This window comes from Astatotilapia calliptera, chromosome 8, assembly GCF_964374335.1.
Source record: "Astatotilapia calliptera chromosome 8, fAstCal68.1, whole genome shotgun sequence".
NCBI classification, from domain to species: Eukaryota; Metazoa; Chordata; class Actinopteri; order Cichliformes; family Cichlidae; genus Astatotilapia; species Astatotilapia calliptera.
Window position 1 is genome coordinate 22,692,619 of NC_137429.1, and position 102,814 is coordinate 22,795,432.

General features: G+C 42.4%; 6 protein-coding genes and 2 long non-coding RNA genes across 16 annotated transcripts; 3 read left to right on the plus strand and 5 right to left on the minus strand.

Annotated features, from left to right (window-relative positions):
- Positions 1–6,375: 6,375 nt before the first annotated feature.
- Positions 6,376–8,004, minus strand: LOC145430329 (uncharacterized). Its single transcript, XR_013910814.1, has 2 exons — positions 7,805–8,004; positions 6,376–6,614 (listed from the first exon to the last, which is right to left on the minus strand). It is a non-coding gene; the product is annotated as an uncharacterized LOC145430329 (long non-coding RNA).
- A 9,025-nt stretch (positions 8,005–17,029) lies between these two features.
- LOC113027620 (putative endonuclease 4) lies at positions 17,030–21,622 on the minus strand. 2 transcript variants are annotated; one of them, XM_080305238.1, is made up of 7 exons: positions 21,267–21,622; positions 20,979–21,188; positions 20,681–20,863; positions 17,911–18,042; positions 17,662–17,766; positions 17,430–17,579; positions 17,030–17,318 (listed from the first exon to the last, which is right to left on the minus strand). In XM_080305238.1, exons 1-6 carry the CDS (start codon positions 21,412–21,414, stop codon positions 17,446–17,448), a joined length of 912 nt encoding a protein of 303 aa, XP_080161364.1. In that variant the 5' UTR covers positions 21,415–21,622; the 3' UTR covers positions 17,030–17,318; positions 17,430–17,445. The 2 variants fall into 2 exon arrangements, with proteins under 2 accessions (XP_080161364.1, XP_026033026.1); XM_026177241.2 differs by having other exon boundaries at positions 17,450–17,579; positions 21,267–21,523.
- tnrc6ba (trinucleotide repeat containing adaptor 6Ba) lies at positions 21,080–44,269 on the plus strand. Of its 4 annotated transcripts, XM_080305234.1 has the most exons (23): positions 21,536–21,675; positions 21,750–21,865; positions 23,487–23,576; positions 24,184–24,205; positions 24,543–24,980; positions 25,611–28,514; positions 31,763–31,927; positions 32,143–32,339; positions 32,807–32,881; positions 33,030–33,236; positions 33,438–33,557; positions 33,758–33,883; positions 34,975–35,145; positions 35,613–35,735; positions 35,892–36,081; positions 36,279–36,446; positions 36,554–36,700; positions 38,320–38,463; positions 39,140–39,232; positions 39,674–39,877; positions 40,173–40,240; positions 41,090–41,229; positions 41,765–44,269. In XM_080305234.1, the coding sequence occupies exons 3-23, from the start codon at positions 23,520–23,522 to the stop codon at positions 42,330–42,332; spliced, it is 6,327 nt and encodes a 2,108-aa protein (XP_080161360.1). In that variant the 5' UTR covers positions 21,536–21,675; positions 21,750–21,865; positions 23,487–23,519; the 3' UTR covers positions 42,333–44,269. The 4 variants fall into 4 exon arrangements, with proteins under 4 accessions (XP_080161362.1, XP_080161360.1, XP_026033021.2 ...); XM_080305236.1 differs by lacking the exons at positions 21,536–21,675; positions 21,750–21,865 and adding an exon at positions 21,080–21,212; XM_080305235.1 differs by lacking the exons at positions 21,536–21,675; positions 21,750–21,865 and adding an exon at positions 22,301–22,474.
- Positions 44,270–46,106: 1,837 nt separating this feature from the next.
- Positions 46,107–53,702, plus strand: LOC113027619 (casein kinase I-like). Of its 3 annotated transcripts, none has more exons than XM_026177237.2 (11): positions 46,107–46,405; positions 47,698–47,795; positions 47,888–47,998; positions 48,398–48,546; positions 48,803–49,031; positions 49,228–49,398; positions 49,512–49,660; positions 49,741–49,939; positions 50,029–50,174; positions 51,248–51,313; positions 52,399–53,702. In XM_026177237.2, exons 2-10 carry the CDS (start codon positions 47,720–47,722, stop codon positions 51,278–51,280), a joined length of 1,263 nt encoding a protein of 420 aa, XP_026033022.1. In that variant the 5' UTR covers positions 46,107–46,405; positions 47,698–47,719; the 3' UTR covers positions 51,281–51,313; positions 52,399–53,702. The 3 variants fall into 3 exon arrangements, with proteins under 3 accessions (XP_026033022.1, XP_026033024.1, XP_026033025.1); XM_026177239.2 differs by having other exon boundaries at positions 52,402–52,704; XM_026177240.2 differs by lacking the exon at positions 46,107–46,405 and adding an exon at positions 46,545–46,649.
- Positions 53,703–56,512: 2,810 nt separating this feature from the next.
- tmem184ba (transmembrane protein 184ba) lies at positions 56,513–66,164 on the plus strand. 3 transcript variants are annotated; one of them, XM_026177243.2, is made up of 10 exons: positions 56,513–56,874; positions 56,965–57,007; positions 58,630–58,863; positions 60,065–60,230; positions 62,934–63,024; positions 63,610–63,777; positions 64,026–64,195; positions 64,285–64,479; positions 64,762–64,788; positions 65,368–66,164. In XM_026177243.2, exons 3-10 carry the CDS (start codon positions 58,630–58,632, stop codon positions 65,595–65,597), a joined length of 1,281 nt encoding a protein of 426 aa, XP_026033028.1. In that variant the 5' UTR covers positions 56,513–56,874; positions 56,965–57,007; the 3' UTR covers positions 65,598–66,164. The 3 variants fall into 3 exon arrangements, with proteins under 3 accessions (XP_026033028.1, XP_026033030.1, XP_026033029.1); XM_026177245.2 differs by lacking the exon at positions 64,762–64,788 and having other exon boundaries at positions 65,368–65,788; XM_026177244.2 differs by lacking the exon at positions 56,965–57,007 and having other exon boundaries at positions 56,734–56,874.
- Positions 66,165–71,113: 4,949 nt separating this feature from the next.
- Positions 71,114–75,545, minus strand: maff (MAF bZIP transcription factor F). The gene is made up of 3 exons (XM_026177246.2): positions 75,245–75,545; positions 72,649–72,742; positions 71,114–72,472 (listed from the first exon to the last, which is right to left on the minus strand). Exons 1-3 carry the CDS (start codon positions 75,331–75,333, stop codon positions 72,029–72,031), a joined length of 627 nt encoding a protein of 208 aa, XP_026033031.1. The 5' UTR covers positions 75,334–75,545; the 3' UTR covers positions 71,114–72,028.
- Positions 75,546–78,291: 2,746 nt separating this feature from the next.
- On the minus strand, positions 78,292–80,130 carry LOC113027871 (uncharacterized). Its single transcript, XM_026177692.2, has 2 exons — positions 79,357–80,130; positions 78,292–79,223 (listed from the first exon to the last, which is right to left on the minus strand). The coding sequence occupies exons 1-2, from the start codon at positions 79,627–79,629 to the stop codon at positions 78,555–78,557; spliced, it is 942 nt and encodes a 313-aa protein (XP_026033477.2). The 5' UTR covers positions 79,630–80,130; the 3' UTR covers positions 78,292–78,554.
- A 15,383-nt stretch (positions 80,131–95,513) lies between these two features.
- LOC145430451 (uncharacterized) lies at positions 95,514–97,857 on the minus strand. The gene is made up of 2 exons (XR_013911025.1): positions 97,670–97,857; positions 95,514–96,309 (listed from the first exon to the last, which is right to left on the minus strand). It is a non-coding gene; the product is annotated as an uncharacterized LOC145430451 (long non-coding RNA).
- Positions 97,858–102,814: the final 4,957 nt, after the last annotated feature.

The window sequence follows — 102,814 nt, forward strand, 5'->3', positions numbered from 1 at the left end:
TGTAACTAGTTGTTCACTAGTATGATTTATGTTCTTATATGTTTACATAGGGGAGGCTTTAGCTCAGGAGGTAGTGCAGATCACCTACCTAATCAGAAGTCTGTGGTTTGAGCCTGGGCCACTCCATTCTGTATGCCAACGCAAGATACTAAACTCCAAGTTGCTCTCCGATGGATTCAGAGTGTAAATGTGTATGAATGTTACATTTACATCAAGTAGTTGATTGCAGGAAAACAGGTGCTTGTGTGAATGGCTGAACGAGGCATGTTCTATTAAACACTTGAGGTAGACTAGATAAGGGCTACACAAGAACCAGTCAACCATTTACATATATTTTGATCCTAAAACTTGTTCTTTTTATTAAGTAAAAAGTTCATATTCTAAACGAAGCTTTTTCCATTCATAATACACCTGTGCAAACTGGTTTTTAGCACCCCGACACTGCTGATCTATTAGGGTTTTCCCTCACAACAATGAATGGGCTACACCAGATGGACTACAGCCCAGGAGCAGAAGCTACAGTTCACACAGGCTCACAACATCCATCCTGCCTTGTATGAACAGTTCATGCTGCAGGTGGTGATGGAGATATTTTCTTGGCATATTTTGGGTCCCTCATAACAAACTGAGCACAGTTTAAACACCACAGCCATGTCCTTTGTGTATCGTAATGTAATTAATCAGTATCTTGCTGCTATCACCCTGCACTGGCCTGATGAAATCATGTTAGAAAGCATTAATAGATTTGGACTTTTAACTGCAGTTATCTCGGTTGATACACTATCAGCATTAAGTCAGCACTTCAGTTTGCAAAGCTTGTTGAGATGTTACAAGTAAAAATTGTATTTTGTTCATCTGCAGACTCATGTGGAGGCTGTTTTCTAGATTTGTTTTTCCAATAAATTTTTGTTTGGGCTTGCTGGTTGTCTAGATTTAAAGACTGCTCTCTTCATTGTTGCTGGAGGTCGAGATACCAAATATTATTCCTGTAGATTTGCCCGAGTATTATTATTATTATTTTGTAAAGACCACTTTCCCAAGCATCTCATCTCTCTTCTGCATCAATTTTTAATCTTTTTTTCTTACACAGTCTCAGATCCTCCTGTTCATCCCTATGTTTTTGCCACCCTCCCTCTCTTCTAGGCTTCCCTTACATCTCTCTTCTGTCTCCTTCCTTCACCCCATCCCAAGATAAACAACCCCTGTTCTGAGGCATCTCAGCTATTTGCTCAAAAAAGCTCACAAGTTTTTGGATGCCGTTCAGGACCATGTCCCCGAAAGGAGGCAAGATTACAAATTTAGTGCTTTTTCACAATCTCTCCCTCTGGTTTTCATTTTTCTTGGTCTAAGCTGCACTGCCCCCCCCCCCCCCCCCCCCCCTTCCAACTCTCTCACGGCTTGTATGCCTCTCAAAACTCGCGATCCCTGGATTTAAGAGTTTTGATGCCTTACCGCTTTTATTTTTAACCTCCCACTCCTCCTGTCCCGCTCAGTCTGGCAGTACAGTCTTTAAACCTTCTGGTTTATCAAATGGTGATTTATGTGATGTCTCCTCTGATTAACACATGGGGCGAGAAACTGACATGAGAACACGACTTATCACGGCTCTGGGCAGCTTGTGTCGATTCCTTTGAGAGTCACACGCAAACACACACTTCAGTGACTCTGTGGCCAAACATTCCCAATTTGGCACTTGCTTATCGCTGCCTTGTTTGGAAAAGCTTTTTTGGGGTAATGACCTGAAGTGTACATTTCCCCAATGAATGCATGCAAACGTGTGAGTTTAGGTCTTTTGGGGATTTAGGGGATTCCAGAATGTGACAAACACACACTTTATTCTGTGAAAATACATACAAGTACACATTATGTAACCTGCTGCACTCACATGCTGAGATCCTCTTTTTGTACATGACACACACACAAATATGTACAGCATGAAGGGCCCTGTATTTAAACTATGGCCACCAGTCCTTGATGTAGATACAGATCACTGTTTTGCTTTTTCCTCAGCATGACGACGGGGTAATTATAACCATCCAAAGAGGAAACAGAAGAGAGCAAGATCGGGGAAAGTTGGGTATCGCCGCACAAGCAGTCCAGAAGACAGAGGGAGGGACGGCAGCCTTTCCCCTCATGAACCAGAGTGAACCTCTCATTGTTTTTATAGCTAAATATTTCCCCTGCGAGCACCAGTGGCAGCAGTGAGGGTGAAAAAATATATTTATGTCTGTGTCTTACTCGAAAATGCACAACCAAACCACCCTCCTGCCTCATAAGTAGGTGTGTGACGGCAAACATCAGCACATGACGCGCTTGTTAACTGCCTACTACGATTTACTTGGTGTCAGAGAGTGTCAGAGTCGCTTGTCTGGCTTCAATTAATTTACCTGTGGCTTGTTTCTTCAGTGAGTCCTTCCATGTGCTGACTGGAAAAGAAAATATTCGACTGCGATCTTTGTCAGTTGGAGTGTGCAAATGATGGCATTTGATGCATCTGGTGAAAGAATCAGCAATCACAGAAAAATAGTTTGTCGTGGGTTTGGATTAAATAACCATTCTGAAAAATATCACTACAGTATATATTATACTGTATATATTGCAGGCTTCCTTTTATGATACACTGTTAATGCACTAATAACACTTTAATGCACCTCTTCCCAAACTTGACTTATCAGAGTAAGTAAGATTTTCTTCTTTAGTTACACAGGTATCAAAATGTGTTTCAGATGAATGTAAAGTGTTCAAATGCTCGTTCTTATAATTATCTACTGAGCCAATCACATGTAGCAGTTCAAGCATGTAGACATGGTCAAACTGACCTGCTAAAGATCAAACTGAGCATTAGAATAGGGAAGAAAGATGATTTAAGAAATTTTAAATGTGGGATGTTGCTGGTGCCAGATGGACTGGTCTGAGTATTTCAGACACTGTTGATCTACACAGCTATCTTTAGGGTTTACAGAAAATGTTCAGAAAAAGAGAAAAAATGAATGCCTCAATGATGCCAGAGGTCAGAGGAGAATCTCTAGACTGGCTTGAGCTGATAGGAAGGTGACGGTAGCTCAAATAACCACTAATCACAGCCAAGCTACACAGAAGAGGATTTCTGAACGTACAACATGTTCAACACATTGAAGCAGATGGACTACAGCAGCAGAAGACCACACTGGATGCTGCTCCTGCCAGCTCAGAACAGGAAACTAAGGCTGTAAATTCATACGTGCTCAGTAAAAAACTCGGACAACAGAAGATTGAACACTGCCTTTTGCAATGAATCTCTGTGTTTGTTGCAACATCTGATGGCAGTGTCAGAATTTGGCAAAAACAACATGACAGCATGGATCCATCATGCCGTATATCAACAGTTCAGGCTGGCAGTGATGTGATAATGTGGAGGATATTTTCCTGGCACACTTTAAATCTTTTCCACAAAGAGGCAGTTCTGAAGGCAAAAAGGATGCCCAACCCAGTACTATAAGATGAGTGAAGCTTTACAGCATTGTTGCATTAGTTAACCAACTCTATGATTCATGCAATTAAGTGCAATTCTTTCTCGCTTAATGCTAGCTCTGCTGTATTTATTGGAATCTCACATCATGGTATCCAGTGCTTTACATAATGTTGCACCGCATCTGCATAGAACTTGTAATGTGATATAATGTAACGATAGGAAACGAAAGCAAAAGAGATCTTGGCTGACCAGGGATTTTTTTTCTGGAGTCCAAAAAAAGAGTGGATATTATGGAAAATTAGGGGAAATTAAGGTTGAGTGTCATCTTCATCCTGAAAGCCTAAGCTGTCCATCTTGCTTGTCTACGAGTTCGCTTAGCAGTCAAAAGTGTAAACCCCCCAAACTACGCTTCCAGCTCATACAGCAATACGAATTTAATGTTAGTCATGCATTTGAATTAACAGGTGTTAGGATGCTGACTTGTTGCTCTCAAAACCTTAGCCCCAGTCAGCTTGTGATGTACTGTTAGTTTGATTAGCAAGCTAACATGAACTGATAAACTCAGCTTAGTTGCTTCAAGCACACAGGTGTGAAATGACCTGTCAATCTTTTTCTTGGTCTATCCGAACTAAATATAGATTTCGGTGATAAATCTGCCATGATTGTAAAATGCATGTTTTGTACAAGAACTGCATCTAAGTGGAGTGGGGCTACGCAGACTGTAGATTCAAAACACCCTATGGCATAATGACATTTAAAAAGCATACAGTAAAGTAAGAAAAGGGCATCAATGTGTGGAAATGATGTCAAGTTGCAAAAAAAAAAAAAAAAGCATTCAGAAGAGGGAATACGGGGGGCTTAAGGAGGAAGGTGTGAGTGGAGTGAATTGAAGCAGGATGAATAATTCACAGACTAAAAAGTTGGGAAGACTTTCCAGGAAGCAACTTTCACACAGTGCAAAAGCCTGCCAGAAACGCTGAAACCATTTCCAGCAGCAAAAGCCCAAGAAACCTGACCAATTTCCAAAGTCATTTTCAAGCCAGCCATGAACTGTAACATATTTGCATTTGAGACCAGAGACATTTTCAGGTAATGAACAACAGCCCTCTGAAATTATAAGTAATGGTTTGGAAAGTAAAAAAGGTCTCCCTCCCAAAATGTGCCGCAACATTACAGAAATATGTACTGCTTTTATTATGAGTGTGCTTACAGGAATGGCTTTGTTTTGGGTCATCTTATTACTTTGCCGCTGCTTGACCCATAAAGGTAGACCTCAAAAAAGCATCTGGACACTGCTAACGTAGAAGGAAAGTAAAGCTTAACCCTGATTTTTGAGTGGCCTGTTGCCAGAAGACACTGCTCGCTATGATTCGAACTCTCACTTTCAATCAAAGCCGAACTTAATTCGCTTTAAATTCTCAGTCTAAGCAATAACTCTTTTTATTGCACTGGTGCACTTTGCAGTCGGCATTGAGCACTAGTTAGTAAATCCTTTCTCTACTCCACAGCAGCCAGACTGGTTTAAATTAGGGCTCTCCAACTTTTAGCGTCCAGTCCGCTAATTTGACTCTTAGAATAACAGCAGCTACTGTGTTTTTCAGGAGTCTGGAACCAAACGTCTGTCTGGGGAGTCTGCAGTGGACACAGGTGCTCTCTCTCTCTCCCTTTCTCTCTTTCTCTCTCTCTCCATGACTCTGTCTGAATGATGTGTTCAGGGACCTTCTTGCTATTTTAGTGGAAACAATCCCAAATGTCTTGTTTTCATCAAGACTGTTTCCTGATTGGATCTCTATACTCGCTGGCGTGTCTGTGGATTTGGCAGCACGGGTGTGTTTTTCCCTGTGCGCTCATGTGGTTGTGAGTCTATGTTTTGTATACATGTGTGTGTGGGGCCAGTCTGGCACTTAACACCTTTTCAGATTATGCAAGAAAACATCAGCTCACAAAAGACTTATAAATACCTATCAGCTGTTATGCTTTTCTGTCATATATGTGCTGTTACAATGGTTGATGCTCACAGTGTTTTATATAATGAGGTCAGGATGTTTAAAAGTAACCCTGTGAGCCGGGGGGCATTCAGACTGCTCTAAATGGCTTTTTTCAGACTGTGAGTGAACTGAGCTGCTGCCCTGTGGAACAGAATAAGATCAATAAAGTTCAGGTTAAAGTTACTATATTTGTACCCAGAGGTAGATTTGTTCTGCGCTAAGTGGGTCGTCCATCCTGACGCTCGCATTTTCTAAACAAACACAGACAACAGATAAACACAATGCATCATAATGAAGAGATAAATAACAATCGGACTCTTTTGACTAATGACAGCTGGAACAAAGCTATTTTTAAGCCTTGTTGTTGTGCACTTTGGGACTAGTGTCAAGTAAAATCAAAGCAGCCAGCCAGTGTGACTGTCTGGCGTACAGGGATGATGGGTTCAGCTGTGGCTCAACAATCAGTCTATTAGACCATTTAACAAATAGACTGAGTTAGTGAGTATCTGTTCTTTACAGACACATATCCATGATAGACAGTTTGCTGCAAAGGTCAGATTTGAATCAATAAATGTTCCATATTTATAAGGCCGAATACCATCGACTGTCTGTCCCTTAATGGTCATGATCTACTCTGTCTGTGTAGATTTCATTTTCTGTGTTAAGAATTTTTAGTATTTTTTTAAGCCAAATACAGGACATCAGAACAGAAGACAGCTCCTTTCAACAGCCCAACAAGTCATCAGCAATCTTCCTTGGCAGCAGTCAGACAAGCTTCATCACTATTAATTTTTTTTAACTTAAATTAGAATTCAGCCATAATAAAACAAAAGCAAATAGAAGAAATTACAGTATTATATACATATATCCTCATGTACATTATATACACATTAATGCATAGATACCCACAAATATACGAGCAGATGAGATCCAAGCTCCTGCTTTGAGTATTTACGGAAAATGTATTTTATTTTGTAGCATTACATCAAAACATTCTTCTGACAATAATAGAGAAAAAACTCCAACAATCAGATAAACCCTTATGAGCAAGCACTTGGCAAAAGTGGGAAGGAAAAACTCCCATTTAACAGGAAGAAACCTCCAGCGTGATCAGGCTCAGGGAGACGCAGCCGTGTGCCATATCTGGTTGGATTTGGACGGAAGACAGGGCGAAACTGTGAAAGAGAGCCTGAGTTTAATAATAAGTAATGACTAAATGCAGAGTGGTGCATAAACACAGAGTGAAAAGATGTGAATGACACCCAAACAGTGATTCAGGCCTAGACTGCTCCAGCCAAGCCCATTGCACTGTAACTAAGGGAGGGTTCAAGATTACCTGATCCAGCCCTAGCTTTATCAAAAATAAGAGTTTTTAGACTAATCTTGAAAGTAGAGAGAGTCGGTCTCCTGAATCCAAACAGGGAGCTACAGAAGAGATCCTCCGATTCTACTTTTAAATATCCTAGGTACCACAATTAAGCCTCCAGTCTGAGAGTGAAGTGCCCTGTTGGTGTGATATGATATTATGAGGTCTAGATATTCTCCCCATTTTCTATACTTTATCTCTAACCTTATAATATGTCTCTCTAACCGTAGATATATACCATAGAAAGTTTCTTTAGCAATCCCACTATTTCTCGGCTAATGTCGTGTGAAAATCTTTTTCTTCTTTTGTCCTCATTTGAATACATTTTCTTGTAATCAGTGATTATATATTTTGCCTTGGTTGTGTTTAAATGAAGGTAAGACCGACCGCACCGTTTAACAAAATCAGCTACGGCTGACCTCACTATCCTGGAGCTGACTAACATTAACATCAGCATTGTTGTTTAATCTATACAACCACCTAAACACAGTGGCCAAGAAATAGTAAGGCACATTTAAATTTGTAATTTTAACACTGCGGCTTTTGTGTGTATGAAATCAGATATAAAATTTAAATTGCTGAGCATGAAGTGAGCTGGCAGGCCGATATGTTGAATGCAGCCAGAGCCAAGGTAGTTAAGCTAGCAGACTGTGAGCTTCTTATTTAAGCTATTCGCTTTTTATCAGAGTGGTATTATTATCATTTTACTTGCACTTTTTGGGAAACTCAGCCTCACAGATGAATCCTAGTCCCAGACTTCAAGGAAAAGACAGTGAAGATGACCAAAGAATTTACCCATAATCCATGACTGTGAAACTGAGCCGCAACATAATGATTTTCTCAGACGTCTAATAAAAAACTGACATTTACTTTTTGAAAAAGAGAGCAGTCATGTCTTCACAATGCACCCAAACCCCCAAAAATGTGCAAAGTCTACTTTCCCACCAAAGAAAACCAGCTCGCTCTAAGTGTAATCACACTGTTTGATATACTACAAACCATAGAGGCCTCTGTTGGAAATCCCCACAATTCCTGGTTTCGTTTTTCATACCCCAACTCTTCTTTCTCTACTCCACCCTCCACCCTTCACCACCTCCTGCTCCATTCCTCATCAGTCAACATTCACACGTATCCAAGCGCGCACATATGCACACTGTAAATGTGGCTCTCTTGCATTCGTCAAAGTGGGATGCGACGCTGATTAGCTTCCTGGCAGGAACGCTACCACCCCCTGAGTCGAGGACGGGTTTCTCCTGGAGGACCCTAGAGTGGGTGGAGATCTGTAGCCGCTGCTGTTTGTTTGCACTGTGTCCTTATTTCCGTGAATTCTGCGCTGACAGGAAGCGTGGAGGGGAGACGGGACAATGGGCTATTGTGAGACCACGCTTTATGTCAGTACAGTCTAAAACAGGAAACCACACTAAGATGTACGCATGCATACACAAACTCAAAGTTGCCCTCACAAAGACTGTCATGTTCCATGTCCAGTTTTTAAGCGGGGACAGAATATTTTCTGAAGATGTAACAATCTTTGAGTCTTTAAGTAATTTCAAATTTCACCTGCATTCTGAACCAAACTAAACCTCAACCAAACAGCTACCTCTTAAGAGATGACAGAAAATGTCTTTCTATTCAGGAATTTCAAGATAACAACGAATATGAACCATACATACTGGTATACTTCTCCTTTGATATGGGAGGGTCTCTTATATTCTTTTTAGACGTGGCTATGTAACTAAAAGCTATTTTTTATGTCTCTATGGTCAAGCCTAATCTTCATTCATAGCTTGGTTGCTGACCTTTGAACACTGCATGTTGGAGCGTCACATCTTTGTAGTAATTCTGTTTAGCCAGCTGGAGAAACAATTAACTGAACGGTGCCACGAAGGCAGGGTTCAAAATGTTATCTTCCTGTTTCTGAACCAGAAAAAACAGAAGTTACATCAATCTTTAAAAAAAGAAGACAACCAAAAATACAAAATAACAACAGATAGAACCGTAACTTATTGTAGACTTTATTGTTGCGGAGCCTCAGCTCATTTACTGTTTGAAACAGGCTGATCTTTAAGGCCACCCTCCTCTTCTGGTTGGCTGTCTCATGCAAACAAAAGATTTGAACAGCAGGTGGGTGAGACTCCCGTGATCACAGAAAGAGTGTGTCTGACATGACTACATTATGGACGAAGGTCTAAACATGATGGACTCATACATTACTCCACATGAAAGAGGAGTCTTTACTGTTCATTTTCTTTTGGCCGATCCTTTTAGAGGTTGTCACCGTGGAGCCTATAGTGGATCATCTATCTTCAGCTCACCCTACATCCCCTCCTTCACTACATCCATGAATCTTCTCTGTGGTTTTCCACTTTTCCTCCTGCCTGGCTGCTCCTCTCCTTCACGCACATGTGTTCAATCTTGCTTTTGCTGAGTTTCATCCCTCTTCCCTCCACCATACCGCCAACCCTTCAGACTCTTCCACCTGCTCCTTACTCTCACTACTAATCACAATGTCATCTGAAAACATTATAGTCCTGACCTTGTCTGACAGCTTGTCCATCACCACTGTAAACAAGAAGTGACTCAGAGCCGATCCCTGATATAGTCCCACCCTCCATCTCTGCCTCCTTGTCCTCGTACGTGTCCTACACAACCCTCAAATACTTCTCTGCCAGCCTCCACAGTTCCTCTTTTGGCAACCTATTATCTGTTTTTTCTAGATCCACAAAGACAGTGAAACTTCTCCTTACATTTTCAATACTTCTCCATCAATACTCTCAATCTCACATCTGTCATGCCTTTTCTCAGCATGGAGCCACGCTGCTGCTCACTGATCATCATTTCTTAACCTACAACTTGTTCCAGTAATTGTATTGTTCTATGTTATGGCCAGTTAGCTTTACCATACCTCCACAGGTATATTAAGTTGACCAACAACCTTTCCACTCTTCATTCACTTCATAACTGCCCTCACTTCCTCCTCACTAGTCCTCTGCACTTCCTGGTTCACTAACTTTCCTCTACATGTCCTCTTCTTGCTTTCATTGTCTCCATTCATGAGCTACCCAGAGTACTCCTTCCACTTTTTCAACAGACTCCCTTTAGTTGTTACTATGTTTCCATCCTCCAACCTGCTGCACATCCTTCCCAGCTCATTCTTTGGGTCTAGGCAATGATTCAAGTCTTTATCCCCTTCTAATGTCCTCACAGAAAACTCACTACAAAACTTTTTCTTTGCCTTTGCCACCTCTGTGTTTACCATACACCGAGCCTCCCAGTACTCTTGTCTCCTCTTCAAACCAGGGAAATAGTGCTGATAATACATTGTTTTAAACTTTCCACACATCTTCCTTTATTCTGCTCAGTCACAGACATACACACAGATGGGTTTTTCCGACTGCCATGTCCAAATGTCAGGCTGTGACCACAGCAATGTCACCTTTCAGGTTATCGGGGAGAGCCGAGCCCTGAAGCTGGATGATGTGTGGCTTCACATAGACTCTCAAAAGAGTCAAAGGAAGGGGAAGATACAGGAGAAGGGCGGCTATTTACAGACCACAAATACGTGCCAGAGTAACGCAGTTTTCTGTGCATGTGTGCGTGTGTGTGTGTACATGCAGTTGAGTGTGGATTCTTTTGTCAAAGCCTGTGAATCTAAAGGTGTGACAACACAGACGCTTATATAAACTGTACTAAATGTTTACTCAGTTAATCCACTGGTCAGTGATGTACAAGGCCCCGATAGGAGATCAGAACAAAGGCTCATATGTCTTTGTGCTGTGAGAAATGTCAGTGTGTGACCTCTGTGGTCTTTGCATATGGATGATTGACCTAGAAGACTGAACCTGTGTGCGCTGCCTTCACTCACACACAAACACATCAGGCGTGCCTCTGATCTAAAGCATGAACAAAATCCCAGTCATGCTAACCAAAAACATGCTCCAGGAGTGTTTGGACAGATTGCTAAGTGGTTATCTAAGCTGGACTGCACCGGGTGCCGGCGTCTGTCTGCAACTCACTGTAATTATTTCTCAGTATGTTTGCCCTGGTGGCATTTAAATGACAACGTGGAAATGCAAGTGGTCAGGTTGCAAGTGTGAAAATAGCTGTTGATTGAGGTTTCTATTTCAATGTGATGAGGAAGAAAGGGGTTTTACTGCTTTCATGTGAGTAAGAGCGAGAGCTGTATTTTGTCACATTGGGGGTGATGGTTATTGCTTGGATTTAAATGTGAAAAATAACAGTATGTGATGTTTTCAAGCTAACAAGTGGAAAAGCCTGTTGCTTCAAAATTTGTACAAATAGCTGCGTTGACATGATGATGACAGTTGTCGGTCTAATTTGATACCACAGCTGATTAGTGCTAAAGTCAGGAATTCTCCCAGAGACTGTTTTTAAAGGGTTTATGTAACCACCACAGCATGACCCATTGATTTATACGCTATCTTTCTGAAGTCTGCTGTTCTGGCATTTTGACTTGTTGTTTTTCTTTGGACAAGCAGGAAGCGTAGACCTCTAAGTTAACAGCTAATGCTAACTAGCCTGATTACCAAGGTACATCCACAGACTGTAGACCTTATATGAAAAATATTTATATTTCACTTACTGCAAAAAATAAAATCTAGAGGGCCTAGAGACTGAACAGCGACCCAGTGGCACTAGGGGAAAATGTGCATTCTCGGACCATTTGCTGGAGGTTGACAGTAGCTGCAAGGTAAAACTGGTCAGCTGACCAATTAAGCTAGCAGCCCTTACTTGTTCCTTTCAACAACCTTAAATATTAGGAAGGAGACAGAAACAAGATCTCACAAGCAAAGCAGTTTTGGTGTAAGGCAGTAAACATGTATTTTTGTACTGTAGAGTCATCATGGGAGTGTGTGAGGATTCAGAGCCTGCTTCAAGTGGAACTGCCGATTTTCTCTTATGACTTCATTTTTAAGCTCTGGTGGCTGCCACTTGAATTCTTCACATATGCCTTTAAATGTAATTTGTTGCCACTAGGGATAATGCATGATGCTATAACACTGAGCACAGCAGCTGTTGCATTAAAAGGTCAAGCTAGTACTTGCAAGCATTGAGTAAAAGGGCATTTGTGAGCCAGGAGGACTTTCTGTAGGTGAAGGTGACTGTTACCAGTGTTGCACTGCTGTACTGAACAAATGGTAAATGGCCTGTATTTGTATAGCGCTTTACTAGTCCCCTAAGGACCCCAAAGCGCTTTACACATCCAGTCATCCACCCATTCACACACTGGTGATGGCAAGCTACATTGTAGCCACAGCCACCCTGGGGCGCACTGACAGAGACGAGGCTGCCGGACACTGGCGCCACCGGGCCCTCTGACCACCACCAGTAGGCAACGGGTCAAGTGTCTTGCCCAAGGACACAACGACCGAGACTGTCCAAGCTAGGGCTCAAACCGGCAACCTTCCGATTACAAGGCGAACTCCCAACTCTTGAGCCACGATCGCCCCAAGTTAAAAAGAGGTCCGTAAAGAGGTCAAAGAGCCGCTCTCCACCGTTTTAAAGCTGGAGCCAAGCGCAGTTGTGGGATGACTCTGTGAAGAATGGTAGACAGTTGCCGCTGATATTTTAGTTAGGACTACATTTCTTAATCAGCTCACAGAAACAACAGCGGATAAGAAGAAGTACGACTGTTACAGTGACTTTCAGTCTTTTCCCAGCTCAGCTCTGGTTTGGGGCCCTTTTCTTTTTCGCATCGTTTTCTTACCCTGCTTGTGTGATTGCCTGTCTCCTCATGGCCCACTGCCCAGCCACCACTGGGTAGCATTCCTCACCCTGAGCCAACTGGAAGAAAGGGGTCGAAGGGGGGGAGAGGAGAAGGACAAATCCAAGGAATGAGGGGAAGAACCACAGTAGGTCTTCTACTACGTTATATATCTGTGACCTCGCTGGAGAGGCGAGGAGCAATTTTTTCTGCTCTTTCCAGAGTTTTCACAGCGCCCACAGGTCATAAACCTTCCTCTTCAGCTCTTCTGTTTATAGTCACATCCACTCAGTTTCAGACAGCTGCTCACTCATTACAACACTCTCACTCATGCCACAAGAAACCCACACAGTTTGACCATGCAGGGATCTACTAAAATACACATAGCATGCAAGGACCCATAGGGTTACTTTCTTTTTTTTCACAGTAGGGAATGAAATGCCATATCTTGAAGGTAACTTATGATGCCTGTGCTGCTGCTGAGGTGCAAAAATAAAGGATTTGCTGAGAAAGCAGACTGGACTCCACCCTGCCCTTCAGCTCTTATTTCTTCTGTGTGTGTGTTTGTGTGAGTTCTAAAACTTGTAGGAACTTGTGTGCACGGCAGTACAGAGGATTTTGTGTGTGTGTGTAGTGTGTGTATGTGTGTGGCAAGTTCTTTGGGAACTACTGGCAGATGGAGTAAGACTGTGGGCATAGAGAGATGGATAGAGAGCTTGGCACAGCCTGCAACCCAAGCCACACTGCAACAGAAGAGCCACGCATACAGTCCTCTCGCTTTCATTTCTCTCTCCCAGTGTTTTCACTGTACTGGTATTCCTCAGCGTGGATCGCCTTCTGTCTCGGCACACTGCAGTCAATGCATTCCTTCCTGTGATCCCACTGAAACCCCTTTTTAAAGTAATAAAAATCACACACTGAAGAAAACACAAAACAATCCAAGCCCTTGCAGCTAAAGTGTGTGAAATAAAATACTGTGACTGCAATACTCAAAAGAATCTAATAGGACTTAATATCTCGATTCCTATGATAAGTCAGGACTCTTTGTTGTAGACAGTGAGAATAGAGTACCATCACCACAGAATCTGAAGTCTGGAGGTTTGTGGCGTCCCCAGACAGACCATAGACCCTGTGTCATTTGCATCCCATAGTTATTTTCTTTATTTTAAATCCAGATGCAATTGATGCTTTGATGCAGTTGCTCATGGAAAGTAGTACCTCTTTAAAGGAAGACATTGTGCCAGTTTGCTGGTCTGTAGGATTCAGATGTGTTTCTCTCTGAGACGAACATGGCAGCATAGCTTAGGTTTCCACAATGTTCTTTATATAGATGAGACCAAAATGGATATATTTGGCCTTAATGCATGAAAACTCAACACAGCTGCAACTGTCTACCATAAACACTTCATGCCAACTGTCAAGCACGGTGGTGAAGAGGTGATAATTTGGACTTTGCAGCTACAGGACCTGAGCACCTTGCATTCACTGAACCAACCATGATCTCCTCCTAGAGTCAAATGTGAAGGTAATGTCCCAAAGAGTCAAGTTGTTGCCATGGCCGAGTGAAAGCCCAGAGCATAACCTGACTGAAATGCTGTGGAGTTACCTTATGAGAGGTGTGTTTAACCGAATCTCCACCAAACACAATGAACTTCTCAAGAAGAACAGGCTAAAATTCTTCCACAACAATGTGAAACTGATAAATGTGACACAGAAAACTATCACAAGCTTCAACTTTCAACTTATTGATGCTAAAGGTTGTTCTACTGCAAGCTATGAAATCAATGTGTAAATTGCATAGTACCTTGGTATATTATGTAATCATTATTATGACATTTGTCATATTCTTGAACCTTTTTAAATCAGTAGCATAAATTTTACTGGATTGGTTTTATGACATGAAAGTTGCCCCCAAACCCATGCACCTGGGCGAAAGGAGCTATCCACTGAGGGAGCTTGGTTTTACAGAGCATATCCAATGCCTGCTGGGTAAATTTAAGGAGAATAAAACAACGGAGCAAATGCAAAAAAGGCACAAGATTTCCATTTGTGGGTTAGCAGGTACAGAACAAAAATCAAAGAAAGGAAACCTTCCTCAGATTATCTGCAGGTATACGAACCTGAAGAAGTCTTTTTTTTTTTAAATCCACCACAAAATATAACATAGAAAATTCATGCAAAGTATTCTGCGTACATGCTGCTGCTCCACTGATTTTCCCTCCGAGTCACTGATGTCTAACACAAAAACAATGTCTTCATTGTAACTGTTTGACACTTCTTTCCAACTTTACTTTGGCAAGCTGATGAAAACTTAGTCCAGGGAGAGCTCTTCAATTGGCTTTTCAGAAGCACTTACATATGATTTGGGAAAGATACTGAGAGAAACAAAAATATCTGGTAGTCTTTAAAAAGTTGTATAATTAGATCAGTGGCTTTAGGCTGCAGTGGAAAATATTTGCAGCACAGTGTAATGACAGACAAAGAGGAGAAGGAACGGCTGGACCAGCACTCATAAAACACAGGCGCACAGTAAGCCAGAACTGAACGCAACCACACAGCTTAAGATAATTAGATAATGGAAAGGCACTTAATGGTCCTATCAGTGTTTTCCTTCTCACACCTCCTCCATAAAATGATTAATTTAGAATTCAGGAATGTATGTTCACTGTTTAGTCTTCAGCCTCTCCGGATTGTAACCCCTGACCCAACCAGATCACTAGAACGCCTCTGAAAACCATCAAGCATCTGCTTATCTAAACTATCCCTCGCCAAGGGACGCTCTCCTCATCATTCAATCTCCTTCCATCCTTAACCAGAACTCCACTAACAGGAGACTTCTTTTTCACCCGTGCAGACTCTAACAGGCCGGACAGGCATTTCCTCTGGGTGGGACCTGAGAGCAGAGACATTCTTGAGCCAGGCACCTCCACTTCCTGTCTCTGTTAACGCTGCTCTGAAAGACAAACTGTCTGGACCTGTGCTTATTTTACACTTTATTTGAGGCGGTTAAATAGAGCACAAAAGCAGATTGGCTTTAAATTGCAATATCACTGATGTTGAACGTAAACAAGAGTGAGACGTGCAAGCTCACAGTCGTAGAGAACGTGGAGAGAGCACAACATTGCTGTGAACACAACTAAATGATGCGAGACAGAAAACTGCAAACCATAAGATAACGATGCAATGCTGGAACATGAAAGCTAAATGAAGAATTTGAACCAATACATTTTTATGATTTCATTCATGAGGTTTAAAGTCAGCTATCACATTCCCCATCCTTCTCATTACTACTGTATCCCATTCCACTTTACCTCCCGCAGGCAAACTTCCATATCATATCTTTTATCTGAAATTCAAATTTCAGCTGTGGGAAAAAGTTAAGATAGACAATGAGACACTCAACTTCATGATCAAACTTGCATCTGGTATTGTTTGCACTATTTTAAGTGTAATGAGTCACAGCACAGCCATGGAGCCAAGAGATATCATTAGATCCTATCCCCCAGTCTGTTTACTCTCTCATGCTCCCCCCCACCCAGCTTAGATAGAAAGCTGTTGTACATTTCTAAGCCTTCACTGCTTGCAAATGTTTTCCTTTGCATGTGTGTGTGTGCATGCACACCACAGGGTGTTAAATAGAGTAGGTGTGAAAAAATTAACTAATGACCTCCTATGGCTCAACAGCTGCTCCAGAGTGTTGCTATTTGAGAGCTGGAGGCATTCAGAGAAGGAAGACGGGGGTTCTTTGTGGTTGCGAGTGTGGTGTGTTTGTGACAGCTGTCAAGTAAATGTAATTATTTATCCCTTCTTTACAAATGGCGATGGAATATAATTTGTAATGTGATATGAGCAGTTTTTAAAACTCCAGTCATTGGCCCCATCTCAAAAATGGCCGATTGTCATGTGTTAGGGTCTGTAATAGTTGCATACAGAATTTGACTGGTAAATCTGGAGCAGGTCCCATTGATGAGGCACTGAGTTAAAGCAAACAGAATTGAACGTTGTAGGAAAATAAAACCGCTTTCAAATTTTGTCATGCAGGCCTGCATCTAAAAGAAAATTGAGTAATATATGACAGATTAAAAAGTATAGAACTTACAGCAATTTAGTCATAGTAACAAAATGTAATTAGTATTTAACAAAATTGTTGCTTGAAACTTCAGTGAGGTATACGTATCATTCTATCTGTATGCCTGTGTTTGTGTTGCCATTGGAAATATGTCATCCAAAAAGGTTTATTTACCTTTTGATCAATAATTTGTTTCCTCCGTTTAATTCAGTTTGTTTCACTTATCAGCAATTTTTTAAATTCTTTTTGCGTAAAGTTAAAAACAAACCTCTTGTGTACTATAAAAACAATATAAATGTGCAAACCATTTCCTCACACTTATTCTACCCGCACCCTTTGAAACCAAAGTCTCGTTAGGTTTGGGTTACATTTGTGTGTTTCTGCTGCCCCCTAAAGGCTCACTCGGAACAAGACTCCTCCCCACACCATATAAAAACTTCCAACATCACCTTTATTTAACTCGCATTCAAAGACGAAGTTTGTAATTTGGAGAAACTGTTCATGTGGTGAACGACTAATAATATGACCGTGTTTAGAGATAACACAACAGGTCACTCCTCCACTTTGGTACTAGACAAAAAACAACTCTTCTCTTCACAGCTAACAGTGCGTTTGCAGAGTTCAGTTTATCAGTGCCGACTCATCAGTAGTGCTTTTCTCACTTTTTCTCACACAGGGAATGGAGAAGATCAATCTGCTCAGCGTATTCAAATCCAGGCCTGTGGGGAAGAACATAGCAGCCATGTTAAAGAGGAACCTGAAAAAAGGATGAGCAGCTCCTGTTTTGGAAATGAATAAAATACATTACCATATACAACAAACAAACCCACAGTTTCTACAACCATCTCACCGTCCGGGTGTCTCCAGGATCAGAGGGACGTTGTCCAGCCTGGGCTCATTGACAATTTCTTGAAATGCAGAGATTCCAATGTGACCTTTACCGATATCTTCATGCCGATCCAGGTTACAGCCAAGTTTACCTTCAGGTTACACAGAAAGAATAAGGAAAGACAACTAGAGACTTGCATGTGTGATTTTTCTGTCTCTATGCCCTGGCTATACCTTTGGAGTCATTAAGATGAATGGCCTTGAGGTAGTGGAGCCCCACTTCTTGGTCAAACTCATCCAGCATGGCCTTCACGCCTCCCTCTGCAGCAAGGTCGTATCCTCCCAAGACGAGACATAAAACAACAATTGAGCACAGAAAGAAACTCTCAGGTCTTATGCCAGGTTGAATATTTTAAGGTATCACAGCCCTGTTGGACAGAAAACAAATTTGAGGTTAACAGGCTGCTATCAGGTTTCACTCACCTGCTGCAAATGCATGGCAGGTATCCAGACATACTCCTACTCTGGTCTGGTCTCGCACTCTGTCTATGATGCTCTTTAGCTCACAAAACTTGCCGCCCACCGTACTGCCTTGGCCACTCATGTTCTCTAACACTGACCACACAGAAAGCCCGGAGAGCGAGAGACAAAGAAAGAATAAAAAAGGTTTTTAATATGACACACTCATACATTTGTAATATTTCTCTGTCGTTATCTCTTCAAACAGAGTCTGAACGCAGCTTTTGCTGTTGTATTCTGCTGTACGGTTTACCCCAGGTGTCAACAAGTAAAAGGCCCAGGTACACTCTTGGTTGCGTCCATCACGCCACACAATGTGCTACCTATGCTCACATCTAAACCTATCAAACGCAGAACAGCTAACATGACATCATACCTTTGTACTGTGGGAGAAAGTTGGAGAGCGAGAGCACCCAGTCAATCAGCAGGGTCGAACCCCAGACTTTCTTGATGGGAGGTGACAGCTCCAACCACTGAAAGTTGCACTGGCATTTATGTCAAACTTTCGTTAACATTAAAATGTCAGGCAAAGTTCAAATGGCTTTGTATTTAACAGACGTGCCATGCAAACATCATTCCTGTTGATAGGCATCAAAATCCAGTCATCAGGCACTTCATTAGATATGCATCTAATTAGTCACATGGCAGCAACTCAATGCAGGGAGAATTAAAACAATTTAAGTGACCTGGAATGTCGCATGGTTGGGCTGGTCTAAATATTATAGAAACTGATGATTTTCTAGGATTTTCCCACTTCTATCGTTTACAGAGAACCATCCAAAAAAGAAAAAATATCAATTGGGTGTCAATTCCTTGTTGATGCCAGAAGTCAGAGGAAAATGGTAAGACTGCTCTGAGATGATAGACATGCAAAGGTAATTTAAATAACCACTTGTTACAACCATGATATGCAGAAGAGCACAAACACAAAACACATCAAATCTTGAAGTAGATGGGCTACAACAGCAGAAGACCAGAATGGGTCCCACTCCTCTGAGCTAAGAGTAGAAAACTGAGGATACGGTTAAAATCAGCTCACCAAAACTACACAACAGGAGAGTGGAGAAACATTACTTGGTCTGATGAGTTTGGATGGTAGGGTCTGAATTTTCTTTATTGTTGGTACTGTACTCAAATGGTATTAAGGCAGTTCTAAAGGCAAAAGTGGGTCCAGCCCCACAGTAGCATGGATTATCTAATAAAGGTTTTACTGAGTGTATAGAATAACTATATATAAAGAGACTTAGTCCACTAACAGAAAGCTTAACAACATGAAGTTATATTTTGTGTAGGGATTCTTTGGATTCTTGTGTTAGAAAAACTCCGACCTGACTCTACTACCTCTATGCTACAAGCGCCGCCACAAACAGTCCTCTGGGTGATCACGTTTTTGTAGGCTTTGCTGGTGTGGAATGTGCTGCCTCCACTCTAAAGGTTTGCAGATTCAGTAGATTCCTTTTAAAAAGTCTGCAAAAGGCATATCTGTTTAGTCAAGCCTTTCGGTAATATGTATTCACCAGAGACCAGATGTATAACTGGAGTGTACACAAAAACGTACATACGCCTTTCCCTGCCCACCCACACAGGCTTGATGGAGCACTTTTGTGTATTAAGGCATAAATCACTGAGTTTTTGACAACTGGTTCTTTGCTACATTGTTTATCTCCCTTTTGTACTTTGGCTTAAAAACTCATCTTTTAGAAACGGGGAGGATAGGACATTTAGTAAGATTGACATGCACTGCTAATTGGTTTACAGTATGCCAGAGCAGCTACTGACCTTTACGGCAATGATTTATAGTCCTCTGCTGGACAGCACAGGATTTAGAACCAAATACAATAAAGAAGTGCTTTATGACATATGGTTTATAAAAGATGGATACAATCACTATGGCGTCATTAATTAGTAAAGTCTTGTTATGAAACCTCTGGCTGAGCTTTGTTGCTATGCTATTGGGTTCTTTCTGTTTTGAAAACCAGGTGAGCAAGTTCATACGGTAGTTACTTGCCACAGGCCCACACTAAGGTCTACCCAATTTTGTGCTCCTTCATATGCATTTTCTATAATATGAACTTCATGCTGTATTTAAATAAGACTTCAAACCAGCTATAAACCCACTGGTATAGTGCCTGCTGAGGTCAGAGATCAGAGTCAGAGAGTCATACCCGCGTACTCGGATATCAGATCTCTGGAGTGCCGCCGTTCTAGAAAAAGTTGGGAAAAACAGGATTTGTTTTGGTTCTTTGTCAGGTGGAGCCAGTCAGGTTTCACTGACAATAATGGCTAATACTTTTCTTTAGCCTGATCAGTGCTCTGTACAGTGGCAGTACAGATTAAACGTTTATAGTTTTATTGCTTTTTATGTTCAGTGCCGCCATCTTGGATTGCTAACTCAGGGCATGTTGGTCTGCTTCAATTTTCCAAGTGGGAAATCAGAGCTGAAGGGGCGTTCCACAAAAAAGTTTCGACTGGGAACTTGGAATTTTCAGTTGTTGTCTTATTCATGAAACCATAATTTCTGCAACCAGAGTTGCTGCCCCCTATTGGTTATTAGAAAGAATGCACTGGCTTCACTTTTCAGACTGGGAACCTATGTCCATCTTTTAGATGGAGTCTATGAGTTTTATTATTACCTCTGGCAGTGTCTCTGCATATGGGTTTCATCAAAAAGGCAATGCCTGCAAGGTAGATACACACTGCTGGTTGTTTCAGGTGCTCTGGCGGCCCTCTGTACCTGTAACCACTGATGGTGTTTGCTGGTGAGCATAATTGATGGCGCTTGCAATCTTGTCCACACACTGCTCAGTGGTGATGGTACCCAGGGAGGAGCCGGGGTGGAAGTTATAGAGGCTGAGACCCAGGAGGTTGCAGCGGCTGAGCTCGTCCACCAGCATGGCCTGGCTCTTTTCAAACACATCTAGTTGAAAACATGGCATGCAGGTTAGACCAAAACGGAGAATAATTCTGCAAAGTATAATAAGAGATAACTAGGCATGAAAGGAATGGTAGACAATAATCAGTGTCTGACGGACCCTCTTTAGGAGATCCACAGTTCATCAGGTAGGAACCATGAGGCAAGATATGAGCTGGGTCAAACCCCTGTTGGGAACACAGCTCCTGAAACTTTGCTGCAGCTGTATGGTCCAATGCAGGCCTCTTCCACGATCGCTGGGAGCCCAGGAACAGGGCGAAACTGCTGCCACCCATCTCTGTACAGGACTCCACGGCTTTCCATATCCCACCTGTGGACGTGACGTCACACAAGTGTAAGTAAGTGTGTTTATCTTAAAGGGTTCCAAGAAGACGACATTAGGCCCTACCTTGAATGCCAACATGAGCTCCAATGTACTTCTTAGTCGCGCGGATGTTCTTCGTGTGTCCTCTCTCCTCGGTGTCCTCGCCCTCCTTTACTCCTGCAGAGGCATCCTCGTTTTTCCTTTTCCTCGTTCCCCTTTTTCTCTGACTCATGCTATGAAGAGAAAGTTGTAAGCAGCCCTTACGAAATAAGCAATAAGTTGACTGTCAGAAGTTTATGGAGGTCAAATAGCCTGTTTTATGCATCCCTCCAGGCAGAAGCCAGCCAGTCAGAGGGCTTCCACGCAGCTGCTACAGGCTGGTCATTGGAGACGCTTCATGCTGAGCAGCAAAATGGCCGCCCGTCACCCGACTGACTCCACAGCGCTTTGAATTTAAATTCTTCTGCACATTAGGGTTTACACTATTATAACGGTAGTGCTCACGAACCAGTACGTTATTACGCGTGTATTTTCATTTTCTGACACTTTACTTGATTCTCCGCTCAGGCGTCGCTGTTCTTGTAGCCTCGACGAATGCCTCAAAAAGCTAGAAAAAAATCGCACTGAAGCACTTTAGCTAAGCTAGCTAGCACGCTAGCGTATCTTCATATGTGATTCCCGAGGTAAGTGGGTGAATTTTTTACATTTCTCGGCGTTGCACTGGGACGTTGTTTGAATGCATGCGAGTGGGCTGCATCTTAATGGAATGCCATGCCACGGCGCTTGCAAACCAAGCTAGCGCCATTAACCTGGCTACTTGTAATTGCTGCTGTCACTGGATAATGCTACCTTAGCTTATCTGGCTAATGTTCGGTAGCATTAGCGCCGTTTTAGCTGTATTTTTGGCACTGCGTTAGCTGAGCTGGGTATTTGGCCCTCTTATGTGTTTGCTGTTCAAGAACGTTGTGTACACTTAATAGAGCAGTTACTGAACTTGCGTTGGTTTGAACTCGTTAATGTCTGCTGTGCACCGTGTCCACGTATTTTAGTCTGAACCCCTCCTTAACGTTAGCCTCGACGAAATATTTTATTAGCAGCAGCTGCTGAACTTGCCGCTTGTGTAAACCTGAAGGGGCGAGGATGAATGTGTCTGACTATTTCAGCTAAAGCGGATTTATTCACCCGTGTCTTCGGTTTTTGAATATGCCTTTCCATTTAAGCTCAAAACTCAAACCTTTTTGTGCTGTGGGGCTAGCTGCCGAATGCTGGTGAGCTTGGAATAACGTTGACAGGTATGTCACGCATAAGCTGCTGGATAAGGTTTACTATACTGCAGATCTGACAGATTGAAATAACATCGTGATGATGTCTGGCTTTCTGATACTTCTGGCCTGAGATCATAAATGCTTCAAGGACGATGACAAGTCGCTGTCCCCAAATGTAGGAATCCTGCTTTATGGAAGTGTTAACGACACGAAGCAAAAACGAAACCAACATAAGACCGAGGCAGCCGGAGCATACCAGATTGCTTGGGTTTTTCTTTAAACGAGCCCCTTTAAAGGAGAAAACTAACGACTTGTGTTTTAACGTGCTAACATGAACCCAGACATGCTAATGTTGCGGTTATTGCCATATTGTAATGCATACATGATTTACATTTTGCGCATTTACGGGCGCTTCCCTGGTTCCGCTCTAATAGAAATGAATGACATTTCTATCACCCTGTTAAATAAACAGTATAAACCATTCGTTTCTTTTAAAAATCGTAGTATAGCTCAGCTGTTCCATTTTCAAACTGAAAAATCTAACAATACCATGTTTAGCTTGTCCCTGACATCCATCCTGCTCTAGGGATCATAGAGGAGCTATGGGGAATCCTAATGACAATGCACTCTTTGCTGTAGCTGAAATCTGCTTTTTTTATTATTCTTATTTTATTTATTTAAAGCCAGTAAAGAGTATGATTCTGGGTTTGTAACTGCCAGCACACTGTCTCAAAAACAAATCTAGATTTCAAACTTTCAGTTTATCTGTTATGGGTTCCTGGATATGTAGGTCCAGTCAATCAAGCTTAACTGATTGGACCTACAGGACCTAAAGGTCCATTTATCCAATTGTCCAGTGGAAGTGTAGTGACAGAGATTGTGTCTGATATGGAGTTAGAATTAAATGTTTTCTTTTTTTTTCCCTTGAATAAATTTGGTTTACAGGAAAAATCTAGAAAATATGAAAACAAACTGTTGCTTGTTCTAATATAGTTGATACAAAATTACAATTTTGAATAGCCTGCTATTTTTTCTACAGAAGAAAGGAGCATCAGGACAGGAGCAGTAGTTCATGGAAGACAAGAAAAGGAAAAAAGACGAAAAAAGGAAAAGGGAAGCCTCTCAGAAGGTGAGTGTGTTTGTATTACCAGATTTCATGTCCTCTAGGACAGATATTCTCAAATTCAAATGAACGTTTGTATCTTGACACAGTATGCAGGCAGTAAAATATGTGCACATTCACCCATATCATTTAAAATGGCAGTTCTGCATGGATATATGTATGGTTCTATTAAAGTGACTTCAGTGTGCTCTCTTATCTCAGGTGGACACATTTGAACTGTCACATTAAGTCAGTGGGTTCAACAACAGCATTTAGTTTGGATTTTGAATTTTTGATCTTACATTATGCCATTTCAGATTTTTGGTATACACGTATATACAATTTAACTATGTTTGACAAGATACCTGATTCATGATCTTGGCTAATTTGGGCTTCCTGAAGCTATGGAGTTGCAGTCAACACTGCAGCTGTTGAACTTGTTGCAATGAAATCTCTTGTCCTTAAATGTCCTTAGATGTTACATTAATTTTGTGAGGACTAAATGTTGACAGATTATGTGAATAGTGAAAGACTAATAATATAAAAAAAAACAGTTTCCTTTCTTTGTCTGGCTCAAAAAGAAACAAAAAACAAACTAAATTTTAACACGACTTTCTGCTTCTCTTCATTTTAGGTTGCAGAGCAAAAAAACAAAGGTAAGCAGCACAGTGATGTATTTTTATGGAGTTTGATATAAATATTAGTTTGCTCCTAAATATTTTTATGTCTAAAAAGATTGTGATGGCATCACAGTCACAGTAACATTATTTCTCTAGCTTAATAATGTGTTGGACAACACTTGATGCATTTTTTTAATTTTTAAACGAGAGCACATTCATCTGCATCAGCGATTTCTTTGTTTTATAGTCCAGTTTGTTATCCATTTCTGGCAAATGCTTGATTAGAGGTTACATTTGAAGTAAATAAAACTTGCATTCTTAAAATGCACCTGCTTAAACAAATATCTCTCTCACCTCCTTGCTCTTCTTGTAGTGCCAGACTTGACTAAGCCGGCTTCTGCCCAGTCTTCTGCTACCCAGAGCAGCTCTGCCTCCCCCAGCCCTGGACCCACCCCCTCTGCCTCCCCATCTCCAGCCACCTCAGGCCCTGGCAGTGCTGCCACCCCATCACAGGGCGGCAACAATGCCAAGCGCCTGGCAGTGGCCAACGGACAGCCCACCTCCACCACCAGTTCTTCCTCCACCGCTGGCGGCTCCAGTGTTGCTGGAAACAGCAGTGCAAGTAGCGGAGGCGGAGCTCAGGCGCCTCAGCAGCCACCGCGCTACATGCCAAGAGAAGTGCCGCCACGATTCCGCTGCCAGCAGGACCATAAAGTGCTACTGAAGAGGGGTCAGCCGCCACTGTCCTCCATGCTGCTGGGAGGGGGGGTGGGAGGAGATGGCCCCAATGCAAACATGGCTGCTGTTTCAGGTAAGTGTTAACAATGCTGTTGGTCACAAGTATTAAAGCGGGTTTGTCAACTAATCACAGGGTGGTGTTTTTGGTGTAGAGTCTCCTGTCTGCTTGCTAAAGAGTCATTTGAAAAAGGAGTTCCTCACGATGGCAGGCAAGCATTGAAGGCCTGCAACCTGTGATGTGTTTGTGAAATAGAGGCTATTGTCACACATTAATTCTGGGAAATGTCAGGAAAATCAAGTTAATGCATAATCTAGATGGTTTTCTCACATAGCAGAAAACAGGAGATGGGTGATTAAACCAGTATTGTTTGCATTATTAGTCAAGGGTGCTACCTTGGCCATGTGTGAACAGAGCAGAGAAGATGTCTGCTTCCTCACTGTGAATTCTCAGAATTGTTTCCTGTCTGATGTGACTGACTCAAACATTTGGAGCAAATGTAAACATTTGAAGCTCCACCTGGTGTGTCTCTGCATGTTTGGAAACCGCTGTTGTAAAGCACTGTCTGATCCGCAAGCGTTACATAGCTCTGTCAAAGCACAGGTCATTTACTGCATTATTTAATGTTTTTTGTTCTTTTTTTGTTTTGTTTTTTTAACTGATGAAGAGTCTAAAGTTGCTCTTTTGTGGGATTTACTTTTACAGATTCCGGCACAGCAGCCTCCTCATTGGCTCTCACCTCATCATCAGTTGCTGCTTCTACTACTACTTCTAATTATGCAAATTCCATGTGGGTGGCAAGCTCAGGCAGCCAGGCCTCCTCTCAGGGCAGGGAGAAGGTGATTGTTGATGGCAATGACCTAGAGGAGTGGCCTAGTATTGCTGGCAGTGATGGAGGGAGCAGCGGCAACAACGGAATGCCTGTGAATAGCATTAGTGCCTCTGGCAACCAATCCTCACCCACTTCCTCGTTCTCTTTGCCCAATGAATGTATGCAGTCGTCCAGCAGTTCAGCGTGGGTGACGGCTGCCTCCCAGGGTCATCTTGGAGGAGGTATTGCAGTAACTGCAGCTGGGCCTCTGCTACAACAGTCCTCCTCACTTTCCAAAGCCCCCGCTGTGCCAGGGAGCCATGATGCCAGTGGCTCCGTTGATGGCAGCAGTGGGATTCCAGGTGCCAACTTCAATCCAAATGCCAACCCTTCAGCCTGGCCTGCACTGGTGCAGCAGGATGGCCCCGCTGCTGTAGGTGAAGGAGGTCAGTCTTCCTTTCACCATCAGGGCCCTGGCGGGTCTGCCAACAACTCTGCTTCCCTAGGGGCAGCCGGTGTCCTGGGGGGTCACCCATCTTTATCTGTGAATCAATCAAACACCCATCAGCACCAACTTCACCAAATGCCATCCAGAGACAGAGAAATGGGTGGAGGGAATTGGGATAGTAAATCAGCGGGACCAAAAATTGCGGGGGGAGAAGGGATAGGGGGAGGAATGGACCATGGTGCGGGAGGAAGTGGGATGAGTGAAGAGCACAGCCTTGTCTCCTCATGGAGAGGCCAGCCTTCTTACCCTGCAGCTAACTCCAAAAAGGGTGCCTCAAGGACTGATGGTTGGGAGAGTGGAGGAACTTGCACGGGGGTATTTGGAGCTGCAGAAGGGGATAATGGGACTTCAGGTTGGGGTTATCCAAGTTCCACAAGTGGGGTTAATGTTTGGGGTAGTGCTGGAAATGGGGGCAACATGACTCAAACCTCTGGGGTATCTCAGGGAGGGTGGGGGTTATCGGGAGATGGTGGTGAAAGAGGGATTTCTGGTAGTGAGTGGGGTGGAAACTCTGGTGGGGTTGGTGGACCGAATCCAGGAGGTGAGGGAATGAGTGGAGCCTGCAGCAGTAACAGCAGCAGTAGTGGAGGCAGCACAGCAGGGAACCCGCCCACTGCTTCCTCCTCTTCCTCAACAGCCACCACTACTACCAGAGCCTGGGACAATCAGAAAGGAGAGAGTGAAACGGGAGAATGGGGTGAGGGTGTAGGAGGACAAGGAGGATCGTCGTCCAGTGGTGGAAATTCTAGAAGTGGGGGCGCGCCTAATAGCAGCCGACCACGTCGGCAGGCAGTTGATGCAGAAGCTGCCTTACAGAGCCTGCTAAATCGCTCTGATCTGGATCCTCGGGTCCTGTCTAACACAGGCTGGGGCCAGACACAGATCCGCCAAAACACAGAATGGAACATTGATAAACATGCAGGACAGAGTAAAGGTGGATCCTTATCAGCTACATCAAAACATCCACCTTCTCTCGGTGGTCCTTCTCAATATTCTAGTGGACCTAGGACCTTAAGCACTGATTCTGTGACTCCAGGGGTCAGCCCTTCCCTGGTTCCATCCACTGGGTCCTCTGGTGAGGGCTGGGAGAGCAGCAGCAACAGTAGCAGTAGTGGGGCTTCTTTGTCTGGGAGAGCCCCACCACCTATCGGCCCCAACATGAGAAATATTGGCGTATCACAATCTGGGCCAGTGACTCCAACTGGACCTGTTATAGGGTCAGGGGTAGTGCCAGGCCCTAGCCAACAGGGGAAAGCTACAGGCTGGGGTGGAGGAGGGATGGGGGCTGGGGATTGCCAGGAAGCCACAGGTTGGGGTAGTGATGAATACAGAGGCAATAGTAGAGGAGAAAAAGGAGGATGGGGTGATCTTGGGAAACAAAGTGACTCTGTGACTGGATGCTGGGGAAGAAGTCAGGATGAAAAAGGGACAGGAGGGTGGAAAGACATGGGTGGGAATGGAGGGGGTGGGTGGGGATCAGAACAGAAGGCTGGGGTAGGTAAGAATTGGGGAGAGCAAGACTCCAAATTAAACAGTGGTGGAGGAGGGTGGGGAGATGAGAGGAAGAATGGAGGAGGGCACTCAGGTGGGGATTTAGGTGTGGGTGGGTGGGGAGACTGGGGTGAAAGTGCTCCCCGGAGGACCTGGGGGGCAGGGGGTACAGGTGGTGGAGGAAGTGGAGGAGGGGGTATTGGTGTTGTTGGAGGCATGGGGTCCAAACCCCAACAAAGTTGGAGTGGAGGAAACAAAATGCACCAGATGCCAAACAGCCAGTCGGGCTCCATCACAGGCCCACAGGCACAACTGCAACAGCAACAATCACAGCATCCACAGCTGCACCAAGCAATGGACCAAGGGGCTATGCAAGGGGGTGGGGGGAGGAAACTCATCTCTCAAGCCCAGAATCAGAACCAAAGCTCAGGCTGGACTTCAGGGCCCATCCCTGGTGTCCCTGGAGGAGATGGAAGTGGATCTGAACCAAGCGGCTGGGAGGAACCCTCGCCGCAGTCCATAAGCCGGAAGAATGAAGTAGATGATGGAACATCAGCATGGGGAGACCCAGATCATTACAAACCGGTCAACCTGTGGGATAAGAACAGTGGTCATGCAGTCCAGGGCCAGGCCCAGGGCCCGGCCCAGGCCCAGCAGCAGCAACAGCAGCAGCAACAGCAGCAGCAACAGCAGCAGCAACAGCAGGGACCTCCAGTGCAGCAGCAGCCCAGCAGGCAGACTGCAGCACTTGGAGGTAACAGAGACTTCAACACTGGACCTGGGAAGTCTTCCGCTATGGGTAAGTTATTAGGAATTTAATTTAACTAACCAGGGTGTAATCATAAGTTCCATAACTCAACCCATACAAATCCCACAACAATACCTGATACATTTTTTTTTTTATCAATTTCTTGTTCCAGTTCGTCTCCCTGTTCACCTCTGTTAATTTCTTTTATCTGACTGTTTGCATTTCCGCCATCATGTCAAAGTGTACTCAAAGAGCAGTGATAAACTTATGGAGGAAACTGATCTGTCCTAGATATTGAGAATCATTGCTGGTAATCATAGCTGGCCTCAGATTCCAAACAGGACTTTTTAGTGGTATAGTTATAGTTTTCAAACCTGAATGCAACCTGCCGCATGCTTATCATTTCTGTCACTGTTTATTATTTGTGCATTTTGAATTAGTCTCCCTCAGGGTCAGACTCAAGTCTGCGTAAAGACATTACTCACTGAACGTGCTGCGCAAAAAAACAATGCGAAATTCAGAATTCTACGGATCAGAACCAGCCAAATAACCTGTATACACACCAAGCGCGTTGCATTTTTGTAGAATTCTTTTTTTAAAGACTGAAATAAAAAATGAGGTTGACATGAAGTGATGAAGAGCTGGTCCTGATGTTTATAAACAAGAAAATGAAGAAACAAATTCTTGGTTCATCCAGTTCTCACAGGAAGGCAGGAGTAGGGAGAATTTCATGGTTTGATCCAGGAGTTGAAGATGTATCACGGCTTTCTTACGTATGAAAGGATGTCATAGGCGAGTTTGAACACTTCTTGGCAGAGTTGGGAACACGATTTCAGAGAGCCGAGTGTGTTTAGCTGTGTGTCTGAGGTAAAATGGTATCATTTTATTATTTCCATATAGGGCTGCTCAATTAATCACGATTACGATCTGGGCTTTCAACGATCATTAAAAATGACTGAGCCGATTATTAGCCCCTCCCTCATTTATCCGCGACACCTTAAAGGCCGGTCCGTGAAAATATTGTCGGGCATAAACCGGTCGGTGGCGCAAAAAAGGTTGGAGACCGCTGATTAAGAGGACCCGAGGGAAGCTCGGAAAGCTAAGCAGAAGTTATTTGGAGAGTGACTGCCGTTGGTTGAAAAGAGAGGTAAAAAAAAAAAAACTTCAGTGGTGTTGCACACTATTTTATATTATTTTTTTAAAGTCATTGTTAACCCTTTAAAGCCGGTCAGAGCAGCACGCTCCGTTTTGCGTAACTATTTTTAAATCCCTGTAGAACCTGAACCGTGTAAGCTAGCGCAATAATTTGTTTTGCATATGAAACCGGAGGAGTTGTACTTACATCTTATGCCATCAGCTTGTCACGGTTTCGTTCCACATATAGCTTTGCAAAAACTGCATAAAAAGCACTTGCAGGAACAAAAACATAATATTCCAGAAACACGCTTTGCCGTTCCTATCAGCTGTTCGTAACACTTCCCACAGTGAAATGATGCACATGCTGTTTTCTTTGCAAATTTGCATCATAGGATTGTTTTTTGTTTTTCCTGCAGTATATAAAAATTGCTGTATCTCCAAAATAAAACTATGAAGACACTCAAAATAAATTTCCTGTTGTTGTAAACAATTTTTTGCAACTTTATTGTTTTTAAAGTTTTGAGGGATAAGCCTCTTAAATTTCTCCAAGTAGAAATATATGTAAACAAAACAAAAGCGATTTTCAATTTTTTTTGTAGTTTATTGCACTTTTTTGCAATTTATGTAATTACTATGGACTTAATGCATACATATTATTAAAATATGGGCTATAACAGTTGTATTGATGTATAGCAACTTGAAATGCTCCCACAAATGGCACTACAGCATGTAAAAAAAAAATATATATATATATAAGCTCTGGTGGACTTGGTTCTATAGTAGGTCTTAAAGGGTTAAATAAATATCGTCAAATAATCGTGATCTCAATTTCAGTGAAAATAATCGTGATTATCATTTTTGCCATAATCGAGCAGCCCTATTTCCATATCAGTGAAAATACACAATTGTTGTGATTGGCTGCATTAAGAATGGGCGAGCCTGAAAAATATTTTTAATGCAGAAAAATATTCATATAGATTTTACGCACCCGGTGTGAAAAAGCCTTTAATCTGAGGAAATGCATTTGGCACAAACCACTTTAACTTTAGTTTGTGTCTTTGTACACTGGCACACGTGCATACCAGTCATCATTGTTGATCACCACCCACTCGACTCACCAGATTTTTGTTCCCTTTGACTTTTATCTTTCCCCAAATTTAAATTGAATGGTGACCATTTTGTATACACTGGAGGATTTTAAACTCTCAAGTGGTTCACAAGCAGGGTTTCTGTGCAGGAAGTGTTGCCTTGTTGCAGCGAAGTCTTGAAGTGGAGGTCAGACCACTTTAGATCAGTTAAAGCCGATACAGTTAATCTGAATGCATTGTTTTCACTTTAGATGAGTGATGAAACATTTCTTCCTTTGAAAGCATTGTGTCTAGGTGAACTAGATCAGGTATTGTTGGTTGTTTTTTTTGTTTTGTTTTTTGTTTTTGTTTTGTTTTTGTTGTCTTTTTTATAGCCAGAGTTGCTGAACTCGTTCACACCTTATACATTGTTACACATTGTAATGTGAAAATGAGAAAGGTCTGATTTGTGCTATGATTTATTTTTATCTTTTTTGGAATAAAAGTGATCCCATTGGTTAGTAAGATTTTCTTGTGGTTAAACACAAGGATATTATGTTAAATGTACTGAAATCAAAACAAAACAGTTTTCTGTATAATTGCTTTGTATAAATTGATATTTGTTCATTGCTTAAACAGCAATTTGAAGAAGCTGAAGTTTGCCACCAAAAATCACTGTTTGAATGAAGTGAACAAATCAGAAATCCACTGTTGAATGTGCAGTTTTAATGGGACAGCTAGAGCAACTGTTATATAGGTCATCACTGAAGTTTAGTGTTATAAGATAGCAGCTCAGCCATGGGAAAGTAGTCAACCAAGCAGCAGCTTGACGTTTTTGCAGTCGTGACTGTGGAACCACAGTAGCAGTGAAGCGTCATTGCTGACTGATAGCGGAAGCCAGTATGGTTGCAGACAAAACACTTTGATTTTTGGATCAGTGAGCCAGACCACATGAAGCCATGAACTGTTCAAAGAAGTGTCCTTTGTGTAGACTCTTATTTTTTTACTTCCCCTGTAAAAACAAACAAATAAACATTGATTAAAAGAAGCCTCTTTCTTGTTTCTCACCTTAACCATGCCCATGTGTATCTGCAGGTCCATCAGGCTGGGGGAGCACTTCCCCAACTAGTCCTACAGTAGACAATGGCACAGCAGCTTGGGGGAAGCCTAGTGATGCTCCGACTGGTTGGGGAGACCCTGATGATGCTGGAGGAAAGACAACATGCTGGGGAAACCCTTCTTCAAATCCCATCAAATCTGGTCAGAAAATCAGTTTTAAACGAAACCACGTCTTTGAAACGAATCGCAAGTGTTAGTCATACAGTCTGATTTTGAGGTTTGCATTGGTTGTACCGGGTTTTGTTATGATGCATGATGCAGTAGACACACAACTAAAGTGTTTGTATTTATATAAATGTCATTTTCTAATGGCTTTAATCATAATCTGATAATGGCTTGTAACTTTTATTCTGCAGGTTCAAAGACTATGCAAGATGGCTGGGGGAACAAAGAGAGCCCTGTGGCAGCATCACGTAACCCAAGCTGGGAGGATGAGGAGGAAGGTGGCGGCATGTGGAATAGTACTGGCTCCCAGGGAAGTGGGTCATCTTGGGGACAGGGAAGCAATGGTGGCTGGGGTCAGAGCCACAGTGGGAAGAAGCCCAGCAGTAAGGTGGGTTACTGTTGGGGAAAATTGATCTCTGTAAAGGAAAAATCAATTATTAAGTGGAAGGACAGATGTCCTTAACAGGTTCTGTTTTATTAAAAAAAAAAAATTTATTTGAAGTAATTTCATGATTTTTTTTTTTTTTTTTAATATATTTATTTAGCCATCATTTAGTCTTGTCAACATTCCTTAGGAGAGATAAAATAAATGGTAAATGGCCTGTATTTGTATAGCCCTTTACTTAGTCCTTATGGACCACAAAGCACTTTACACTACATTCAGTCATCCACCCATTCGCACACTGGTGATGGCAAGCTACATTGTAGCCACAGCTTCCCTGGGGCGCACTGACAGAGGCGAGTAAACATACTTACGTGAATTAGTCCCACAATTGGAATGCTTTTATTGTGAATTCTTATAACAAAAAAATCTTTAAAGTCATTTCCTTTGCTCTCCTTGTATTTGTCTCTTAGGGCCAATTGAAAGCTGGTGGAGGAGAGTCATGGATGGGCCCCATTAACAGACAGTTCTCTAACATGGGGTTGATGGTAAGATAGAAACGTTCTTACTTCTTGTTGTGGTAGGAATTCATACTAAAAATTAACATAAATTACATTTGACATGTTATAGTGTTCTGTGCAGTGAGTGTTAAAAGCAGTGCTCATGATGGTGAAATTGGGTTTCTTTGTTGGACAGAATGATGATCCCAGTGGCCCAAACATTGACCCAACTTCAGGTTCTATCCAGGAGAAGAAAATAGAGATGGATAAAAGAGGCATGGGAATGACTGATTACAATGGAGACATGAGGAAGGGAGGAAGAGGAGGAGGTGTGGGGGTGTCTTATCGTCCTCCTGGTTCCAAAGAGGCAGCACCTGGGGATGCTGGGGCTTATTATGACAAGGTGATGCCTCATTACCATGTCTTTGTATCTCGTGTCTTTCATGTCTAGATAACATGTTGTCTTTTATCATAATTTTTTCCTCTTGTGATTCTACCTTTTCTTCCTGCCTGTTCCATTTGCCTCATTTCTCCTTTCCTCAAACTTCCCCTACACCATAATATACCACCAAAACTGGTCTTCCACTGGCTGTCACTGTGACAGACATTGCCTTTGATCAATCAGGATGGGTGCCTTGGGGAGGAGGGTCCTTGCTCTCTGTACTCTCCACCCTCTGTCTACAAGCCCCATTCCCTCTTCAACCACTCTATCCCCTTTAGACAAGTAAGATAATCACTCCTTTTGTTTCTGCCCTAATGTCTTTAAAGTCCTTGTATAAATCTTCTGTTTTCATTAGATGTTCATAAATATGAAAAGTTTTACATCCACCTTCTGTCACATTCGGCTTAATTTTTTAAGATTTTCACATACTCCATCCTCCACTGTAGGTCATCTGACATTTAATTTTCTGTGTTTGATCGCAGGCTGGTCACAATATCTTTGGCAGTAGTGGAGGAATGGCTCAGTCCAGACATCAGCCAAGTATCCCGCAGATAAACCAGTCACCAGGGATACGAGCGCAAGTGCCTCATCAGTTCCTGTCACCTCAGGTATTAAAAATTTTTTTTATTTAATAGATTTAAATTTAAATGACAGAAAAGTTCCTGTTTTTCCACTATCTACGATAAAAGTTTATTATTATTGTTTTAAATATTGGATAGTCTTGGCAATGAGCTACCAGAACTTATTCTGTAAGTTTTCACATTTATTATTTAGAAAAACTGAGACCTGTTTTTGAAATTGTACTTCATCTTCTTATATTAAGACATTTCAGGCACTAAATGTTTACTTAAATGTCTTTACTCTATTAGAAAGGGGAGAGTAACTGATCTAGCCCACTTGAAGATCAAAGTGGGCTATGTGGTGTAAATTTAGTTTGACATCTGCGTCATACATTAAACCATTCTCATTTTGTGCCATGTTGTTTTTATTGTTTATATCGGATGTAGCTGATACAAATGCAGAATGATTTCAACTTGGAAACTGTAAAGGCTGTACTTTTCTTTGTAAGCCAGATTTGCCTTGTAGCTGGTGTTATGTAACAAAATACTCATATTCTAGAGCCCTGCATTTTCTGGCATTGCTCAGTTTAGTACGGTTAGAATACATACATACATGGATACATACATTACTTATGTAATTACTTAATGAGTCTTAAGTAAAAAGTAATATGCTAATGTAGCATACATCATTCCTCATGTTCATAGATCTGCTGATCTGTCTGTAGACTTGGTTGGTGTCCAGTCATCTCTCATTTTTTACAATAAGCAACTCTTGCTTAACATTCTCATTTAAGTGAAAGCGATCAAAAGCCTTGTAACACCCTGCACTTAGCGAGACTATAAGAGTTAGTAAATGGTTAATATTTTAATATGGCCATACATTACAATTTCTTTTAAAAGTTAGAAATATTATGTATGTAGTCAGTTTTAGTTTTTACCAAAAAAAAAAAAAAAATCAGTGTTTCAGACTGGAAAAGATTTCATGAAGCTTTCAGTCAGTGCATCTCTGTCACCAACTGATGAGACCATGTAAAGGGATTGAATGTTGATCAGGAAGAAGCTAATGTACTTGCTTATAGTTACAGGAAAGCAAAATGTTTCTTTGGTAACAGGTGTGCCCGTCTGCTGTCTGTCTCTAGGTGCCAGGCTCTGTGCTGAAGCAGATGCCCCCTCCCAGTGGAAACATGGGGGGAGTTGGTGGTGTGGGAGGGGTGGCAGGAGTTGGGGGAGGTGTGTTCCCTCCGCAGCTGTCCCCCCAGCATATTGCAATGCTCAGCAGCATCTACCCACCCCACATCCAGTTTCAGCTGGTGAGAAGCAGCATTATATGTCTCTGAAGGCTACTGCAGGGCTCCAGCACACATCTGCTAAGGGCATAGGCAAGGCTGTACGCAGCCACTGGAGAATCTGATCTGTACTTTTCGTACACCACCGTTACCAAGGCGTCATTCCCTCTGATTGTTACTTTCTCATATGTGTGACTAATTTTCATGCATAATTTGTGTGACACAGTCAGCATATATATGAAATTATGTAGCCAAATAGCTAGAAGGAAATTAATTTTTTTTGTTATAACACTGAAACCGTAAAATCCATTCAAATACTTTTGCAGTGTGAAGGATGCAAAACAAAATGTGACCTAAAACTGGTCTTGAAGCAAACTTTTTCTCTTTTTTTTCTGGCTTGTACAGTGAACTTCCAAAAATATTGCTCTTAATTCTTTTTTCTTTATGTTGCGATCTCACGTCCTTTTGCATCTTTTTTAATGTCCATTCAGGCTTGTCAGCTCCTCCTCCAACAGCAGCAGCAGCCGCAACAACAACAGCAGCAGCAGCAGCAGCTACTGCAAAACCAGAGGAAGTTCACACCAAACACACGTCAGCAGACTGACCCTCAGCAGGTATACACACACACACACACACACACACACACACACACACACACACACACACACACACACACACACACACACTTCTCTCTTCTTGTTTTGTTTTGTTTTTGTTTTTTACTTCCACCTCTTCAATGATTGTTCTTGTTTTTTGTTATATCATCTCAGCTGGCCAGGATTATGGCGGTGCTCCAGCAGCAGAGGCAGGTCGGGGGGTTAAGCAGCAGCTCCAAACTATCCCCCTCCCACCATGGTGGAGGAGGGGGTCCTAAACTGCCTGTGGCTGATCCCATGTCCCACCCAGGCCTGGCACCATCTGTGGCTGACCTGCACCAAAAAAATCTAGGACCATACTCTGGTAAACAATTACTTTTTAAATAAAAAAATGTCCTAAAACTGTTGTTTCAACAATGAAACTGAAACATTTTTTAATTTTGAAATTAACTGAATGTAGTGTAGGTTGGTTTTTTTTTGTTTTTTGTTTTATGGCAGCTGTGGATTCACTTTACTACATATGTGTTAAAACAAAATAACCTTTGTAATATTTCTCTTCAGGGTTTGGATCTGGGGTGAACCTTACAGGTCTGGACCTGGGTGGCTCTGTGGTGGGGGGGCCTGGAGCCATGAAGGACCTAGGGGGTCAGCAGTCCCGTTTCAAGTGGATGATGGAGGGAAACTGTTCTCCAGACACTTCCTCATCTGAGAATGCGTTTCATAAAAATGGTGAGATTATAACTTTTTTTGAAAGTAATTTCATAGTGCAGGCAGAAAGGGTTAAGATTAGCTGTGAAGTCGCATCTTACTGTGATCGCTCTCTTCCTACCTACCAGGTCCTGTCACCCCCATAAAGATGCCAGGGGGCTCACCATATGCGCAGTATGACATGATGGTTGGAGAAGGGCTGAGTGACAGTTGGCATCGCACCCCTGGCAACAAGATGTGTGCCAAGCCTGCCTCCACACCAAGCTGGCCCCCTGGTTAGTGACTACCTTAAATCAAGATGATGATTATCAAATTTGTGCACTATATGTAACGAGGACGTGAAACACAACATGTATTACCTCTAATTTTAATCATAGACACCTGCTTTAAAAAAAAAGCTGTCATACATTATCAGTCTATGAAACTAGATTTAAAAATTCAGTGTTTTAAGTTAGTTGTTAGAGCAAATCTTGACATCAGTGACATCACTGTGTTGGTTGGTTGCTGTTAATAGCCCACCATTGGTTTATGTCAGCTAAACAGTGACAGAACCATTAACCCAGTGGAAAACAAGGAAACCAAAACTAAAAAGTACTTTAAGGGGGTCACTTCAGTACAGCAATGAGTTTTTCTCTTTTCTCTTAAGTGGTTCTTTGTTGATGCCAGCTGAGCTGAAATGGGAGAATCTACCCATTAGCCATCATGCTAGAGTTTATAGAGCACTTTATAAATGAGGACTGTGTGCAGAAAAGGGTGGCTCAGACTAACAAGCTGAAGTCTAAGGCTGGCCCCTCTGTTTAATTTTGCCTTGTTAGGTGTACAGATTGTCCCACCTGACCAGCTAACACAAGAATTAGCTGTGCGCTGTAAGGAGATGGCCGGGTAGTGCTATAAACAGTAATTAATTAGTATTAATAAAAGCCAAAAAAATTAAGTTTGATCATTGTACTCAGCATGATTCTAATAGACTACACTCAGTAAATGATTGTGAAAAGAATAACCACAATGCTTAATTTTGTTACATTTTATTTTCATCACTGTCACTGCCAGCTGTCCACATGAAAAGTAGATGACATTCACAACACCAAACAACATTTCAGGAGGACAGTAAAGCTTCTGTTTCAACAAAATCGAAGTCTTAAAATAGTCTTATATGTGAATTTAGCCGTTTAACTAATAGCGGTTACCCAATGGTCACTTTAGAGTCTGTGCTCCTGACTTAATTGCCAATTACTGCAAGTTTGCAAAGTAGCTTACTAACTAGCAGGTATACTAGTTTTGAACACTTGAAACAACATCTGTGGATGTGATTTTCAGCTTAAAATGAGCAACTTTTAAAAAAATTTCAGTTTAGTTCGACATCTTCAACTAAAGCCAAGCTATTGTTAGCATAAGTGTACCTGCTGTTGGCTGTCTCCACACAGACTTCACAAAGCGAGCATGTTGCTTCTCCCAAAATATCCCTCTCACAGCAGAGTATCTGGTAAGGGTGGGTAGAGCTAGGGTGGCATCCCTGTGCAGTTACCATACCTGTATAAGGTGGTGTTTCTCAACCTCTCTACACCTCCGTATAGCACCAATTGTTATTTGAGCAATTTTTTGTCATAAATGTCTTTCATGCTTACTGGCTTGAAAACATAAACCATAAGGTGTCAAAGGTAACTTGTCAAATCATCTGTCAGCGCCATCTTCTGCCAACTACCTGTTAATTTGTCTTTCTTCCCCTCTGTAATAAGCTAACCACTTGTAATTTACTATGAACAGAAAAAAAGAACAACTCTTAATTTCGTGTAAAACCAACTAAATTGTGCTGTTTCATGTCCTCTTTAAGCCTGTAGGGTTAAAGTTTAGGCTTTTCAGGCTTTAACGGACCACATGTTTGTTTTTTCTTTAGAGTTCCAGCCTGGTGTGCCATGGAAAGGAATTGACCGTGTTGACCCTGAGTCTGACCCCTACATGACCCCAGGGAGCATGATGGGAAACACAGTGCCACCCACTCTCAATGATACAGAGCACCAATTGTTACAAGACAATACAGGTTAGCATTTGCGTGTCGACACCCGATACTCTTATGGATACCACTCCTCATATTTTGCTACCAAGTAAAGATATAAACAGGGAGTTGTGGCTCCTTTTTGCACAATGGCGCAGTCCAAAATTATATTTTTCATCTCATCTGCATTACTGAGCAGGTATGAGAACGTTCAATTTAGTTTTTTCACATAGATCAGTGTTTTTACTGCCAGTGCAAGTGGGTTTGTTTTCACAGTAAACTTGGTCGCAGCCTGCTGACACAGATTTTTCCCTCTTGTGTTTTCCCTTATCTGACTAATTGGAAACAAGTGCTTAAAACTGAAACTAATGGCTTTCCTAAAGGTTTAAAAGGAAGGTTTTGTTTTCCTCCACTGTGATTGATTTCATAGTCGGAGAGAGTCACTGGGTTTTTTCCAGGATGTTGTTGTAACTTTGGTATAAAAAGTGTCATGAGTGTCACTTTTGTGGTGATTCAGCGCTTTATGACATGAAATAGAAAATTAATCTTCATTGGATTCATATGTTGTTTTCCAAATTTTGCTGATGTTCACTTGGCATGTATAAAAAGCAGTTTGGCATTGGAAAGGTGCAACTTTAGCTCTACATATGTTACCCATGGAGGCTGTTTTTGCATCGTTTATGATCATTCATTTTATGGTTCTCACTATCTTTGTATGCAGATTCCACCCCTCCTCTCAACACCTTGCTGCCTTCACCTGGTGCCTGGCCCTACAGTGCCTCAGACAGTCCTCTCAACAACGCACACAACTCAGGTAACCATACACATGAATATATACCATCTTCCTTCTAGGCTTTTGGTTAATTTATCTACGTTTGTATTTTTACTTCATAATTTCTGGTAATAGTGAATTGTCGGGTTTTTAATAAACTCTACAAGAAGAGAAAGTAAATGAAGCAGTGAAAGAATTTCCAATATACATTTGAATTGGATTTGATTGCTTTGAAGGTCACAATTTTAACAGATTCAGGTTTAAATGTTATTCTGCAGATACTTGGATAATTTGCAGTGAAATCTGGACGGCACTTAAATATGTTAGAAAATTCTAGTCCTGGAAAACCATGGACATCAGGGAGTAGCTTTGTAATGAACCAGTTAAAAGAATATGGAATATATGTGTTGCTCCTTACATTAATCCACTGTCTGCAGATATTTTAAAGTCTCCGTCTTGCCTGTGTCCTTTTGTCTCCTACAGCAAAGTACACAGAATACAAGACCAGCTGGCCCCCAGAGCCCATTGGACCTAAGTCTTGGAAAGCCAGTCGTGGCAGCAGCCAGACCCAGTTATCCCGCCCACCTCCAGGCCTAGCCAGTCAAAAGCAGCCATCGCCTTCCCCTTGGTCAGGAGGAGCCCCTCGATTGGCTGCCCGCAGCTGGAGTAGTGGCTCGAACAGCACTGGTAACGCTGTGACTAATTTTTCATGTTGTTTTGGTTTTTGTCTTTGAACGCAGTAATTTTTAAAAATGTTTAGTCAGGAGATTTAAAAAAAAAATGTCTTTGATTACTGAAAGTGTTATTTTGAGCTAAAGAATCCATTTATATTTCATTTGGAAGATTAAGTGAGGCTCAGTTCATGCAGTGGGAAAGTTGTTCATCATTTATTTTGAGAAACTGGGAGGAAAAATAAAGTGACACTCCATGGATGACTCCTGTTACTAAGACCACTTTTCTCCTCGGTTTCTTTTCTGTGCAGGCTCGACCTGGAGTGACGGCAGCTCTCGAGAAACCTGCTGGTTGGTGCTCAGCAACCTCACGCCACAGGTACACAAACACACACATTCAGGCAGATCTGCAGAAAAAGAATTTCTCAAAATGCAGAGAAGAAAACAAATAAAACTATTTATTAATTAATTCAAACTGATTAGTCCATTTCACATTTGTATTAGCGGCAGTGGGAGCTGAGGCTAAAGCAGCCTCCTCCACCTCCTCTTGGGGTATCTCTAGCACTCCCACTCCCAGGCCAGATCAGAGAGGTCTCTCGTCCAATCCTGATCATGTGCCTGAACAAGTAGAACTGAGTCCTCTAAGTAATCTGTATTGTTGTAGAGTCTTTAACTTAAAGTGCTTTGAGGCAACAGTTGTGATTTGGCGCTGCATAAATAAAATTGAACTAAATTTCTCTGCTGAACATGGAGTCCAGTATTGACCACCCAAAGCATCTTTAAACAAATGTTTTATTTATTTATTTATTTAGTTATATATATTTTTTTAAAGGCCTCATGATCACCATCTCTGTTGCCTTCCTTAATTCTTGGTGTGGTGCTGTTGTGGAAGCACACCTTGTAAGGTCTAGTGATCCCCAAAGCTATCTTAGCTGGAGCTAAATGCTTGTGACACACCAAACAGACCTGTGATTATTATCCAGACTTACATGATTCTCTATGAACCGCAGAAATCACCACCTATCTCTATAGCCAGCCCAACAGAATCTACTTAGACAGCCTGAAACTGCAGTGAAGGTCCATCATGGTTGCCCCTGATTTTGGCAGTGCTGTGTTTCAGTGTTTGAAACATAGCACATTTAAAAATCCCAGTCTGTTTGACATCTTAACCTATTACTGTCCTTTTAAGATCTTTCGTCTGCTTGTTTGTTTGTTTTTTTTACTACAGATTGATGGATCCACTCTGAGAACCATCTGCATGCAGCACGGGCCGTTGTTGACCTTTCACCTTGGCCTGACCCAGGGCACTGCTCTGATTCGCTACAGCTCCAGACAAGAGGCAGTCAAGGCTCAGAGTGCACTTCACATGTAAGGAATTATTTTGATAACATCTTTTTAAAGTAAATCTTAAAGTAAAAGAAACTAAAGTAGCATCTTGGCTTAGCTTAATATGTTGACTAGAAGTGGTAGCAAATGGCTACAAAAAACCATCTACCAGTAAATCTAAAGGTCAGCATTATATTGTCCTAGTTTGTTTCATAATTGAGCATTTTCTCTGTAAAATATCATAACGCTTGACTTTCAAGAGTTGCAAAGATCCCTGTTACTGATCCCTGGAAAAGTGTTAAACCATTAAGTGTTGTTTTTACAATAAAGTTCTGAAGTTTAGAGGTGATCTGGATCCTGCAGAAAGAACAAGCCTAGTCATTTTCACTTGCTTGCAAACGTGATGTGTAGCAAACCATATTCTGGTATAGTTTCACTTTGTGTGTTTCACAGTTGTGTAGACTATACATCACAAACTGAGTGTTAAACTTTCGTTTGCAGTTCATTTTGAGGCTGAAAAGCCTTTTGAGGCCCTTCATTCATTACAAGTGTATGACGGACTTTCTGTTTACCCCAGGTGTGTTTTGGGTAACACAACCATCTTAGCGGAGTTTATGAGTGAGGAAGATGTGGCTCGCTACATTGCACATTCCCAGGCTGGAGGAGCAGGAAGCGGAGGAGCTGCAGCCGGCTCCCAAGGCTCCGGGCCTACAGCAGCCTCCATAGTTGGGGCTAACAGTAACGGAGGAAGCTGTGAAAGAGGTGGAGCAGGAGGAAACGGTGGGGTAGGAGGAGTAGATGGAGCTTCCACAGTCGGAGGGGCAGGAAATGGAGGAGCTGGGTCTTCCAGTTCTGCATGGCAAAGTCTAGAAAGCACAGGCAGCTCGTCGGACCAGTCTGCCACCCAGGGGCCCGGATTGGGCATTTTCACCCAATGGAGCACCAACGGCACCGGGATAGGTGGGGCCGGAGGTGTGGAGGCCGGAAGGCAGGGTCTGTGGGGAAGTGTGGGTGGGATGGGGGGGACAGGGTACCCCAGCAGTAGCCTCTGGGCTTCTCCGGCGCTTGAGGATCGTCACCAGATGGGCAGCCCCGCCTCGCTGCTTCCAGGGGACCTCCTGGGCGGGGGGGGCGACTCTATCTGAGGGGCCAGCTGACACACACGTTTTACACCTAAGGTGAAACACGTCATGCTCTGCATTGACGTGGAGAAAAAAAAGCTACACTGGTCATCCAACATAGACACTCAACAGTCATACTACACACAAGCTACATGCACACATTACTTTCACACAGACATTAAACCGCCTAACTTTAAATGAAGACAACAGTAAAACTTGAACCGGGGGAAAAAGGTGAAATCCATTAAACTCTTTAGGACGTAACTGGATAGCTCTTTGTCTTTGTACTTCAGACCACACACCTGCATTCAGAGACCCAATCACTCAGGCATGCACTGTAGACAGGCTCAGCCAGAGTCCTACACGTCAACAAGTTTAGCTATTGCTGTTTTTAGTGTGCCACTTTTTTTAATTTTATATTGCTATTTAATGGTCAAATCTCAAAAGTCAGACATGCAGACTGAGCCCTCTTAGACCTGGCTGGCGTACTTCGGAGTTCCCACTTTTGGAAGCTTAAGAGTGGGAAGGATCGGGACTTTATAAAAAATCTGGGACAGCGCCACACTACTGAGTCAAATGGACGATCAGCAACGTTTGAGATGCGCAAAAGGAAAGAGTCTTTTTAGTAGGTACCGACACGTCTACATTGGTGGGAATATGCCATCACTATGGGACCCAGGGTGGAAAAAACACAAAACAAAAAAAACAACATTAGCCAAACTTGCACTATATGCCTCTGGGTTTGTTGTTGACGCATCCTTCCACAAATCCCTCCATGTTTGAAACAGAGCTACAACACAACTACATAGACCTTAAAGAACAATTAAATGTTACAGCAGCAGTGGCCTTGGCTAACACCCAGCGGCCACCCACCCTCCATGTCAACAGCGTCGTCACACCTTTTCATCAGTTACACACTGCTCTTATATTTGACAAGCAAAATTGTATCTCCTTGTCGATGTGCATTGGTTGTTTATCAGTTTGTTTTCTGTTTTAGAAGAAATGAGAAATGTGTGGAAAAAAACAGTGGAAATCCAGAGATGTCCTCTTATTTGCCCTTCAAACACTGACCTCGCTATTGTATTTTTTCTTACTCAAGAAATCAAGTTGGTTATTATATATTGTCATGATGTAATGGTGACTATGATCACATATTTACTCGCTGTACAAGGTGCCCTCCTGCCTGCCTGTGTGTGCATGAACTGAGTGTTGACAGTTACGACCGAATGGAGAAGGATGTGATTATGATGACAATTATATCGGGAGTGTCTGTGTTATTGCTGCAACATTGAATGTTTATTTTCCTTTTTCTCTTTTTTCTTGTCCATGAGAGATTCATGTGTGTGCGCGCGCGCGTGTGTGTGTGTGTGCGCGTGTGTGTGCGCGTGTGTGTGTGTGCGTGCTTGCCTTTGAACACTGATCTTCTCCAGTCAGGGAAGTGAATAGATGTAAATCTGACAGCTTACATTTGAGAGAAAGAGTGTGTGTGTGTGTGTGTGTGTGTGTGTGTGTGTGTGTGTGTGTGTGTGTGTGTGTGTGTGTACACATTTTTGCGTGCTTGACTGGATGTTGTGATAGCTAAAAAGTTCAAAAACATTGGCACTATTGCATTTGTCTCCTAAGTTGTGTTTTTAGTCGCTTTTTGTTTCCGTTTATATATATTTTTCTTTTAAATGCAATAAGAGAATATTTTGTTTTTAAGACGAAGCAACCAACCGAAGGCATTTTTATTAAGATGCCACATCTTACCATACCAAGCTGAGCTGGAAACAGTGTTTTACAGACACGTTAAAGACATTTTATGTTTTACTGTGTTTCTTTTTATTATGTATCATTTTAAATTAAGTCAGTCTTTATTATCACTCCTGTTCAGGATGTTTTCCTTTGTTTCAGATGTTACATAAAAGGAGAGGAAATTAATTTAAAGCAGAAAAGAACAAGATAATAAAGGTTGAATTGAAGCACTGTCTTTTTTTCACTTTGTGCCTCTGAGTAGTTTTCTTGAGAAGTCGAGGGTGGCATAGACTGTTATTTGTGCTTTCAGGATTTTGTTTTCTGAGTATTTTTGTCTACGATTTGATGAACTAAATTGATTTTCTCTGACATAGGAAGGAACATTTAAAGAAAAAAAAGGTCATGGTCACTGAATTCACAAAACATCTTTTGACTTAAATCATACGCCAGTTATGATCTCACTATCAAATGTCTTAATAGGATAAAATGAAGTGTTGACATTTCCAGGGGTGAAATGTCAGATGGCATCAAAATGTTGGGTCATTAGTCGACCCTGTAATCAAAACAATTCGATTTTAGCTATTTTTTCTTTAGCTAGATACTCAATTGATAAAATGAATCTTCAGTAAACAGGAATGTCAGCCTGATACTTTTTTTTTTTTTTAATGTAGTAAATAAAATCTAAATGATTAAAAACTGTGAAAACACTGGAATAGACACTTTATTTGTTAGATCTCCCTACTACTGGGTTGGATCCACTTTTACCTTCATAACTGCCGTAATTCTTCATGGCACAAATTCAACAAGGTGCTGGAAGCATTCCACAGATTTTGGTCCATATTATCATGATAGCACAGCTACTGAAGATTTGTCAGCTGCATATCCACGATTTCCCGTCACCTTCAAAGATGCTCCGTTGGATTGAAATCTGGTGAGTGGAGTACAGTCAACCAAATTGGTTAGAGGTGATCTGATGTGGTGCCTCATCCTGCTGGAAGTAGCCATCAGAAGATGGGTACACTGTAGATGGACACCACACCAGTGTGATCCACTGATACAAGCCAAAATGGGTTGATTCTTTCATGTTGTTTACACTAAACTGACTCTCATGTCTGAATGTTGAAGCAGAAATTGAGACTCACAACACCAGCTGTTTTCCAGTCTTTAGTTGTCCAGCTCTGATCGATCCCCTAGTCTTCCTGTTCCTAACTGACAGGAGTGGTACCTGGCGTGGTCTTTTGTGTGTATGTGTATTGCGCATTCAGAGATGCATGCATAGCATATGGTTATTTGAAATCTTTCTGCCTACCTTTGAGCTCAAAGTCTAGCCATTCTACCCTGTCATCAACACAACATTGTCATCTAGAGAACTGCTGCTCGCTGGATATTTTCTTTTTTTCAGACCATGCTCTGTAAACCCTAGAGATCAGCAGTTTCTGAAACGCTCTGACCATCTTGCACCAAAGTCACTTTAACCTCCATCCTAATCCTCAGTTTAAAATTCAGCATGTCTTCATGACTAAATGCATTGACCTGCTGTCATTATTAGTTATTTGTGCTAACTGACAGGTGTACCTAATAAAGTACACATCTGACTTTCAATCATTAATTATTTACCTTTTATTTGGGCGGGTAAAATTGTGGGATCACAGAGCGAATGAGCAACTTAATATGCAAAAACATTTAATGGGAACACAAATAAATAAATAAATAGGATAATTAATAGAAAACTGAATAATAGAAGTAACGGAAACGATATTTTATTATTAAGTTTTAATATTTTAATTTTTTTATTTATTTATTTAATTTTTAATCCTGGCAGCTTCGGTCCTCCATACACAGGCACATAGCTTACTCCAGCAGACGCAGGGCGGTGATCATCTTATACTTCTCTATTGTGCTTTAATTTTAGAGTCTGCTGAGAGCGAGGGGAGATCAGAGTGCAGCTGGTGGCATCAGGGCGCTTCATTCATGCCTGCAAGCAGCAGCTCTCAGCAGCCCTGCTGCTTTAAGACAATCCGGGCATCTCTGCAAGCCTGTGCATGACATCATTGATATTGTCAATGGTGTAGAGTGAGGGAGGGCTGGGTGTGAGGGGGAGACGGAGAGGAGCAGCCAAAGGAGAGAGGAAGAGGAGGACCTTGGTGTCTAGTTTCAGATTTTTTTTCCATTAAATAAACGTGACTCCACGGAGCTTCCTCTAGTCGCATCTCCACCTCCGGGTCGTCTCGGATTAGCTGGTCATTTTTTGGTCGACACTTCGGGTTTGGGTCACGCATCTCCGAGGCTATGAGCCGTCCGAAGCCGCATCGGTACGTCGCTGTCCAGGGTCCTGAGTGAGACGACGGACGACCACGAAGCCGGTGAGAAGGTGCAGGGATGGTGGTGAGGGTTTTCGGGGGGTGGGTGTATGTTGGCTGGCGAAGATGTCTGTGTGTGTGAGAGAGAGCAAGAGAGACGTGGAGGGGGGAGGGCTTGGGTTAGCCAAACAGAGTCCAGATAGTCGTGTTGGGGTGGGCGAGGGGGTGCGCTCGATCAGAGGTCCTGTGTGGAGGGTGCGGTTATGGGGAATTATTACCATATCTGATGGCCATCCAGACATGAACGGTATGTTGTTGTTTATTTGTTTGTTTGTTTGTATTTGTGGGGTTTTTGGGGTTTTTGTGCATGCACGGCCTTCCTCATTTGCTTTGTGATATCTGGGGCAACAGCACGCTGGGTGAAAATACCACGTCTCGCCTGTTTTTGCAGTCTCTTGCTGCAATAGTGGGTCCCAGTTTTGTAACGCTGGCAGCACAGCAGCAGCAGCAGCAGCAGCTCCTGGAAGGCTGAGAGAGAAAACGAGCTTGCTGGAAAGGGTTTGGCGGTGTGCAGCAGTGCACGGTGTGTATGTGGAGGTTCGTCTACAATGCAGTCAAGACTGAAAGGGGAAGGGGGGGGCGACTTAGTCAGCGATTAATGCGATGTCAGGCTGGCTTGTAAAAGCGTAACCTTTGTCGAAAAGCCCCCTCCAACATCTCACACTTTCATGTCCTCATTTCAGGGCTGTGCACACAGTTAGGGCCAGGATGAGGAAAACATGACTCATTCAAATTTTGTGAGGGGACCCCGGTGAGAAATAGCAAGTTTATGCAAATCACTTGTACACAGGATCAAGACTCCTTTAAAGTGCTTTGGGAAGAGTGTGTGTGTGTGTGTGAGATTTCCCCCCCACCCCCTGCAGTTCTTAATAAATCATGTTACACAACTACAGGCTCTGTTCTTCTTCACTCTCACCTTGTTTTTTTTGCTCCATGCAGTTTATAAATACTTTATTGGCCTACATTGTTGCCTGGAATTTACTGTCAACCATCCTCGGCACACGTCAGGAGCAGGGGTGTTTCATTAGGTCGTGTCTCTTTGACGCTTTGGCCACATGTGTGCCACAGTTTCCCTCCTGGCTCCAGAGATTCAACTCGGGCTGCACTACGTCATTGTACTTTGCTCAGGCTTACAGTTCTGTTTCCCTTCACTGATACAGCAGCCTAAGGCCTAACCGCTTGTACTCTAAAGTCTGCAGTCTTTTCACCAGTGTCCTTTCACTCTATTGATCACCGGTGACTGATGACAGCTTTGTGCGTGTGTGTGTCTGTGTGATTCTGTCGAACCGTTCCAGCAAGTTGAAGAGCTCAGGAGCCATGGAGTTGAGGGTGGGGAACAAGTACCGCCTTGGGAGGAAGATAGGGAGTGGATCCTTTGGAGATATTTATCTCGGTGAGTATCTAAGCAAGTAGTGCCAATTGCCATCAGTTTTGGGGTTTTGTAGACTTAAGTTCTTCTGATCTAACCTCTGTTTCTCTCATCAGGGTCAAACATTGCTACAGGAGAGGAAGTAGCCATTAAACTGGAATGTGTGAAGACCAAACATCCACAGCTCCACATCGAGAGCAAATTCTACAAAATGATGCAGGGTGGAGGTACAGAGAAATATTTCAGGGTCTCTTTGAAAGCTTTACTACCGGTCTGCTGAGATGTAGTAAATAGTTTTAGGGTCATTAAGGAGTATTTAGGGCTGCTGAGAGCTATCAACCATGATTGCAAAGAGATTATGGTGAATTTGAAAGACATTTCAGGGCACACAAAGGCATTGAAACTCAAGTTATCTTTGACTGAAATGCAATTAATGAGCATTTGAGTGTCTTTATGGTCACTAGGAGTAATGATCATCCTGCTGCACTAAGCTGGTGATAACACAGTGACGGACATAAGATAAATAACTTGAAGCTTTATTTATGTGCAGAGGTTGATATATGAGTGAGAATCTTTACTCCAAATGATTCGGTTTCCTAACATTTCTGCTCCTTCTCACACCACAGTGGGAATCCCGGCTATCAAGTGGTGTGGAGCGGAAGGCGACTACAACGTCATGGTGATGGAGCTGCTGGGTCCCAGTCTGGAGGACCTGTTCAACTTCTGCTCCCGCAAGTTCAGCCTGAAGACAGTCCTGCTGCTGGCAGACCAGATGGTGAGACCGACTGGCCACAAAAAGCCTAACAGCTCATCAGGGCTTCTTTTTTTCCACCTTGCACCCTATCATCTGTAGTAACTAATCACGTTAAGAGCTCAAATGAGAGCTTCTGTGTACTTTGTCAGAATTTCATACCATTTTTAAAACACTTCCTCAAGACTGAGACTCGTCCGTTTACCTTCATGAAAGGAAATTTTTGTTAACTGTGCCTCAGCATACAAGATAACTAGTGACCCCCTTTGTCTGTCTTCAGATCAGCAGAATCGAGTACATCCACTCCAAGAACTTTATCCACAGAGACGTGAAGCCCGATAACTTCCTGATGGGGCTCGGGAAGAAGGGAAACCTGGTCTACATCATCGATTTTGGCCTGGCCAAGAAATACCGTGACGCCCGGACACACCAGCACATCCCTTACCGTGAGAATAAAAACCTAACCGGCACCGCTCGCTACGCCTCCATTAACACCCATCTGGGCATCGGTAAGGCAGCGGAGACGGCCTGCGTATCTGTCTTGTTGTGTGTGTTCTGCGGACCCCAATATGATTTTTCTGATTCCTTTTTATTAATTGTGACATGATTCTCAGAGCTGTAGCTTTTTCCTTTCTTTCCCTACATTTGCTGCTGTTTCATTCTCTTCTCTCTTTTCGTCCCTTTGCTCCGTCTTTTTCTCCACAGAGCAGTCGAGACGTGATGACCTGGAGTCTCTGGGCTATGTTCTCATGTACTTCAACCTGGGCTCTCTGCCATGGCAAGGACTCAAGGCTGCCACCAAGCGGCAGAAGTATGAACGTATCAGTGAGAAGAAAATGTCCACCCCTATCGAGGTGCTGTGCAAAGGTTACCCATGTGAGTAGCTGTTAGAGTGGTGTTCTTGAGTGCAGTAAAGAGGTTTTTGCAGTTTTTCTGTCAGACTGTTCATCTGACTTTGCTCTAAATCTTCTGTCTCCTATGTTTCCCAGCTGAGTTCTCCACGTATCTGAACCTGTGTCGCTCCCTACGGTTTGATGACAAGCCAGACTACTCTTATCTAAGGCAGCTCTTCAGGAACCTTTTCCACCGACAAGGCTTCTCCTACGACTATGTCTTTGACTGGAACATGCTGAAGTTTGTGCGTGTCGCACTTGGACTTGGAAGATTTATCCCTTTTCTAGCAGACTTTCTCATCTATGCTATTCCTTTGTGTCTCAGGGGGCCGGCAGGACAACAGACGATGGCGAAAGGGAGAGGAGAGAGGGGAAAGATGGAGAGGAAAGACCAGGAGGAGGCCAAAGAGGAGCGGGAGGTCGAGCTTTGCCGCCGGGTCCAAACCCTTCTGCAGCCAACAGAGTGAGGAACGAGGCAGACGCTGCTCCTCCTAACCCAGCTACGCGTGGGGTCCAGCAGTCAGGTTAGGGTGTTGCTTTCTTCTGGGTGTTGGAGGGCAGCAGCAGAGTTCAGGTTTTCATTTTAAGTGTGTGTTTCTGTGTGCTCACACAGGTAATCGCTCTCCTCAGGCTGGGAGAGCAGAGCGAGCTGAGCGAGAGAGGAAGGTGGCCATGAGGCTTCATCGCGGGGCCCCGGCTAATGTCTCCTCCTCCGATCTCACTGCACGCCTCGACCAATCACGCATCACCACATCACAGGTAGGAAGATTAGCACTGTGTCTTTCTATACACTCAGGACTGGTGATGGATATTCAGACATCACCTCACATGCAGCAGATGGCTGCCCCTCCTCGAGCCTGGTTCTGCTGGAGGTTTCTTCCTGTTAAAAGGGAGTTTTTCATTCCCACTGTCACCAAGTGCTTTCTCATAAGGGGCGGTCTGATTGTTGGGGTTTTCTCTGTATTATTGTAGGGTTTATACCTCGTCATCTAAAGTGCTTTGAGCTGGCTGTTGTTGTGATTTGGTGCTATATAAATATAACTTAATACAGTAAACTAAGACAGAGAACCTTACATGTTATGCAGGCATGTTTAGCACACAGGAACTACAAGGAACTTTATGAAACTTGACCACAAATAATCTGCAGCAGGTGTCACTCTTTGCTCTTTTGAAACAATTTTTTTTCCTTATTTCTTCCTTTTGGTGGAGAAAGTGGATGAGAAGAGTTTGCACTAACTTAGATTACTGCATTTTCTCATTATACTTGGCACTCTGCTCTAACTAGTGATGCATATCTGAAATACTGGAAGCAGGAAAATAGTCATCATTAATCTACTTATAATTACCACCAAAACATGCATACGAAGAGTTTTTGTTACTGTGGAGCTTAAAGTCAAATATGATATGAAGGCAGACTAATTCTCCAAGGCCTTCCTTCAGTGCCTACATCCTGTAGCAGTGACAGCAGACAACCTGAATGACCACTCTGAGCTCTTTAAAGATTCTTACATGAACCAAACCTGAAATTCAAATGGATAAAATATGACTTTGTTCACTGACTGAATATTTTATAATGTACTTGCATATAAAACAAGGAACTTAATTGTCCAGACTATCCTATGATCTTGACAGGTAATAAGTAGGCACTTCAGGTTTTTTTCAGTGTCTGTCCTTTGTTTGCTGCAGTGAATAAAATGATCCAAACTCTATGAAGGCCGTCTGCTTAAATTAAACTCGAAGACGGCTCGCGTAGTTTAGGCGTAGAAAGTCTCTTTTCTTTATTTTTTAGCTTTTGCCTTGTTTTAATCATCTCGTTTTCCCTCCTTACTCAGGTCAGTGTGCCATTTGAACATCTGGCAAAGTGAGTTCCTTCTCCCTGGCCTGCAAGTCAGTGGCAGGTGAGGACATGTCTGACACATACTCACACAGACAGCGTTTCTTTTATTTAAAAAAAAAAAAAATCCTTGCTTTTGAGCTGTACAAGCTCCCATCCCCATCAAAGGGATAGTGTAGTTTGAAAATAGATTGTCACGAGTCACCCTACACGCTCACACGATACCAACTTGTCAAAAGAGTGCAGCCACACTGTAAAACGTACCCTGGTTTTCTGGTCTTCATTAAGATACAGGCAGGTGCTGCAGTATTCTCCCGAGCAATAGCTGTCACCACTAAGACACTATCAACAAAACATCAGCGCTGATATAGGAAGAGAAGAAGTCAAACCTGGAGTCAAAGACATTGCACAGTCTGTTGTTTTCTACCCCTGTGGAATCTGTCAATGAGCTTCTGCACTGATTTGGCATCAAAATAGCAGTAAAAACAGACACAGCTGTGCACTCCAAGTTAAAAATTGAAAGATGCATGATCAACCAGAATCAGCACAGACAATGTGACATCAGTTTCGTCACAGATTCGTCACACAGCACCATGCTACGGGGTGAACGGCAAGCATAAATGGGTGGATGGATGGAGTCGGCCACCTTCTGGTCAATTAAAAAGATTGCAGCTGTTGTTTTTTTTTAAACTAACTTCAGTTTTCAGTCCTGTAAACCAGATCCATCTTTTATATACAGTGTATGGGTGCAGCAGGGTGCGAGGGAAGTAGTAAAACTGCTCAGAGGGAAAAATGCACACAGATGACACAAATAAATTTGATGACTTGTTTTATGGCACTGCTCTATGACATCCCAGTTGACTTTATAAATGCAGGAAAGGGTAACATAAGACATTTGTCATTAAATTTCTTTTAAAATTGAAATGCTGCAAAAGCAGACTTAATATATTTACTCTAAACAGAATTTAAGTAGTATTAATGGTAGCAGTAGCGCAGTACAACAGCACTTAGCAGGCATATAAACGGGTGGACTACAATTTGACTAAGGCTACAAAACAGAAGCAGCACAGAGTGATCAGCTGAAAATCTTCATCTTTTAAAGACTAACATTTTCCTGTTTTGTTCTTCTTTTTTTCTCTTGCGGTTCAGCAGCTGCAGGGTATCAAATACCCCTTACTTTTCAAATGGATGAATGAAAACATGAGTGTCTGCAGGAGGAGAAAGCATTACAGGCCCTTAAAGGGGGATCGATCGTCCGTGTGTCTGTCAGTATGCGGTGTGAGCATGCCCAGTGTTAAAGCTTGCTGAGATGATGGAAAACCAGTGGGACAGACGAACTCTAGCCTGGAACCGTTTGATACTGCTTTTAAGGGAGTGTTGCCGGACGGGGGTCGACTCGGTCAATTCAGAGGCTCAACTCAACTCGCATAAAATAAACCATCGAAGTGCACAAAATGGACTAAGTCAATTATTTTGTGGTTTACACCTGTGATAAAATCAACAACTATCAATCTGCTAATGTTTGAGAGCTACATCTGCTGCTTGTGGTATTCTTTATTATTAATAGATATCTTTAAAAAATAAAAAAAAGGAAACATGGAGACAAATGCAAAACAAAAGTGTATCCAGGCCTACGAGAGGCGAGCCAGGCGATTGCTTTAACGTGGACCACCGAGAGGAACAGAGGAAGGGGATAAATGGGAGCGAGGCTGCTTTTCGTCAGTAAACGTGTCTGTCTGTGTTATTGTCCTAATCGTTCGTTTTGCCTTCAGCTTTGCTTTAGAGAGCCAGAAGAAAGGAAAGCTAGTTGTGAGGAAGAGGGAGGCTGTAAAACCTGTTAGGAGTTCCTATTTTTCAGCACATTTGTTACAGTCTTACCTAAGGAAGACTGAAAACATTACTGAATGTGAAAAGTGCAAAAAGACTGCCACGAGCAGAGATCGGGATATAACGTGGATTCTATGATATGATGAAGCCTTAGTCCAGCTTGCAACTCCAGGCATGAAGAGACTCGAGAAAGTTGTAAGATCTTGGTGGTGAGCAAGTCTGGTGTTACATTTGTATTTTTCTTTACTTTTGCTTTTGTCCCATTTTATATGACATGTAAAATGTGTACATACTTTTGCCAGAATGTGACAGATTGTTTAAAGACGGAGCTGGAGAGAAGAGTACCTCCTGACACACCTGGGACAGAAAGTGAAACTTTACCGGAAACCTTTAGAGTCTGCCTCGCGTTTGTTTTGGTTTGCACTGAGGCAGGCAATGACAGAAAGGTTCTTGTTATAATATAAAATGTACTCATCGGTATTTTAACCCAGGCCTGTCAGGATGGATGGAGGTCTCTGATTAGAAGATGATGACTGATGTCCTGTACATTTCTTTACCATGCTTCAACTTTATTAATATGATATTTGTGTATATTTTCTGATTCAATAAAAAATATACACACCTTATACAAACTTCTAATGATATCTTTCTCTTGATGGAAACATACTTAAATATTCATATTCATAACTGATCGCAGAATACAAATGCTGTACAAAAGTCTAAAGATTTCTTTAAAATTTACTTCCAGTAGTTCCTTTATCTGACCAGAGAAGTGTTATCTGTTTTTAAGCTACTTAATGCTGATACGTGAATCATTTAAGTATAAATTAGGCACAAGACTTGAACCAATTTGAAACTGGAATTTGAACTTGAAGAATACTCAAAACATGCCAAAGATAACACAGTTTGATAGGCATAAAATAGTATTTCTGCACGAATAAAGTGATTCCAGAAAACCTGTGTGTGGTGTACAATATTTAAATGCCATCTTTTTAAGAAATAGGAAAGAATATAGCAAAGACTTGACACAGAACCTGAGAGATCCATCTGGCCCTTCAGTTGATCCATCTGCTGTTCACTGAAGCCTCATCAGAAATGGTCTCAATGGAAGGGTGGGTGTCGAGAAGTTGCTCTTAAGCAAGAGAAACAGGGAGAAAAAGACTGTTATTCCGAATTGCACAAAAATTGGAATGAAAATCAGTGGCAACAGGTCTGCCAAACAGTGTGGAACCAGAACAAAAGACAGCCAACATCATCCAAAGAACAGCTTTGAATGTGATGATTTGTAGCTACTCGGGTTGGTTGCTACAATGCCTGAGAGGAAAATCCCAGTTTTGGAGAGGCTGGTAAGTTTAAAGTTGTCCTGCCATCTGGGTGGGGACCTGTTGTTATTTGCTTCACCAGGTCCTCATGGAGTGCAGTTAGCATCATTAGCTAGTAAGCCTGGATCATGTCAGGTCTGGGTGCTGTCCAGCTCTGTGACTCGTCTTTGAATGTCTGCTTTTGTGATGTTGACTGGCTCTTTTTTGTCGTGGTCTGCTCTCAGGGCCAATTATTTATTTATTTGATGCGTCTTTCTTTGAGATGCCCTTTCAATATTACTCTAGGGCAGGGGTGTCCAACTCCAGGCCTCAAGGGCCGGTGTCCTACATTTTTTAGATCTCACCCTGGGTCTACACACCTGAATCAAATGATTAGTTCATAACAGGAGAACTTCAAGACATGTTGAGGAGGTAATTTAGCCATTTAAATCAGCTGCGTTGGATCAAGGACACATCTAAAACCTGCAGGACACCGGCCCTTGAGGCCTGGAGTTGGACACTACTACTCTAGGGGGTTCTGTCCTTCCAGCTGGGACTACACCCTGGATGTGTCTTTGGAGAACAGGACATTTATTCTTTTGGGCTCTGCTTCTCTGATTTCTTTTTCATAGAGCCAGAGCTATAGGCCATTTCTAGTGGCTCAGTTTTGGACATCTTGTTGTACTTCTTATCCATCTAAGCCCTGTCTCTTGTAAGACCTTTCGGCACCGCTTGTGCCCAGCTAACATCCTCCCGGGCTTCCAGGCTTACAAAAGACCAAAATAATCCACAGAGTGCTGACTTTCGTGGACTCTCCTGGTCATTTTTTTGGAGGTGAAGGCTGTAAAAGTTAAGCACCCATGACATCACCAGAGGCTCTTTGGAACACTGTCGAATCATGTTGGGATAACACAGGTTGTCAGCTTCTACATAAAGTTATTATTAAAACAAAAGGAAAGTGTACCAGACAATAAATATCACGTTTTTTTGTAGCTAATATTATCACTCGTTTCTATTCAACATGACAGATGTCCCCTATGGTCTTAGATGTTTGAACAACACTGTTTATATTGTCTCTTATAAAATGATTCAGAGCTGGAGCCTATTCCAGCTGTCACTTGGAGAGAGGCATGGTACAGAGTTCTGGGCCTCTCTAGTTCTGGGTCTTTGATTGTTTTGGACCTGTGCATCTTGCTTGTTTACTGTTTTGAGGGTTTTTAGCTTTTCCTTTTTTGTGTCTTGTCCTTAGTGTCTCCTGTGGAAGTCTTCCTCATCTCAGTTATGTCTCCCTTACTTGTTTCCATGCTCTTCTCTCTGTGTTTCATCCTTAATTGTCTCCCCAGTCTGTCATGTATATCCATGTTTGTGTAGCTCCGTCTAAATGTCAAGCTTGCGTGAAAATTAAGCATGCTAGCCCCACATCAACACTTACTGGCCCCTTCTTTTTGCTCTACTTCCAGGTCTAATTCTTAGCTTTTGTACTCATTTCGTAATAAAGAAGACAGGAATTACTGTAGATGAAAAGTAATGTTGGCAGTCAAAATAAACTTGAGGACTTCAGCCAGACCTTCTGTGTTACCAAATGAATGTTGTTAAAATTCCCAAATTCCCAGGCCTTGATAATGAAGGTCTATGACGGGGTGTCAAATGTGGAAATAATAACCTGTAGGGTGCCATTTTGAAAATATTTGTTTATTTATTGAACTTTTTTTTTTGATTATATTAATGGTACTGCGATGAAAGTGTTTTTTAATAACTGCTAACTGGTGCACTTAAATGGTAACTCACTAGCCATTACTAATGCAGTTAGTTAGACGTGTGCTTTTTCTGCTATGAAAAGCCGACAAAGGTCTGAAAAAGTAAAATAAAGGCGTTACACAGTATCCGTTTCCCACACATCGACTACACAGTTTGGACAGGAAGTTGTAAACGAATAATGAATCATTCACTGACTTTGCGGGAGCACCTTTGTTTGTGCAGCACCCACACTCTCACTGCTGCTGGTCTCTGGACCGCGCAAGCTCAGTGTTAAGTAGGCAGACCGCGCCCCTTTCCGGGTAATTAAAAGGTAGGTGATTGGCTGCGTTGGCTCGTCCTCGCGGAGTAGGCGGGGCTGTGTGATCTGCAGTTAATCCGACAGGGATTGGACTGGAGCTGGAGCTTGAGCGCAGACAGGGGATCGGAGGAGAGTGACAGGTTTTGCTGCACTAACTTCTGAAACACCGACAAAACTAGGTGGACGCTAGGTGTTATAAATAGATAGGAGCAACAGAAAGATAGAGTAGAAGTTGTGTAACATGACAGACAAACTTTAGAGGTGAGTTTTTGGGGTGAGACGCTGAGGGGTTAACGGCGCGGTCCACCGACGACTCAACATGGATGTCCGGGGAGCAACGGTGCTGCTTTGAGAAGGAATTAAGGCCGTTTGTGGGTTATTTCTAGCCGAAGATTTTTTTGTGTGTGTGTGACGGAGCTGAGGACGGATTTAAATAAGCGGGTGAGTCTAGACTTTAAAACAAACTAGAAAACTTCAATTGTTACTTCATTGCTAGCATAATAAAAGTCTGTGTCTGTTTCACGCTTACAGTTCAAGTTCAGCTGTGGATTGTTGTAGCTAACATTTAGCAAAGGTGAGTCTTTTTAAATAAAAGCTTGTTGAAATGAATATTTTTCTTATTTCAACTTTATAATTCATTCACTTTGAATAAATCACAGCAACATAATAAATGATTACTGGAGTAACTGAAAGGCATACACACACAGAGTTTTAGCGTCTTTTTGTTTTTGAACTGTTTGTGTTGTTGTTGCTTGTACGCCTGCTGATCCAGTCTGGCTACCATTAATGATAAGCCCACCCCGTCTGCCCCCCATTGCCCCTTTCCATCTGTTACTTTGTTTTCCTGACTGCCTGCCTCTCCCTATATTATTCCCTTGTGCGTGTGAGACTGCATAGACTGACCTTTTATTTATTTCCCCCCTTTCAAATGAGACACAAAGATGGCCCTCTGCTTCAGCAGAGCATCTTTTCACTGTGCCTGTTATTATATGTGTGGCTGCTGATGCCTTCACTTCTTCTTGTTGACATATGCTGATCCCCTGCAAACCAATACAAATGGCCTGCTGTCACACACATACACACAGATCTTAGCCACCAAAGAAACGCCTATAAGTAGCCTAATTTTATCAACCCACTAAATTCAGTTGTTACACTTTAATGTCATTTATTTTAAGAAAGTAAATGGAAGGACTGCTGATGTGTGTGTGTGTGTGTGTGTGGGAGGAGGGGGTGTCATTATGTCAGCTTGTGTGCTGTTTGTTTCATGTGCTGCTCTGACAGACAGCATGATTAGTGAGACTGAAGGTTACCATCTCTCGCTCACAATCAGTTTCCACTTATAGCACTCACGCCTGCTCTTTTTATTTATTGTCCCTGGTTCTGTCAACAGTGAGGTGACAACTGTCTGTCAGTGAGCAAGAACACGGACACCCCGAGAACATTCCCATTGTTTGTCACAGTCAGCGAGGAGCTGTCCCCATCATCAGGAGCTGTTGATAGGGCCGCTTGACTTAAAATCTTTTGTCTCTATCTAAATTTCCTCTGGCTGAAAGTGGTTCTTGTTCAGCTCACTGATCATACATGAAGAAAATGCACCCTAAGGTGTGACATTATAAACTTTAACAAATTATTTTAGGCCCATTCGGTGTTGTTATAAAGTCCAGGGTCCACATCATCAGGATTTTATTCTGAGTGTGCGGTTACATTGCAGAGAAATGCAGAAACTAAAAACAATTGTCTTTAAACGTCATGTTTTGCTGCTAGTCTTTCTGTTCAAAAAGCATTTTCTTATGTTTTGAGCCGTAAAAGGCCTGAATGGATGATACCTGACGGCTTTGCTGTCTGTTAGCTTAAAAACCAGAGTTAAAATGTTGCTGTTAGACATTGTTTTACATTGAGTTGAATGTGGGTGCCCATGAGCAAACAGTCCACACACATTCTTTACTCAGAGTGAAGATATTTTGACCTAGAGTTTGTCTGCATTTATTCTGAAATCTCCTCTTATCACAGATTACACATTACACTGATAACACGACATCGACATTTCAGGTCGATGATTACTGGTGACTCTTCATACTTCATGGATTAGATCACAGTGTGATCACTGTTGGAGAAGTGTTTTGACATCTCTGATGTGCCTTTTATTCTTTCCAGTTTGTGATGTGAATGTTTTACCAGTGTCTACGTCACTTCCAGATGTTAAAACTGTGGAGGCGAGACGTGCCACTCTCAGAGAGGCTGGGGGAGGACTCTCCGCTTGTTCCGGCACCTGGCCCCCCACCCACGGCAGCTCCGATGGGCCCCAATATTTCATGGCTTCCTGATGCCCCTCTTCTCAGCTCGGATCCACCTATCTTTCTGATGACTCCAGCGACGCAGGCGGTGTCTGGCTTCTTTGTCTGGACTGCACTAATCCTCACCTGTCACCAGGTAACAGCCTCCTGGTGTAGACTTTATATAAAAGATGACCTTCTCAGGTTTTAAATTTTACCTGTCATATTTGATTTCTGGAACTTGCAGGGGCCATATTTTGATTTCACGTGAGGGTGGAGTGCTTATTTATCACCTAAGCTAGCAATAGCAGGCTTAGATCAGTAAGCTGCACCCAGACACTGTAGAGATACTTTGCAGATACTCAGTTAGCTAATAATTAGTGCTAAGTAACAGACTAATAATGTTAAAGTTTCATTTACAAAAAAAGGAGAACAGACATCTTGGATATCAAGTATTCAATATTATTTATACAAAAACAGTTATGACTTTGAGAGCTAGCAAGATATAAGACACCAGCTGCATGTGTCAGCTTCCAAATTGACCACAATAGTTGAAGCCTTAATAAAGTTTAAAAAGGTGAGTTATATAACAAAAAATATCTCAGTACTTTTTATAAGAATGTTAATTGTCTATAGAGATGAAGACCGTTATTGCACCAGGTTGTGAGCAGGTCCTTAATGGTGCAAAGTTGGGATCCAATCACAGGTGGCCATTATGGGGACTGCAGCTTTTGGCACTTGCACATTGGCTCAGCACTTATCTCTATGGGCTCCTGCTTGTTTCCCAGTAGCATCAAGAGAGATATGTGTGCTGTTCAGTTCTACTTTTACTATAATATATTGTGCTCTGCTGGAAGTGCATGTGTTGGTGTTTGACTGAGCAGACGGTCTGTTGTGATGGATGTGCTCACGAAAAAGACAGACAGGTGTGTTTGTTTAATGCGCAGGTGATGTGATCCAGCAAACATGCTCAGGCCGAGAGAAGTTGCCGGGCAACATCCCGCGGCAGGTGTTTGTGACACAGAGCATGAATACACACACACAGATACTTTAAAACGTTGAAAGGGGTTTATAAAATCACATTCCTGTGAGTTGAGCTCAGGGGATGTATTGATTAGTGAGGTCAGTCACATGGACCAACTCACAAGATAGAAAAAAGGCATAAATGACTTATAATAAAAAAATCTGAATGGAGGATCTACACAACGGCAGATGATGCTCATAAAACCTCTGCTCCATCCTGAGTTGTAAGGACTCTGTGCTCACTTCCTGTGAAATCCTCCATGCCCATTAAAGTAGACTTGTGAGTCATTGTAAAAACCTGCCAGTGTTCAGAAAGTCTCTTCCTTCTCTCCTAGATCTACATGCACCTGCGTTTCTACAGCTCGCCCAGGGAGCAGCGCCATATCGTACGGATCCTCTTCATCGTTCCCATCTATGCCTTTGACTCCTGGCTCAGCCTCCTGTTCTTCACCAATGACCAGTACTATGTTTACTTTGACACCGTCAGAGACTGCTATGAAGGTGAGGACGTGCTGTTGATTTTATCTCATCAATGTCAAGCTAAAACTCTGAGCTCTCATGACCCACTAGGTCATTTGTATCCCATTAACAGAACTCTCTGATTTAAATCCTTTTCACGTCTTTGCAGGCAGCTTTTCCAGTTGAGTTGCTGAAACACATTGTGGTCTGATTAGAGTGGAAATGAATAGTCTGCTCTGTCATCCTTAACAGATTATCTACCACTACAAGTCAATACTTATTTTGTAAAGGACCCTCTCACACTTATTAGATTCTTGCCTTTTCTGCATTATATTTTGGCTCTGTCTCAGCCATTTTGATTTGGGCATAATTCTCTGGTTGGAATTATAAAACTGGCTCTGAGAGGAAACACGACTCCAATCTCAGTAGAGACAGGATGAGTTTAATCACTAAAAATGGATTTAATAAAAAATCTGGGCTCTTTTTGTCTTTTTGGTTAACGGAGATGGTGGGTTGGCGGCTTCTCGGCCAATGGTGACTCAAACAAAACGCATTCCAACCGACATGTTGTATCCTGCGCTATTAAAGTCAGGAATTGGCAGAAGATGGTGAAAGGAAGTCGACTGCCTCCACCCCTCAGTCTCTGAGTTTAGTTGTCACGATAAAGCTAAAAATGATCTTCTTATTGTGACGCTGGGCTCACGTGTCGTGTCCTGTGTTGGCGAACCGATGACGTCACATGCTTTTGAATGTGAGCTGAAGGGAATCGCTATGTTTGGTTCTGCTTTTGGCAGGAAGCGTTATGTTCGTCATATTGCTTTGTCATACATATGGCTCACCTCCTCCGTCTCCGCGCTCTTGCCCAAGTCTTCACTCCCTTTTTCATTTCTCTTCATCCTCTCATCAGCCGTCATCTTCCTATAATGCCGCTGAGTCCTTTTCCTCGGCGAGGACCGACTTGTTGCATGGCAACCACGCTCACAAATCTCCCTCATCAACCAGATTGGCTGCATCAGATAATGAGTTTACCTCAACCAAACTTGCTGCAAACTTGCTCCTACTGTTCTCACTGTATGTAGGCCTACTGTATCACCGTGGCAACTGGCGCTTGCAGGCGGGAGTCCTTGGGGAAAAGTGAAAGAACATAATGGTAAACAGCCAAGACACAAGGAGAGCTGCTGGAAGCAGATGAACCAGTTCTCATCACTCAGCTCTGTGGACGAGCTTTTTGTGTTTGGCATGTGTGGCATCTTATTACCTGAGTACTGTCTGACAGACATCTGACGTCAGATAGAAGGCAGTGGGAAAGTTGTAGAGAGGGTTTGGGTGGAGTTTAAAAACAGAGCAAGAAAATATGCAGAAATAACACAGCTGCAAAGAGCTGATGAACTATAGTCACTGTCAGCAGTACAGAGACTTCTGTGCTATGGCACGATGCTTGCATGTGCATAGTGCTTTTGTGAACCTCCCATGCACAAACATGACACACACCCAGGATATGTTACATTTTCACACTTTACAATGAACTGATGCACAGTCACTACCCTCCTTTATTTGGATTCTGTTTAATTCATTTTCATCTTATGCATTTAGTTCACAAAAGTTATCCAAGAGCGGATTTACCTTGCATGCATTCAAACACACCCCTGCGAGAGTGCGCGTATGCACGCGGGACTGGAAGGTCCTCGGGGGTTAACGGGATTAGCACTGTTGTGTTTTTTTTATGAGCCTCCTGATCTGGAACACCTTCTCACTGAAGCAGCACAGAGGAGAGAAAATAGGTGGCTGAAGATTTATTAGCTAATGAAAGAAATACAACTTTAGTTAATTCTTTGGATATTAAAATTGAAGGTCAAGTCTTGTCAGATTACGTGAATTATGTCCATGTGTTTTTGCATTGAGTAGAGCAGCACTAGATTTGATTTGGACATAAGTAGCTGTTGCTTTCTAATACTAAATATAAGCATGCTTGTGATTGTGTGTGAAGGTCATGCTTTAGTACAGATTTATAAACAGCTGGTTTCCCTTTTGTTACAGTGAAATATTATTATGCCTTATGTCCCTATGACAGTATAAAAATTATTTCATATAATTACCTCATGTGTGGTCAGCTGTTGTTTTTGAGCTGCGCCTCAGTTTGAATTGTGCTGTATATTTCCGTCCGCATGATAAAACAAATGTGACAGGAAGTGATGTGTTTGTTATTGTGTGACTGCTGGGAGGTCTGTGAGTAATCGAGTGAGTTACTGCTGTATTTTTTTCAGTCTGCTATAAAAATATGGGCTATTTTCTGACAATTTGAACCCAGTGTTGTGAAATGTTTAGTTGTTTATATACATGTAAAACAAATGGAGACAATTCTGTAACCAAACATGTTTAGAAAGTCTTAATATGTTTGTTGTGACATTAACAGTTTCAGTGAACAGGCTCCAGTCACAGAGGACAACACAGACTTAGAAAATCAATTGTAAAATTGATTGAATGATTGCTCATTTCCATTTAGCTGCGGTCCTTAGAATTCCTGGTATTGTGCATGTTGGTTCACTGTCACGCTGTCATGGCTTCTGGGAGACTTGAATGTGTCAATGAAGCCATCATTTATTTCAAGTTTCCTACAGTGGTCTGAAAAAAGCTTTTCCAGAAACACCATTTACAGTAAGCAACGATCAAATAACAAACCAAAACTATCACATATGTAGCGATTATAATCAAATCAGCTCTTTTTCTCCCCCTGTGTCTCTTCAGCATTTGTTATTTACAACTTCCTGAGTCTGTGTTACGAATACTTGGGAGGAGAAAGCGCCATCATGGCTGAGATCAGAGGAAAACCGATAGAGTAAGTTCAGCCTAAAAGGCCTTTAAATTGAACTCGTTATGCTTTCCTTTTGTTCTGCTGGTGTGAACTTGTATTAAACATGGGCAGAGTTTAAAATAATCAGGTCTGTTTTTACAAATAATCCCTTTAAGTCCCTAAAAGCTCAGGCTTCAGACTCTAAATGCTGTATTTCAGATGTTGATGTTTTTTACTGCTGTGTATGAGGAGCAGCCAATCAGCAGAAAGTTGTCCTGCAACAGCTTGTTCAGCCAGACAGTTAACAGACGGGCGCCACCGAGGCTGCTCTAGTCAAGTCCAAGAATGAAATTATGCAGCTGAAAAACACCTTTCAAAAAAAAAATTAATGGATTAACTTTAATTTAACCAGGAAGTGAAACTGGTGAGAACATGCAGTCTGCACACAGAAAGGATTTAGCCGGACCTCGTCTTCCTGTGAGGCGACAGTGCTAACCACTGAGCCACCCATGGTGTAGCCATATGAAGGCTGCTTTAAACAGTATTTGTTTTCATGGCATGGACTCTTTTTAAAAAATACAAACTATTGCTCAACATGTTTTCCTTTTTCCTGATGTTTGGTTCCATCAGGTCCAGCTGTATGTATGGTACCTGCTGTCTGAGGGGAAAGGCCTACTCCATTGGCTTCTTGCGATTTTGCAAGCAGGCCACTTTGCAATTCTGTGTGGTCAAACCGCTCATGGCTGTCATCACCGTCATCCTGCAGGCCTACGGCAAATACAAGGATGGAGACTTTAAGTAAGTGCTGCAGACAGGAAGGTTGCTGGTGGTGAACTTGGTGGTGTATATCTGTGAGAATCCAGGCGTTTTCACACGTTTCACAGCTTCCACAAAATGAGGATTACCACTTTAATTTCTAGATTAATTGAACGCTTCAGACTTTCATCTCTAATGGGAGCTTCCAATAATCACAAAAGGTAGTCAGAACTAACCCCAAACACAAACCAGCACCATTAATGCAGTTTTATCTGACCTTCACTCTGCAGTGTTGCCAGCGGTTACCTGTACGTGACCATCATCTACAATATCTCCGTCAGCTTGTCGCTGTACGCCCTCTTCCTGTTCTACTTCGCCACCAGGGAGCTGCTGAGCCCTTACAGCCCCATGCTCAAGTTTTTCATGGTCAAGTCGGTCATCTTCCTCTCCTTCTGGCAGGGTAGGTCAGCGCGGCAAAAGACGCCACACGACGTTTGTTATGAAAACAGGTGGAGTGACAGCTTCCTGTGCTTATTTATTTGTGGTCAGGCATGCTGCTGGCCATCCTGGAGAAATGCGGTGCCATCCCTCAGATCAACTCAGTGGAAGTGTCCGTCGGTGAGGGTACGGTCGCCGCCGGTTACCAGAACTTCATCATATGCATCGAGATGTTTTTCGCGGCACTGGCTCTGCGGCACGCTTTCACATACAGCGTGTACAAGGACAAAAGTCTCGATTTAACAGGTGAGAAGGAAGGCGAGGGAAGAAGGGAGGAAGGAAACAGCGGGGTTTAACACATCTGTCGTAAATGTTTACCGTCTTAAAAAAGAATTCAAAAAGTCTTTCACTTCGTGTCTGTCCTCCATCTCATTTCCTTTTGTTTCAATGCATCTTTTTTTTTTTTTTTTTTTACTACTTCCTTAAGTTTTTGTTTTCGCCTTTATTTTTCACCTCCTGATATCCCACTTGTCTGTTTCTACATATCTATCTTCTTTTTTATCTTCTCCTCTCTGCTGCACTCTAAAGGACCTGTTCCTACATATGGACAGTTTGGTAGGTTGAACACCGCCCTTGTGCGTTTTCACACTGCTGCTATTTCTATTTTGATTTATTAAGCTGCATTAAGCCAGCAGTTTCTGTTCTCTCTCTCTTTTATTTTTAAAATCTCATATTTCAATTCAGTTTTGGTTCTTGTGCTGACATTTCCTAAAGCAACCCCCCCCCAACCTTTCTCCCTTTATGCAGTTCTCCCTGTTTTACTTCCCTTTAAATCACTCTGAACCCCCTTTTCTTGCCTCCTCTCTAAATCTCATCCACTGCCCTTGTACAATTGCTCCCCCCCCTTTCCCCCACTCATTCCTTCTTTTTACATCCTTTAAATCACTGATGCCCTTTTCCTTTTTCTCAGAGACTATCCCCTTGTCTTAAATCTCTTTCTGTTTTTGACTCTTTTATCTCTCTTCCTTTCCCTTCTCTCTCTCTCCCTGTGCTTAAACATTATAAATCCACTTTCTTTTGATGTTTAGCCTCCCACCGTCCTTCCTTTTCTTTTTTTTCCACTTGCATCCAGTCTCTCTATTTTTCACCCCAGCTTTTGGCCTCTAACCCTCCTTTTTTATGGCTCTCCCGCAGGCCGCTGCGCCCCCATGAAGAGCATCTCCAGCAGCCTGAAGGAGACAATGAACCCGGGCGACATGGTCCAGGACGCCATCCACAACTTCTCCCCGGCCTACCAGCAGTACACCCAGCAGTCCACGCTGGAGCAGGGGGCGCCACCGCCAGTCTCCCGCGCCCACAGTGCTGTCAGCGGCCGCGGGGACACAGAGAAAACGCTGCTGCTCAGCTCAGACGATGAATTCTAGAGCGGACCAAGTCAAAAGCGGGCAAAACTTGACATCAGTCTGATGTCAAAACAGCTGATGGTACTCTGCTCTCTGCAGCCGATCCCCCTCAGTATACGAATCAGTAGTTGCTTGTTTGTTTTCGTTTCCCCTGTTTTGCGACTGATCAAAAAATGCAGGGGCCCGCCTTTCCCAAGGGTCACAAGTGGGAACACGGTTGAGTTGTGAGTCATACTTTCAGATAATGACTCATAGCTTTGGAACAAAAACTGAAAAAAAGCTGAATTTCTTTTTTTTCTCCCTCTCTCTTTTTTATGCACAGTCCTGTTTCCCCTTCCTTGTGTTTAGCAGCGGAGCTGTAAACTTTATAGGTGTTGCTATTTATTTGTTCAGATTCACATTCTGATCTTTGGCAGTGTTTACCAAGGTTTCTTCTTTGGACATGATTCATAAACTTGAAAGAATATTTAGTCAAGACATTGACTGGTTGGTCAAAGCGCTTTAAAGCAGTTTTCAGTGTTGTGGAGGTCTTCGTATGGGGGTGAGAGACCCTGGGCAGCAGTTGGTGATGCATTTAAAGGGAAAGCATGTCAAAAACAGGAGTTAGTAAGCACAACACATGGATCAATGTTGTTATTGATATTGCAGAGGGGGAGGCAGAGCAGCTCATAGATTACAGAGTGCATCTGCGGCCGACTTGTGTAATTGGAGCGTTATTTGAATGGCCGGGGTTAAAGCTTGTGTTTCACTCTGATAGTAAGACCTCTCCAGGCCACAATGTAGGTTAAATGAGGAGAAAACAGAAGAGGAATTTAGGCTAAAGCTAACTTTAGATGCCTTTTCTCGTTACTTTGTCGAAGCTGGGCGTGCTGTAGTTCACGTTCAGAGGCGAACAGAAGTTTCAATTCTACTCTTAGTTAGGTGTTGTGCTTTGATTTTTGAAAACAGGATAAGTTTGAATTTGATAAAAAAGATCTGGCAACTAAGGCAAGGAGTGTGTGGGCAGCTGCCTGTGTGGCAGTTATTTTTGCAGGGATTTAATAAAACATTTTAGCGTGTGCCTACACAGCTGTTAAATGACAGTACATCATTCTGAGTGCTGTCAAAACCTTAATGGACATCATGCCTCCAGCTGAAGCATTATTGAGCCAACCTACAACTCTCATCTCATCAGATATCAGTATTGTGATTAGTTTATCTTTCTTCAGCTTGACCACATGTGGGTCGTAGGTCGTAAACATTGTTGTTGTTGTTGTTGACATCACTGAGTTTCTTTGAGTTGTATTCGCTTTTATTCTTCCAGTCAGTCTTTTTTTTAATTTTTTGGTGTAAGTTTACCGCAGTCTAAGCTGTTTTTTGTTTTTGTTTTTTTAATTTATTTGTAACTGGAATTCTTGAGTCATCTGAATGACTCACAAGAACCTGCCAACATTTTTTTAGTTCTACTTTCACTGCTTTGCTGTAGCTCTGTCTCAACACCAGGGGGCCACAGGGAGCGCGTTTGGAGCCAGTTGTAGGTCATAAACATACAGTCAGAGCTTGAAGCATATTTAAAAATTTTAAATGCACCAAGAAAATGTTTGTCACTTTTTTAATGTCTTCTTAGGACTGTCTTCTATTTTCATTGGAAAGCAGAAATGTGTCCCATGTTCAGACAGTGCTTACGTTTTTTTTTCCCCTTCTTTTTCTTATTTTGTGCTTCTGCCTGAGACATTATTAGTTCTAAATAGGAGAGAAGCCACGTGTGCGTGCAGGAGCAGCCTCTTATTTATAGACACTTTAAAAACGGGGTTATTTTTAGCGATGATGAAACTGAGGTCGCACTGCAGCTCCTACTGACAGGTTGCTTGCGTGGCATTAAATTAACTCTCAGTTTAAAAGCAAAGCAGACAGTATGCTGATTTGCACTCTGTGTCATAATTCACCCTTGTACTCCTCATCTTTGTCTGCAGCCATGCTGTTTGCTGCAGTGTGAGTTGTTCTTATGTGGGGAAAAAAATGTTTGTTGTAGACTAATGTTGCACATAAAGTACATGAAAATATTAAGTGCTATCTACAGGAGTAAATGTATGTCTAAATAATCATATATACTGTATAGATTGATCACAGGAGAAACAAAGGCCTATTTTTTTTACAACTTTTGTTTCAATATGTTTTTTTTGTTTCTAGTTCTTTGTATAATGTATAATGCTGCTCACAATGCTTCTGTGTCACATTAGATGGAAAACCATGAAGACAAAAATAAAGATATTTACTGTTGTTTTTTGTCTAATTCACATTATTTTCCTCTAATATGCATTAAAATGACATGTATGTGTCATATGTTGCCAAGGAAGGGTTAATGAAAATGTTAATAAGTTTCATGTTATGAAATTGTGTTTTTGGAGATTAACACGTTAAAACTAGTTAATGTGCTAACTAGTCATCTGCTAGAAAGGAAGCTATTTGCCCTGCGATGCTAATTGTCTTAAAATAAAATGAGCTAGGACAACAAAGTAAATGGTCTTTGGCAACAAACATATTACACATAGATGACCTCCAGCTTCAATTCACTTTTCTTTTTAGATCACTGCTTCCTGTAACAATTAAGACTTTACAATATCAGAGAACGCCACCTACCCGATGATCCACCTTTGTATGCTACTCCCTCCCCTTATGTAGTAATTGCATAAAAATATATTTGGAGTGATGAGTGCAAAGAATAAGCTTTATCTATGTGCAGCTGCATAACTAAGGGACGACACTGGGTCACATGATCCACTCTAACTATCATCATTGTCATAAAGAAAACTTTTCCACCTTACCTCAGAGGTAGACAAGGTCTTGTGGTCTTTGACCTAAACTGGAAGATATTTCGTACATGGACAGGATCCTGAAAGCTCTGCCTCCCATTATATTTCTAGAGACTCTAGGAAACACAAGTAAGCCAGCAGACTGATAGAAAACATCTCCACACTTACCACGGAGTACTAGATGTCATTTATATTAAAAACAGCCTCCAAACACCAGGAGAAATAGCCCTGCGAGTCACAGTCAGGGATTTATCAGAAGAGCTGAAATAACATAAGCACTTTTCTCTATAGAGACTATATATTTAAGGTTTATCAAGACACTGACTCAGAATATACATTCAACAGCCACTTCATTAGGTACACCTGTTCAACTGCCTATTGACACAAATATCTAATCAGCAAATCAGATGGTAGTAATTCATGATCAAGATGACATGCTGAAGTTCAAACTGAGCACCAGGATGGAGAAGAAAGGCGATTTAAGTGACCTTAAATGTTGCATGTTTGTTGGTGCCAGATGGGCAGGTCTGAGTATTTTAGAAACTGCTGATCTGCTGGGATTTCCCCACACAGTCACCTCTAGGGTTTATAGAAAATGGTCTAAAAAGAGAAAGTATTCAGTGAGCAGCACTTCTCTGGACAATGGCTCTTTGGTGACAGAGGTCAGAGAATGGCCAGACTCTGTTGAGCTGATAGGAAGACAACTGTAGCTCAAATAATCACTTGTTACATGGCAAGGCATGCAGAAGAGCATCTCTGAAAGTACAATGCAAACCAGATGGGCTACAGCAGCAGAAGACCACATCAGGTAAACAACATGAAAGCATGGATTCATCCCACCTTGTATCAGTGGATCACTCACAGTGTACCCATCTTCTGATGATTGCTTCCAGCATGATAATGCACAGTATCACAAAGCTTAAATCATCTGAAACTGATTTTTTAACTTGAGAAGTACTCAAATAACCTCCAGTCACCAGATCTCAATCCAATAGAGGATCTCTGGGATGTGATGGAACAGGATGGACGTGCAGTCAAAAACAACAACAAAAAAAAAACAGTAGCAACTGTGTGATGCTGTTGTGTCAATATGGACCAAAATCTGCAAGGAATGTTTCCAGGACCTTTTTGAATCAGTCATGAAGAATGAAAGCAGATCTGAAGGCAAAAGGGAGTCCAACCTGGTAGTAGTAAAGTATACCTAATGAGTTGTCCTATAAGAGTAAATTGCTATAAATACATCAAAAACTGGAGGCTAAGTTCATTTCCCCACGGTTCTGCTAACCACTCACACATGTAACTCGACTTTATCTTTGCATCCAGACCAATAAGTTGTGCAACACATCCTGCAGATCCACTTCCTCTCATGGACCGCACACGTTCCAAAAAACAAAACAACCGAGACCACAGTTTTATGTACAATATGTACAACATTTATTATAATTAATATATAAAATAGACAATGTACTTAAATTTTCACAATAGAAAAAATACAAGTAATAAATAGAAAGACCATTTCTGTTTTGCAGGTATTATAAAACATCCAGCAGGGTTTGACAGATGTGAGACGTTAAAATATAGAGAATAAATGCTTTGCCACACTAATACTCATATATAGCTAAATATATGCCTCATATCTTTAGGAGTTATTTGTCAACACAGTTTCATGTGTTACCATGCCTACTTAATATATTAAATTGCTAGCACTATTCAGTGGCCTAAACTCCCATGAAATTTAAGCCTGCTGAGTGAAACAGGCCTACGTCAGACGGAGGCTTTTCAAGTGAATAAAACACCATCTCTATGCACCTTCTTTTCCAGTCTGCTGTGCCTACTTTCTTTCTCCATCATCAGTCTTCTTCTCAACCCTCCACTCTCACCCTCGTCTCCATCAGTCTTCTCTCTCTCTTTAACCTCCTGTGTCTCTGTCTGCCCCGCCCATTCAGAAATGACCTCAATTTTTTTTTCTCCGCACAAACAACATACGATTCATCTTAGAAAAATAATGTCCCTCCAAGATATCCACGACGACGAGCTAGTACAAACATTGCAAAAATATACGTAAAACACACATATACACGCACGCACGCACACACACACACACAAATCGTCATACATCAATATGGCCATTGGCTTTGAGCATATTTCTACACAGCTAATAATCAAACGTTTTGTAAAGTAATCATCGTCGCCACGCAGCACAATAATTAGACGTGAGAATATCCTCAGACTAGTCATAAGTACTTTTTGAAAACATACAGAACATCACAGCACTCGTTAGCTTGTCTTGTCATAATATCTACTTTTAAATACAAATAAAATTTAGAATATATAAATGTCACTGAACATTTGCGTCTCTCAGACATTACAAACAACACAACAACGGGAATGTTTGCAGAGGATTTGCATCGACTTGAGCGTAATTCCTACCAGACGTGATTCTATTTCCACACATTCGTTTATTCAGTTATTTATTTAAAATGACCAACATCTTTCGTCAGAAAGAAGAAGCCACTGACGTTGGACTTAGCCAAACTGCTGCACGGCAGTTTTTATGAAACGAGAAATTTGGGATTAAAGCTTAGAAAAAGATGGAAATCCACAGAAATCACAATGAGAAATAAGAAGTGAGTCGTTTCAGACAATCAGGAGGACTGGTGAGCTCCTTCATACACTGAAGGCACTGCATTAATGTGAAAAATGAGCACACATATAATACAGAATTGTCTTTTTGGACTGGTGAGACCCCCCCCCCCCCCAAAAAAAAAAAAAACAAAAACAAAAACCTGGAAAATCTTAGTGAATCGCACAACTTAGAGAAATTCACAATGCACTCAGGCAGCATTTCTCTGACCGTTTCTGCTCCCAAAAGTCTCATGACTAAAGCAGCTAGAGAGCCATCAATGGAAGGAGGCGAAAACAGATTCGATTATCCCACCGGCACATAAAGTGACATAAAGGGTGAGAAACTGCATTGAGAGGGAAGAAAAGGAAAAAATACAGGGGGGGTGGGAACACGAGGCTGCGCCAAGCTAGTGATTTCAGACTAGAAGGCATTATGGAGACCGAGGAAGCTCCACCCTAGCATTTTGCTGTTGGTCAGGTGCCATAAACGGAAGCAGAAAGGCACCCCAGCCTTTAATCAGGCTACACCAGCCTCGCTGTGGGGGTTTGCTGAGGACTAAAGGTGCTCAGTAACCCTGTTTGGCTTGGTTGGGCTTCAGTCAGAGTCCCCGTGTAGCTCAAGGGAAAGACTGTGAGGGTTTTTTGTGCATAAATATGTGCGACGCCTTGTTCACATTAAACAGAATTTGAAACTTTGAGTGCTTCAAGAAAAAAAAAAAAAAAAAAGATCACTGAGTAAATCTTACTTGACCAGACTGCTGTTTCATGGAGGATCATCAGAGGACATCTCTATCAAAACTACAGTACTGAACCCGTTTCTGTTTTCTTGTTTGTTAGAAAGGTGATCGTAGCTGTGATCGGATTTCTGTCAACTGTAATGTGAACAAGGCGCTTAGTATTTTCCTATTATTACAAGTCATCCTGCTCTCCTGCCTGCGTGAGTATTAAGGCCCGCAGATGTGTGCGTGTTTGCATTGCAGGCTTCCCCGTCCCCACCCCGAATCCCAAACCCCAGTCTGGTTTCAGCATCTCCTTCTAGGATAGCTCGTGCTCCCTCTGTGGCTGAGGCTGCTGCGGACTCTTGACGATGGTGATGACCGAGGCGGTGTTGAGGCGAGGGGCCGTCGCCAGCAGGCTGCCTCCTCCCGCTTCCAGACCCCTGGCGAATCTCTGAAGCGCAGCCAGGCGTGCGCTGAGCCCCTCCAGCTCCTTCCTCATGCCGGCGTTCTCGGCTCCGAGCCTCTCCACCTCTCTCTGCAGCTCCATCTTCTGCTGCTCCAGGGCCTCTCGCTGAGACACCCGCTTGACCCGGCAGCTGGCGGCATATCCCCTGTTCTTTAAGGTGCGACGCCGCTGCTTCAGCTTCTGAATATCGTCGCGGGAGAGGCCACGCAGGTGGAGATTCAGCTCTCGCACCGACAGGGACATTAGTTCGCTGTCCGACAGGAAGGGCACGTTCTCGCCGCATTCCTGCTTCACCTGAAGTAAAAACAGGAGGAAACAGGAAGAGAGGAAGCATTTAAAGAAGGAAGAATGAGAAAGGAAAACATACTTTCTTTTCTTCTTCCTTTTTTCAAAATGACAGTTTTCTCTCTTGAAAAACAAAACAACCCCCCCCTCCCCATGACTCGGTTTTATGTCTGGCTGTGTTTTACCTTCAGAGCTTTGCTGTTTCTTTCTGTCGTCATGGTCCAGTTGTCTTTGTTTTTTTCCCCTCCCCAAGCACCAGTAAAACCAGATACACACAATCTGAAGAAACAAACACAAACAACATCACATGAAATGTGGGACACTGTGCATTTTTGGTTCATAGCCTGCCTGACATTCACCATCCGCTCACAAGACATGCAGTCATGCACTACTGAAGAAAAAGGAGAACCTGCAGATCTTTCGTGCTTCTCCAAAGCACGCCGTCTCATTATAATTTGTGGTTTCATGTGAAAGACAGGGGAGGTTTTGAAAGTGACATGCCTTTCTCTGTTAGCTGGAATTATCAGGAGGAAGTTATCATGTGGCTGCCCTTTGGTTGCTCAAAGCAGGTGTCCTAACCAATTCCCTGAGCACTTCCTCTTGTCAGCACAACACCAACGGTTCGAGCCCTTGGTTTTACAAAAAACCAAAAACTTGAATACGTGGTTTTTAAAAGGGACACTTTTTAAACAGTTAAACTTGAAAAATTACAATACTTGATTTAAAAATAAATATGTAATAAAATGTCTTAAAGAGTCTACCTAAGAAGCACAGGTTTCACACAGACTCTTATCAGGACTGCTACACGCCTCTCAAATGCCACAGCGTGGGATTAAAGTCTAACCTAAATGGGCCAACTTCAACTTCTTCCCCCACCTTAGTCACTCCTCGGTTGCTTATTTAAAAAACAAAACAAAACAAAACAAAAAAAAAAACCTCACTCAGCACTTCAGCTGGAGACATCTTTTTTTGTCTTTCCTTCACACAGATCCTAATGTGAAAGTAAAGGATACAAATGGCCAAGTGGTCTGTTGACATGAAGGTACTCTGGGCCAGCTATACTGCTAAAACTTTTTGTATGATAATGTTTAATAATGAAGACCACCAAATTTCACTCTGACATCATGCAAACCATGGGGATTTTCCCATCTTACTTCTGCAAATTCACTCTGTTAACTTTCTCATTTATTGCAACACTGGATTTTCTCCTTATGGCGAATGTTCTTTCCCTGTGCTGCTCTCACGCTGTAGTCCAGAAGGGTTGAGAAAAAACACAGTAAACACAGAAAGCTGCATGTCATGACAGAGCGCTCACCGCTTACTTTAAGGTTGACCTTTTGGCAGCGTCTCTGATGAGCTAAGAGATGAGTGCAGTCATCTCTTTCTTTATTTTTCTTCCTGAGACCCAGACTGATCCCTAACAACCTTTTAGCCTTTTTTCTCTTGAAAATCGCAAATCACAAAAAAGCAGTGTGTTCATTTTAATTATTTAAAAGACATTCACAGCTTTATTTAAATTGTGTCACAACAATTTTAGAAACCCCAGTTATATTGTAACTTTTCCTCTATAAATTAGGCATAAAAGATACAGACCTGGTGCCTTAATGACTATAAAAAGAAGACTGCTGATGTGCTTAGACTTTACAGGAGACGACTTACATTTCCAACAAGTGAACCACAAACAAAACATAACCAAAAAGGGTCATTCGAGTTAAAATGTCACGTTTGATCTCTTTCACTCTGGGGGGAATCCCATTTTCTATGAATGCGTAGTTATAATAAATAAAAGAATAACTTGCTGCATGGGCCTCCAACTCAGGCACACTGGATGGTAAAACTAAATAAGCTAAATAAAAAAGGCTGTTATGGCCGGACAATAAACAGCATTTCCCGAAATGCGTAGGAAGTAGAGGTTGCAGCAACAGCGGTTGTCCAACCAGCCGTCGGACTCCGGCTGTAAACCGAGGAGACCGCCGTTTCGTAAAGTCAGGGTGATTCAGCAATAAAGCTCTTGCTCAGCTCCACCAAGACTGCCGGTCAGTGCAAATATAGGAAAACCAGGGGTGACCGCGTCTTTCTCGGTCAGTCCAAACAACACAGGATATCCACATTTATGCCATACTATAAATACCCAGTTGGAGGACATAGTAGTTTTTGTTTTTTTGTCTTAAGTGGAAAGCAACAAGTCAACGCAACACTGCTAAACGCAAGCTATAGCACGATTTCAGAAATTCCACTCCCGTCTATCTTCAATACTTAATATACAACGATTAAATACCGAGTGGAAAATACAAGCCAGGCCTGGGACCTATATTTATTTATTTATCTAGCTCCAGTTAGCATCTAGCCTTACCCTTAAAGAGCGGGGCTGGACACCGTAGGGCAAATGTGCGCTATAGTAAACAGCTATCATTAGAGCCTCTTCCGACATCTAGACTTTAATCAATTTAAATTGTATTTAAGCACACTTATGAAATAAGGAAGTGATAACCCCCTCTGGGTGTCAGTCTAGCCGAAATATAGACAGAAATATGCAAAGCGGGGCCAAATTATTCGTATCATCTTAAACATGCTAGTATGAACTGTTAGCAACTAGCATAAACGGTTAGTGACAGGCTAAAGGAGATTAAAGCCAGCTGCTGACTGCTCATTTGTCCTTGGTTGGTTACCCTGGTTGGCACGTCCCCCGGCAGATACCATTCCTCTAGTGCTCAGCTGTTACCACGAATACCGGCTAAACATTTTAATGTTTAGTATTTTTATAAAAAAGTAATGGTTTACCTGATGGCTCGACGCAACTCCGGCGACAAAATGTCAGTCCGCCTTTTCCCGGAATTACTCCGCTGCTCTCTGAGGTTGGATTCTTTCATTCATAAAAAACACAAGCGACAATGACGTCAGGGCTAAAGAATGAGGGCGGAGCCAAGCCCGCCCCCGAGACGTACTCCGGGAGGATGTAAACAAGGAATCCCTGAATCCCAGAACTTTTCCATGACCATCCCCCAGCTACTCTGGAAAGACATAACACCCTGGGAGAGGATTCAGAGTCCGCCTTTCCTAACACTGTCCAGCCCAACGACGCAGAAGATGTAAAATCCAGCAGAATTCAACAATAATAAGAAACTACTTCAGCTAAAACCCAACTTATCAAAAGCTATAACTTATAGTTAGGAGAAATTTCTACGAGCGTCTTTTCCCCGAAACACCGTCCTCTTAGCTACTTAATAATAGTAATAATAAAAGGTCGAATGCGTCTTCTTCTGGGTCCAATTTAAAGATTACTGATGCCTCCGTTTGTAGGGACATTACCGCCCCCTACTGGAAAACATGCGGAGAAGCATAATTGCGTTAAAAAACTTCAACATAAAAAGCAATTTGAAATTGCTTTGATTTCCAAACTTTAAAGAAATACTGTTAGTCATTGGTTGACATAAGAACTTTCTTTGTTTTAGCTCTTTAAAACATTTTTTCAAGACATTATATGACTTCACAATGACACAAAAAGATTAATACACTACAATAGATTTCCATATTACCAGTGCTGACATCAGCATAAATGACCTATATAAACTGCTGATGTCATCTTGCTGACGTCAGCCCAATGATCTATAAAATATTGCTGATATTGTCATGCTGACATCAGCAAGATGATCTATTAAAACTAAAGCTATCATAGTATTCATGTGTGGAAAATTGAGTTTAATAATTAATTTTTAAACTGCATCAATCTGTTGTTGCTTATTGTTACCACAGTGAAGGCAGGGGATTTTTTATTTTAATCATTTCTGTCTGTGTGCATGTTCACCTACAGGGCCTGAGTCATAAACATTATATTTTTACATTCAGCAGGCTGACATCAGTGTTGTATTAAACCAGGCTGAGGTCAGTATGTTGTAATAAAAGCATCAAAGTTTTAGTTCAGCACTTGTCGTTCAGAGGAAGTTGTGCTCCGTCAGGGCTCTTATTTATTTATCTCCATCTGGTAAAATGTTATGTATTAGTCTTATAACAAGGACGTGACTTGTAACAAAAACAGACAGAGTGACTTTTGTTTTGTTTTTCCCATTAAATTAATTCAGGAACTACAATGATCCCATATAATCCGAAGTCTGTCAATATATTGTTTACTCCTGTCAATGTAAAAACTTTAACCAATTAAGTTCAGTTCTAAACCCATGGTGTTTACATTACAGTTTTTCTGAATTGCTAAAACACTAAACCCCAATGTAAAAACTAAACTGTCAACTATGAAAACTCTTTCATCAAATCAATCCCACAGTTGCCAAAATCTTAAACACTATTCATCTGGTTAGGACACCATTTGCCAATCTGAATCTCCCATTTACCAGAACTTTAAACATATTCTCAAACACAAAACACATTTAGCAGTGTGGTGCACTTGTACCCAGAATTGTGCACACAGGCTACAGAAGTTAAACACAACTAACACACTGTTTTCATCATTAACACACTACCACTCAAAATTGTAATGTTACAACCTCCTCTTCTGCTTTTTGCTAGATTGAATACAGCTTCATCCACGAAGATGTATTCATGAGGCCTAACCATTGAGTCAAGCTCAAAGATTCTCTGTACACAACAAACTAATTTTAGTTCTGTAAATGAAATAGTATAGTCTATACATGCGCTATGTATACAAGTATACTTATAACTAAATGATATTTTGTTTAGAATTTAAAGACGGCCACATGAGGGTGGAAGAACATGCATGCACTCACAACACCAGGAGACACTTATTGTGGATATGGTCTGTGTGAATGTGTGTGTGAATGTGTGGATGATTGTGTATAGTGTAAAGTGCTTTGGGGTCCTTAGGACCAAGTAAAGCGCTATACAAACACAGACCATTTACCATTTTATTTATCATGGTCCGTCAGAAAAATGCAATTTGACTGCATGAAATGCAGCAAGGGAATATAGAAGACAACATACATTTTGAATCTAACAAAAAGGAGAAGAAAAACTTGCAATGTCATAGGTCAGCGTGCCATTATTGAACTGCCTGGCCAGCGTGGTGGAAATGTAACTATCTCTTCTCTGCTGCCATCAGCAGCTATGGGGTTCCCCACAGTCCTGTTGGGCCATACAACAACAAACTTATAGCAACATTCCTGGATGGTCTACAGGATGCTTTGCTTGAGTAGAGAGATCGCGAGCAGGCAGAGCATCCCATATCATTTGGGCCAATGTGAGCTTTCACTGTGGTCCAAGAATACACAATTGGTTTCACAATGAGAAGCATTTTATGAATTTGTTTCTTCCACCATACTCTCCCTTTTTGAACCCTATTTAGGAGTTTTTCTCAGCATGCAGATGTAAAGTATATAACTGAGACCCTTAAACACAGGAAAATCTACTTCAAGCATTGAATGGAGCATGTGGTGAGATAGGAGTGGAATCTTGCCAGAGCTGGATTCCGCATCCTAAACGATTCTTTCCTCGTTGCATTGCAAGGGAGACCATAGCATGTAATGTGGATGAAGTCCTGTGGCCTGACCCAGCACAGAGGCGTGATGCTGAGGCAGGATCAATTATCTGAATATGTTGTAAAAATATATAATTCTTTACAGTTTTTCTCAAATGCTAAAACACATGTCACAAACGTTACCACCAGGTCCCCCAATGTCCAATCATAACACCCTTCTCTAAAGCTACATAAACACAACCACACCTTCCCACTGCAAAACTCAAACTCCCACACCAAGAGAGCAGCTCGAAGCTGTCAAAACTGTAAACACTATACACAGCATTACACACTACAGCAAAACAATTGAAAACACAATGCTCAATTTGTGAGAAGGTTCTTTGGTTCATAACTGCCAATGCATATTTTTATAAACTGTACAGTAACGGATCGTCATAGAACCCTGCAGAGGATTAGGCATTTAGATTTGTGAGTTTCACATGAAGACTATAAATCTATAAAAACATCCTGCATGTACGTACACTACTGTAACACAACTCAATGCAAAAACGGAATCTATCGCACACAACAGTACTCTCGGAAACACGATCAGGGTGTGAAGTCTTTTTTATTGTCTACACAGTCTTTTTACAGTATTACACACAGTCACTGTGCGGCATCATGTCGCCGAGCTGCATTGGGCCACATCACCTCATCCACATCACAGGCCATATTGTCCCTTGCTAGGCACCGCGGGAAAAACGCCCTGGAATGGCGAATCCATCCCTGGAAGGCCTCCACTGGGATGTCAGCACAGGCCAGCTCCATTGCCCGTACGAGGTTCTCTCTTGTGTATGGCTGTCTGTCATACACCTTCCATCTCCATGATGAGAAGAACTCCTCTATAGGGTTCAGGAAAGGGGAGTAGGGTGGCAGACAGACGTTTAAAAAGTGGTCACTGTTGGTGGTGAACCACTCTCTGATTTGGTGTGTTTTGTGGAAGCGGACGTTGTCCCAAATGATCACATACATGTGATGTGCTAGCCTAGGATGGTGTTGTTGACGGTCCAGGAGGATGTCTTTTAGCTCCTCTAGGAAGGTGAGGAGACGTTGGGTGTTGTAAGACCCAAGGACAGCATGCCGGTGGACAAGCCCCTCCGTACCCATAGCTGCACAAAGAGTAATATTACCCCCCCGTTGGCCAGGAACCTCAGTGATGGGTCTTTGGCCAATGATGTTACGGCCTCTTCGCCTTCGTTTCTGGAGGTTGAAGCCAGCCTCATCCAGGAAGAGGTACTCATGGGGTTTGGCCATCGCGTCCAACTGCATTATCCTCTGTGAACATGGAAAAGCGTACAGGTGTTCAGAACGGTCAATCAGGTAGCACAGTATTGTCCAGAAGTAATGTAAGCCACTAAGCAACACAGTATGTCCACTAACTGTACTGTGGACATGGATGTATACGTACTTGCACATACTCGTAACGTTGTTCTATGTGTCGCGCAGAGTTGCGCTCAAAGGGAACCCTGTAGACCTGTTTCATCCTCATCTGTTGGCGCCGGAGAACTCGGTCTATTGTGGACACACTGACAGCATCAATGTTCTCAAAGTTTACATTATCTGCAATGACTTTGTCTCTGATCTCTCGGAGTCTAATGGAGTTGTTCTCACGGACCATATCTGCAATGAGGGTTTCTTGTGCCGCTGTGAATATGGCAACCCTCCCACCTCTATGTGGCATTCTTTCAGCTCTAAAGAAAGAAACATGTGTTGTCAATTGACTGATTTACAGTGGGGCAAAAAAGTATTTAGTCAGCCACCGATTGTGCAAGTTCCCCCACCTAAAATGATGACAGAGGTCAGTAATTTGCACCAGAGGTACACTTCAACTGTGAGAGACAGAATGTGAAAAAAAAAAAATCCATGAATCCACATGGTAGGATTTGTAAAGAATTTATTCGTAAATCAGGGTGGAAAATAAGTATTTGGTCAATAACAAAAATACAACTCAATACTTTGTAACATAACCTTTGTTGGCAATAACAGAGGTCAAACGTTTACTATAGGTCTTTACCAGGTTTGCACACACAGTAGCTGGTATTTTGGCCCATTCCTCCATGCAGATCTTCTCGAGAGCAGTGATGCTTTGGGGCTGTCGCCGAGCAACACGGACTTTCAACTCCCGCCACAGATTTTCTATGGGGTTGAGGTCTGGAGACTGGCTAGGCCACTCCAGGACTTTCAAATGCTTCTTACGGAGCCACTCCTTTGTTGCCCAGGCGGTGTGTTTTGGATCATTGTCATGTTGGAAGACCCAGCCTCGTTTCATTTTCAAAGTTCTCACTGATGGAAGGAGGTTTTGGCTCCTTCCATCAGTATCTCACGATACATGGCCCCATTCATTCTGTCCTTAACACGGATCAGTCGTCCTGTCCCCTTGGCAGAAAAACAGCCCCATAGCATGATGTTTCCACCCCCATGCTTCACAGTAGGTATGGTGTTCTTGGGATGCAACTCAGTATTCTTCTTCCTCCAAACACGACGAGTTGAGTTTATACCAAAAAGTTCTACTTTGGTTTCATCTGACCACATGACATTCTCCCAATCCTCTGCTGTATCATCCATGTGCTCTCTGGCAAACTTCAGACGGGCCTGGACATGCACTGGCTTCAGCAGCGGAACACGTCTGGCACTGCGGGATTTGATTCCCTGCCGTTGTAGTGTGTCACTGATGGTGACCTTTGTTACTTTGGTCCCAGCTCTCTGCAGGTCATTCACCAGGTCCCCCCGTGTGGTTCTGGGATCTTTGCTCACCGTTCTCATGATCATTTTGACCCCACGGGATGAGATCTTGCGTGGAGCCCCAGATCGAGGGAGATTATCAGTGGTCTTGTATGTCTTCCATTTTCTGATGATTGCTCCCACAGTTGATTTTTTCACACCAAGCTGCTTGCCTATTGTAGATTCACTCTTCCCAGTCTGGTGCAGGTCTACAATACTTTTCCTGGTGTCCTTCGAAAGCTCTTTGGTCTTGGCCATGGCGGAGTTTGGAGTCTGACTGTTTGTGGCTGTGGACAGGTGTCTTTTATACAGATGATGAGTTCAAACAGGTGCCATTCATACAGGTAACGAGTGGGGGACAGAAAAGCTTCTTACAGAAGACGTTACAGGTCTGTGAGAGCCAGAGATTTTCCTTGTTTGAGGTGACCAAATACTTATTTTCCACCCTAATTTACGAATAAATTCTTTACAAATCCTACCATGTGAATTCATGGATTTTTTTTTCACATTCTGTCTCTCACAGTTGAAGTGTACCTCTGGTGCAAATTACTGACCTCTGTCATCATTTTAAGTGGGGGAACTTGCACAATCGGTGGCTGACTAAATACTTTTTTGCCCCACTGTATATGTAAAACTACATGTAAAGTAACAGACCACTTTCACAGGCCTGTAAAACTGTAGTGTGACAAAGAAAGCAATAGGGTACTATACCTGTTGTGTTGTCTAAATGCCTTGATAATGGTGGCCACGGTGAACCTACTCAGGTTTGGATGTACTCTTCGTCCCGCTTCAGCCATTGTCATGCCATGGACAATGACATGATCAATTACTGTTGCTCGCATATCATCTGTTATGATGGTGCGAGGTTGTCTTCTTCTCCCACCTGGACCTTCTCCTCTCTCTTGTTGGCCTCCTTCTCTTCCTCCTCTACTCCGAACTCCTCTTCTTCTTAGGCCTTCACCTCTTCCTCCTCTGATCTCAACCCCTCTTCCTCTTTGGCCTGCAGCTCTTCTCCTTCCGCACGCTCAAATGCCTTCATCCATTGTGATTGTTTGGCATCTTCACCAAACTATGCTTTTATAGGTGGGGTCACATCATTAGCAACAGGTGTCTTCAATTTTGAGTCGTTGTGTGTAGTGACTGACGCCAGGTGTGTTCCCTGTGTTCAAAGATTGGTGACTGTGGCAAGCATTTTGCATCACATGGGCTTTCATTTGAGAATATGAGCAGAGTTGTTTTGCAACATGTGTTTTAGCAAGGAAAAATGTGTTTAGATTTATGAGTACAGAGGGTTGTGTTTTGTGAATTGTGTCTTCATGTGACATGTGTTTATGGTACTGGAATATGGTGGCTACATTTAGTAAATGTGTTTAGACTACTGGTCATTTGGGTTACAGGATTGGCTTTTGTGTTTTAACATTTGAGAAAAACTGTAATGGTCCTTTGTGCTGGGTTGAGGTGTTAACAGTCCAGGTGAGGTCTGATTTAGACACCCAGACTCCATCTGACTGAGGAAAAGAGAGAGCTATTGAGTGATGTCATGAGTGAGTGAAGTATGGAGACAGGGAGACAAGGAGGGATGTAATGAGTGACGGAGCTAGGAAGCAAAAGAGAGTAAGGGAGGGTGTGGACAGGGAATCAGTTAGTGAGTGAGTGAGTGAGTGAATGAGTGCGTGATGGAATGAGTGAGTGAGGTAGGGAGAGGGAGAAAGAAGGAGAAAGAGAGTGACTGAGTGAAAGAGTAAGTGAGTTAGTGAGTGATGGATGAGTGACTAAGGAAGGGTTATGTGAGCGTGTGTGGTTGTGTGCCATCGAGTGAGTGAATTAGTGAGGTAGGAAGGGGGTGAGTGATTTAGTGAGTAAAGGAATAAAAATCTGTGTGTGCGAGTGAGTGAGTGAGTGAGTGAGTGAGGGAGTGAATAAGTGAGGAAGTGATAATTGACTAAGGGAGGGATCTAGGAAGAGTGGAATAGATGAGGGATGTAGGATGCAGGGGACTGAGTGAGTGATGAAATGAGTGAGGGAGAGAAGGAGGGAGAGAGTGTGTGAGGGATAAAGGACTAAGGGAGGTCGATAAAGATGGAGGATAAGTAAGCAAGAGAGTGAGTTAGCAATGGACTGAATGAGTGAGTGATAAGTGAGTGAAGAAATTAGTAAGTTTGTGTATGGGTGAGGGAATGAGTAAGTCAGTTAGTGAATGTGGGTGTAAGAGTGTGTGTGTTTGTGTGCAACTAGGTGAGTAAAAGAGTGAGGGATAAGTAACTAAGAGAGGGAGTTAAGAAGGGGGTGCTCAATGACGGAAGTGGGATACAAGGGCCTGAGTGAGCAATAATGATGAGTGAGTGAATTAGGGAGAGAAGGAGGAAGAGAGAGTGTAAGGGATAGTTGACAAATGGAGGTCAGTAAAGAGGGAGGAGTGAATAAAGGAGGCAGTCTGGTACTTAAGTGAAGCCTCGAACGGCGAGATACCTGTGGTGGACGAAGTCAGAGAGGTAAGTGGATCAAGTCGTCGGATTGTGAGCGGAAACACAACGGAGAGTGATTTCAAATTCTTGGTTGAGCCGTTCTGTTTGCCTGTTAGTTTGTAGATGGTAACCCGAGCTTAAGCAAAGCTTAGCTCATAGGGAAATACAGAACACTTTTCATACTTGCGAGGTGAATTGGGGCCCCCTTTCGGAGACAATCTCGACGGGGATGCCGTGCAGCCTAAAAACATTCTCAACTAAAAGCTTAGCAGTCTCAGCTATGGCATCTTGCACCAAAGATGGGCAACAAAGGAGATAACATTTATAAGTCACTCACCTTTGCCGCTGATGAAAATCATGACGTATCACCATCGTAATGAGGAAGTTTGACGAGTATTTTTTCCCTGCAGAGGAATATTGTACACGAGAAAGCATGTTTTCACCGACGTGTCCAGCGTCCAGGCGAGAAGGCAGAGAGTTTTATATGAGTCCTGTTTGACCTCTCAGAGTACTGTGAATTTGATGCATGTAAAGAGGAAAACATCCAAGGACCTCTCCCACGGGGCACCTGATCGACCACTGTGGGGTCAAGCCAGACCCTGAGAAAATGAAAGCTATTCTTCAGCTGCCAGCGCCAGAAAACGTGCAAGCACTTATACAAGTCCTAGGCATGGCCAGTTACCTCAGCAGATATATTCCTGTTCTTGCCACAATATGCCAAACATTGTATGAGTTAGTCAAAAGCAAGAACATTTGGACCTGGGGCCACCCGCAGTGGGCAAGCTTTTGAGAAAATTAAGCAAGCGCTTACAATAGCACCTGTTCTTGCCTTTTATGACGTCAACAAACCCACAGCGGTATCCGCCAACGTCAGTAGCTACGGGCTTAGGACAATGTTCCATTGAGGTGTCAACACCTCCAAGTGCAGCTCATGAGGTATAAACCGGAGGCCTTCTATGTCACCTGGCAAAAAGCTTGCCTCTACCGATACGTTGTTGCGGAGCCCACAGACTCGGGTAGAGGACGAGACTAGCACTTACAGCAAGGTGGACTACTACATAGCCACTGTGATACAGGGCATTCCAGTGTCTCCAAGCCGAATGGAAAGCAATAAAGCAGCCACTGCACCGGATGGTGAACTACAGACTGTCATTAAATACATACAAAAGCAATGGCCGTATATGGAGGTAGTCTGCCACCGAACATCAAAGCATGAAGAATGAGCTATAGGAGGCCGAAGGCCTGGTCATACGAGGCAGGATTTTTATTCCAAAGTCACAGAGAACAGCCATTCTAGACAAACTACACGACGGGCACCAAGGCCTCACCAAGTGCAGGGAAAGGGTTAATTCATCTGTTTGGTGGCCGGGACTCTCCACCGAGATAAAGGATGTAGTGCTGCAGTGCCATGCCTGTCTGGTAAGAGGCCAACACAGACAAGGGAGCTGCTTATCTCCACACCTTTGCCGGATCTTCCATTGAAAAGAATAGCTCTTGACCTCTGTGAACATAACTGGCATAACTACCTTGTTATATGGGATTACTACTCATGTTTCTTGGAAATGACCAGTGCTTAGCTTATTCAGAAACTGAAGTGATCCTTTGTCACTCACCACCTCATCAGAGATCCCAAACCTAGCAAAGTCCCTCAGTTCTCGTGGGCTGAGTTTCAGAACTTTGCGAGAGAGACAGATTTCGCACTTATAACAGGGATGCTTTTCAGAAGGCCAAACACGCATTCTACGACAATGGCCGCCATGGAACCAAGCCCCTTCCTCCACTCCGACCAGGGGATGCAGTCCAAGCTGGACCGGGAGAAGGTTTGGGCGACACCTGCCGTTGTCTCCAAGGAGAGCATCACCCCAAGGTCTTATCTCGTCATCACACCTCAAGGTGTGGTGCTGCGACGGAATCACCACCATCTCCGACTCAGACCATCTCCACAACCTACACCAAAACCCCTTCCACCACCCACCGAGGATACGGAGGGGCTGCCATCCCAGTGGGCTTTTGCCCCAACACTTACACCTGTCCATACAGACGCACTGGTTCAGGTACGCACCAGGTACAGCCGGGTATGCAAGCCAGTCATGAGACTGGATCTGTAGACACTGGGGTGTCTACCATTTGGACTGGGGTAATGGGAGGACTGGAAGGATTGGGGTGTTGTCAGAATGTATTTTTACTGTTCTTTCACTTTATGGTTTGAGACACAACCAATGCCACTGTTACCTGGTTGATGTAATTACCATAACGGTTTAACCTGTTTAATAAGTCCTGTTTTGAGGACACTGACCTTCAGGCCTACAGTGAGATAATTATACCCAAATCCTTAAAAGAACCTCCCAGTGGCTATTAGATAGTGACATGTTGTCATTATCTTGTTGCTGTTAAATACGGTTTTGTTATTGGAAATAACAGGAAAAGGGGAAAGATGTCATTTAATAGATTATGTTTGTGCCTACGCTGAGTACTGGTGTATTGCGGCTTTATGCCATCTGATGTGCCTTTGCAGCAGGGCTGCCTGGTGGCAGTATATACCTAGCTGTCGTACCTGTTGTAGAGTGCTATAACTGATGGATGCTTGGTGCTCGTTCAATAAAGCAACGTTTTAAGGAAAGCTACCGAGTGGTCATTCTTAAACGTCTATAAAAGTTAGCAAATCCTAAAAATCTCTGTAGGAGTTTGCGTGTCTTTGGAACTGGCCATTCCATAACTGCTCTTATCTTAGTGGGATCTGTCTTCACCTTCCCTCCCGACAATATAAAACCCAAGAAAGAGACGGTATGTGCATGGAACTTACATTTTTCAGCCTTCACAAACAATTTATTCTCAAGAATGCACTGCAGCACTGCATGGACATGAGTTGTGTGTTCCTCTACTGTGTTGGAAAAAATGAGGATATTGTCTAGATATACATAAACAAAATGATCTAGAAAGTCCTGCAGGATGTCATTAACTAGGCCCTGAAAGATTGCTGGAGCATTGGTTATTCCAACGGCATTACCAGGTATTCAAAGTGTCCAAGGGGCATATTAAAAGCAGTTTTCTATTTGGCTGCAAGAAAATCCCCTGCAACGCTTGATCCGACCAGTATGGAAGTCAATCAGATAATCAGCCACACTTCTTTGCTCCTGGCACAGATTCAGTAACCTCTGTCCTGTGCTTCCCTCAGAAACTGGGTGAGAGAAAGTCTTCTTAAATTCACCCAGAAATACATCATAGCGGCAGGTAGACAGAGAATTACGTAACAAATATAAGTGCACCCGGGTTGCCCCGGGTCCTGTGGGGCTTGGCAGTGCTGCTACCGTAGGCCCCGGTCTGGATGGACCTGGGCTCCCTTGCCTTGGTGGGTACCAGAGGACGGGGGTGCCTACTGGGGTCAGCGGGGGAGCTGGCCCTAGGGAGGGGCATCCTCCCCTCCCTCCTTTTACTCCCCATCCCCGGCTACCTCCCTCTTCCCGCTCCACCACACTCACCCACACAGGTAGGGCCTTGGGGTGCGGGTGTGTCACCAGGGTGCAGAGGAGACATTTCCCCCCCCTCTGTCCCCTTCTGGCCACCTGTGCCTCAATTTTATCTCAGAACTTAGACATCCACATAACTTACACTCTCATAACACACACACATATATAGGGCCTTGAGGGTGGGCACGTTAACAGCGTCCAGTGGATGGTCTGTGTACTCAAACCTACCTCTGGCGCCGGTGCCCACCTCTCAATTTTAAATCCATGTAGACATTGAGGGTTCTCGGGAGGGGCCGTGCTAACACCTGCTGCTCTCTGGCAGCAGCACCATGCTCTCCCTTGTTTTAAATGCACTTTAGAACAACACGCAGCAACACTACACATGAGCGGGAGGAGGGAGGTATGGGGTCTTCACGCACCCCCGTTCTCTGCTAGCCATCGGGGCAGGGGGGGCTGGGAGGAGATGTTGGCTGTCTGATTGGCCTCCCTGCTGCTGCGGAGCCTGGGACAGTCTGCTTGCCTCCACCCCGGGGGGAAGGGTAACATCTCTTGGGTCTGGGTTCTGTTTCCCCCTCTGGGGGCGAGGGTACCTGGACCCGGGGTATAGAGTATGTTTGGGGAGTGTGATTGTGTGTACATGTCCATTTATGTTGGGTGAGTGCTGAGTGTTTGTATATGTGTGCATGAGGGTGGGAATGCATGTTTGTGTCTGTGTGTGCCTGTTTGTCTGTGCCTATATGTCAGGTCGGGTCTTAGACTCCACCTCTCTGGGAACTCCCAGGCCCTCCAAGGCCTATCTCCCCTCAACACACTCCCTGCCGGTGACTGATGCCCTCAGGGGTCGGTGCATTGGTGGTTCTTGGTGTCCGGGGCTGGGCGCTCAGGTATGTACCAGCTCACTCCCGGTGGCTACCTGGCGGGGCCTGGCGCCTGTTGCTCAGTCAGGCCTCCTCCGGGGTGCGGGGGGCCCTTGGGCCTCCGGCCTCTGGGCCTGCGGCTCGGTTCACTCTGGCACAGCTGGCTGCCGGCAGAGCCGGCGGGCACGCCGGTGCAGCCCCCTCTAGCTTCTGCTCGGTGGCTACTGGGTGACGCCTCGTCTGGGGATCCTCAGCCCTTCCCATGACGGTGGCACGGATGCCCCTCCGGTGGTCTTCCTTGGGCTCTCGCACTCTGGGGCCTCTGGATGTCTGGGGCCTGGATCTCCTCCATGCCTGCTTCATGCCCTGGGGGATGGGGCTATGGCTCTCTACATCTTCTTGCAGACCGTTACATGTGGAAACCATTTGAATACAAGCGTGCTGATCCACACAGGTGTGCACACGGGTGTTCACTGTTCGTAGACTTAAATTACACCTTTCTTGGCTGCTACTTCAAAGCACATTGTGCGCTGTCTGTCCTGCGTGCTGCACAACAACATTGAATATTTAGTATTTACTGCTGTTTACACTTAGCTAGATTAATGTGATGGTGTTGTGTTTAGTATGTTGCTTTGGTTTTTTTTGCTTGTTTTCTCTTCTTTTTCTCTCAACAGGTGATCCAGGAGATTTTTTTCCCCCCTTTTCTCACTGTCCCTCTCCCCTTCTGTTTTTCTTTTCCTTCCTCTTTCTTTCTCCCTTTCCTATCCCTCACTCATGTCTGTCCCGTCTGTAACAACTGAAAATAAAATAAAATAAAAAATAAAAACAAAGGTTGATCAAATGGACCAATACGGCAATGCCACGATGATCCATTTGGCAAAATAAATCCATTGGGTATCCTTGTTGGTCTTCAGACAACAATTCTGACGGCTAAAGAACCAAATGGGACAGGCAAAAAAAAACCAAAGAAAAAAAAAAAACCAAATACAAGTGCACCCACCGTAATGCCTGATCATGCAGCTTCCCCACCAAATACGAAATCCGAGTGGAATCATTAACAAAGGTGTCTGGTGAGCGTATTGAAACAAAAAAGTCGCTACAGGTCCCGGGGTTGCCAAAATAAGGCTCTGGCTCCAAGGAGACGGCGTCACGGAAAACCGGCGTCAGCAGACTTGTTATAAAAGGCAAGGGTTGGGCAGTGGCTTGCATTGTCACTTGCTGACTAGAGAGAGTATGGACCCAACTTAGCAAATATTGAATGGACTGTTCATGTGCTCCTAAATTGGTACCCTGCGATTGCTATCTGTGTGGGGTCCGCTGAGTCTATATACTGGCCAATTGCTACTGTCACGGCCGAGGCCGCACAACACAGGTTGACTCAGAGCAGAACTCACATGGAAGCACACGACTGCATGGTTTGCAAAGCTTTATTTACAACTAAACACAATAATGCAAAAAGTCAAGACCATGAACTATGAACTAAGAATCCAAAAGGAAACAAGAAATTAGAAGTGTGAACTATGAAGTTAGATATCTTAGGTCTATGATTTAAACAGGAACCTATAACTAGGACTCGACACAAAAACACTTCTGACAAGAGAAACGTTAATTCTCTGGGGGCTTTTGGAAGCATGCATAAAGTGGACTAGAACCTATGAGCCACTTATGGGAGAGAATAAATGAGCACGCAGTAAAGTGGACTTGTTTCCCATCAGCCTTGAAACACTTGAAGTCAATTTTTAAAGAAGGACACAGTTTAAAAATGTAGCCTTGGATTGGAAGTGAGGAGAAAATCCTGATGCATACAATACACACTACTGCTCAAGAAATAAGGTAAGGTCAGGGTCTAAAGCTTCAGATTTATGTGTTCAACTGGTCTGAAAAGGCACAAAAAAAGAGAAAATGAAAATCTTGTTGTAGAAACGAAAACTATTCCATGTGGGAAACAAGAAAAACCTAAAGATTTTGAACACCTGACTTTGTATATTGATAGAAAAGTGGAACCTTGGAAGGAAAAAACATGGGATGATCAGTACAATATTGTGGGGAAATGTTTGGTTTCTTGAGAAGCACACAATTTTTAGAGGGTGTTGATGTCTTTGTGAATAAGTTTCTTGTATGACTAGTTGGGATTTAACATGAGAAACTGACAGTAGTTAACACAATGTATCACTGAAACACAGCAGATATTATTGCTGAAACTGGGCCTCTGTATACCTATGTAGATATTCCACTGAACCTCATTCATCAACTGTGATCAATGTCACTTTTAAACATTCATATTTCTTGACATTTCTGATTAATTTAACAAAAATATGAACATGAATTTCAGTGTTTTTAGAAAATCAGATGTTTCTGGTGCACTTCAAACTTTTGAGCTGCAGTGTAGATGCAATGATAGTGTATGGCTCTTGATTATAGCAGATGATATAGGAGTATGAGGACAGGGAGAGACTGTGAAAACGTTATGAGCTGTCTTGCTGCAGAGAAAGTGGAGTCTGTCATCCTTGAAATGCTACCAAGATAGGCAGCTGGCAGGATTGAATGATGTTCTGCCTCTGTGGTCCAGTACAGACATAGGCTTTAAGCAACCATGAGCCACTGATAAGCGTGACAGATTAGGAAGCATGCAGAAAGTGGACTAGTACCTATGAGCCACTTATAGGAGAGAATAAATGAGCACGCAATAAAGTGGACTTGTTAGGGAGAGTTTCCCATCAGCCTTGAAACACTTGAAGTCACTTTTTAAAGAAGGACACAGTTTAAAAATGTAACCTTGGATTGGAAGTGAGGAGAAAATCCTGATCAGATACAGACAGATACATGCATACAATACACACTACTGCTCAACAGTTTGAAAAGTCCTTGTTTAAAAGACAAATTTCCGTTGGTTTACATGTAATATTACATGAGGTTTAACAGTAATGTTTGCACAGATGTTGTTTTTTACATAAATCAGTTATGTTGTTTTAGAAAATCTCTACACAGTAATACAGGGGCCCACTTTTCAGTAACAATGACTCCTGTATTTACAGGTCACATGGTGGTACTTAATGCAAATGTATCAGGTCAGATGGTTAATATATGATTCGAATCATCTTACTGACAAGCAGAGCTGAAAACTACTCTGCAGCTTAAAAAACACTAAATTTGGTTAGTTGGGGTCTGGAAATTCAACTTTATGGGTTCAATCAGTCTGAAAGTGAACGAAAGAAAAAATGTTTTTAAGATTTGGTTTGATGAAATATGATTATAGGAAATGAAATTTATTCCATACATAAAAGTGAAAAAACAGTTGAAGGTGTTGAACATCTGGGTGTGCCACTGTTGTTATAGAAAAGCTCAAACTTGGTTTAATCAGGTTACAAAGTGAAAATGGGATGATCTGACATGAATGTTGCAAATTTGCTGTGTTTTGAATCTGCACAATGATTTTGGTCTATGCTTATGTCTTGACTGACAAGTTCAGGATTTCACATGAGAAACTGACAGTAGTTAACACAATGTACCACTGAAACACAGCAGATACCTGTCAGGAGACCCAGGGCTCATGTGTTGTTTTTCGGGTAACGAATATTATAAATTTTTTGGTCTTTCTGGATTGCTTTGTAGGGCTGTTCATTGGTGTGATCTGCTCTTTGTCCCCCGTGTGTGTGTGCGTGTTTGTGTGAGATGTGGTGTGAGAGTTTTTATGCCACATCAGGCCTGGAGAGTCTCCCGCCTTTGAGCCAGACTTAGCTGAGGATCGTCACTCACCTGTTGCTGATCTGCATAGTCACGAAGTCCTACTTAAGAGAGTAGTGGAGCGGCAGTTGGCGTGCGTTCTTTAGACCAGGACTTCAGTTAGTTCTCTGGCTCAAAAGAGAACTAACACGGCACCGAATCACGGCACCGGGATTGGGAACACACACGCTGTGGATTGTTGGCACTGTTTGATACTTTTTAAGTGCAAATAAACGCACTTTCTCCAACCAGAAATTTTATGGGTTCAATCAGTGTAAAAGTGTCCTTTCTTTTGAGTGGGCCAAAAGAAAGGACCCTGGAGAATCTCACAGGGTGTGATTCAGTGGTTCACATCCAAGTGTGTCATGTTTGTCACTGTGGTGTCCTGTTCTTACTTTCATTAATTTTTCAAGATCATCAAGATTTTTAAGCTGTGAGTATCAGGCTTGTTGTGGCTGGCCTCATGTTGAAACTGTTCTGGTGTTTGAAATCTCCAGTGCTGTTTGCCGCAGTATTCTTTTATAAATAGTACTTGGTAGCCATGCCACAATCTGAGACATAATCTGGTGTTTCGCCCTGAGTGTATAGCAAGAAAAAAGCTTTTAAACGTTTTAGACTCAGGATTTTGCTTTTTAAAATTTCAATAGAGACATTTTTACTTTAGTTAAAGTCTTTAAATTTAAAGGTTATTAAATCAGACTTTTTAATGCTAACTCTATTTAGATCAAAGGGCCAACATTACCCTGATTAAAAATTATACAAAAACTGCTAACTAAACAGTTAACTAAAGAAACAACTAAACAGTCTAGAGTGAAGATACTATTACGAAGATCTCTAGTAATCACAATTCAGTATGTAACATATTTCAGCTCGTGGCTTTTCTTTGTGTTTCTGATACCTGTGATCATGATCCTGCATAAAGTACCACCCAGAACGATGTTCATGTTCAAATATCATTACATAGAATGACATAAATCAGTTAATTATATAGACATGATTGGACCTCTGGTAAGAACTACAGACGTGTCTATGCACCACGTATATTAAACATAAAATAACAGGACCACAACAATTCCTCATTTGATGCCATAGTATACACTGCAGATCCAGTAGATGAAAAAGTGCAAGTTTAAACAACTGAATATCTCTTGTGAGGGGGATGATTAAATGTAAAACGTCCATTTCTATCCATTACTTTGACTATTGAAAGTCTTCTGGTTGTAGTGTAAGCATCAGCTTGTTTCTCAAACTCCTCCTCAGATATAAACTTATTCTGACCCAGCGGGGTGCCAAACCACTCAAATGACTCTAAGTCTAAATGACTGGTTAAAGGACATTTAGTATTACAGAACTCTGTACTCATCTAAAGTAATCTTTAGATTACTTTAAATTTAATCTTAATGCAGGATCATAACTTAAAGCCTGTATGACTCAACTGATTCCCTACCTCAGCACAGTATAATCTTTAGTTGCTAAAAATTAAATTTTCTGATTACCCGAGTAGTCAGGAGCTTTAAAGGCAGACCGTATGGTTACATTTAACCTTAGTTCTGTGAGTGAAGCCACTGTGTTACATATTCCGTATGTACTAGAGATGGCACGATACCACTTTTTTTATGTCCGATACCGATACCGATATCATAAATTTGGATATCTGCCGATACCGATATGAATCCGATATGGTGTTTTTTAATCAACAAAACTGTTTTTTAAATATCTTGCTGCATTTTGTATAAGTTCATACTCAAGTTTAAAACAACAACTACACTAAAGCTATTCTGTTATACCTGTATGCAAAAAAAAATATTTCATAGTACAGCAATACTGATCAATCTAATAAACTTAAACCTACACCATCCTCCCTATTCTGGTATTTTAAAGAGTACTTAGCATAAATATTAAGCAACCTAACTAATAGGGTTCCAACTCCCAGCAACAACAAAAATAAAAAAATAAAAAAATAGGGAACCACCCCTCACGCTCCACCTCATGATGCTTAATCGACGTAATCAACCTTAATTTGATGCAGTGTGGAAAAAAAATGCACAGAAATCAATTATTTTTCAAGAAATATTAAATAGATTCAACATCTTTCTTCAACAAAATTGCAGACTGCACAGATGGTACCTTCCCAAAGGAAAAAGTACTATAGCTTACTAGGGTATATATATTAGACTTAATAGTTACTATATACAGTAATGGACTTCTATTCATTTTGCATCAAATTAAAACTTTGGCTGTCAGATAATTATTTATTAAAAGCTAGACATTTTAAATGAGAATAAGAAAGAAAAGTATGTCTTTGTGCCCCCTTTTCCCTGTTAATGCCCTATCGGCCCCCCTGGCTAAACTTTGCTAGATCCGCCCCTGCACAGTTACCAGCCGTCAGCTACGTAGAAAAAGATCCTCGAGTAGAAAGTAATATTAAATACATTCTAACAACAGCTGATCAAGCTTAAACGTGCTGCTGTTGTTCAGCCGCTGGTTTCCTCTTTCTGGTGCAAAGTGGGCCAAAAGCAAACTAGAGACACGGACTCGCGACAGAAAAGCCGATCAGCTGATCGTTAAGCAGTTTCATGATTGAAGTAGCAGCAAGAAGAGGCAGTCGCTTGTTAAGCTTAACGCAGGAATGCTTTACAAACATTCAGAGATGGACTTACACACTTGCTTTACTTCTCTCGGGATAACTTTGTCGGAGATGAAATGCCGGGTTGCTAGCGAAGCTCCACATGCTATCCAGACCACTGACAGGTCCCGCATGCCACAGCCGCTCTATCACGTGATGCATACTGCTCCGACGTGCTAACCTGAGGTGAGTTACGGTGTGTTGCAAGTTTTGTGAGGTGCTTTCGTGATATTTAATGGATCGGATTACATTTTTTATTTTTCTCCGATATCCGATCCAGTAATTTAGGTCAGTATCGGACCGATACCGATACGTAATATCGGATTGGTCCATCTCTAGTATGTACGGGCTATCATATCGAGGCTATCTCTCCACTCCATTACGTATTACATATGTAAGGGTTAAGTCTTTAAGACACACCGTGAGACAGTGCAACCAAAACCTTGGATGAGTCCCGGAAGACGCAAGGACTGCAACTAAGCAGCCGCTCACGGTTAACCTGCTAGCCCGATGCCAGGAAGCGTAGCTCAATGAGGTACCAACTGGGGCCCCACTGGCCAAGTAAACCCAGGACATGCGGGCAATACACCCCGGAAACACAGCCTGCAGCAGCAGCTTGGCGGCTGAAAGTGGAGGACCGAGCTAGGGATGCCAACCGAAGGTCTGTCCACAGAGCCTAGCAGCCACTCCACGCTGTTTGCAGACAGGGCAGCAACAAGAGTGAACTCGAATGAGACACTGGTGCAGCTAGGAAGCTCAGCTCACTAAGCAGACCCCTGCTGGCTGCGTAAACACGCGACACACTGGCAATATGCTAGACAGGGCTCTGTTGCTGGTTGGAGAACTTTCACTTGACGTATCAGACACAGCAAGGTTTGATTGGCGTGTAAACCAGTGAGCCGCGTCCCACACACCAGGGGAACACAGCCTGCAGCAGCTTGGCCACTGAACCTGACTCAAAAGGAAGTCAGGAGGGAGGAGGGAGATGTGCGGCTGGACGATGGCTGAGTCTTGGCTCCACACACAGAAGTTCTGGGTCTCCCCACTCAGTTGTTCAGTTGCCGAAAGCCTGAGCAGGCCCAGTGACATCTCCTGAGCAATACATCGATTGTCTCCAGCTCACTGCAGGAGCCAGGCTGCCTTCAGGCCGACAGGGCTGCAGGGTCCACCGGCAGCCTCATCAGGTACGCCTGGTCATCTTGCCGGAGCTGGGACTAGGACAGCCAGAGGTGGTGGTGCGACATCCAGATTGAGGCTTAGCTATGGCATGCTCCTCCATGCTGGCGGAGGCAGCCAGCACCCCTTCAGCACCGTCCGGTTCCATGGAACATGCCTGCAACTGGCGGGCCAGGTACCGCAAATGAAGCAACAAATGGCTGTCGAGTTAGACAGACAGGCCTGGGAAGCCATGGACCTGTGCAGCCCAACAGGTGGTCCAACACCCTAGCATCCCTGCCAGGGCCCATGGCTCTCCTCAGAAGGGAACCAAAGGAGCGTACAGCTGGGCCAGGTTTGGCTCCATCGCGAGGAAGTGGGCCATAGGCAATTTGCTCCCAGCCATGCATGGCAGCAAACCATCTCCACGCGGGGAACCATCAATGCAGGTGTAACACTTCTGGAGTCGTTACAGTATACTAGGACCAGTTAGGTTCGACTACTAGAGCAGTAATGAGCGTAGCATGTAATAAAGACCACAGACCAGTAAATACGTTTAAATTGCCGGCTTATTATTTTGTAAAGACAGAGAATAGACAGTTATAGACACATTACATAAAACATTCAACATCACACATTTAAGGAAAACAAGATGTTTTCTTTCCCCTTCTTAGTTCAGTATGTTCTGTTAGTTCATCCTATTTATCTCAAAACCTTTTATTTGGCTTTAGAAGGATGTTATTCTCAACCTAGGTTATTGTTTTATTTATTTCAAGTTCTAAGTTCAAGTTTATCCTTTGATCTATTTGCATTAACACTGTGTTATTTTAAATCAAGTTCAGTTCTTTAGGCCCAAGATTTAATTTAATCTTGGTCTAGGTTCACCTTTAAATTCTCAACCAGTTCTTATTTTGTTTTAACCCAACAAAATTATTTACACTTCCATTAACACCATTACAGCATTAAAATGTAAGGTTGACCAAAATAAATTACGAAAATAAATAAATAAATGTAAAACTGAAAACAATTCAGCAAAAGGCTGAATAAATCCCTTAAACAAACAAATAAACAAAAGAAAGTTGTCTTTGTGTCCTTTAACTATTAGTCCTGGAATTACTCCGAATGATTATCCAGTGCTTTGAAAAGTCCGCTGTTCTTTTGCAGAGGTGTATGGATTAATCCTACCAGTTTTATCAGCGAAAGAGCTCAACGTCCAGCAGGGGGCGTTTTCCTTTTTCCTGCTCGGTACAGTTCAATGGGTCCGTGGGTGGCTCGCCATCTTGTTTCTCGCTCAGCGGATCAAACTCCGATTCTAGCTCAGCATTTCCCGATCCAAACCTTAATGGCCTACCATAACAACAAAATAAAGTGCATAAACATTCGAAAATAACACACGGGTAGCCCTTAAATAACAGTAAAAGTCCGTTTTTTCCAGCTTATTTAGCCGTAAATGAGGTGACGCCAATATGGCGCGCTGAAACACCTTCAAAGGCCTTTGAACTGCAGCCTGTGTGTCGTTTAAGCACGAATTAGAGCTGGGCGATATATCGAGTTTTTAAAACATATCGATATATTTTTATACGAGATATAAGATGTGACAATATCCTTTATATCGATATAGTCTATGTTACGTTATAATTATAGTTGTGGAGCCGCAAGTTTGCCTCTCTTTCGTCCACTTTTGTCTCTACGCAACGTTACTCCGCCTCGCCTTCACTGAAGACAACTCCCCCTCCTACCCCATCGCTTCACGTGCAGGCAGCAACAAGACGGACACGGCAAATCTCCGTTAACGAATTACTGCGCATCGCCCCATGCGTGGGGCTGGACGGCGTCAACGTGCTAACGAGCTAAACATGCTAACGAGCTAACAGCGCTAACCCTAAAATCCTTTCATTCTCTCAAAAGTTGATAGCGCGCCTTATGCATGAATTCTGGTTGTGCTTGATGGCCGCGAACCGATTTTATGTGGTACACGGCGCTCAGCAATCTGTCAAAAATGTTTGAGTACGACTTTGGTAAGCTACGGAGCTGCACCGCTTGATAGATTGTCGGCGCATTACGGCTACCGAAGAGCTTCGCGGAGTGATACGTACTGTGCATCAACGTAATATTACCGTATTGTGTGTGTATAAGGACCATAAATGGCACCTGTAAGAGACGTGGTTATGAAGCGGATTTCAAACTCCAGGCTGTCAGTCACACAGTAAAACTTGGGAACAGAGCAGCTGTGAAATCTGTCTGTCTTTGTTATTACGCTCAGCGTCTTTTAGTTTACATTTTGACTGCACAATTGTGAGCTCTTTGTTTAGCACAAAAACAACCTTGTTTTCTTTTATTTATGGAGCATTATTATTTAATGAATGCTCATAATTTAATTTTGAGTAATTTTTCATGTACATCTGTGCTGTATGTTAATAAAAGTGCCTGTGTGACATCTGGGACACAGCTTTGACTAAGAACTCTCTTTTTGTTCTTACTTTATGGCTTAAAAAATATATATCGAGATATATATCTTATATCGCCATCCAGCTAAAAAATATCGAGATATGAATTTTGGGTCATATCGCCCAGCCCTAGCACGAATCCACCGTTTTTAACATAAAACAACATAAATCTGCTACCTTGGCTCTCCATTTGCATGAAATGAGCAATATAATACAACAAAAATTTCTTGCATGAAATAAAAGACAATTTCTGAACTCACCAAGTCCCGTTCGGTTATGTTCACAACGTCACCAAGGCAAGGACAGGTCGGAAAAAACAAAAATACATTCTCCAGAGTACAAAAATGGCTTTAAGTAGATTTTTGGCTTGTTTTTACTATTTTTTCACTCATTTAAGCAGCAGCTCTGCAAGGACTGTCTGCATTTCTCCCTCTCGAGCATCAAAAAGAAGGAACAACCCGATTGGGTGTGGCTAATCACAGGAGTCACGCTGCAGCGTGCCCTTTCACAATAAGAGTCTCAACACATATTTTAGCCATTTTACCTGAATTAACATAAAACACCATGAATTAGCAAGTTCTGTACCCTTTTAACATGTTTTTAAACACAAATGAAATCCTATACCATGAATTATATCATTGCTGATGTTTTTAATGAATTTTCTAACCATTATGATCTATTTATTGACTATTTATCACCTGTAATATATTTCTTATGACTGTTTTTACTAACAGGCTTTTATTTGTTGTTAGCTATGTTAACCAGGGTTACACAGGGAAAACCCTCTACTGTCAGATAAGCAGGCTACCAGCTGCCACCTTTTCCCATTGTCACTGTTTATTTACACATTTGGGGTTTTTTTTTCTCTTTCTCTCTGGTGTGTGGAGCGCTTAGAACAGTAGGCAAAAAGAGCAATACAGGAGTGAGGAGCTTAACTCCCAAGTGATCGAGTGGGGGGTTGCTGGCCGCATAAATCAGCGAAAGGTGGACAATACACCAGACAGGAACCTGGTTATGTAGGCTGGAGAACTCTCACTCGCCGCAGCGAGGTCCAACTGACACGTAAGCCGGGGAAACGTGGGCAATACGCCAGGGGAACACAGCCCACAACAGCCACTCGAGCACAGCAGCTTCTTATTGCCTTTTGCTTTTTAAGTGACATAGGGGCTAGGGGATAGGCAGTGTGCAGGGAGGCTGCCGAGACAGTGGAGAGCAAACAATTACCAGTTTCATGTCTGCACAGCTGTTTTATACGTAAGCTGTGGGGTGTGGCCGGGCTAGCCGGAGTGTCTTAAACTGATATCAGCTGGTTAAAACTGCGCAGTAATAACAATTTGTGCCAAAGAACATTTGGCACTTTTGTTTAACAGGGCAAGTCATTAAGCATACTTGTACGTGTGTCCCCCCTGTGTCCATCCCCCTTTAATGATACTCTCCGTAAACCAGTGAAGGTTTAGGAAGCGTGATGATGCCCAGTTGGAGATGGGAAATTAGAAGTTCCCATAATCCTCTCCTGTTTGATGAATGCCTGTGATGTTTATATAACCATGGCAAAGATTGCTAAGGCTTTACAGTGACATAGGCTGTATCCCAATTCAGGGTCTGCAGCCTTAAAGTACGCAGCCTCAACGATCCTCAAGGGCCGCGTACTCAAAGACCACTAAGGCCGGAAGTGCGAGGCTTGTGAAATGGGACGGTCTAGCCTCCGTTGCGCTGCCCAGGTTGCCTAGCAACCATGATACTAGCTGGAAACGTGTCATACAGCTTTGTTTGACAGAAATGAAGGAGAACATCTTTTGTTCATTTGTTTCTTTCTTTCTACATGAGCTTTGATCATTCTCTGTAGGATTAAGCTCAGCTATTGAACGGAGTATATTTTAAAGTAAAGGCTTTAAAACCAAGTTAGTACAAACGTCACTAATGTCACATAACTTTGCCGACATGTGGCCAACAGTAATGTTTTAATGGTCTTCGTTATTAAATATTTGCACATAAATAGGTGACATTATATTCAGTACTTACTTAAAGTTTACCAGAGGTGTGGACTCGAGTCACATGACTTGGACTCGAGTCAGACTCGAGTCATTAATTTTATGACTTTAGACTTGACTTGAAAAAATGTTCTAAGACTTGTGACTTGACTTGGACTTTTACACCAATGACTTGGGACTTGAATTGGACTTGAACCGGTTTACTTGAAAAGACTTGACATTTTACCCCAAATATAAAATTTAACATGCATATTATATAGAGATTGAAAATGTGACGTCATTCAGGGGTAAAACCGCAAAGGATTCTGGGAACTCGTGGCAAGAGGTACTAGCGCACACAGCCTTTCAATTGAAATCAGTCACACAGCGATAAAAAGAAACACAAAAATGTCAAGAAGCTGTTGTATTATTAACTGCAATAGCCGGTCGCATGACAGCCACGGGAAGCCGACGGGTAAAGAGATCGGTTGTTATCGGATTACGTCGTTGAAGAGAAATTGTTCGAGCCATGTTTCCGAAGTAACAAAGAGGCGACTGGATTGCAGCCATTCAAAGATCAAATATAACGTCCTAGAACACTCCAGCTCACAGGTTAGTCTGCTCCAAGCATTTACACAAAGGTCAGTCTTCTGTTGTAGTTAATGCGTCATTTTCATAACATAATTGGTGATATAGGTTACAAGCAAGTCTGGCGCTGAACAGAAATTGTCGCGCTATGCTCCTTTATTTATTGTGCATAAATAGTGAATTGTCCTGACACAATATTGCGTTTCGCTTCTGTTATTATGGTACACTGACAAAAACATATACTTTTATTCACAGGGTAAAACAGTTGTTTTGTATCACTAATTGCCCAGTGCGATTACAGCATACAATATTATTGTCACTGCTACATTTCTGTAATGCTACCAGAAATTATTTCCACTGCTAATTAATTACCGTTGAGCTCAAAGGTCCTATTAATAAACGGTTAACGAATGTGTATTTATGACGACGATTTGTGAGACTGGTAAACTTATGATACGTACGATGGTCTTTCGTTCTACACGGTGCATTTCAAGGTCCTGCACCCATCCGTCGGTAAACTGTACCTGGGCTTGTTGCAGTGACCTGAAGTTACTAAACTTCACGAGTGTATGCACTCACTCCAAGAAGCGTATAATTATAAATATGCATATAAATATGCTACGATGAGATAGCTGACTTCATCTAACTAGCAAATGTTGTCCAGGCTACGTTGGTGATGCAGTTTTTTTTAATATGTATGATATTTTTGTCATGCGATTTTTAAAGCCGGTCCTACAACCGCATCCAAGAATAACATGCAGCTTATCTCAGAACTGTCGGTGAAAATTATTCTTGCAGCTAGGTTTAATTGAGCTGCATTTTAAAGAGGTGCAATTTCACAATTTGTGTATATTTTCTAAGTTCACTATTTTGTCATGTGTTGAGAAAAACACAGATTTAAAAATTACATGGTCTAATATTTACATTTAGCATATAACTGCAACATGCTTTTTTTCGTTTTTTTTTTAAAGACTCGAAAGGACTTGAAATTCAAAATTTCAGACTTGTGACTTGACTCGGACTTTTACACCAGTGACTTGAGACTCGACTCTGACTTGCCTGACATTACTTGAGACTTGACTTGAGACTTGAGGATAAAGACTTGAGACTTACTTGAGACTTGCAAAACAATGACTTGGTCCCACCTCTGAAGTTTACTCTTCGGCCACCCCTCATCCGCCGTTTTTTTCGGCAAAATTATCCACACCCACCGCCGCGCTATGCATTCTGGGATATGTTGGGCCACGAAGTCTACACTTTTTTTTTTAAAATTTATTTATTTATTTATTTTTTAACTTTATTTAACAAACAATGAGTATACAACATATGAACAGATGAAGTATACAAAACAACAGAGCATTAACACAAAAAGCCAAGGGTAAAAGAAAAAGGTAACAATTATAAGAATACACACAAAAATTCACATACATATATTGTTTTGAGAGCCTTTTTGTTGGTGGAGTCTGATATTGATTGTATGTACATTTCCACATCCTTAAAATAATGACAGAAATATGGTGTTTTGTTAGTAAACTTACATTTATGGATAAAAATTTTAGCTAAAAGTATTAACAAATTTATCATAACAAAACATTTATCATACTTCTTGGGGAACTTAAAGAAACAGAATAAAACATTTTCCCATCGTAAAGAAAACTCCCTTAAAATATGGACAATAACAAACCTGCTAAATTCCTTCCAGAACCTCTGTGTAAAAGAACAGTACCAAAAAAGATGTGTCACAGTTTCTGGATGATCCCCACAGAAAGTACAATTAGTATTAATGTCCCTTTTAAATTTTACCATTTAGTGACTGGCTGCATAACATTTATGTAGAATTTTAAATGAGACTTCTTTCACCTTATTTACAATCAAATATTTATGGGGGACCATCCAGACTGTCTTCCACTTGATATCTGGAACATATCGGTTCCAATAAGATATTATATATGGGAGAGAGACGATATCTTCTTGGAATAAACTGCGTATTCTCTTATTGCTGTTACCAAGTTCCTGTGAAAAGCAGATTTTTCCTATTGGTGACTCAGCTGGATCAGGGAGAGTGACTGAGGTAGATATTGAGCTGTCAGTGTTTTTATATAACATTAAAGTCGCTGAGGGTATGGCACCAAGCACCATTGAGAATTCCTGAACACTGATTGGAAAATTATATAGTGCAATAAAGTCGTAGTAAGTAAGTAGTTGTCCCTCTTTGTTAACCAGCTGAGCCGCCACGAAGTCTACACTGCCACAGCCTTAAAATTCAGGGAAATGAAGGACGCATTTCAGGGCAGCCTTTGAATTGGGACAGCCTTCGGCGCGCCGCTGTGACGTAATCGGCCTTGAAATGCGTACTTTAAGGCTGCAGACCCTGAATTGGGATACAACCATAGTGACATGGACATATATCTTTACACACTAGCCAGGTTGCACTGTGGGTAATACAAATTCTAGATGTGAAATATAAAGATACGAGAGAGTCATAGCAGACTTTCAGGTTTTAATCCAGATGCAAGAAAATTTAATTCAAATTCCACAAAAAGCCAGAGAAGGTGGAGCGAAAAGGTCGGCAGTAAAATTTACTTACATCGTCATATTTACATGGCTTGATCTTTATAAAGACACCAAGAAGTTTTAAAAATATATTTAAAAAATGTTTGTGTGATAATTCAGAAGAAAGCAGTGTGACGCACAGCACATATACACCCACATCCACCTGTACACTGGCTAACACAACATTCACAATGTTAAATGATCTTAGTCTTCCCTCTGTCTGGGTCGTGGTGTTTCTCAGCATCTGTAAGTTATATACACAAAAACCAAAATGGCGACAACAATAGCTGATGC

What these genes read in the sequence shown, in the direction of transcription:
- LOC113027620 (XM_026177241.2), bottom strand. Translation starts at nt 21,414, where the DNA reads ATGAGTCAGAGAAAAAGGGGAACGAGGAAAAGGAAAAACGAGGATGCC. An exon ending in AGCTCATGTTGGCATTCAAG is followed by an intron (nt 21,189 to 21,266) that starts GTAGGGCCTAAT and finishes TCACGTCCACAG; the next exon opens with GTGGGATATGGAAAGCCGTG. An exon ending in AACACCATCAGTGGTTACAG is followed by an intron (nt 18,043 to 20,680) that starts GTACAGAGGGCC and finishes CTGTGTGGTCAG; the next exon opens with TGTTAGAGAACATGAGTGGC.
- tnrc6ba (XM_080305236.1), top strand. Translation starts at nt 23,520, where the DNA reads ATGGAAGACAAGAAAAGGAAAAAAGACGAAAAAAGGAAAAGGGAAGCC. An exon ending in AAACATGGCTGCTGTTTCAG is followed by an intron (nt 24,981 to 25,610) that starts GTAAGTGTTAAC and finishes TTACTTTTACAG; the next exon opens with ATTCCGGCACAGCAGCCTCC. An exon ending in GGAAGAAGCCCAGCAGTAAG is followed by an intron (nt 32,340 to 32,806) that starts GTGGGTTACTGT and finishes TTTGTCTCTTAG; the next exon opens with GGCCAATTGAAAGCTGGTGG.
- LOC113027619 (XM_026177237.2), top strand. Translation starts at nt 47,720, where the DNA reads ATGGAGTTGAGGGTGGGGAACAAGTACCGCCTTGGGAGGAAGATAGGG. An exon ending in GCGTGGGGTCCAGCAGTCAG is followed by an intron (nt 49,940 to 50,028) that starts GTTAGGGTGTTG and finishes GTGCTCACACAG; the next exon opens with GTAATCGCTCTCCTCAGGCT. An exon ending in CACGCATCACCACATCACAG is followed by an intron (nt 50,175 to 51,247) that starts GTAGGAAGATTA and finishes CTCCTTACTCAG; the next exon opens with GTCAGTGTGCCATTTGAACA.
- tmem184ba (XM_026177243.2), top strand. Translation starts at nt 58,630, where the DNA reads ATGTTAAAACTGTGGAGGCGAGACGTGCCACTCTCAGAGAGGCTGGGG. An exon ending in TAATCCTCACCTGTCACCAG is followed by an intron (nt 58,864 to 60,064) that starts GTAACAGCCTCC and finishes CTTCTCTCCTAG; the next exon opens with ATCTACATGCACCTGCGTTT. An exon ending in ATCAGAGGAAAACCGATAGA is followed by an intron (nt 63,025 to 63,609) that starts GTAAGTTCAGCC and finishes TGGTTCCATCAG; the next exon opens with GTCCAGCTGTATGTATGGTA.
- maff (XM_026177246.2), bottom strand. Translation starts at nt 75,333, where the DNA reads ATGAAAGAATCCAACCTCAGAGAGCAGCGGAGTAATTCCGGGAAAAGG. An exon ending in GAGTTGCGTCGAGCCATCAG is followed by an intron (nt 72,743 to 75,244) that starts GTAAACCATTAC and finishes TTGTTTCTTCAG; the next exon opens with ATTGTGTGTATCTGGTTTTA. An exon ending in GAAACAGCAAAGCTCTGAAG is followed by an intron (nt 72,473 to 72,648) that starts GTAAAACACAGC and finishes TTTTTACTTCAG; the next exon opens with GTGAAGCAGGAATGCGGCGA.
- LOC113027871 (XM_026177692.2), bottom strand. Translation starts at nt 79,629, where the DNA reads ATGCCACATAGAGGTGGGAGGGTTGCCATATTCACAGCGGCACAAGAA. An exon ending in AACGTTACGAGTATGTGCAA is followed by an intron (nt 79,224 to 79,356) that starts GTACGTATACAT and finishes CCATGTTCACAG; the next exon opens with AGGATAATGCAGTTGGACGC.